Source organism: Taudactylus pleione, unplaced genomic scaffold (assembly GCF_031769625.1).
Source record: "Taudactylus pleione unplaced genomic scaffold, aTauple2 ptg000042l, whole genome shotgun sequence".
Lineage (NCBI taxonomy): Eukaryota > Metazoa > Chordata > Amphibia > Anura > Myobatrachidae > Taudactylus > Taudactylus pleione.
Window position 1 is genome coordinate 472297 of NW_028284444.1, and position 144179 is coordinate 616475.

Sequence of the window (144179 nt, forward strand, 5' to 3'; positions counted from 1 at the left end):
TTCAGTTGGGAGGCATGGCCAATGAAACTATTTTTATGGCTGCTGCAATATTTTACATGTGGTTGTTAAATGCTGAAAATCCCCAGAAATGTTATGGGCCATAGCTAGCATCTCTTCCTCGGTCTGTAATTTAAGAAATTCTGAACCACCAAGTTTGTATGCGCAAAACATGGTAAGTGTTTAAATTCACCCACTCATAATGCATACATTGTTACTTGTATTATCAGAAATGACAAATCCTAAAAAGAGTCTTAGTGGGGTAAGCTATTTTGACATCACATCCCTGAGTTTTTCCAATAGATTGACACCGGTATGCCTCTTAGTGAAGCCATTGATACAGACAGTAGCTTGCCTCTGTATAATCTGGCATTGTGTGTTCGATACTGCTGCTTCTGAAGGCAATACACCCCACTCAGTAGGTTGTAGGTTAAAATCAAGTAATCTTTAGTTTGACCAGTGCCTCTTGTCCAGATGTCTGTGGTTAAGTGGCTAGTCGGCACAATGGTATTTTCTAGGCAAAGAATAACTTTTTTAATGTCCTGGTACTGTTGAGGAATTGCTGTTCTGGTAAAATGGAACAGAGATGGAACTTGCTAGCATGGACACATGACAAACTAATTATCTAAAACCAGATACATTGATGACAAATATTGGACTCAGATCCAATGCCAACATAGCAGTCATGGCTTCAGTTATCTGCTGTGCAACAGGATGCAGCTGTCATACTTGGTTCCACTTGCAAATTATTGTTTCACAGTCAATTGTTTGAACCTACTTGTCTTCCTGGTCCCTTCTGCAATGAAAATTCAACCTCAGAAGCAGCCCTAGCATGCAAGGATTCTACTTAGCAATCGTAAATTACTTTAGCTGCACCAGTTTGACTTTGAAAATTGGATGCAGTACTACCTCCAATTGCTAATGAGGTTGATAATAAAAGTGTTGATGGTAGAGATTGCTTGTGCTGGTATTTATCCATGCTGCTGGTAAATGATGCTGGACAGTTTATGTATGATTTTCCAGATTTTTATACACCATTGAATGAACTCATTGCAAAAGGATGTAACAGGGAAGAGGTGCCAAGATTGTTAACAGCCCTACCTCTACTTACTTTGGCCTCACAAATGGTACAGATGCCTTGACAAATGTTGTCAGGATTTGGGTAAACATATGTCCACAAGAAAGAGGTGGATGTTTTGGTCTTATACTCAGGCATGACAATGGCCTTCTTATAACTGGCAAGAACTGCTGCCACTGGTGGCCAACTTACTTTGATACAAACATACATTCTTCTGAATGTTATCAACTACTGTGTGTCCCTCACATCCATCAACACCCCATTCGCATTCGCATCAGATACACAATATCTCCCTCATCAGGTTCCACTTCCAAAGTAGCATCCTCAATTCCATTCAGAAATGGTGGAAATAGACTTATCTTTGATTACAATGTCAGACTCACACTCAGCAATTAAGACAACCTTTAAGCTAGGTATACACTATACGATGCATGTACCCAGCAATGGAACAATGCGATATAAAGATACATCACACATGTCGCACACAATCCATTGTATGACAGCATGATATATTGTTAAATGCTGCATGTAGCAGCATGGCATTGTTCATTGCATTGTTTCATCTGCTGTGCAGAATAGCAGATGAGACGATGCGATGAACGACCATTGTGAATGACTGTCCGGGTGTACACAATGCACGATATATCATTCTGATCCACAATGAAGAGATATCATACAACAGTTTGTAAAGTGTGTACACTGCTTTAGACTCTACTCAGGAATCTGAAGTTTATGAATACACAGTTTGTTCTTCAGCCTTAGTTTTGTTTTTGTGCCCTAATATACCCGTTTTAAAGGTGACACATTTAGAGACTCAGAGCGAGAAGATCTTGCATGCAAGGCTACAGAAGATGCCTGACTGTTTGGCCCTGGCTTTCGTAATAGGCATTCTAATGCCTGAAACAGCAGTAGCAGGACCATAACTCACAAAGAAAAGATATGGCCTGAGCTTTTCCCTGCCACTCAAATAAAAAATGGGGAGCGATGTGAGAGCACTGCCAAATCAGAGACTCTGCACGCTGAAGAGAAAGCAAGGAGAAAAATTGTCTTTGCTGTTAACCACTTGAGGTCAACTGAGTCCAGTGGTTCAAAAGGGGGGAACCTGTAGAGCCCCGAGAACTAATGACAAATCCCACGGTGCCACTGGAGGGACAAAAAGGTGGTTGAACATGGAAAACGTATGCTGGAACCAAACTGACAGCGCAGATACCTGAACTCTCAGGATGGCCAGGCGGAGACAAAGGTCTAACCCCGCCTGGAGAAAAGCAAGAACCCGTGAAACCCTAAAAACTGTAGTGTAAATTTTTTCCTGTGGGAACACTATTGAAAAAAATGAATGCCAAACTCTGTAATAAATGCGGGCAGAGGAAGGCTTTCGTGCCCTAAGCATCGTCTGTATTACAGAACTATTGAAACCTCTGGCTCTTAAGATGGAAGACAAGAGTGCCACCATCAAAGACAGATGAGGAAAGTCCGGATGCAGGCAGGAACCCTAAGTTAAAAGATCCGACCATACAGGAAGTGGAAACTGAGTGTCTATTGATAGACTCCGTAAATCAGAGAACCAATGGTGCCTGGGCCAAGCAGGAGCTATTAGCATTACTGTGCCGCCTTCCTGCTCGAATTTCCTGAGGACCCTTGGGATGAGGGAGATCGGAGGAAAGAGAGACGCTAGTTTGAAGTCCTACTTCATTGCCAGAGCATCCACAAAGTCGACTGAGGGATCTCTGGTTCTGGACCCGTACCTTGTGGTTGTGACCTCAGGCCATGAGGTCTACTTCTGGTAGACCCCATTTGGCCACCAAGAGCTGAAAGACCTTTGGGTGGAGAGCCCATTCTCCAGTGTGCATATCCTGGTGACTTTGGAAGCCCGCTTCCAAGTTGAGGACTCCTGGAATGAACATGGCCGTGATTGTTGTAAAATGACATTCTGCCCATACCAGAATGTTTGTCACTTCGCTCATGGCTGCCAGACTTTGCGTGCCACCCTGATAGTTGAGGTAGGCTATTGCGGTCACAGTGTCAGACTGGATCTGGACCGACCTGCCTTGAAGTAAGTCTTGTGCCAGATTGAGCTCCTTGTATACTGCACAAAGCTCCGGGATGTTTATGGACAGGTGACTTTCCTGGGTAGTCCATCTTTGCAGATAGGGTGCAGTGACAGGTTGTCATACTTTTCAGGAGAGGCTGGCATCCGTGGTGAGGAGCACCCAATCTGTTATCCAGAAGGGGAAACCCTCATCTAGAGGAGACGTTTGCAGCCACCATGAGAGGGAAAGCCGAGCCTCCAGTGAGAGACGGATCGTCTGCAACCGTATTAACTGATACTGCCTGTTCCACTGGGAGAGAATCAGTTGTTGAAGCAGCCTGGAATGGAACTGAGCATATTCCACCATGTCGAAGGTGGATACCATAGACCCAAGAAACCACATCGCTGAGTGGATAGGCACCCTCCGATTGCAGAGAAATTTGCGAATCCGCAATTGGAGGGCCAGAATCTTGTCTCTAAGCAGAAATATCCTTTGTGTCAGAGAATCCAGGAGTGCACCTAGATGTACCATCCTCTGTACTGGAGAAAGAGAAGACTTTTTCCAATTGATGATCCAGCCATGCATCTGTAGGCAGGCAATGGTCAGTCTGAGATGTTGTAATACAACTGGAGACTGACAGACCAAAGAGCAGTGCCTGAAATTGGAAATGTTACTGCAGAACAGCAAACCATAGAAACCTTTGGTGGGATGGTGAAATAAGCACATGCAGATATGCATCTTGAATGTCCAGGGACACCATAAAATCTCCAGGTTCCATTGCCAGAATAATTGACCGAAGAATTTCCATACGGAACTTGGGCACATGGATAAATCTGTTGAGGTATTTCAGATTCAGAATAGGCCGGTGGGACCCGTTGGGCTTCTGAATCAAAAACAGATTGGTATACTAACCCCTTCCTTGATGGGCCAAAGGAACTAGGATTATCACTCCTGAACCCAGCAGGGAATGAATGGCCTCCTGAAGGGCTAAGGCCTTGGTAGAATCTGGCTGAAGAGTTGTACAAAGAAAAACTTTCGGGGGGGGGGGGAGACTTCCGGAAAGTAAGGGCGTACCCCTGAGAGACCACTTCTCGGACCCAGGCATCTGTTGTCTGATGCCAGGCATCCGCAAACCGAAGAAGTCGATCTCCCACCCTGGGATCCCCCAGGAGGAGACCCACTCATGAGGCAGCGGATGTCGTCCGGCTTGGAAACTGGACGTCTGATCGACCAGGATCTCTTAGATTGCGGCCTGGTGATCCTGCGATAACTGGATTGTCTGGAGAAAGACTGTCCTTTTGCCTTTCCTTGACGGCGAAAGGACTGAAAAGAGGACCGTCTGTCTAGGCTTAGGAGGTAGACGTCGAGGGCAGACTAGCCGATTTAGAGGCTGCCAGAGTAGCCACAATCTTATTCAATTCCATTCCAAACAGTATGTCTCCAGCAAAAGGGAGGGATTCCAGAGCCTTCTTGGATCCCACATCAGCTTTCCAGGACCTTAACCAAAAGGCTCTGCGAGCAACGACTGAAGTAGCTGATGTCTTAAAAGCCAGAAGACCATCGTCTAATGCCGCCTCACCCAAATAGGAGGTTGCATCCTGAATATGGGAGATAATGGTCAGCTGTTCTCTGGTAGCATCTGAAAGAGTATCTTCCAGTGCCCCTGTCCATTCTTCAGTGGCCTTAGTGTCACAAGCCACCACACTGCAAACACAGTGCAAGACAAACGCCAAGCGAGCAGTCGCTGAAACTCCTATCTCCTGTCCATCATTTCGGGAGTACTCTGGATTGATTCCTGCATCTATTTCTTCCTGGTGCACCGATGCCGGTGATAGAGTATTCGTGTTTCCGGTTCTGGCATTGCCTCCTGTTAACAGTCGAGCTCCAGTTCTCCTGTCTAAGATTGTTATACTGCAGTTTGTGTCATCCAGGTGGCACAGTTTGCAATCCATCTACTTGCCGTTTGTGTCACCTAGGTGGCGCAGACAGCACTCAGTATCCGAGAGTGCGCACTCCAGCATACGCTGCTTGTGTCAACCCGGCGGTATAGGCCGCACTACAGTGTCCAAGAGTGCAGTCTGTGCATACGCAGCTTGTGTCAACTCGGCGGCACAGGCCACACTATTGCATCTGCTGCATCTAGCCAAGTTTACCAGCCCTCAAGGCTGCTACTCAGCCCAGAGGCCGCATCTAGCCAAGTTTACCAGCCCTCAAGGCTGCTGCACGGCCCAGAGGCCGCATCTAGCCAAAAGTTTACCAGCCCAAGCTTCTCTGCTCAAAAGCTGCATCTTGCTCTACAGCCCACAGGCCACAACCTACCCAGCTATTCCAGCTTTTAAAACTGCTCCACGGCTGCAACAAGCCAAGCATTACCAGCCTTCAAGACAGAGGCTGAGGAATTATCTGAGATAGTTAGTCCTGCAACAAACACTTAACCGCCACGGCCTGGATGTGTAACAGCTCCAGACAATGAAAATACAGATTTGAGACAAGTCTCCAGTCTTCGATCTGTGGGATCCATAAGGGAGGATGCCGAAGGTATACGCAACATAGCGCTCCTGACCAAATGTGCCACATGAGCATCCACAGTAGGTGGAATTTCCCACTTAGCACATTCACCAGGTGGGAGTATAAAGCCGTTATATTCTTTGTAACATGGAACCTTTTATCATGAGTACTCCATGCTTCTCTCATAAGTTCAGAGAGCTGCTCGGACTTAGGAAACTCAGCCTTAAACACCTTCTGACGTTTGAACACCGGAACCTTTAGTCTAGGTGCTGGCTCGTCATTATCTATGTTCAAGATAGATTTGACCACCCTAATCAAGGAAGGGACATCCACTGCTGATGGATGGTCCTCTTCTCCTGAGACAGATTCCCGAGAAGAGCTCTGTGCATCTTCAAACCCTTCCGAAGATGCGTCAGAATCTATAGGCTGGGTGGACAGATAGGATGACACCGACCACCTCCTGGCTTTATTCGGTCTGTTTGAAGCATTTACTAAAATGCAGCAGACAATGGAGCCATACTCTGACTTGAGTGGGCATAAACATCCATCCAGGAAGGATGCATAGGCGGCATAAAGATAGCAGGCAGTAACTGTTGTGGGTACCTAATAGTGGATTGCGGCGTGGGTGTAGACAAACGGTCCACAACCTGCACCATAACCTGAGACAAAGAGGACACCCAGGGTGGCTCTTGTACAGGGGCTGGTAGACTGGAGTGATGAGGTAGTTCCTTATAACAACCACACAAACCATCCTGTATGAAATCCTGGGAGGGACAAGCCCGCCAACCAGCACAAGGGCCTTAGCCTCCTGCTTCTCCTTACCCATAATAAAGGTAACAATGCAGTGTGACAGTCTACATGAAAAAACCAAATACCTGTAGCAGAGGGTTGTGAGGAGAAATAGAAGTGATAGTTACAAATGACAGGCTTTTTCAGAAAAATAAAGGCAGTATAACACACAGAACTAGCATAAGTTACATACAATGCATTAAGCAATATACTGGTAATAGGCTCTTAATCAACTATAAAAAAAAGCACAACGCTTAGTAGGATATTGAGCTCTGTATAACCTGGCCACCAAAGGAGAGGTATACAGGGAGACTGACCAAACCTCTTGAGATTAGCAGCTACAGCAGAGCACTTGAAAGTGGTCTCTGGGTGTCTCATATACAGAGGAGGCAGGGAGGAGCAACCCAGATGCTCGAAAACCTTAAGCTGGATCGGCGGCTGGGGGGAGGGGGTGCCTACCTCCCCTAAGCTGTTTTAACCCTCCGGGTGCACTGGCCAATAAAATGGCCACTGCCATTGTCTTCAGCACCAGAATTTATATGCCCCGGTGGTCTAGTGGGGAAGCCCTCACCACAGCAACCTCCGGCAGGTCTCCACTGCCAGAGGTATGGACTGCCACGTGGTTCCCCACAACTTCTGGCTGCAGTCCCAGGCCCAGCATCTAAACACTCTGCTGGCGCCCGCCGAAATCACCAGTTCCCAACACTGGTGTTGCGGCGCCGTAGGGGGGGGGTAGATGGAGCGGCGGCACGGGCGTCCATTAGGATGCCTAGTGCTGCTTGCTTTAAGAGGAAAAAAAAAACAACAAAGTCTGGGACTGCCTGAGCAGAGTCCCTATCTAAAAAGGTGCAACTGACTCCTGCACACCAAACAGAAAAATGGACTTGCCTGTGGCCGGGGTATATAAGGAGGGGTACCACAGCTTGACTGTTTGGTGCCTGGATCACTCCAACCTAATACACCCCCCCAAGGTAATTCCTGTGGACCCTATGGATCCTGAAGAATAAACTTTGTTTATTTAAACACCAACATAAAAAAAATATATTTTATTTTGCAAGTGACCAATATGCCTGCAGCCAGCACCCTCCCACCTACTCTCCAGTCCCCATCTACATACTACAACAACTCTCTGTCCTCCTAATGGCATGTTTTTTTAAAAGACCAACAAGCCCGCACCCTGTCCCTACACTCTCCTGTGTGAAACGGCACCTGATCAGTGGGAGGGGGGGGGGTCTCATATGCAATCCAAAACATGAAAGATCCGGCATTTCCAGGAAGATTACACTTGTCTCATTCCTAGATCCAATTGAAGACCCGAGCCGAAAATCTGTTCTACTCGGAAGTTCTTCTGTGTTAGTTTGCTACATAACTGAACGGATCATCTCTAAAATACATATATCCATGCAGACACTAAGTATATGGTCTTCATTGTTGCTTTGTTGGATAATGGAGCACCACGCATGCGGCAGCCAGGTAATTAAGCCGGCGGTCTCTAGGACCTGCCCATGCTCAGCAAGAGGTCCGACCTCTGACAAGTGCTACGGTTCATGCACAGCGCCTCTGCTCACCTTTCAACCTGGTGTCCCTCATGGACAGATGCAACCCTGAGACCATCCATGTGTTTGGTGTATGCAGAGCCTGTAAAGCTGCCACAAGTATACTGCACCACCACCGCTTTAGAGAGGTGGGCATAGCGCAGGTACTTTTACCACCTAAGTACCCGGTGCACTACAATGCCCAGCAATACATACTAGCTTCAGGCTGCTTCTACATTGCTGTTATATGCATGTGTCATATGCTGCTTATTGATCTACTTGGTGCAATAAACCTAAGCAGTACCATGTGTGGACTAACTGCTACCAGCAACAAACAACTGCGCAAACACATCTAACATCACATATACTCTAGTCAAGGGTATTTCATCCTGGTTGGCAATCTTCCTGGATAATAAATATATCTAGCATCATTCCTTTGCACTCCACATTGCTGGGCTACTCTGCCAATAGAGTATGGGACCAGGACGCTATTCAGCAGCCTTAAGTTAATAGGTTATGGTCCCTATACACCGACTGGAACAGGTTTTAGTTTCAATATTGCATAGATCAGGGTTAATCATCAATATGTATCAGCACACAGTGTACAGCATTCCCTGCTGAACGGGACATCCCGGAACACATACCACTGATAACCTGATCTATGCTTTCATCTGCATTTTTATATGCACACTGTTTCTTGCAATATGTAACTGCAACCAATAAGTGATTATTAATTAAGTTCCTAGTGCTCTCCATTTGTCAATCTATTTATATATATGTAGCAACATAACATATAGGGTTAGCAATGAGTTTGTAGAGACAAGCCTCTGCTCATCTGCCTATATAAGAGCGATTCTTATCCCACAACATCGCAGAAATTTTGTCCTTACTGCAAAAAATGAATCCTCTAAGAGAATATACTTATGTCAGAAAGATGTTAAGAAAATAACATTGAAATCTACATAGGTTAAAGAGAAGTCAAAACCTGTATGCAAGAAACAAGATGAATGGCTTTTATACCAACACTATCTGACCCAGAGCAACTTAAGCTCCGTACACATGGAGCAATCAGACAAAGATCAAATATCGTTGTCTGATCGTCCTTCATGTGCTGGATGTTCGATATCGAACAACCAGCACATGAACCAACGCCCAAACAACTATAATGACCCGGTAACCAAGCTACCCTGGTCGATATCGACCAGGGGAATCGGTATGGAATCCCGGCTGCCGCATGGCCGGCAGTCTGATTCCCGGCAGCCCGACAGATCAGCAGAGCCCGGCAGTGGAAGCCTGACAGCGCTGGAAATCCCTATCGTCCCTAAGGTAAGTATAAACTAACCTAACCCCCTAACCCTCCTTAGGGGTGCCTGACCCTAATCCCCCCTCTAAGTGTCTAACCCTAACCCCCCCCTTCCCCGCTGCCTAAACCTAAGTCCCCCGGGGGGGGGTGCCTAACCCTAACCCCCACTTCCCCTAGCCTAACCCTCCCAGGGGGTGCCTAACCCTAAGTCCCCCCCTAAGTGCCCTAAACCTAACCCTCCCCCCCACAGCTGTCCGATCGCGGCGCCCGGCATCCCTTCGATCGGGATGCCAGGCGCCGGTCTCCCGGCGTCGGGTAAATTACAGGCGTCTAGATACAGACGCCGGTCATTTATCCCACGCCGTGATAAAGCAGCCGGGAAGCTGGCTGTCGGTATTAAGGCAGCCGGTTTCCCGATTGCATCCCTGACCAGGTTGGCCTGCATGCACGGGTGATGGTCGATAATGATCATCCGTGCATCGACCAACTTTTGGGGGTTGGAAGGACCCAAAAACAGGACGATATGATCGCTAACGATATATCAATATCGTTATCGCTCTTATAGTCCTGTTAAATCTGACTGTATGTACGCACCATTAAACTGTAAGAACATTCATAGGCCCCTCCCGGGGCCTCTCAATCATTATACTAGCTAATCCAGAACTACTAAAGATGCTGAACTAAAATACCCCTATTGATAGGCTTAACTACAAGATTCTTATTATCAAAGAGATCCAATAACTGCTCTAGTGACATACTGTAGGGGCTTTTGCCGAGTTGGATGCATCATGCCCCAAAAGGCAGTGGCGGATCCAGGGGGGGGGGGGGGGGGAGATTGGAGCGATCGCCCCCTTAGCACAGTCAGACTCCTCCTCCTCTCTCTATCTCTCTCCTCCTGCACTGAAGTTAACACTGCAGGGCAAGCTGTGTGTGTGCCCTCTCCTCCTCACCGCCGATGGAGGGGGCGGGGTGACTCCTGCACCTCCCCAGCGTGAGTATCACGCTGGGTTGCTCTCCTGGCTCCTCCTTGTCCCAGGAATAGCGCGATACCCATGCGATAATGACTATCCCCTTCGCCGGAAGAATCTTGTCCACAATGAGTGACAGGGCGTCCGTGGCTCCGGGCTTCATAGCTAGCAACACGTCACGGAACGGAAGCGGTACTCCAGCGGGGGAGGATGCGGCAGCAGAGCAGCGGGAACCCAGGAGTGGATTCGGCCAGTGACTCTCCGTTCAAGTAAGGAACTTGGACTGCCTGGAAGTGGGGTGGAGGGGTGTTAGAGCTGGCAGGGGGTTAGAGGGGTACTATACCTTCCTGGCAGTGGGGTGGAGGGTGCTAGGGCTGGAAGGGCAGTAGAGGGTTTCTATACCTGCCTGGCAGTGGGGTGGAGGGTGCTAGGGCTGGCAGTGGGGCAGAGGGATACTATACCTGCCTGGCAGTGGGGTGGAGGGGTGCTAGGGCTGGCATACCCATACCGCTGACTGTATGCGCTGCACTTCTGGTGATAAGTGGGAAATACCTGGCTGGGTACAGGGGTGAGGTGGGAGAGCAGCCAAGTGCCAGCAGTGTAGTACTGTGAGACACATGCTCGGGGCAGGATCTCGGGAAGGGGAGGTGCTGGATTCCCCCTCCCAGCAGTGCACACTGCAGTCCAAAAACGACTGTCCTGTGTGAGTCGGCTCTAGGGAAAGGGCTGCGGACCTGCTTGGGTTTTCAGCTGCTGCTCAGGTAGGAGACGGGTCCAGGCAGTATAACATATAGTGAATGATGAATGGTCTGTATATAAATAGCTGCCATGCATACATCCAGGGGTGTGTCCTGTACATCAACGTGTATTGCTACATACATGCTGCACAGCACTTGGGTGTAGTTATGCTCAGCAGGGTGCTAGAAATACAGGCACCCAAATGGCAGAAGGTCCGATGGCCCGGGTGGCAGCAGCTGTGAATTTGTTGCAGCACGGCCGCCCAACCATCCGCAGCAGCCCTAGAGTATGACAGCTCTACTCTATCTTTCCAATCTAGCATTGGTCGTCGCCAGCCAATGGGAGCTTGTGGATCGACAGCCACTGCTGACTGGCAGCTGGTCTGCAAGTTCCTATTGGTCTAGATCCGCCCCTGCCAAAAGGATGCATTTTTATCTAGATTCCAGAGCTGTTGAATGTAACTTTATTGATAACCGAAAGTCATTGGCGCAGCTGCTGTGTGTAAATATTCTAATGCTGCAGGAGGTGCCTGAAGGAAATAGTCGCTTACTGACAGCATCACAGATCCTAGTGCTGCATCCAAAGACGCATGTGATCACCATTGCAACCATCTTTCAATGCACAGCCTGGCCTCGGCACTCCCAGAAAAAGGGTAAATGACCCAGTTTCTGGGAACGCAGGCCGGTGCCACCCCCAAGCAGCAGCAACCTGTCAGTTTATGCTTTAGCTAGTATTGGTCAGTTTAAAAAAGTGACTTGAAAACAGGGGCTGACGTCCAAATGATGGATCAGCCAGAGATCCTTTGAATTTAGTTAGGCAGACTGGAACTTAATCATTACACACATCATTTAATTTGCCAATACATGTAACTATACACTGAGGCCAGTGATGCTAGTCACAATTGCTTAAAGGTTACTCTTATGAGGAATGGAGACCTGGAACTGATCTCCCAACTATGCCTTCTAGGCTGTGCCACCCCCCATCCCTCTTCCATAGTTCTGAGGTGTAGGTCTGTATGTGTCGTCAATACATAGAATGATATTAACAGATATGCAGTCAGTAAGTAGACATTCATAATGTTGATACCAGTATGTCAACGGTGATGAGGTCTACATGGTTAAAAGGTCAACATAATAAAGCTCAACATAGATAGAATGTCGACATATGAAATGCTGACATTACAGTTAGGGTTACAGGTTAGGTCTTGGGCTTACCTGAATCACACAGTTCATCAAAATAAATATGCCTTCTATATACTACTAGAAGATACTCATCTGATCCAAAAATATATATTAATTTCCTTCTAATCCTGTATTACAAAACAATTATGTAAATAAATCTGGTCATCGAGGTAGAACAGTTCCCGACACTGAAAATGATCTAATTGTTACATCATGATTCATTCTGCACGTATTCCTGTGCTTCCACTATGATAACCTTATCATGATCAGGGAAATACTGCTATCTTAACAACAATAAAAACAGTTAGTTCTTTACAGCCAATTATAAATGATCAACTTACACGGAAATAAAAATGAACAGCATATCTCATGGGTAAAATTGGTCATAAGGAAATAAGGGTAAGAGAAAAAAATGAATTAATTATAAAAAAAAAAAAAAAAACACACACTACAACAGATAAAACCAAAAAGAGCAACAAACCATGCTTAATAAAAGTCTTAGGGGTAATTTACTGACGTTTCTAACAATGATAACTAGTGGTGTTGCCCATCATATTCGGTCTATAATTTTCTAGGATGCATTAGAATCGATTGCTAGTATCTGATTGGATTGTATGGACAACACCACCACTTTTCATTTTTAGAAGCTTTAGTAAATCTACCAATTAAATATCATGACGTTTAACCAAGTTTGGGTTTATACAAATCTTTACCTTCTTTAAATACAGGCCTCCACTTTTAAAGAGAGATCAATTTTAGGTTTCAAAATGGGAACACAGTTTGCAAAATATCCAGCCAATGAGGTTAAGTGGGATGGTTATATGGACAGGTTGAAATGTCAACAGAGTCAATATGTTAACAATTAAAAATATAGACAAATTGACAACCAAACTGTAGACACACAGTTAAAATGTTGACAGATATAATAAAACGACACAGCCACACTCCTGGCAGCCGGCATCTTAGATGCTTTAGAGCTGGCAGTTTAGACGCTGCAGCATAGGAGCAGCGAATCAGGTAAAACTTGAGGAAAAAAAAAAAAACAACAATACACAGCCCCAGATCTCCGAGCCTGGGCAGGTATTGGAAAATAGGGGGAAAGAAACGGAATGGGGTTCCCCCTATTTTCCAAAAACCAGCACCAGACTAAACCAGCCCACGTTCTCCACTTTAACCACTTGCCAGGCTTCGTTTTCCCTCATCTGATGCTACCAGTCAGAAACGCCCAATCTCAGCGAGACTTGCTGACACCTCTACATCCTTGCAACCCTTCCCCAGTTTCTGCCATGCAGCCGATCACTGTCAGTCAGTCAGCCCGGCAACATTCCCCACCTTGAGTTGCAGAGAGGAGCAGTCGCCAAGGAAATTTAAGTCAAGCAGCCCACAACACCCCCGGTGTATACCCTGCACCTGCAGAGAGGAACAGCCACTGGGTAAATATAAAGTTGCAATGCCCCGATGATCGATATTTTGATCAATTGCAGTTTGATATATAAAAGAACAATACTGTTGTAATGCTTTTTGGAAAAAAAACAAAAAAAAACTGTTGGATAAGTTTTAAACAGATGTTCTGATCTAATTCAGTCAAAAAAAAAAAACCCCAACAATTTGAGCTTTTTTTTGGAAAAAATATTAGCCAGTTTATATGCACAAAATAAAGCATTCAGGTCAACTTCGTTCGATGTAGGCATTGGGGGATCTTGACAAAGTAACAAGCCAAAAATATTTTCTGATATATAAAGGAAATAAAAAGCAGTACAATGACACGCAAGTAACATTGTAAAATGATTTTTTCCATCTCCTTTATGTCTTGGTGGAATCTCTCCTTGCTCCTCATTAAATGGCTTCAATGTTTTCAGGAAAGTATTCCAAGTGATCAGTCAGAAAGTGCAGTTTCAGTCTCAAACAACCTTATACTTTGCATATTTCTACCAAGGTTTCCACTATGTGCTTATAGTTGGGATCTTTGAAGTTCACATTGTCTGTTAGCATTTTTGTTGAACCAAACAGACAATCAAAAACTCCATTCTTTCATTCAATTTGGCATCTGAAAGCCCTGGAAATTTACAGATACTTAAGACAGACACTCTCCTTTTAGTAAAGCTTTGATGTGAAGAGTAGGGAGGAGGATCAACCAAACTTTCCCCGATAACATTTTTGAATCCAGATTTTAAATCAGCCCTGCTTGGTCATTGTTTTTCAGTGTTGGCCCTTGGCTGTCCCATTCGCACAAAAAAGCATGGGTATTTTGTGTATCCTCTTTGCCGTCTAAGGAGCATGGAGAGTACTTTAAGGTCACCAAATATCATCCACCCATGATCCTTGTATTTGAACGTGAGCACGAAAGGCTACATTTTCAGAATTTTCTTTAAGGCGCATAGAATGACCAACTGGGACTGAAGCATACTTGCTGCCATTGTGTAACATTGCTTTGAGACTTCCTTTTGAAGAGTCAATAAAAACAATTGTACCGTTTATGTTGTCCTCAATGTTTAACTGCATCAGTCCAACAACATCACAGTGCAAGTCACCAAGGAGAGAAGTATGGCATTAAATCTTATTCTGTATAATAATCAATTTGCTGTAGATTTGTCAAATTGTACTAAATTCTGTAAACAAAAGGGGCTAAAATAAAAATAGAAAAATGAATGGATAACGAAATAAACATCTTCACCTTGTGGAAAAATGGTATGTGATGGAATATAATTTAGTAATTTTCCTGAAAGGCGAGACTGTTATTAGCCAAACTAGAATAAGGTATTTGCAAATGACTGCGCCTCTTAAGCCAATATCGTTTTTTTTTAACAATAAAAAGGTTAATATGATTGGTATTCAGATAAAACCTTTTCATTTCTTTGTTTGTTACTTCCTTGTTTTTACAGCAATATTTCTCTATTCCAACTCATTGTAAAATTATACACTACCCTATTCATACGGCTTATCTCTAGACAATCATCATTGTTTAGAGACTCAGTGTTCAGCAGTCTCACTGCAAAGCAAGTTACATCAGGTCATAAAAGATTTTACCTGAACTTGATAGCTACAACGCTTCCTCACTATTGTGAGGACTGGAGTTAAGTCGCCTACACACGGTATCATTTGCAAATGATCCAATCTTGTTTGCGATTTCCCTTGAAATCCTGAACAAACGATATTGTGCCTACACATGGAACGATTGTACAAATGAGCAAACGATATAGATGGCTTGTTAACGACAGCAAATAGTTAACGATATATCGTTTGCAGCAAATAACCTCATGATGCATCTGCTGGAATTTAAATAATGGGAGGGCTTAACTAGGTGGTACATTATACAAAGCAGGCACCATTTTAGGTCTGAGCACTTCTACTCTGTGACTAGTGAGGCTTGGTTTACACCTGTTGAGCGCTGTACATTGCTCGGCTTTGTTTTTGGCTTGCCTTTCACAGTGTGTTTATCCTGCATTCTATTCTGTGTTCTACCCTGCATTCTGTGGTGATGGATTCCTATCGCTATAAACCTCTGTTAGCCTATGGCTATATGAAGCTGACAGATGAGGGAGCTGAGGAAAGGAGGAGGATGAGATCCTGCTGGACAAAGAAGGAGTGGCTGATGAGGAGGGACACTCGCTCCCACATGCCGCTGGAGATTAGGGAGAACCCGGACAATTACCGCAAATACCTGCACATGGATGACGCTACCTTCCAGGAGTTGCTGCATCTGGTGACCCCCCTATACCCGGAGGCAGGACACCAATATGCGGAGGGTCATTCCTACGGAGGAGAGTCTCTTTGCTACCCTAAGGTTCCTGGCTACAGGAAGGTCCCTGGAAGACCTGAAGTTTGGGACCATCATTTCCCCCCCAGGCTTTTGGAGTCATCATTCCAGACACCTGAAAAGCCATTGTGAATGTCCTGAAGTACCACTACTTTAAGGTGAGTAAAAAAACACTAAACGTTTCATGTGAAAGAAAAATGTTTTTTGTACCAAAATGTAGAAAAAAAAAGAAAAAAAATACAACCAACATGCCTGTATATGTGCAACATGGCAACCTTTATGGCTGCATATTTGAAATGTGGCTGCCAACATGGCTGCATTTTCTTAACGTGTTAACCATCATGGCTTAAATTGTAGTATAAAAACTGCATTATCAATGTCCCAATAGCTATGCTGCATAACGGTATACAGTGGGTCAGACGCCGGATTGAATAGGCCAAGAAACACATGGTGCAAGAACAGATTGTGGCCCCGGCTAATAACAATCTGTCCTTATGCCATGTGTTTAGTGACTGTTTCCAATCTGTTTCATCACCACCGTATAGAATAGCTATGGGGAGAGATAAAAATATAAAGTTTTAAGAGCAAATATAAAATTGAAAATAAACTTTTCAAATATTGAGGTGGCTCCCCGTCCATCTCCAACATGGCTCTGTAGAGAGCCTCTGAGGAGGTGGAAGGGTAAGTGGGTTGGACCCATGTGTGTAGTGGGCTGGTAGGTTTGAATGTGATGTGAAGGGACCAAACATCTGAAGTGGCTGGGGCAGAGGCTAGTTAGTAAGCCTTGTGGTGCTGGACAGTTTTGTTTTACCCCTTTTCACAGTTTCATATATTATTCTCTCGGCATGGATCTGCTGTTCCGGATCCATTGCACGGAAAGAACTGGCGATATGGGTGCCCAGATTATCAAACATATCGGGCGTTTTTTGGAGGCCCTCCTCCACTCAGTCCCTTTGAAGACTGAAAGGATGGGGCCTTGCGCCTATATCTTCGCTTGGTAGGAGGCTGACTGGATTTGCCCTCGCTCTCGGTGATGGTAGCCATTTGGGGGGTAGGGCTCAGGTCCAGGTCAGGTGTACCAGACTATTAGAGGGGAGAACAATTTGCATAAATAACATGTTATAATAGTTTTTTTTATTATTTTACTCTAGTTTCCCTCAACGGTGGAGGAGCGGCAATCCAATGCTGAGAAATTTGATCGGAGGTGGAATTTTTCAAAACTGCGGTGGAGCGATTGATGGAAAACATATCCGCATTACCCCACCTGCCCACGGCAGATCTTTTTATAGTTACAAGGGTTTTTTTTAGTATAGTACTCATGGCGGTGGTGAACGCTAACTATGAGTTTATATTTGTAGATGTAGGGGAAAATGGCCTTGCTTCTGATGGAGAGTCCTTTAAAAAAAAAAAAAAATACACTCTTCCATGATAAGCTTACCTCCAATCGCCTGAAATTGCTAACTACAGAGAAAACAAAGCATGGGCTAATCTCTGTTTTTGTGGCTGACGAGGAGTTTGCACTACACGAACACTTGATGAAGCCGTACGCGCAAAGGGGCCGGACTAAAGAAAAGCACATCAATAATTACAGGATGGCCATGGCAAGGCGGATTGTTGAGAACGCCCTTTGGAAGATTCTGAAACGGTTGCTGAGAATGCCAGACAGCCATCAATCTACGTGTTGACAAAATTGATTCGGTTGCTGTGTCCTACACAATTTTCTGAGAATAAACACAACCAGCCAACAGAGGATATCTGGCACAGCTATGCCAGATGACCCGGACCAGCCAGAGGAGACTGTCCAAATGCACACTGTCACCACCTGTCAATCTGGAAACAACGGGGACTGCGTGGGTTAAAGAGGTTAGGGAGCCTTACGTGGCCTATTTTAATGGAGTGGGGGCAGTGCCATGGCAGAAGGACCGTCTCCAATGAACAAATATCGACAACTTGGAACTGGTAAAAGGACTTTGCATACACACCATACCAAATGTTGGTTAATACTGTGTCTGTACTTACCACATCCAAAGACAACGATCCGCCCACTTCCTCTGTTTCCTCTTCCGGGTCTCCTGGCACATTCTCAAACATTAGACTGTGGTCTAACTGACCATTAACCACTGTGAAGCTCTTTGTGGTTCTTGCTCGTTAATGGACCGGAGCAGGTCAAAGTACCATAATGTGCTGTTATATACATCACCGGACCCTGCTCCTGAAGTCCGCAAGCCCTGTTGTTTTTTTTTTTTTTATACTTTTTCAGGTAGACTGTCCACAGATGTAGAATTTTGGTCTTCACCAATTTGGGACACTCCTCATTGTGATAGGGCTTGCTGTATGTCACAAGCTCTGTGGTGGCTGCAGCTTTTTTTACCTTGCTGCTGTAATCCTGTAGTTTTACAGGGTTTAAAATGCGCCTTTGCATTTTAATACCACATTTAACATCTAGATTGGGGCCATAAAAAAAACAAAAAACATTTTTATAAACACTGACTTAATATTGGTGGGACAATTTCATAACAATGGTGGCCCAGTGGCGTAATAATCACAATGTTGATACATCTATTTAATAACATTGGTGGTGCAGTGGGTACATTGGGTTAATAACATTGGTGGTACAGTGGGTTAATAACATTAGTGGTATATTGGTAACATTGGTGGTACAGTGGGTTAATAACATTAGTGGTATATTGGTAACATTGGTGGTACAGTGGGTAACATTGGTGGTACAGTGGTTTAGTAACATCGGTGGTGCAGTGGAATACATTGGCGCCATGTATACTCACTAGAATCAACAAGCCAAATCTCCCCAGACGATCCATGCTGCTGCTGTCTCCGTCGTCCTCTGGCACAAAATGGAGGAGGGGAGTGGCCAGGATCAGTGACGACAAATTGTCCATTGCATCTTTCATCATGCATACACATGAAAAAACGTGTGCCAAATCGTGAAAGATACGTCGATATCTTTCTGCAGATTGAAGGGATCAACGACCATGATCAGCGACAGCACGCCTCGGCATAGTTATCCCCACACATGGCACTTTTTAAATGATTGGTCGTTTCAATCGATCGAAACGGACAAATAGTTTAAAAAAATCGTACCATGTGGGGGCCATTACACACAAGGGTACATTTAAAACTTAAAATACAGTATATCCCAAAAATTTATACTGGCAAATAAACAGACCAATACAACAAATAACACACAAAAATAAAGTCTGCAGTTTGTCACATGGGAAGCTGTAATTAAGCAAATATCTTCCCCTCTAGCTTTGGGTAATGTGTAAAAATGTTGAACAGGCCCGGTTGCCCCAATATTTTGTTTATATGTACAAGAGACCCCAGTCATTTGGGGGCATGTTTTGCAGGGACGAGCAGAAAAGGGTAACGTGTGAAGCAGCATTGGTGGCAGTGTAATGTTCTAAATCAGTATTTATGAACCATGAGCCTTGAGATATAGTACATGCATTTGTGTGAGAAGATGGGCTAATGTTAGGTTATGAGCCAATCATGTGCGAGCTCATGGGTGGAGCCAGATGTTCTAGTACAGTAATTAGCAAATTAAACTTAGTTTGTCAAGTAACAATGATTTCACCACAGTGTGCTCTTGTGTTATTCCTGGATAAGGGGTGGATACTCAGAGATTGCTTTCAATCTAAAATTTTAGAATGTCACCCTCCAGATCAGAACAGGCATTGGGGTACTCATCTACAAATATTTTTATTTTTGCAGACTCCAAAAATATACTGGTAGGTTAAATGGCTCCCAACAAAAATTAAACCTTGTGTGCATGTGCATAGGGAATATAGATTGTAAGCTCCACTGGTGCAGGGACTGATGTGAATGGCCAAATGCTGTTAAATATGTATGCGCTATATAAATAACAGTTAATAGGATAAGTAAATAAAATGATGGGCCATGCAATACTGTGGCCATCTAGTCATCACATTGAATTTTGACTGAAATAAACCTATCCTCACTGATGGCGGAGAAGCTGTAAGTGTGAGAGTCTCCTGAACTACAAGAGTCCACCTGAGGACCACATTAGTTGGTAGTGGACAAGCATTTCAGAGAAGAAAAAAATCCTAAAAGGACAGAACATAATATGGGATTAAGAGAATCGAGAAACTTGATGTTGCTATAAAAAGGAATGGGAATAGATGGGCTGGAGTGTTTACGTTTGTACAGTATGGTATCCATTACCTGGAAATTGGTTATCCAGAAAGTAAGTAAAAAAACAAAACATTGCAAACAAATATATTACAAAGAATCTATTCCAATAGTCACGGATTGCTGATGAACTATTTAATAAAGGCAATAATGCTAGAAAGAGGTGAGGAGAAAATCGGGGTAATTTTAAAATGGAGTTTTTTTCTTTCAAGTATCTGGAAAACGAATTATCAAACATTCTAGTTCAGGTCAGGCTATATTTATATACAGGTTCAGTCTCCCATATCAATAATTCTAAAAACTGAAATAGTCCAAAAACCGGCAGCCGTGATATCACTATGATCATTGGTCAATGACTAGCGTTGTGGGCGTGGTCAGCATGCCGGTCCCCCCTCCCCCCCCCCCCCTGCAGCACTGCCGGACGCTCCATGACATTCATCCCCACAGCACCCACCAAACCTCCCCGCGCAGCACCCTCTGGACACCCGCAGTGCCTGCAGGACCCCCACCCAGGTATTCCAAAAGCCAAAATTATCCAAAATATGATATGCTCCTAGTCCCGAGCATTTTGGATATGGGTGACTCAACCTGTATTTTGCTAAGGGCAAAAATGTTGCCAAAAGTCACCTTCCCCGATAATGAAAATCTATAATGTTTTTAAACTTCTCAAAATGACAAATGATAAAATTAAAAGTGAGTTCTATTGCTTAGAACAAATCATAACAAAGGAAAAATTAAATGGCTATAACACTGGCTTTAGAGCTATGTATATAATAATCTGGTATGGTCTTTCTTGTCTGTGTCATGTACAGTGGGAGTCCCCCAATACTTACCCGATTTGTTTCAGTTTTAATTGGTCAAAATGGGGCTACACAAACAAAATTGCCCAATAATTTTACCAATTGGAAGTTACATTTGTGTAGGTTATTTTTTCAAAAAAAGTCTCTCCAAAGAAAATACCCAAACAATTTCATGTACAATTGACAGTTGCCTAAATAACCCACACAAAACTAAAATAGTCTGTTTAATCCAGGGGATGCTAAGGTGTTTTTTGTTTTTTTTTAAAGATGTAAATCACTATATCAGTATTTCATGTTCTCACAATCAGCAGGAGTCACAAAAACACTAGGCCAGGCATTGCCAACCTGTGGCTCTCCTGCTACAAGTCCCAGCATACCCTACCCACCAATCAGCTGAAAAAGCATGCTGGGACTTGTAGTTTCACAACAGCTAGAGCCACAGGTTGGCCAGACCTGCACCAGGTGCTCCAACACTGAAAACTAGAGCAACATTTTTAGCTTATTATTAGAGATCTGAAAGAAAGTAATTGTAGATACACGTCTATATGTATGTACCTGTACACACACAGTAAGTTGTCCTTTAAAAAAATACGGTCCTTAATTTATTAAAGCAATTGAAATCTAAAAAAAAAAATCCTTCATATTAAAAAATTTACTATTTTACAATTCATTGAAAACAAAAATGGTTTAACAGAGCTAGTTTCCAAAAAATGCATGTTCCTCGGGTTCCTAGTCCATGAAGAGTGAAGTGTTCTTAATCTTTCCAAGAGACATTTTCACAAAATTGCACAGTTAAATTGTAAAGGAGTCAGAGGTTTAACATGGACAAGTCTCTTGCTGCATGGACTGAGATACCAGCTTATCCGATCCTTTAGAAAGCAATCTATGCTTTATATGTCCCCCATCCTGCTTCTCTATGCCACTGTACAACGAGAACAGTCCACTTTGTGCTGCTCAGACAATTAAATGTTGCTCGCTTTGGCATCTGCCGATGAATGTGGCGGCACTGGGGCAGGTGCCCTGTGTGATCTCTCACGCCTGACATATCTCGGCTTCCGAACTGAAAAGAAAGACGATTAGTCTAGAACCATCGACGTAATACACAGAGGGGAAACAAATACAAAAGGGAACATTCATATTGTAGGACAGAGGTTCCCAAACTTCGCCAATACAGTCCACATTTTAAGGATATCCATGGTTGTGCACAGGTGACTTAATTAGTACCTCTAAGATTTGATTTAACCATCTTGACTCAAACATGGATATCCTTAAAACCTGGACTGTAATGGCGGAGTTTGGGAACCTCTGCTGTAGGACAATACTCAAAGCATGTGCATTACAAAGCTAAATAATATAACGAAAATACCTGAACTAAAACAGTTTTGCATAACTATTAAAAGCTCATTCTGTAAAGCTCTATAACTAAAATTGGTCACACAAATGATGGTCCAGTCGTAGGTAAGTTGGTTAGGGACAAGGAGGAGTGACCAGACTGCAGGGACTCAGTGTATTTTAGTGGTATTAGAGCAGAATTATGTTACAACACATGAGACACTGTTGAGCCAAAACAAGCACACAATATTGCCTTGTACTATTTGATTGCAGGTTGCTGTACTATGGAAATACACTACAAGTTACGAGTAGCAAACACTGGGGCATTGGCCTAGGACTTCAGGTCAACCCACCCCCCTCCCTCAAAATGCTAAATTAATTTTTGGATTAATTATCACAAGTTATATTACATTCCAAACATGTAGAAAATGAATACATACTGGGCCCCAGGTAGTAAACCAATATATACTGGGCCCCAGGTAGTAAACCAATATATACTGGGCCCCAGGTAGTAAACCAATATATACTGGGCCCCAGGTAGTAAACCAATATATACTGGGCCCCAGGTAGTAAACCAATATATACTGGGCCCCAGGTAGTAAACTTTTGGGATGGAATAACTTGTGCTTCTCTGCTAAAAACTGAAATTTACATTTGGGGTGTAATTATTCTTTAAAAAGTTTACATAAACATTAATGCCAGCTTAAGTTACCTGAGGAGCTTTGATCAGGAATCATTGACGCCTAGAAAAAAAAATATATATATTTTTAATAAAAAGTCCTATAGAATTGCAGTATATGGTCATCAGCAGCAGTTGCAGACACCAACTACCTTATCCGCCCCTAGATGTATCTTCTTATAATGTAGTTAAAGGAGAAGATGGCTGCTTATGTGGACTTAAACAGTCTCCTAATGCAAGATCAGAGTGTTTGCATTCAATAAGGTATTAGCACTTGGGCTAGATTTACTAAGAGGAGGATTTTGTAAATTTAAACGTGACATTAACCTCAATTTGAAATGATATTAGTGCCGCTTTAAATGTCGAGGTCAAAACAGCTGCTTAGTAAATCTAGCCTTTGGTGGATGTTAACAGTGGTTCACAAACTGTGCGCCGTGGCACCCTGGGGTGCCTCGGGACACTTGCAGGGGTGCCTCAGGTTGGTTGTCCAGCACTAAATCAAATTATTTATGGTCAATGTAACGTAAATTTGTGGATAAACAGAAGTGCAAATCTGTCCACAACCACATAACTGTACCTAAGGATAATAATAACAACAATTTTTATTTATATAGCGCTTTTCTCCATCAGGACTCAAAAAAAACAATTTCAGGGGTTTAATATTACATAAAACAAACTAAAAACAGTCAACATAATGGGTATGAGGGACATAATGGAGGGTTGGTGGAGCCATTTTGAGTAATAGCTTCCATGGGTTATATATCCCACTCATGAAGGGTACCAAGCGAGGCAGCCATTTTAGGCTCGCTACATAGGTTACCCTGGATTGAATAGGTAACACTTAGGAAAGATAACACAAAATGGGGAAATTGCAGCTTAGTAAATCTAAGAGCAGAGACCTTACATAGCCAGGAGACCAAAGTATTTTTTTTTTATCTCATCCACAGGTGTACCAGGTGAGGCAGCCATCTTAGGCACACTACAAAGGTTACAGTGTGTAAGATATAATACAAGGAACAAATACGGGTCACTGAAACGTGTGGTGTGATATGTACTGCATGAATAGATCCACAAGTTGCTCATCGTGCCAATATCGGCACCATTTGAGGCAGCCATCTTGGGTGTACTGCACAGGTTACATCTGGCAGAATGTGCAACCTGTAGAAGTATAATATCCAGAGGAAAAAAAAAGAAAAGCTGAATATAGAGGCAAAATTGGCAGTATTAATACAAGGGTGAGGAGCAGATCTATGGAAAGATTAATCTAAAACTTAAGAGGAAAAGAATGAATAGAGCAAAAATGCACCAAGCCTCATTTAGTGACCCCAACCCAATGTCCATTTGAGGGGTCACCTTGGTGCATCATTCGGTATGGCACATTTGGAATGGATCTGGAGAGATCTGAAAATGCCTGTGCACCAACGCTTCCCATCTAACCTGATGGAGCTTGAGAGGTGCTGCAAAGAGGAATGGGTGAAACTGCCCAAAGATAGGTGTGCCAAGCTTGTGGCATCATATTCAAAAAGACTTGAGGCTGTAATTGCTGCCAAAGGTGCATCAATAAAGTACTGAGCAAAGGCTGTGAATACTTATGTACATGTGTAACAAGTTGTCATTATGGGGTATTGTGTGTAGAATTTTGAGGACAAAAATGAATTTAGTCCATTTTGGAATAAGGCTGTAACATAAAATGTGGAAAAAGTGAAGCGCTGTGAATACTTTCCGGATGCACTGTATATATTCCCTGGGAATTAGCGACATCACTGAGGCATGAGGCATGGTTTACAGACAACAGGTAATACAAATTAGTGGGATGTCTTACCATTTCACTGGGCTCAAAGATTGATGCTGGAAAAAAAAAAAAATGTAAATAAATTTATATAGGTTATGTTGGCAAATACTGATGTATAGTCTAACAAGATATAAAAACTAAAAAGTCATGATGTACACGCATACACCTAACCTGCCCTTCCCCACACCCTAAACCTAAGCCTTCCCCTTTAGTGCCGAACCCTCCCCCTAACCCCGTTACTTACCTTCGGGATGCCGGTGCGGGGATTCTGACAGATGTCAGAATTCCGGCGCCGGTATTCTAAGCGCCAGCATCCCATGTGCCCCCCGCAAAACACCCTGCATGCAACATAACCAAGGCGATGCAGATCTGTATGCATGTCTAATACATCTCCAGTAACAGCTAAAGATCAGTAACTGGGCTGTAACCTGGTGTTCCCACAGAGGTAGAGTTCAGTTAGGGTGTGTTAATGCAGATGCAGGCTGTGCAGACCTGCGCAGAATGAAGATACACATGTCTTCACACTTCTCTTTTGCATCTAATATAGGATCGGAATGTCGAAGCTGGATAATTGGCTGAGACAAGATCAGTTTAAAATTGGATCGCAGCGACGCCATCTTGCAACTGGCCGCAAGACGCCATCTTGGAAATGAGATCGCAAGACACCATTTTGCGAATGGCCGCCCAAGCGCCATTATAGATAAACTCACACTTTAGTACATGTGGTGATATTACTATTAGCATCATGCGATTGCATCTTTCACCATTTCTCATACACACATTAATACGCACAATTGCGCAGTTAACTAGTCGCATATTAGTGAATGCATAAGATCCTGTATGAAAACGCTGAATATTAGCTTAATGCACACGCATCTGCCCCAAGTTAACTAGCACCTTTACATCAAACCCCACATACTCACACATTACATATTCACATACAAGGTTCCATAAGCTTTAAGGTATAAGATTCAAGTATGCACATTTATTATAATTGCTAGGAAATAAAGATTATTTCGTAACTAAGGTTTTATATGTGATAAGTAAGCCATGTTTGGTATTGTACTGATGCGTACTCTCTCAACAGTATTCCGGTAATATCGATGGAGAGATGGCAACATGCATTCTCAACTTATGGACCGCAGAGATTTCAAGCAACAAAATGTACATTATATGAACAACTGTTAGGATTTGCATGAGGCGGGAAACCAGAAACCACCAGTTGTTAGAGGCTGGGCTGTGTCTATTTGAACCAACCTGTTAAATGCCTTGTAACATATGCCCTCTCCTTTAGGACCAATGATATTAGCAACAAACTTCTCTATTGTGTTGTTTATTCCTGGGGGATATAAATAGGTGTGCTCTGACCCTGGGTTCCTGGTCTTCGTGCTGATTGACAAGGGGTTTCTTTGTGATGCCTACATCTGGACCAGAGAGCGCTGCGTATGTATAATTGTACTTGGGTCTGTATAATCTCTTTGCGCTATGATTATATGAGGATCACAGCGTGTAACTGCTGTACTTTTACTTGAATAATACTTTGTGCTTTGGAACCACAGGTTCTGGGTCTGGAGTCTTTATTTACTGTATGACTGCGTACGCAAAATAGCGTCATCCTTAGAGGTTTATAGGAAGGATATTAGAAGGTATAGGCAGGGGTATTCATAAGGTTCAAAGGCAGTATTGTTAGAAACCAGTGCACACGGATGATGATAGGGGGAGAGCGCTCTGCAAGGTGCATGAAACTCTGCATACAGGCAAATGTAGACATTTCTTCCATGCACACAATACAGGAGCATATACACCTTGATTTTTCAAACACAGAAATAGAATTTAAATCAGTTTTCACATCTGCCAAGTATTTCAGAAGTGCATTTATTCGCGATTAAGACTGTAGTATTTATGGCAGCAGTGTAATGGTTAGCATTACTGCCTCACAGCACTGAGTTCGTGGGTTTGATTTACACTACTGCCCTAACTGTGTGGAGTTTGTATATTCTCCCTGTGCTTACGTGGGTCTCCGCCGGGTACTCTGGTTTCCTCACACACTCCAAAAATATACTGGTTGGTTAATTGGCTCCCAACAAAAATTAACCCTAGTGTGTATGTGTGTGACCATGTGGCAGGGACTGATGTGAATGGCCAAATATGATCTGTAAAGCACTGCGGAATATGTGTGTGCTATATAAACAACAATAATAAATAGTATTTATAGCCAGGGAAAAGGTTCTACTTCTCAGAGGAAAGCAACAGATGACACAAAGGCCCAGATTTATCAATTAGTGATAGTCTTGTTATCTCAGTAGTAATCTTAAATGGTGCTCCAACCAATCAGCTCCAGTTAGGAGCTGAAGCAAACAATGGTTATGACTTATGTAACATCAACAAGAAATTACTGTACATCACTTGGATGGCTCATGTGTCACATGGAAGAGGAAATGTATTTACATCTCCATGCCAGGGGAAGACATAATAGCCCCATTATCCCAGTCATTCAGCCACCTACCAGTCTGCAATAAACAAATGATGTTATTATGAGGTTACATTTGTGGAAGCTTTATTCTTGTAACTGAACTAACCATCAGTTCAGATGATCTAGAAACGCTTACAAAGAAATCATCCCCATACTGATGTATGTGTGTGTGTGTGTGTGTATATGTGTGTGATATATATATATATATATATATACACACACACATACATATATACACACACACATACATATATACACACACACATTATATATATATATATATATATATATATATATATATATACACATACACACACACATACACACACACATATATATATACATACACACACACACACACACACGTGTGGCCTTGTAGCCTATAATCAGCACAGTACTTCTTGGTGAAATAATACCCTTATAAATTATAATCTACACATAGACATTATATGAGGCATACAATGATATGTGAGGAATACCTCTATTCCGTCGGTAGAAGATTTCCGGTAGCATGTGTGAACGCTTGAGATAAAAAAACAAGGCCACAGAAAGAACCAGGAAGAGACTGATGAAGAGCGTTCCCAGCAGGAGAGATGCAGCTATCCCAGGATTGCCTGTAAATAGGAATTAACAGAATGCGTACAAGTAATGCTGGTAGCTACAACACACAATAAATCAAAATATTCAGTGATCGCAAAAAATAGGCGCTACAGCGCGTTTTTATGCCATCCAGGTGAGGGACTCACTAAAAAGGACAGTGTCCCACAGGATGCACCGACGTTGATTGGTTGGGGAGATGCTACTGGTGGTGACTAGCTGTGGCGCATACACAGTGGGTGCAGCAGCCAATCACCAACGGCGGTGTTCTTGTCCAATCACCGCAGACAGCATCTCGCCTACCAATCAATGCCGGCGGCATCACATCCAATTGTCGCCGGCTTTGTCCACCTGACTTCCCCGACTTTCTGCTAACTTCCCCCAGGCCTCCCTTACCCAGGTAAATAGTATTTATATTTATTATAGAACATTAGGAGCAGAGCCTGATGTCCTAATGTTACTGTGTTATACAAGGGAGCATTCTCTGGTGCCTTGTTATAATACAGCTACAGCTCCCACTAGTGCCCCGGTATGATTATATGGGGAGACTGACTTGCTGTGTCCTGTTATAATAACAGTGGAGCAAACTATTGTACATGTGGGGCAGGCTCTAGGGTTATTATAATACAGACATTCCTCACTTAACGACCGAGTTCCGTTCCTACGGTCGTTAAACAAGCAATTATAAAATTAATCTGGAAAGAAGCTGGCACATTCAACAATTTTGAACGGTAAAAAGAAAGTGAAAGTCAGTGAAAGCATCAACAGGATATACTGTATATGCACACTTATAGTACAGCACTGTATACAAGTACAGTACAATACTGTACAAAGTATGCACAGCAATCATTTACCAGTACTGTATTATGAATAAAGAAAAGGAAATTTTGCTTTACTTTGTATAACTTGTAAAGTTTTATTTTGCTTTTTTGTTTACTTCGCAAAACTTTTATTTTGAATAACTGTTTACTTTGCATACAGTAATTTTGCATAACTCCTTACAGCACTGTACAGTACTTTGCAGAACTTGTTTGTTTTAGTTTGCATAACTTTACTTTGAATATTTTTTGTAACTTTGCAAAACTAGTTATGCTAACTGTTGCATACTGTACCTTTACAGAGCATGAACAGGACAATCGGCATAAAAAAAAAAAAATAAAGTTATATAAAGCAGACATTCTAGCCAATAAATCCTTCATCATGTGATGCGTCATCATTGGTGTTATCGGGATCTGTAAAGGGCTCGGGTTAGGGAGATGATGGCAAGGAAACGGAAGGACTAGTAGGGGTACTGGGTGTAGCTTTCAAGAAGAATCCTGTTAGTGTGGTCTGCTTTGTAATTTTATTTTTTTTCTTCATAAATTTCACAATAGCATCGTAAAAGATCATTCATTTGCCGTTCCACTTTCGTGAACCTTTCAACATTTGGATTCATACCCTCTAGTTGTTACATAGCTGCACTTTCAAGAACACACCAGCTAACCCCTTTACTGTGACCTTCTTTTATACATCTTTCATTCTTTCCTCCTCTCCTTTTTCCTCCTCTTCCAGGTGCTGCTGCGCTTTCAACTCTATTAAATCTTCGTTGGATAGCTCTCCTTCGACATATTCCACTAATTCTTCAATATCTTCCACTTCAAGATCTAAATTAAGCAAGTTAGCAAGTTGCACAGTTGTTAAATAAATATGTTGATGACATAAATCAACCAATTCAACATTATTCACAAGACTTTTCAGGCATTTTTACCATATGCCTTGCATGCAATTTTCTGTCACTTCCTCCCAAGCGGATTCCATGTTCTTTATGCAGTGTAAAATGTTGTATGATTTCCAAAAATCACGAAGGGTTACTTCATCATTTTCTGTTGCCGAGACAATTTTGGAAAAAGTTGTGCGCAAATAGTATGCTTTGAATGTAGCTATACCCCCCTGGTCCATTGGCTGTAAGATAGCAGTGATGTTTTTAGGCAGATACACTACCTTTACATCTGGGTTAACATCATCAAGATGCTGGGGGTGTCCTGGGCAATTATCAAGCAGGAGGATAATTTTAAAGGGAACACCCTTGTCCAGACAAGAACGCTTGACCGCGGGTATGAAGCAGTCGGTAAACCAATCCTCAAATAAAGCTAGTGTCATCCATGCCTTGTTATTTGCACGATAGTATACGGGCAGCATGTGCTTACTGACCTGCTTGAATGCACGTGGGTTCTGGGAGTGATAGATGAGCAAAGGCTTTAACGTAACCCCCCGGACATTTCCACCCAGCAACAACGTGACCCTGTCCTTAAAAGCCTTGAAACCGGGCATTGCTTTAGCTTCTTTGTGTATGTAGAACCTTTCGGGCATTTTCTTCCAAAAAAGTCCTGTTTCATCCACATTGAAGATTTGTTCTGGACAGTAGCCGCCTTTCTTGAGGATTTCATCAAATTGGTCAACAAATTTTTCAGCTGTTTCTACGTCAGCACTTGCTGCCTCACCACTGATACTGCGATTATGCAGGTTGAATCTTTGACTAAACCGTTAAAACCATCCATGGCTTGCTTCCGCCGATTCATCCTCCTCACGTGTCTTCAAAGTTTTAAAGATACTTCGTGCCTTGGCTTGAATAATTGAAAGGCTCAGTGGCATTTTTTTTGCATATGGTCATCAAACCAGATCGCCAGTAATTTTTCCATTTCATGAAGGAGGCCTTTCCGCTGCCTAGTCATTTTGGCTTTAAATCCTGTTGATGCTTTCACTGCTTCTTTCACTTTATCTTTATCCTTCAAGATTCTTGAAATGGTTGAATGTGCCAGCTCCAAGTCACCTCCAATCTCTTTAGCCGTCTTTCCAGCTTCATAATCACTTATGATCTTCATTTTCAAGTCAAGATCAATAGCCTTCCTTTTCTTTGCGCTCCTTTTCTCTGACTTCTCCTCTCTCTGACGTCTGACGCGGGGACGCCACCTGTCGCTAAAGAGTCAGGGCGGGTCGTAACTCCGAACGGCCGCTAAAAAGTCTGAGCGGGTTGTAAGTTCGAGGTAGACGGTAACGCGCGGGTGTGGTCGTAAGTGCGCACGGTCGGTTAATGGGTAGGTCGTTAAGTGAGGAATGTCTGTATAAGGAAGCAGACCCTGGTATCCTGTAGTTCTAATACTGATGGGGCAGGCTGTGGTGTATTCTTGTTATTACACAGCTAACACATGTTTATATTATAGCAACTGCTGTATAAAAATAATAAATATATTGTACTGTCACCTTGTGCCCCCTGTTCCCCTCATGTCTGTACCCCTTCTGCTCTCCTGTGTACTCTCCCCCATCCCTGTGCCCCCTGTTCCCCTCATGTCTGTAGATCTTCTGCTCTGCTGTGTACCCTCCCCCATCCCTGTGCCCCGTTCCCCTCTCATGTCTGTACCCTTTCTGCTCTCCTGTGTACCCTCCCCCATCCCTGTGCCCCCTGCTCCCCTCTCCCCATGTCTTTACCCCTTCTGCTCTCCTGTGTACCCTCCCCCATCCCTGTGCCCTCTGTTCCCCTCTCACCATGTCTTTACCCCTTCTGCTCTCCTGTGTACTCTCACCCATCCCTGTGCCCCCTGTTCCCCTCATGTCTGTACCCCTTCTTCTCTCCTGTGTACCTTCCCCCATCCCTGTGCCCCCTGTTCCCCTCATGTCTGTACCCCTTTTGCACTCCTGTGTACCCTCCCCATCCCTGTGCCCCCTGTTTTTTACGTGCTACAGGCTGCGAGGCATAAAATTGTGATGGGACCCAGAAACTGTGGAGTAGGACCCCATTTTTTTAATGATAGGGGTCCCTGGGACTCACATTTTTTTTCGCTCAGCGCAATCACTGAATATTTATTCTTGCTTTGGAGGATGAGAACTAGAGACTAGAAAGAAAAGCTGTACCAGGATATTTATCTTATTCCACACATGGTAGCAAATTCATGCATGTCATGACGGCAGCCTAAAACGTGAAGGGTCCCTAGTCTGACCCCTACCATCACAAGGCAGACTGAGATGATGGTTACCATTACTGTTAATTCAATGAAATGCGAACTTAGAAGTACAACATAAAATGGGCATGAACAAAACACGGCATATTAAGTAAATGTGATCTATTTGAACAGTGTTGTATGTTCCTAAATGCAAGACCGGGAGATCAGCCACATTGATGTCTTATTAATCTCAGAAAACATTCTAACATCTCCAAATGAAGCCAAGCACAAAGCAGTGATCCCGCACTGGGCTCTCATTTTTACTGGTACACACGGTGTCACAACGTGTACGGCACACATTACTTTCTTCACACACTTACACTGTTCATGTGTGTGATTAGCTTATCACAATATGATAAGTGCCCTGGTCTCGGCTGATTAGATTGCATGGGTAAGCTAAGGCCACAGAGCAATATATTGTGTTGGGCTCTCTTTAGAAGCCACCAGCATTCGCACCACAGAACAGGGCTGAGAACATGACTTTATGGCTCCCCCAATCTTACTCTGGTAAGAGGAAGTCACAATAAAAGCCAGATTCTGTTCTAGATGACCGTCCTGATTACACAACACCAATGACTGACCATGGCTCCAATACATACAAAGTCATTACTGGGAATTCAGAAAGAAACATATAGAATATAGAACTCTCATACTTACTTAAATGATGAGGAACAGATGAGATTATGCTGATATTCGTGTGGATTTCCAAAGCGTCTGCAGTAACTAACAAACAATATTGCATCGGAAAGTAAATAAAGTTTAAATATATGGGCAGCATCAAAATTAAGTAAACTTTCGCTTCACACATCTATTTTCCTGATCATTGCAGTTATAGAATGGTTACTGTGTACAAGAGGCGTATCTTGGGTTATCACAGAGGAGGAGGTGTAACGTGCGGTCTTTATAGCAATAGGCTGCACAGCACAGAGGAGGAGGTGTAACGTGCGGTCTTTATAGCAATAGGCTGCACAGCACAGAGGAGGAGGTGTAAGGTGCGGTCTTTATAGCAATAGGCTGCACAGCACAGAGGAGGAGGTGTAACGTGCGGTCTTTATAGCAATAGGCTGCACAGCACAGAGGAGGAGGTGTAACGTGCGGTCTTTATAGCAATAGGCTGCACAGCACAGAGGAGGAGGTGTAACGTGCGGTCTTTATAGCAATAGGCTGAACAGCACAGAGGAGGAGGTGTAACGTGCGGTCTTTATAGCAATAGGCTGCACAGCACAGAGGAGGAGGTGTAAGGTGCGGTCTTTATAGCAATAGGCTGCACAGCACAGAGGAGGAGGTGTAAGGTGCGGTCTTTATAGCAATAGGCTGCACAGCACAGAGGAGGAGGTGTAACGTGCGGTCTTTATAGCAATAGGCTGCACAGCACAGAGGAGGAGGTGTAACGTGCGGTCTTTATAGCAATAGGCTGCACAGCACAGAGGAGGAGGTGTAACGTGCGGTCTTTATAGCAATAGGCTGCACAGCACAGAGGAGGAGGTGTAACGTGCGGTCTTTATAGCAATAGGCTGCACAGCACAGAGGAGGAGGTGTAACGTGCAGTCTTTATAGCAATAGGCTGCACAGCAAAGAGGAGGAGGTGTAACGTGCGGTCTTTATAGCAATAGGCTGCACAGCACAGAGGAGGAGGTGTAACGTGCGGTCTTTATAGCAATAGGCTGCACAGCACAGAGGAGGAGGTGTAACGTGCGGTCTTTATAGCAATAGGCTGCACAGCACAGAGGAGGAGGTGTAACGTGCGGTCTTTATAGCAATAGGCTGCACAGCACAGAGGAGGAGGTGTAACGTGCGGTCTTTATAGCAATAGGCTGCACAGCACAGAGGAGGAGGTGTAACGTGCGGTCTTTATAGCAATAGGCTGCACAGCACAGAGGAGGAGGTGTAATATGCGGTCTTTATAGCAATAGGCTGCACAGCACAGAGGAGGAGGTGTAACGTGCAGTCTTTATAGCAATAGGCTGCACAGCACAGAGGAGGAGGTGTAATATGCGGTCTTTAATTAAAAAGAAAAGAAAAATCTCTCCAGTCCCGACCCTGCCTCCTGCTGCTCTGCACCCAGCAACAAGTAAGTTCGAGGGAGGGGGGCACCAAAATGTAATATATTGCGCCCCCCCCCTAAAATCATTCCAACACCCCTGCATGTAGCAGATAATGGATTAGGTCTCATTCACACAAATCATTATTAAAGTAATTGAGTTCCAAACCTTATTGTCAAGGAACAGAGATCACCATTGGATATATTTTTGGTTTTATCGCTGTATGCACACAAAGTTAGTGTGCCCAGCACATACATGCAGCAGAAACAGCCATTGTATAAACGGAATATTAAATTTGATAGGCTGTATTTTCATAATGGCTACATAACATGTTATGTAACAAGAATTATTAAGAGTGCACATCTTGTAAAACTAGCCAATCTAAAAATAATTTGTAATCAGTATGCAGGGTTGGGCATCTGTAAAGCATACAGTAGATCACACAAGGCAAGTGATAAATATCAGACATCTACCCTTTTCTCATATTGTATGTGCAATATGCTAAATAATAACTTTGCTGGCCATACACTGTCAGGTCAAACTCAACATCAAACAGGCCGACCAATTATCTGACATCGCCATTCACAGTCTGTACGATGGGGAGTATATCCACTTATCATATCTGAACACAAATTTGTCGGACATGCTGGAAGACTTGTCATGCCTGACATACAGATAATTGCTGCTCACCACAGCCATACACTGCACAATGATCGCGCCCGATTAGCTGATCAGGCCGATAATTGCACAGTGGGTCGGATTCAGAGATGGATGCATTGTGCATGCGTCAAGTTTTATTTTTTTCTTGTTGCTCGCAGTGAGGATTCACTCGCAAAATGATGGACAGGCAGGGACAGATTATGGGTGGCAACTCAAACGCAGGTGTGTTGTAACCGGTTTCAGGACGTGTATATAGCCTTTCCACTGCGATCCCGTAAGTAGTAAAAATGGCTCCGGCATCTGTTCCCACAACCACAGGGTCACTCAGGAGGCTGATTAATGACTGATCTGTGACCAATGCTAGGATCTGCAAAGCCACCAATGGGCGTCTAAATACAAATCCTGATGGCTGCGACATTTGTATATTTTTGCACATCTGCAGAATGCAAATTCGCAGCTGTGTCGACATTAGTGTACATCTCTGCAAGTAGCATCAGGCCTAGTGTATGGCCACTTTTAGCTCAGATTCTGAAACGATAAAAAAAGGCAAAAAAAGCAACCCCCTTATCACTATATGCTAGCCTCAGTCTCTAGCAGCAAGAACAAATCAGACCGTGTTTGGGGTGACTAAGGGGTCTATGTACTAACAATCATGGAACTGCCGAGGAGTTACTTTTTCTTGCCAAAACATTTAACACTTGCACCGGATAGTTATATTATATATATATATATATATATATATATATATATATATATATATATATATATATAATAGTAAACAAGGTAGGAGAATAAAGGCCCCCATACACGGCTCGATATACGTGCCGATCCGACGGATCAGCACGATATAGGTGCTATATCGTGCCGTGTACGGGCACGATATCTTACCCGATATCGTGCTGCGCGTTCCCGCGGGGTCGTACATCGCATCCCCAGATCTTCCTGCAGAACCATCTGATCTGGGATACGATGTACAATCCCATTCAAATGGAGGAGGGGCAGCCGGCATATCGTGCGGTCTGCGGGGACTGCACGATTGCAGACGGTGCCAGCACAATCCGTCTGCCGACGGATCGGCAATCGCCCTACATGGTGCATCGCACCGTGTATGGGCACCTTAAGTGTCAGGGCTCCTACAGACATGAGTCAGTACTGTGTAGCCTTTGCTGGTTTACCATACAGTAACGACCTATTATATTAAATTAGCTTTGGAACATTCTACCTTATGCTCATTAGCTACACTGAGAATTTCTATTACACACTCAATATACAGTATATTTTATAGTGCATGATTTCTACTTCTATATATGATTTAAAGCCATCTGTCATCCATGTGCTCATTATAGCATTTTATTAACTTGCCTTTTATATTTATTTGGTATATTTTATTTAACGCTACATGGGTCATCACCTTAGAGTCATTAAATTTTTTTTTTATTCAGCGAGGTCTTTGGTCTATTTGTTTATCTTGTTAATGATCTATTATATATCATTTATCCTGCTTTTCCCAACGTGCTGCAAAGGGATACAGGACTGGTGCATCAATGTAATGCCCAGTGTAAGCCTCACAGTTACAGTATAATGTCTGATCTGGTCACAACAAAGTACAGAAAATAATGACATATACATAGATATACACATATGCCCACCATGTCAACTGATCAGACATGTCTGCACAGTAAACAATAAACAAATAAATAAAGAAATAAATTATTCTCTATGAAACTGTATCCTATAACAGCTTACAATGTTTTCACCTTATGTTGCAGCAGCATATAAATTGCAAACAAGAGAATACTCCTTTTTATGGTGTATGCAATTAAAATGATAAATAATGAGATTTAGGAAACATTGTAAAAGGAATACTTTTAGTATTTACTGATGTTCATTCATTACATGTGCAGGATTCGTGCTAGAAGAGCACATTATGACATATGCCGACCATCCAGAAGAAACAAGGACCAGTCGTTCACATAAACAATATGAAATGACTATAGTTTCACCTACTATTCACCTATTGCAACATTCCAAACGCCTACAGGTCTGTGTAAAACCTGTTTAGTTTTACAATCCTAGTCCCATCTGTGACCACAGAGTCAAATTCATGCATGATAAATGAACCTCCCTAAAAAGGAAAGGTGCGACCTATTGGCCCATATGTTTTGCCACTTCATTTTGACATTTAAGCCACAGCAAGGTAATGCCGCCATTTGTTACTAAGGGGGAGTATCAAGTCTCCTAAAGAGTGGAGAAGTGAACAAGTTGCCCATAGCAACAAATTAGCTTGTACCTATCATTTTATAGAAAGTACTTGATAAATGCAAGCTACAAGCTCATTGGTTGCTATGGGCAACTTCTCCATACTTTGGGAGGCTTGATACATATCTCCCCAAGACTCTTAACACAAAGTAATAGAGGGTTCCTTAATGCCTTCTACTGAATATTGGGCCTTCCCATGCATTGGTTAGACAAACCAGGTAATTACAAGGAATGAACACCCACTATGGCCAGTATTCAATTTGAGGTGAAAAGTTTCGGACTTTCCGCCTACATCGCGTGGTTTTGGAGAAAACACTTTAGGCGTGCGCGCTTTTCGCCGTATTCAATTTCAAGAGACGAGAAAATGGCACCCGGCAAAACTTAAACAAGCGGAAAGTCCTGTCAGATTTGGGGAAATCAGCCTGACACCCCCCAAAAGATGCTCTGACATGGGGGTTAGCTATGGTTACCCCTCATTTGGCTTTCTGAAGGTATTTGGTGTTTTTAAACGGGCTCAATAGCTGCTAAATAGCGTTTTTGTATAAGTGGTGAAGAATAGTCTTCTGGATATTTTTTGCAGAAAATAACTTATCCCAGCAAATTTGGGGTACTTGAAAATGGGGGTCAGCATATTTTAAAGTTGCTAAAGTTAAGTTGAAAAAATCATGAAAAATCCACCTTCCGCAAGCACCTGCAATGAAAAAAAAAAAAAAACACCTGGGGCATACTTGGTGTCCCCTCCAGAGTCAAGTTCGCTAGTTTTTAACTTTGTCCCCCAACATTTTTTTTTTTCGCCCCCAAATTCAAAGTGATTTTTTTGGGGTATCCTTAAGTGTTTTTTTTTTTTTTTTTTTGACAGTACACCTTTGGGGGACTGTCTGAAGGCTGCACGGGGGTTCCCGCAACGTTGCACCCCAAAACCCCAATTTTGCACTTTTTTTCCGCCTGCTATTCATAGGTGAAACTTTTTCACCTGTTACATTGCACTTACTTTCCGCCTAGGCAGAAAGTGTTTCAAAGTGAATACGGAGTAACATCCAAGTAGGCGAAAATGACGTCATCGGCGAAAAGTTTTCGCCAAAAACACGCAAAAATGGCTTTTCACTCCAAATTGAATATGGGCCTATGCTGGTAATAGAGGAAATACAAAGGGTGACTTTGGAGATCTTTAAGCTGGGTGCACACCATGCGATCTATCGTCCTGATGCGGAGGGGAATAATATATCCTAGACATCGTATAGTGCACAGGTTCTCAAACACGGTCCTTTAAAATGTGTCAGGGAGTAATGAATACACCTGTGCAGCTGCTGGGTGACCTGGAAAATATGACCTGTGTGGGGTCCTGAGGACAGAGTTTGAGAACCACTGCTATAGTGTGTATGTCTGATCCGCCAAACATTGCATCGTCCTATCTGCTGTCATGCTTGGCAGATGGGACGATTCAATGAACAACGCGGTGCAGTTACATGCAGCATATAAAGATACATTGCACTGCCGTATGCCGGATCAAGCAGTGTGAACTGTCGTATGGTGTGTACCCAGCTTAACTTGGCAAATGTCTTGAATTTAGGAGAGGACGGTTTCTGTCAGAAACTCTTTGTATTCACACAGATGAACAGAGAAGCAACATTTAATATGAAGCATCACCAGGGTCACAGGTTCCAATATTTCTCTATAATGTAAATGTAAGTGAGACGGCCAAATTGTTCATCTATAATAAGGGTTGGGAACCTTTTTTCTGCAGAGGGCCATTTTGATATATATAACATTATTCGCGGGCCTGGTGCAGGCCACACCCCCTCCGTGTGATGTCACACGGGGATGGGGCCACAATCGCCGGAGATTACAGCACTGCCTGGAGCATCCTGAGGATGCTTCGGGGAGCTGTAAGGGCAGCGCTGTGACCATTTGAAGTGTCCTAAGGACGCTCCAGGCAGAACTACTGCATAGGTTCTGGCCGCAGGGTGCTATCCAGATGAGGCCAGCAGAAAAAAGCTCTGGAGGGACAGACCTAATGACTCTGGGGGCCGTATACGGCCCCTGGGCCTGAGGTTCCCCATCCCTGATCTATAAACATATGTGCCATAAAGACAAATACCAAGACAGACATTTGCTGCATCAATAACGTTCATATGTATAATTAATTTTTTTTATTCTAAGTTTCTGCAAAAGATGTAACTGTTTTTGTAAGTTGTCCAGTTATTTCGCACATAGTATTGATCAGACAGAAGATGAACCTGTGCAATATTTGCAGACAAACAGAACGGTGAACAATACACTTTCAGGTGGACTGACATGTCACTCTATGCAAGTGTCAGGCAGCAGTATAATGTCACCTCTCTTGTCTGACTGGATGCACGGCTTCCGCAGGCACATGTAGTACAAGTACACCAAGTGATGACAGGTGTGTCATCCTAGTACTCAGATAGCATCCGGACAGAAATACACTGAGAAAGGATGGGCAGGGGGCGCAAAAACAAACATCTAGTTACAACTGGTTCTCAGGGTTGGAAAGTAAATAGTATACTACTAAACTAATAAATGCAAAGTGGCTGCAGAATAACTTACTATTTCTGCACTCTGTCAGATTCTGCGAGATTTCCATACTGGTATCATTAGCACATTTAATGCAGGAAGTGCTTCCGTTACTAGACCATACGCGATAACATCCTAGTATAAAAGGAAACCAACAGTTACAAGAGGTAATATAAAATAAATAAAATTATTTTACAAAAAACCAAAAACACAATAACAGTTTTTAGTACAATGGTTCCCAAACTCTGTTCTCAGGGCACACTAACAGTCCAGGTATTTAGGCTATGCATGCTTGAACACAGGTGGATTAAGTACTACATAACAATCTGTGCTCAAGCTTGGATATCCTTAAAACCTGGACTGTTAGGGCATCTTCAAAACAGTTTGGGAACCACTGTTTTTGTACATACTTTAAGTCCATCTGAGGGGCACTGCCTCCTTGGTGTTGTGCTTAGGGTACAGGGGCTGGCACTTAATAGTTTAACTTATAATACTGCTCTTCCCCTCTCAATGCCTCCTCAGTTTTTTGTTTTTTTTTTGCTACAAAGCCTCTAAAGGATAGGGTGCATACAAGAGTGAATAGACAATCCATAAAAGTGAACTACTAAAGGTGCGTATCCACTTGCCGATAGAGGAACAACAGTACGATTACACCATTGTAATTGTAGTGTCGTTCCTCATCCTGTATAATGCCTACACTGAATGATATGTCGTTCAGTGCAGGCACCTTCCCTTCAACCCCGAACATGCACAATCTGTCGTTATCGGCAGATTGACCAGCATGTCCAGGCGATGACTGATGTCGAAAAAGACCAGCGGAAGCACGCACCACTGGGAGTTTGACATTTTAATGAACGATTTGTAAACGATTAATGAGCGATTGAACGATAATGTCGTTATCGTTCAATCGCTCATTTTAATCGCCTAGTGGATACGCACCTTAAGAGGGAACGCAGTCTTCTCAAGATGGACTTGAAGAAATTGACTTAATGATAAGTACTAAAAATCCTGTTATCTCCTTCATCCATCTGGAGAACTCTGCCACTATGGAGATGTAACAAAACTAGAGAAAAATACATTCAGACTGATCTGAACATCGAACCTTGCATCGAAATGGTAGAATGTGTGGAAAGAGGACCAAGCAGCTGCCCGACAACAGCTCGGGAGACTAGCTGGAGCAAAAATACTACTGCTATAGGCAGCATCTATCATTCTGCCTACTCCTTTACAGAAATTAACAAATAAACTGAGAGATTGAGAGTGGAGGAGCCTTATCAAAAAGTAACATATTAGGTGCCAGCTCCTGCACCCTTAGTGCAACCCCATGGCAGCAGTGTCCCCCAGATGTAGGAAAAAAACAAAACAAGAGTATTTATTATAATTACTAAAATTATTGTTCAAGTTCTTACACATTCCATAGAGCTTGCTGCCAAAAATGTTTAAACATGGCCATATTGGAAGAAAGCATCTTTAGATTGGGGAGTACACACTTCTGAAATATGAAAAACCTTCATATTTATGGGTTCCATAATTTATTGGTAACACAAGATGGAAAGGTGATTGATCCTTAAGTTCCAACACTAGAGAAGCACAAGCAAGAATGATAGCCCTTAGTGATCCCCAAGAAACCCCTCAAGGTATATTGCTTATGAGACGATCAGTAGAAGTCTGCATTAAGCAGATTCTTTAGTGTGGAAAAAACGGCAGCCAACAAATTCTCTGATTGAGGACTTCAACTCATTAATAGAAAATACTTTGGGCCATAATTCTGATTACTTCCTAGCTGTGGAAGCATCCCGAGACGTCACCTGGATTGCCAACCCAGGCTGCGCCGTATTACAGGCCACATGGGCCTGGGGCTGAAAATGTTCAAGGGCCTATACAGAGAAGGTGAGGAGCTATGATTAGTGCTGTATGGATGTAGCCATACACCATCTCCCCCCTACTGTCTCCCTAAATACATTAAAATAGAACAAATTTCATAATTGTGAGAAAACTAGTAATACAAGTTTAATTCTTATGATGTATGGCTGACTGTGTGGCCAGTTAGGCAGCTGGTGATTATCATGCTGCCTTGATGACTGACCTATTTTTTATTTTGAGGCCTGGAGCTGTAGCTTCATCTGCCCCATTGTTAATCTGGCCCTATACCCAGGTTTTATTTCCCATCTGTTCAGTATCTTGCTATGCGCTTCTAAGGATTCCTGTATGCGGCATATCTAACAATCATACACATACCAGTTTCTATTGAGGAGTTGAAGTGGCACCATAAATTGGTACCTATTTCTATGTACTCTTGGAGAGATTCACTTATCAAAAATAAGAACCACAAGCCATCTGAGTAAATTCCTACATTTGGAATTTTGGGCCTTGTGTTGGACATTGTTTGTGCACTGTAGCCGGTTTATACTGTATGAGTATGCAAAAGAATAGTGGCTCCATTTTGATATACAGGAGGCTGCCATACTGCTTGCGCCTTGGAGATTTATCATCTTACACTGTATTGTTCTCTTTGTAAGTGATTTCCATGTCAAACAAAAAGTGAGAGACTACCATGCTCTGTAAACACTGTAGGAACAAGCACTGACTCACAGGGGGCTTCCATGCAGGCTCCCTGTCTACTTTCTATGTTTTTTTTTTAATCTGTTTTAATAATAAAAAGACGGTAACGTGACACCCTCCCTAATCAATTCATGGTTGTAAACACCTAATAGTATAAGCTGCAATTGCTGATGTGATGAAATGGTTAATTTAAATGCCATAATTTTACTGTAAGAAAGACTTACAAAAAAGGACGGACACTTGAGATAGGTGCCAGCCTACCCAGCAGTGGGCGTCCCAGCAAATCCACCCAAACAGGAAGCCATATGATGTTCTGAGAAACTATATAGCGATCTACAGCTCTCAGTCAACATGGCAAACGTACAAGTTTTTGACTGTACATTTGTGGCTTTCATGGAAGAGTTGCTAGGAGAAAGTCTATTTTCTCTCTATAAACAAATGAAACACAACGTTGTAGAATAGTTTTTCTGTAACAAGGTCCTTTGGACAGACCAAGACAAAAGTGAAGTTGTTCAATGCACAATGCCATGCTTAGTTACAACCAAATGCAGTGCATCAGCACTAGAACCTCATGCCAACCAATAATCACATTGGTGTAAGAAATAAGGTTTGAGACATTTGCAGCCACCGGACCTGCACAGTCCATGATCACCAAATTCACCATGACCTCCTCTGTATACTACGCCAGCAGCTTGACTGACTCTGGATCAACCAATAGGACAATGATCCCTTGCACAAGAGCAGATCTACAGCTGAGTGAATGGAAAAAAAATGATTGAAGGTTTTGGAATGGATAAAATCAAAGTCCAGACCATGATCCCATTGAGACGCTGCGACAGGACCTTAAGAAATCTATGCATACACACGTTTTCAAACACTGATGAAAAGAAGTGGTGTTGTAAGGAAGCAGGGCAAAAAGTCATCAGCTGCAATGAGTGTGATGCCAAGTAGAACTGACACATACATGCCAATGTAGATTTGTGCAAATATGGCACTTGCTTCTCCCTACTACTGCAGAGGTTGGCACTGCAAGGTAGAGGGCTGGCTTACAGAGTACAGTATGGGCATGTTCATGCAAATACTACACATGCAGATGTCACGCTCCGGACTATTAAAACCACTTTCTTACCGCTCTGGTGCCAGTCCAGTATAGCACAGAGGTACGGTCACACTGCACATCGCTCCCGGGTGGTGCTGAGGTCTGTCTGAGCTGTTCCTGCCCAGTCTGCTCAGTGTCCTTTAACGGAGCATGGAGATGGCTCTCTGCAGCCTCTTGCTCACAGCGAGTCTTCCCAGCATGATGGCACTAAACAACAGTATGGGTGCAGCCATGTTGGACTCTGTGACCTGACACTCTTCCTCCACTCAAAGCGCTGCTCCCGGAGCAGCTGATCGCAGCAATCAATACCTGAGGATTCTCCGCTATAAATTCCATTTCCAAACTGGCCTCTGTTGCCAATACAAAGTTACTCCTTGCTGAAGTTACAGTCCAGTGTTGAGCTCCAAGGTACCCTGTATCTCAAAGGTCCCAGTCTGTTATATCCAGTTCCTATAGGTGGTAAACAAGTCTCCTACACCATCATGAACACCAGTCTGGTTTTTACCACTGAGACTTGTTCTTGCAGCCACCTTCGGTTCCATCCGATACAACTATCTGTCTCATCTAATAATTCCAACATTGGATTCATATTAATTAAGTTCTTAAATTTTTCATCAACGGTCTCAAACCGATCAAGTTCATCAATTCTTCAACATCGGATTCAAATCAATCAAGTTCTTCAAACGGTCAACATCGGTCTCAAACCGATCCGGCTCTCAATCCAGCATCATCAGTCCCGATCAAATTCTGCTCATTCATTTAGTATTATCTCCAGTTCTCATTCCAACCTGCTGTTTAATAAAGACATTCCATTCTTGTTCTCGTCTTCGGACCCATCATCCTCTGCAGCTGCTCTATCTCCTCACAGCAATACATGAGGAAGTCCTGGCTCAAGTCACCCAGGTTTAATCACCCCTCCCAAGTCTCCTCTTCAGCCTCCCACGCCAGTTCCAGCCCAAACCAATGCTCAGGCAGGACAGCAGAGCTACAGAAACACAAACGCTTATTGAAGGAATATCTTTTGCACATGCCAAAGAATATGATGACTTTCTATAAACCAGGTGCATATGCTGCCAATACCTAGCAAAAGACACCGCCAGATGTGTACGGCTCTGCCTATGGCTAGAAATACGCTATCTCTACCTAATGCTCAGCAACACACCTAATCAGTTCTGTGTATGGAGAAAATCCTAGAGATAAGACAGGGTGACTTTGTAACTTTATTTTATTTCAGGCAACTCAAGACCCATTCAGTTACCATGTGGACATTAAAATAAAGGTTCTGACCTTTAAAATAAATAACTAGTAACATTAAAGGTGCACACACACGTAATGATTTTGTAACCAACTATTTTCTGTCAGATTTTCCCTTGAACAAGTGAACGATTTTTACAACGATGAACGAAAAATGTTCCTTCCCTTAATGAAAATTGTTATGTTGGACAGTCTGAAATGGACGATGAACTACAAACGGTAGCGCACTTGAACGATTATCGTTCATCGTTAGAACTCAGAAACTGAATGATTTTTTTTGAACAGTTGAACGATAACGACAAATCGTTCAAAAAAATCGTTACGTGTGTATGCACCTTAAAACTTTGTATATTCTCCTGTATACATCCTACATACCAAGTAGGAACACAAATATCAAGGCCATAAACTATGACATATGGGCCAAATGTAATAGGTTGAGAGTGTAGAAAAAGTTAGAGTTTAGCAGTAAGCTCTCACACTTCTTAAACTCGGCCAATGTAAGAGAGTCCGAGAATATGCAAACTCACGTCTTTTGCCTCAAAAAAACCTCTCATGATTTAAACTCTCATCCAGATGTTTTCCCATTTTGAAGATAAACTTGACCAATGTGCGAGGTTACTAATAAACTCTCACCCTATTACATTTGGCCCGTCATGGCCACGATATCTGTTGGGTTACAGCTGGTCAGGTAAAATGACTGTCGGCCTGACCGTGTGTGCCCAGCATTAGTCAGCTAGGTTCTAGAGACTGTCATTTAATCACCTGAGAACTGAATGGATTATGGGTGTGTACATATGTATCAGACAGGCAGAACAAATGCTTTTAAGAGAGCACAACTTTCCTAAGGTCTAAAAATAGATTATGCACAGATTTCATATTACACCCTTAGGACTTACTCACACATATCTGCTGTGAAATGTTTTTTTTTTTTTTTAAATTATATAATAATAATAATAATAATAATAATAAATAATAAATAATGTTTTACCCATCTAGGTCCAAGTATTCTCTACTCACCAACCCACCCTCAAGACCGGTGTTACTTGACTGGAGCTGCTGCGAAGTACAAAATCACAGCAAACACCAGTGTGTAGTGAATGTGGCACATTACTGTACAGCAGAGGTAGGCACCCAAACAGTTGCATGGTCTGCAGTATACCACCCCTAAAAAATCTCTGATCTGGCTGTGAACCAGCTCTGAATGACGCATGGAATCCTAAAACCGTGCAGGATATGGGAGAGGTAATAAAATGTCGCATTTTTTAGGATCTCTATTACTAAGCAAACACAGGGCCGTATTCAGCTTGAGGCGTTAAGTCCGGTAATTAACAGCCGATGACGTCATCATCGCCTGTTTTAGTTTTACCCTGTATTCAATTTGAAAGACTTTCCACCTAGGCGTTAAGTCAATGCAATGTAATAGGCGGTAAAGTATCGCCTATGAATGGCAGGCGTTAAAAAGTGCAGAATTGGGGTTTTGGGGTGCAACGTTTCAGGAACCACCGTGCAACCTTCAGACAGTCCCCCAAAAGGTAATCTGTGTCAAAAAAAATTAAAATAAAATTAAAGGACACCCCAGAAATTGACTTTGAAAAAGGGGGCGAAAAATAAAAAAGTTGGGGTACAAACTTAAAAAATAGCAAACTTTACTCTGGGGGGGTCCCCAAGTGTTTTTTTGATTGCGGGTGTTTGCGGCAGGTGGGTTTTTCACAATTTTTGTAAGTCACTTTAGCAACTTTCAAATATGCTGAACCCCATTTTCAAGTACCCCAAATTTGATGGGCATAGTTGTTTTGCCCTTAAAAAAAAAAAAAAAAAAAAAAAAAAAAACTTATAAATGCTCTTCTGCATCACCTTATTCAAAGCCGCATTTATGCGCCTGCCGCAGCTATTACAGGCCCTGACTTCCTTCAGTAGTTAAAAATGGGGATACCCATAGTGAGCCCCCATGTCTACACATCTTTAGGGGGGTCCCTAGAATATTTCCCAAAAATTCCCATTTTGTTTAACCTGTAAAAAAAAGTAGTAAAAATGTACAAAAAAAAAAAAAGACATAAGGTCCCCCCCAAAAGCCAAACCAGCCGCTGGCTTGCCAGCCAATGGTGGTTTCTAAAAATATGGGGAACAAAAAGTGTAGGGTTCCACCATATTTTAGAAACCAACCCAAGGCTGCAGGGACCAGTTCTGGTTTTAAATATAGGGGTAAAAAAAAATAAAAAACGGGGGGGGGGGGGATTCCCCTATATTTAAGACCAGCATCAGACCCAACCGACCGGGGTGTAATGCCACAGCCCGGAGACCCAATCACCGGGGCTCCAGGTCCAAAGCATTAGCACCCCAAATCGAGCAACACATTAGCACCCCTCCCGAGCAACACAGGCTTACGCTGAAGCCCGGGGCTCTTCAACATACCCCTGGCTTGGTGGGTATGGAGGTAATGGGGGGGCCAAATAATGTAAAACTATTGTGTTTTACAGTGGAACTACAAGTGCCAGCATGGCTGCCATTTTGCACTTGTGGAGCAACAAGTGCCAGCAGACATGCGGCACCTGTAACTTCACTGTAAAATAAATAGTTAAAAAAAGACAAAACATACACACCGTGACAGTATAGCTTTATTACACACACCTACCCATTCACACATACTTACCTATACCAAGTATACCACTGGTTTATATGAAAAGCAGTCACTACCTTGGGAAGAAAAGATTTCTGAGTGCGTAACTCCGCCCTATCTTCATGAAAAATGAGGAAAGGGGGACGACAGGATAAGGCACTTGCTGAGGCGAGCGCCAACAGCAGAACCACCTTCCAGGTTAAATACTTCATCTCTACCCTGTGCAAAGGCTCAAAGGTTTGAGACTGAAGGAACGTTAAAACTAGATCCAAATCCCAAGGTGCAGTGGGAGGTACGAAAGGAGGTTGAATTCTGATGACTCCTTGTAAAAAGGTCTGAACATCTGGAAGCAAGGCCAATTTTCTCTGAAAGAAAATTGACAATGCAGATATTTGTACCTTTAAGGAACCTAGACAAAGGCCCGCTGTTAGACCGGCCTGAAGAAAAAGGAGGAGACGTGATGTCCTAAAAACTGCTGGAAGGTAATTACATCTCTCGCACCAAACATAAGCCTTCCATATGCGATAGTAATGCTGAGAGGTGGCATCCTTCCTGGCCCGCATCATAGTGGGAATCACGCTGGACGGGATCCCCTTGCTTCTGAGGACAGCCCTTTCAGTAGCCAAGCCGTCAAACGAAGCCGCCGTAAGTTCTGATAAACGAACGTCCCCTGCAGAAGAAGATCCTCCTGAAGGGGTAGGGGCCGTGGTTCGTCTATTAACAGATTTTGTATTTGCGAGTACCACGCTCGCCTGGGAAAATCTGGTGTTACCAGTAGTACCTTGTCTCCTTCTCGCTTGATTCTCTGGAGCAAGCGTGGAATGAGAGGAAACGGAGGGAAGACGTAGATGTAATGGAAAGGCCACGGAGCTGTCAGTGCGTCCACCGCCGCAGCTTGAGGATCCTTTGTCCTGGAGTAGAAGACTGGTAACTGGTGATTTACTCTTGACGCCATGAGATCGGCTTGCGGACAGCCCCACCTCAGTCAGTTGATAGAACACCTGAGGATTTAGGGACCATTCCCCCGGATGGATGGTCTGCCGACTGAGGTAGTCGGCCTCCCAGTTCTCTACTCCCGGTTTGAATATTGCAGAAATTGCTATTGCGAATTCCTCTGCCCATATCAAAATCCTGCTTACCTCCCTTATAGAGGCTCTGCTTTTTGTGCCGCCTTGTTTGTTTATATATGCCACCGCCGTGGCATTGTCTGACTGAACTCGGATTGCCTGACCCCTCAATATGGGCTGTGCCATCTGAAGGGCATAAAACACTGCTCTCAACTCCAGCACATTTATGGATAGTCTTGCTTCCCGTTGAGTCCAGTGCCCCTGAAAAATCCTTTCCAAGGGTCACTGTTCCCCACCCTCTCAGGCTTGCATCTGTGGTGAGGAGTATCCAATCCCTCATCGCAAAATTTCTTCCCGCCAACAGGTGAGAGGAATTCAGCCACCATATGAGGGATGTTCGTGTTTGAGGCGCCAAAAAGGACCCTCTGATGTAGAAACAGGTGGGACCCTGACCACTGGGAAAGAAGATCTAACTGAAAAGTTCGGGCGTGAAATCTTGCGTATTGTATCGCCTCGAAAGCTGCTACCATCTTCCCGAGAAGACGGATACAGAGATGTACAGACACCCAGCGATGCTGTAAAACCATGCGCACCAGGTGCTGAATGGGAGCAACCTTGTTCTGGGGCAAAAATACTTTTTGTTCCCTTGTGTCTAGTATCATTCCCAGAAATAGCAGGCGTTGTGTTGGGATCAGGGAGAATTTCTTGAAATTTAGGATCCATCCGTGTTGTAAGAGAACACTCTGCGTTAGATGAATGTCCTTTAACAGGCGATCCCGTGACGAGGCCTTTATCAAGAAATCGTCCAAATATGGAACAATGACAATACCCTGACGATGCAGCAGGGCCATCATTTCTGCCATAATCTTTGTAAACACCCTTGGTGCTGACGAAAGACCGAAAGGCAGGGCCTGAAGTTGAATATGCGAGTCTAGTATTGCAAAACGAAGAAAAACATGATGAGGGGGCCATATCAGTATATGGAGATAAGCGTCCTTTATGTCGAGGGACACTAAAAACTCGTCTTTCTCGAGACTCGCAATCACGGATTGGAGAGATTCCATTTTGAATCTGAAGACTCGCAGATAAGGGTTTAATTCCTTGAGATTGAGAATGGGCCTCATGGAGCCGTCCGGTTTGGCCACTACGAACAAACTGGAATAAAACCCTTGACATTTCTGGTGGGATGGAACCTTCACTATTACCTGAGACAATAAAATTTTTTGTATTGCCTCCTGGATAGCTACACGTTTTTCTGTAACCTGAGGTAAACCGGTCTTGAAAAAACGAGAGGGAGGCTGTATTCTGAAATCCAGCTATAGTCCCTGAACAATGACATCCCGAACCCAGGTGTCCTGACAAGACTGGTTCCAAATGTCCTTGAAACGTAGGAGCCGAGCCCCTACTCTGGGGTCCCCTAAATGAAAAGGGAGAACGTCATACGGTAGGCTTTGCAGCTGCTTTATCCTGCAGTGAGCTGGAGGCAGCTGATGACAATGCTCTACTCCGGCCTCAGGACGGACCTGCCGAGGAGGGGTAGCAGATGGTAAATAAGTGGACTTTCCACCTGTACCTTGTGAGATCCACTTATCTAATTCCGAGCCGAATAGAACCTCCCCCATAAAAGGAAGGGCCTCTCTTAGACTCTGCGTCTGCTTGCCACTGACGCAACCACAGAGCCCTTCTAGCTGACACAGCCAATGCTGGGGAAGGGGGGGAGATCTGGGGGATAGACTGCAAATGTCCTTAGACGCTTCCCCCAGGAATGCAGCTGATTCTGCAATCTGATCAGCTCTGAATGAGGTCATCGGGTTGTGCACCGGACCTAATCCCTTCCGCTAGCTGCAAAGCCCAATTCTCAATGGCTTTGTTCACCCAACAGCAGACTTGAGCCGGACGCATCAAAACCCCTGCTACAGTGTCTAGGGATTTCAATGGCTGTTCCAGCTTCCTGTCCGAAGTCTCTTTTAAAGCAACAGCACCCGGCACTGGAAGTACTGTCTTTTTAGAAAGACGGGCTACTGATGGGTCTACCGCAGGAGGAGTTTCACACAATCTCCTACTGTCCTGCGGAAAGGGGTAATAAGAGAGATATTTCTTGTTCATTTGAAATCTCTTATCTGGGTGTTTCCATGCAATAGAGAGAATATCATCCAGCTCCTACAATGCTGGAAAGGTAACGGACTGCTTAACCCTTTTACCAAAAACAGACGGTTTTGCAGTTACCTCTACCTCCTCCACATGTAACACCTGGCGTACTGCTGTAATCAAGGCCTCTACACCCTGTGATGCAGGTTCAAATTCCTCAGTAATCTGAACCTCCTCCTCCTGCACCTCACCTTCCTCTTGGTCCTGAACATCCTCTTCGATTGATTCATCCCAATGTAGGGGATTATGAATCAACCTTTTACTAAGGACCTGAGTAGATGCAGAGGGAGTCTGGGACATTGCTTTTGTAAGACCCTCTACCGATCTTGCTACAGATCGGGCCCAATCTGGTTCAGCTGCTGTCTGATTTAGCCTCTCCCTGTCTCTGCGAGCTGCTTCCAACTCAGAAGACAGGTTAGATATAACTGATGCTAATTGATCCGACCACATAGGCTGGCTCATATTAACAGAGTCCTGAGGCTGAGACATGCAATTATCACACAGTAAGGAAGCATTAGGCTGTCCGTGTGAATTTTTCCCCACAAGTCTTGCAGGAAAAGGACTTTTGGGCTGCCTTAGACCCCTTGGTAGACATCCTGAATTGTACTGTTACCACACACACACAGAGATAGAAAAACGACAGTAGTAAATACAATCACACCTATGACTGATTGAAAAGGGGCATAGAGGGGGATAAGCAATGCACTGTACAGCGCTTGTTGAATAATGCTGTAAGATTAATAGCAAAGGCTGATAACTGAGTACTAGCCTGACTCCAGACACAGCCTGCTCCTTCACTTAGTAGTGCTCCAAAATGGCCCCTCAGCGTTCTTTAGAAGCGCTGAGGCTGATGGGAGGCAAAAGCAGAAGAAAAAAACTTAAGCTCCACCCCCCCACTATGGCGCTTTCCGCACAAGCGGCAACTGTGAAATGCCCGCCTATTATAATGTCATAATGCTAACCAGGGAGCCAGGTGACACTAACCTTGACCCTGCCTATGCTGCCGGCGGCGGGCATGTGCTGTGGGAACCCGCAACGAGCACTGCAAACGGCGCGTATCTGGGTTCCCCAGAGACTGAGGTCTCTGTAGCAGGAGACCTCAGCGCAAACTTTTGTGCAGCAGCGGTGAGGTCTCCCCCGGCAGCATCCATCGGTGTAGACAGGCAGGGGCAGTGGGCTGCATGTCCATCCTCCTGCTGATTGGAGGTCATTTCTTTCTTTTAAAATAAGCCCTAAACGGGAGACAAACGTATAGAGGGGGAGGAGCTAGCTACTGCTAGTTTTTTTTTTTTTTTTTTTTTAAAGTGCCAGCTCCCGGTTAACCCACTCCTATACCCATTGTATTGAGACTCCGGTGTCCCCTAGTGGATGAAGGAGAAAAATGCGTTTTGGGACTTAAAAATATGCTAATACCCATTTTCATGTACCCTAAATTTGATAGGACAATTTTTACAAACGAAAAAAAGCTAAATGCTCTTCTGCATCACTTCTTCAAAGTCGGGAAAAAAACAAAACAAAACACCTGCCGCAGCTATTTAAAAACCCGACTTTCTTTTGCAGCCAAAAACGGGGGTACCCATAGTGATCCCCCACGTATGGACATCTTTAGAGGGGTCCTAGGATTACTTCCCGAAAATTCCCGTTTTTTTACCACCGATCCAAGTATCGCCTGCTCCCGTTTTCGCCTACTTTCAAATTAAATACGGGGATACGCGGGCACGCGCGCGATACTTTGACACCTGGAAAACAGCGTTAAGTCCGGGCCACATTAAGTTAACGCAGCTCGGCTCAAATTGAATACGGGCCATATTATGAACATGTATTTATTTATTTATTACAAGCATACTCCACACTTTACAACAGGGAGAAAACACAGTAATAAATATTTTTGGATATTGGGCCCGACTCAGGGGGTCATTCAGACCCGCTCACGAGGGAAGTTCGCTCGGAAGCGGGTCGATGTTTGGCGAAGGCGCATGACGGAGGGAGCTCCGTCGTGCGCGAGACCCGGCGAGCGACGAGAAATACGTCGCTCGGGGTCTCGCACCAAAGGGGCGTGCTGTCGATGGTGAGTGACAGCACGCCCCCTTTGGTGGGCGTGCACGGTAGGCGTGGGAACGCCTACTGTCTGAGTCCGGCCCCACTGACATCAGTAATGATGTCAGTGGGAGTAATTTTGGCTCTGATAGAGCCAAAATCACTCCTGGGCTTGCGGAAGCAAGACCCTACCGCAGGGTCTCGTCGCAAGCCCGATGGTCGCGATGGTCTTTGACCATTGTGACCATCATGGACGCTCGCATAAGCTGTGGGTGGTAACCCACAGCTATGCGAGGGTCCAAAAGGCCGCTCCACATTTAAATAGGACGGCCCTGATTCAGAGCGAGCGCTCTGGTCAGAGCGTTCAGCTCTGAATCAGGCCCTCAGTACGGATCGCAACTGCAATAGTGATTACGCACGCAATCTTATGGCAAAGATATAGCTAATCCTCTGCAATCGCTATGCCGCTGAAGCACATCATAAGGACGCCCACCTTACCTTACACACATCCGTAATACTTAGCAAGACTGTGAAAACATCGGTAACATTGAGTATCATCGCAGCCTCACGCACACTTGCACAAGCTCTGACCTTACTCAGGTATTGCTAACCTTGCTACAGCTGCCTTGAATCTACTACCAGGGTATGCTAAAACTGTGGCAGGGCAAGCTGGGATATGTAGTTCCACAGCAGCTGGAGGGCCTCATGTTGAATACCCTTGCTTTACATGAATGCAAGAACAACTTTGTTACTCAGAAGATCATAACAGAATTCGCTCCAGTGCTGCAATTATCCCATAAGCTAAAATATTTATTTATTAACAGTTACTTATATATAGCGCCAGCATATTCCGTAGCGCTTTACAATTGGGAACAAACAGTAATAAAACAAGACTGGGTAATAACAGACAGAGGTGAGAACCTAGAACCTCTCTTCGCTGCATGATTTTTAGCTGTTCTTTTTAATTAAATACATATTTATTTATGCAGTGTACTTTTAATGATAGACAGCTTCATTAGTGATTATATAATCAATATAGTCATCACATAGCTTTAATACTTGCCAAACAGTCTTTCATTAAAAAAAAAAAAAAAACACAATGACAGCCTTTCTACTGTAATTAATTGGCAACATGTTGCATCTGTCATTTGTTGGAAACCAGCCTGTTCATAATTACCTGGACGGCATCTTTCCCCTATAGGGCAGGAGTCATTTAAGGCAAACCGTGCACCACAGCAGTCAGATACCTAATACAGGCAAATAAAGGGTTAATATAAAAAATAAAATAAAAAAGTCAATTTTTTTTTATTTTTTTATATAAAATATTCTAAAAACAGTAATTATAAAACACACCAACAAGTCTGTGCCAAACCTTTTACATTACTAGTTATTAGAGCAGACAAACTGCTTTATGCTGGAGGTGGGAGATCAGATCAATCTTATTGCTATTCTTTTTCTTCCACTTTGTATCCAGATAGGGCAGCATTGTACAGATATACCCATAAGCTGCGATATCTAATAACACTGTGGTAATAGCAATATTGTGCTGTAACTTGCAGCACCCAGGCTAGTGTGGACAGACTAATGAAATCCAATACGGGATTGGTTACTGTACTTCCAAACACATGTTACAGAACCGGTTCTACTCTTCTAGGTGACATAATACACAGACCTATTGTTTTTATATTATGGCCGGTTTTTCAGCAGCTGTACTATTTAAAGCATTAGTGTCAGATGTAATAGTAATCCAATAATACTTACTCTTCCCATTATTATAGCAGCCTGTATAATTATACATTTGTAGAAATATGTATTATACAGGCAATACGTTTCCAAGTGACATTTTGTTCTTAAGTATTGGATGCAAAGTTCATGGCGTGATCTGTAAAAGAACACTGCAAACCGCAGGCCCGATTCTGAGCCGCAAGCACTGCCGATGCCGCACGCAGTTGGCCAATGTTTTAAGTCTGAGCTCATGCACTCCGGTTGTTAGCACTCAGATGCGGTCTGTGGAATTCAGTGAGATAACGGGGGGGAGGGCGGGGGGGAATTAGACGCTGGCGTGTCGCTACAAGCGGCTGCGTGCAAAGATGCGCAGCCGCTCACACAGGAGGCCACGGGTAGACGGAGAAACTGCACCTGCTATCCAATGACGCACAGAGACAAAACCGCTTTACCGCCATACGCTGCAAGTGGGCATCTCAGTATTAATGAACATGGCCGCCGCATTAGCATATGTATTAGATGCGGTAAAAGACACAGCTGCGACCATGTCTGCGAGCAATCTGTGCAATGTGTGGCACGACATGTAGAAAGGCAATGCATAATGTACAGCTGGGGACCTTCAGACAATTTAAAGGTTTTGCTTTGTACTTCCTGTCCTATAACCTAAACTAAAGCATTGCTTTATCAGTTCCACCCATTTTATTTCACCAAGATCTTTATATAAATAATGCAGGGAGGGTGATTTTAGTTACCCAATGACTCTGCTTAATACTATACACTGGACACAGCCAGCAGCAGATCCTCTCTCTAATCCCGGAGGTCTGCCTGTATGAAATGTGCGTATGCAGAGGATCACGTTCCTGCTCACGTGCACAAAACAACAAGCAGGCTTCTAGGGAGTGCATCAGCTGCAACCCCTATAAGACAGATAGGGCTGACATTATAGGAGTGGAGTGGCTTCCCACTGGAAGCGCTCTCTGCTAATTGCAGGTCAGTCTGGCAGCCCCAGGGGAAGAACCCCCCAGACTGCTGTTTATCATGTGATTAACAAGGAGCGCTTCAAATTGGAAGCCACTCCCACTGCCAGGAAGTCCCAGCAGGTGGCATATTTTACTGAGGGTGGGCTTCAGCCCTACAGCCCCTAGGTAAAATCCGCTACTGGATACAACTGTAGTCACAGAAAATGTGTATGCAAAAATTGGAAGAAAATACAGGCCTGTGTCTTTATATTAAAAAAAAATAAATAAATCATGGCCATTAATTTTGTAGACGTTGCAGGAGGGCATACACAAAGCAATAGCTAAAGCTGAAGATGGAGACCCACTCTAAGCCATACGGATAAATATGCACAGTAAAAACTACTATATCATTTTAACCACTATATCACTTCATTAGAGAAGCATTTAGAATATTGTTAACAATATTTTTGCACATAGTATTAGTTTGTCATGAAACATATTTCTTAAAGAGGCTGGGGGGTGGGCGGGAGTATACAAAAATGTGACCTGTAATAGGTTACATACATAGTAACTTTGTTGTTCCACAATCTGACAAGTTACATTCTTTATGCAAAATGTGCTTTGCCTATGTCCTATTTTCACTTCCCCTATACATCCCGGTGGTGAACCCTACCTTGGTGACCTTAATCAACCTGAAAATGGCTGCAATAATGTCTCTCTCTCTTCCTATGTGGTAATCCTGCCCTAAATGGTAAGTGATCAGTAAGGCTGCATAGACTTTAGGCTGCGTCAGTTTTAGTTTCAAAAAGTTTTAGTTATCAAATTGTAACTAATTACACTTATAATCTAAGACACAGTTACGCTGGAGATCTTATTACCCATATGCACACCATGCAAAGACTGATCTGACTTCTCCCTTTCTCTGGATTGCAGGTAATCTGCTACTACAGTTCTCATCAGATGCTGTTACCTTGATTGCTATTGCACAGCTTTAAAGATTTATTCTAGGTAAATTACCACTACTGCTATATTAGGAGCAATTTCTAGAGAGGAAGTTAAGAATTTATTGTGAATCTGATGGTCCACTCCCTTCTCACAAACTGTTTATCTTAAGGTGCCTATCCACTAGAAGACAGGCAAAAGACTGCATGATTACAACATTGTAATTGTGCCGTCGTTTGTCAGTCTGTGATGTGCCTACACTGAGCGAGCAGTCGTTCAGTGTAGGCACAATCAATCATCTGCAAACATGCTGAACCTGATGTTATCGTCAGGTTGACCAGCATGTTTGCCCGATGATAGATGTCAAAACGACCAATTTTTTAAACAATCTGCAAATGATTTTCAAATGATTATCAAACAATATTGATATAGTTCAATCGCTCATTTTAATTGTCTAGTGGACAGGCACCTTAAGACTTTATTGCATCCTAATTTAGTGTGTGTGTTGAGCTCTGGGGGTGGGGTCCCAATCAGTGAGCACACAGACACATTTGAAACTTGAGTTATAAGTGATCAGTAAGGCTGCATAGACTTTAGGCTGCATCAGTTTTAGATTCAAAGAGTTAGATTATAAGTGTAATTACAATTTGATAACTAAGACGGAGTTACGCTGGAGTGAAGCTGGAGAAAAACTGAGGGAAAACATCCTCAAATACAGAACACTTTCTGAAAGACATCAAGCAACATATTTATGTGAATTACCGAACTCACCACCTGCTACTGTATGAATAGCCAGGGCACTCCTTACTGCACTCACTGCTTGGACATTGCAAGTACTCCCCTATCTGCGTGCTGCTCTTGTTGATTGATATTTGTTGTTCATAACACTTCTGACTGGATCGGCTCTGTACATTGTCATTTTTGCCTTCATACTACACAAAATATTGTTTCTATTGCCTATTTCCATTGCATCACATCTGTCTACTTTAATATTTCTTTTAATACCCAATTCCTGCACCCACTACTCGTACACCTCTCTTTATATATCACTTTTGGAGCTGCACTCATACAGTAGCAGCACTGTTCTTTTACCTGTGTTTTTGAACATTTAACAACTTTTACCCACACTGTCTCTATATCACTCAACCTCCACTCCAGTTTTCATCTCACTTATGACCTCATCCACAGCATGAACACTCTTACTTCAAACACCCCCCTTATTCAGGGTCCACATAATCCTCTACTTTATCCATCCCTTATCTTACCCTCTTGTCTCCTCCACTTGCTGTTCCCCCTTTTTTCTCTCCTCAATCTCCCTTCTAACCCTCTGCTTTTTTCCCCCGCCTTTCCCATTCCTCCACTCTCAGCCATCTCCCTCCCTCCATGGCCTTGTTACCCCACCACTATGCCCACTTGGTTCTGCCTGTCACCTCCAGGGCTGCTAAGACAAATTCTGGGCCCGGGTACAGCAACATCCTGTGGGACCACAGTATGTTGGGCATGGGTGCACCCTTTTGTGGGTGGGTCTAGCATGTGAGATGCATGCACTCCCAGGAGCATGGCATAGCACCCAGCAGCCGGGACTAAAGTAGTCACTACTGTATTAGGATGGTGGGACAGTCCCATAATAGCTGCATTTTTAGCAGGATGTATTTAGATGCTAAAATGTAACACACAATAATTAAAATGCTACAACTTTATTTTTACATCTCTCATGTAAATAACACAAACAAAATCTACTTTTTGACATAGAGATAGATGAATGAAGGACTTAATTTTGACACAACATCAGGTCATCTTATACACACACATTCCGCAGCACATATCCTAAACCACTGCTCCATGCTCCTTCCTCACTATCTACCCCATCTGTGTCACCCCTGTCTGTCTGCCCCTCCCCTTTAGAATGTAAGCTCTCACGAGCAGGGCCCTCGTCCCTCATGTGCTTCTCCTCCCCCTACGTATAGTATAATTTATTCCTAACTCCCCACAACAGCACCTAACACTTGGTTGCTTATGTCCTGCTGCCTGTGTTATGCAGCTATGTCTATCAACCATGTCCTTGTCCTGCATTGTATTGTACTGCTAATAACTGTTTTTCTTGTGTGCTCATTTATGTACTATGTAAGGTGCTGCGGAACCATTGTGGGCCATATAAATAAAGGACAATAATAATAATAATAACAACCAAATCACAGAGGCTGCCATTTCGTGGGCTTAATTCATACTCATGAGAATGCAGGCCTATGAATGCACAAGGAACTAGTGGCATTACGGAAATCACAAAAATGTCAATATTTCAGCATACCATTTAAGTGGTGCATTCATAACTATGTGTCTCTTCTTGCACACCCCGAAAGCTAAACTGCTAAGCAGCTGAATGACCACTTGCATGATGACCATCGGTGCCCATCCACTAGACGATTAAATTGAACGATAACTATATCGTTAATGTTCATAAATAGTTTGCAAATCGTTTAGTAAAATGCCTAAAATGACTAGTGATGCGCACTCCCTCTGGTCGTTTAGACATCTATCATCGGACAAACATGCTGTACAACCGGACGATAACGCCAGGTTCAGCATGTTTGCAGAGGATTGACAGACTGACAAACGACTGCACGATTACAATGTCGGAATTATAGAAGTCATGATATGTCAAATTATGACTTGGACTGGATATTAAATGTAATGCCAAATATGAGAATTTTGTTAAACAACTAGAGAGTTGACACCGCTGCTTTTTTAGAAACAAAAAACACACATACAGACACACACATCACTGACAGGCTATGAGAATTTTTTACAGTTACCATTTTTCCTTGGTTTGCTTCTTCAGTTTGTGATTCATTATTTAGTATGCTGCATAACTTCCACAGTATCATGCGACTACCATGGCAAACACAGTCCACATTATGTAGTGAGCAGAGAGGCTTGGCATACTCTTCTGAGCTCTGTGTAATGTAAAAGCCTCAACTCCTGGGGCATAAGAGTAGCATGTTTGTTACTGGTCTCCCATCCAGAGAGATTTATATGAGGGTGAGGAGGAGATGTAGAAGAGCAGCTCAGAAAGATGTATGCTTGAAAAAAGAGAATTAACTCACAATAAAAATAAAATTATGCGTTATCCTATATTTTATTTGGATGAGATGACTAAGAATATGCATCACTGAACTACTGACAGCCATTGTGTAGGGTTGGTTTATTATTACAGGGCTAATGAACATTGTATATATTTATGTTGGAAGCTGGAGGAGAGTTCACTCACAATGTAGCCACAACATATAACGCAGTTTCTACAGTCTATTCCTATGTAACGTAAAGGTCAGTGCTCATACACCAATAAGTGGAGTGGAATTATACATACCAAAGAGTTCACCAATTCTCCCATGGAATCCATGACAAACTCGCCCAGGAGAATAATACAGGGCACAGCCTCCTAACGCAAGAAAAGCGGTGTCAAACACACGTACCGATATCTAGGTAGCAGGAAGATGTCAGACAATAGGGATAATCATAGCCTTACATGCCATTCTATATTACTTTTTTCATTTCACCTAATATCACAGTACAAGAGCTAAAACACTACGCACCTTGGAGATCAAGCCAAAACCTTTACCCGCACATTTTTGTGCCAAATGAGTTTTTTTGGCCTGGTTGCTACGTAGCCAGGGAGGTTATCAGCAAGCTGATTGAGTCTGGGTGAGTTTCACATGCAAGGACCTGCCATTAAAAGAAAAATCAATGTAGTTCAGATGAACATCTGGTAATAAGAGTATAAATCACCACGGCATGCCGTCTGCGGGTGACAGGGAGATGGGTCAGGGGAAGTCAATTCCCAACTGCTGCATTGTGATTGTAGCAACAGACATAAATGGCGCACTTACCAATCATACAGAGCCTGCCTCTGACAGAGAGATACAGCATGGATCATCTGTCTTCCTAATCAACGTAAGAAACTGGAATACTTGGGAAGCACACAAATTGTTGTGGTAGAGCGCTTGTGTATAGAGGCGGTTTTCTAATACAATTAAAAAAAATAATAAAAATTAAAAAAAAAAAAAAAAAAAATCTAGACAAACATTTTTGCAAAATATAAAAGGAAGAGTTGAACCTATCTGGCCTTCTATATTTCATGTACATTTGGCGTTTGTATGCAGGACTTAAAATGCACATCTGCAAATAGAAGCAGCCATTTTGTAATATTGCAGGAGAACTTTGTAGCAGTGATTATGGTTATTAATGAATGATGTGACATGAACAGCAAAAGTTCATTTCGCTAGATCGCTGCTTCCACTGTATGTACATTACACATATAGTAACGGGATCGGTATGATCGACCGCCGGACGTTCAAATCCCGACGCCAGAAGACCGGCAGCAGTGAAGACCCTGATAGGTAATTATGCTAACTATACCTATCCCTCTCCCCCCCTAGCCCTCCCTTAGGGATGCCTAACCCTAACCCCCACCCATCCCCACAGCCTAAACCTAACCTGCCCCCGGGGTGCCTAACCCTAACCTAACCCTCCCGGGAGTCCCTAACCTAACCCTCCCACCGCACCTGCCTTACCTTTGTTTGGTATGCCGGGCGTCGGACTCCTGGTGAAGAGATAATGATAGGCATCGAAATCCCGACACCCATCATTAATCCCGTCGAGATTGCACAGTCGGGAAGCCGGCGGTCTGCATTTCGGCCATCGGCTTCCTGACTGCATACCATAGTAACGGCTATGGTATTTTTATAAATAAACCAACACTAGACACACATCCTGCTGATTGGTCCAATCTTGCCATGTGGTTGTGTGCATAACAAGGGCAATATCCAACAATAAGAATTAATGTGTGTGCGGTTACTATCCAAGCACAGAGAAGACCCATCCAATTTAGCAATTTACATGTTAATGAATTAAAATTGACCCCATTACTTGAATCTCCATTTTTTGTATCCATTTGAATCTTATAATAAAGGCATTTCTGCATTCAACATTAAAGAGGGCTTCACAGATAAATACACATTGTATTTATGGAAAATAAGGTCGCCTACACAGAAGAATTTAAAGCAGAGTGGTCACCTACACAAAGATGAGGCATACATTGTTAGCTGAACGAATATTCATATATTGCCTAATAATTCTCTAAGAACCAGTGCTTTATGAACATCAATCAGGCAGGTCATCAATACCGTCATGCTGGGAGAGACAGTTTCACAGCCTCTCACACAGTAGTCGCACCTGACAGTACACAGACATACTTTCCGAGTGCAGGGCAAATGGGACTGAACAGCCAATGGTGCAGTAGTGAAATCACGAAAATATATCAAGGGGCCAGTCTGCTTCTTCTCAAATTGCTATCCTGCTACTCAGGCCACAGAAGATTACAAGAGGGAGGACAGCTGACAGAATAGCAAGATCCTTGTATAGGACTAGAATTAGAAATGGAAGCAATTTAACGCTTTCACAGAGGTCAAATATTTTGTAATCCCTCAGCCAAGTGATGCGATGCGTACTTACACAGTCCATAGATGTTTGAAATATAATTACTGCATGTTCCCCACCCTCACTTGGCAAGTGAGGGTTGTAACACTGGTCACCTCCAGGGCCAAGCTACTAAATGTCTGCAGAGTAGTCTCACTTGTCCACTGTAATAAAAGGATTAAAATATGAGCTGTGAAGTTTAAGAAGCCTTTGAGAAGTAATGTTATTTATCACACAACCTTACCAGCTTCCTGAGAACTACCGGATTGTACGCATGGAGCAAGACATTAACATATGGGGCAGAATGTACCCTCAGCTCCTTGGCAATTAATACATGAATGAGGTTAGATCGGTGGTTCCCAAAATCTTTTGAACCACAACACCCCAGAGTATCAGCATTTTATTCATGGCACCCAAAGACCAAAAGTTTCTTATGGAGAGATTTTGCAAAAATTATTAATATAAGTAAATGGTGCTCACATGTCATCTCTAGGGTCAGTTATGTGATGGGGGACACGGTTGCGCTTCTCTCTGTCCACATAGTTTATGACTGGCGCCGCCAGCATTGGCTTTACCCATTACATGGGCCATAAGTACATTTTATTTGTCCCTGAACTCCCAACCCATGGCACCCCTGCAAGTGTCCCGCGGCCCCAGCTTGGCAAACACTGGGTTAGATCATGTGCATATACAAAATTAATTAAAACCAACTATACGATTAGTAAGATTTTCTCAGGCCAGGTTTCAGACAGGTTTAAAAACTGTGAACTGTAAAGAGTTAGTGAAAATGTGTCCTCATACACTATAGCTACAGTCTTGCCAAACAGACCTTTTAGGCACACCTGTTCCCATCTGACTCTTAAATGCAGCTTAGTAACAAACAGATGTGACAAAATGCCTCCTGAGAATGCACGGATTAATTTGATATACAACACTTGTATTATTATTATTCTCTTTATTTATAGTATATGGCGCCAGAAGGGTTCCGCAGCGTCTTAAAAATAAAAAAAAACATATGAGCACACAAGAAAAAAGTTATTACCAGTACAAAACAATGCAGGACAAGGACATGGATTATAAACATTGTAACACTAGCGATCATGAGAACTGGAAAGCTTTGATGAAGAAGTGCGTATCTCCACGCGACGGAGTCTGAATCTGTTTGCAAAGTGCTACGATGCATCGGCCGCGGCTTTTCTCCATGCCAGGGTCAGTTGTTCGTACACAGAATCAGTCAAACACAGATATACAAGTGTTGCATATAAAATGTATCCGTTCAGTCTCGCAAAGCGGTTTGTCATCCGGTTGCGACTTAGACGCACTTTCAGGAGAAAAAGACATTTGGTGCAAGTGGAGTCACGAGGGGACCTGGCGGCTAACTGGTGCCAGGAATCTTGTGCCGCATGGTGTATTGAGGCTAGGTGTATGAGGACACATCTGTAGTATCAACACTAAAAAAAAAAAAAAAAAAAAGTTGTCCTTGCCCCACCGTACCCCCATTCAGTCAAAATATGAAAACGTAAAGGAATTAAATTCCCTCCTATAAATAAAGAAATGTTGTTTTGCACAGGCACTGAATCTTCATTCACATGCTAAAATTGGGCCAATGTCTAATGTTAACATTCTTCTGGCTTGAGCTATATAGCCCCTTACAGTTACTTATGTTCAAATAAATAAGAATCCATTTCAGACTGTGCAGATCTGATATACATCTGCAAAAAGCACTAGAAGAGTCTACCTGGAGGAAACCTCAGTTACTGAAGTAAGATATCGAGAAGTGCCTCACAGTGTACTTCCTTCCTGTAAGCAGCGCCTGGTTATGTTATTATACATTTTTATTGACAGTAAATAGATTAAAAAAAAAAAAAAAAAAAAAAAAAGAAGAGTACATCTAAATGTGCCTCAGAAGTATTTTTTGTAACAACTTACATTTAATGGTTTTCACATTTTTTTTTTTTTTAAATAATGAAATTATTGTTATTATTTATTTTTCTAAAGGTTGAAGGCAGTTCTGTGGGGCAGGGGTACATGTGGAAATTACCGGATCAACGTAATTAAAACAACAATGGCTGATCAATGGTGTACAACTAGTTACCATGTCAGACCTATATAGGTCAATGTACAAGCCAGAAACAAATCCTGTTAATTCAGATGAGATTGGGGAGGAGTCCAAAACCAAATAAAAGGAATCCATTCAGTAAAGCTGGATACACACAAAGATTTTCTGTTCAAACAGCCAACTTGTTGATTGGTTGGAATGAAAATCTGGTAAGGAATGAAAGCAAATGACAATCAGCAATTTGCTCCCAAACGCCGGAAAATGGAAAAAAACTGTCGTTTGAACAAATTGTTTAGATCAAACATTTAACAAACTTGTCTGGACGACCATTTTCATCTGTTTTCTGGCATTTAGGAGCAAATTGCTGATCATCAGTTACTCCTGTACGTTACCAGATTTTCATTCCAACCAATCAGCTAGTTGGATGGTTGGACAGAAAATCTTTACGTGTGTATGCAGCTTTAGGGATATGGGCTGCCATTTTCTCCATTGAGTAGTGTTTTGCAGTCATTTTTTTTTCTTCTTAGGAACTACATTCACATGATCAGAGCACCTTTGTAAAAACACCTATTATATATAAAAAAAAAAAAAAAAAAAAAAATGGGGGGAGAAATCGAAAATTTAATGCATATGAAAATTTTCCACTAAGGCAATTTAGTGCAGTAACTCACTGAAGAATATATCATTGATGAACAGATATGCCGAACTCATACATTGTATGTGCATTACTAGAGTATTTAAACTTGGAGACTGCTGTATCTTACTATGCCATATAAAACAGCATATATTGTAGGTAATAATAATTTACTCAAATATTAATGCTTCATCCCTAATTAAACAATGTCATTAGTTATACGAGTCAATCACACTGTTGCCCGGCACAAGAATGCCCTGCTCAACAAAAACTGGGTGGCATGTGTGGGACTGGCCAACTCTCTCAGGAGTCCGGGAGAACCCTCCGAAATTCGTCACGCTTCCGGACACTCTATACTACTGCTCGTTTACCTTCATATCCTCCAACACAAGCTCCTACCTACCTCTATTGCTGACCGATACATTACCATTTATGCATTCTGCTTTATGATTTGTGTTTCCTACATTAACTATTTTATTTTTAGATATTTTAAACTTAAAAGGTTCCACACCTTAGTCCACTCCTTTACTCTCTTGAAGTCACTACGACAGAGTTTCCCAAACCTTACCATGACAGTCGAGGTTTTAAAGCTATCCATGCTTGAGGACAGGTAACTTGATTAGTACCCAAGTCAATTTCACTTACCCATCTGCACTCCAGCATGGATATCCTTAAAACCTGGACTGTAATGGCAGAGTTTGGGAAACTCTACACTACGCATTTCATTTACCTGGAATGGGGAAAACAGATCTTTGTATTAGCCATTAGAGGTGGACGCAGGGTCGATGTCACACGCAGTTGGCCGATGTTGTAAGTCTGCAAATGTGTCCGAGTGGCACTGTGCATGCGTCCCGATGGCAACTGCAGGGAGACGCAGAACGATTTTAGACACAAGAGCTGGGGATATCAGTGGGCTTTCCTGGGAGGCAACATGGTGGCAGATAGCCAGACACGGGCGAGTTTTGCACATGTTGCAGACAGCAAATGCGTATAAAGATGCAGTAGTGCTGACACAGGACGCCATGTTCAGATGAATAAATTGCATCTGCCATAGGCTGGTGCAAGTTTCGATGGTGCGTCTAAATATGCACCGCAGTGGATTAGCGCCTCTGGAAGTGGGTGTCTCAGTGTAAACATGATCGAACACGGCATCAGTACAAAGATGCAGACGCGGCAAAAGACACAGCCACATCTGTGCCCACCTCTGAATCAGGCTCTCAGTCTTCTGTACTCCAACCAAACCCTTATTTTTTTATTTGTAACTCAAATCAGAGACTTTCAGTTGCTGAATAAAGTTACTGTTGCATATGAACAGCCTGGTTTAAAAAAAAAATGAAAACTGAAATAAGCTATACCCACATGTTTGTCATGATCTTCCTGCAGCAAATGCATGATGCTATAAACCTCCTAATGTGCTTGACTCTAAAGGGGTATATTTACTAATGTGAGGATTTTTAAAAATAAGAGATGTTGTCCATAGCAACCAATCAGATTCTACTTAACATTTAACTAGCACCTTCTAGAAGATAATAGCTGAAATCTGATTGGTTGCTATGGGCAACATCTCCACTTCTAAAAACTCTCACTTTAGTAAATATACCCCTAAGAGAGGAATCGGTATGTAATACCGCCGGCTGCATGGCCGGCAGTTCGAATCCCGGAAGCGGCAGCCCGACAGCGCTGGAAATCCCGATCGTCCCCAGGTAAGGTAACTAAACCTAACCCCGCCCTTCCCAGCTGCCTAAACCTAAGTCCCGCGGGGGGGGTGCCTAACCCTAACCTCCCCCCGGGGGTGCCTAACCCTCCCTCCCCTTAGCCTAACCTCCCGGGGGGGTGCATAACCCTAAGTCCTCCCCGTGAGCCCTAAACCTAACCCTCCCCCCCACGCAGCTGTCCGCTCCCAGCTCCCGGCACCCCTTCAATCGGGATGCCGGGCGTCATTTCACCCTCGCCGGGATATGACAGTCGGGAAGCCGGCTGTCGGTAGAATGTCAGCCGGCTTCCCGATTGCATCCCCTAATAATTCAATTGTTTGCGCCGGCGGCTGTCAGTGATGGGCGCCTGACGGAGCAATTTAATTGTTGCTCCATTTGGGCACGATAGCTGCCGATGCTTCTGCTTGCAGCCTCCTGAGGAGGCGGGCAGAAATGTGCGGTAAGCCCATGATTTGGGAACCCTAACCAGGACTATAGACGGGTTTAGCGATTTTACATGACTAAACCTAATCTAATTGGGTGCAACAAGTGCAATAATTAATTGTGCGCCCCAATACTATTGAACTGTTACATTGGGCACTGATTAATTACTGTGGCTAAAAAAAACCCAAAACAATTGAATCGCCCCCTAAAAGGCTTGATACAGAGGTAGATGCTAATGCATGGGCGGTTGCAAATTTTTGCAGAGTTGCAAGGGCGGTAATATACAAATGCTAATTTCAGCCTTCCCCTTGCGTATGATGGACTGTGCAAGCTCGGAGATGGCAATTTTCAACACTCATGGACAGTGCAACTCAGCCATTGTAGACACTCCTCCATCGGCGCACCATCTCTGCACGATCTACACTTATGAAGGCCTATGGTTGGTGCAGTGTATCCTTCTTAAAATCCTCTAAACATGGCCTCTGTGGTTGTGGATCTGCTTTTGAGAACCCAGATGCTACCCAGGAACGCCAATGGCTTTCCGCAGCCAGCTCAAATGGGAGTGATCCTATAACAAACAGCGATCTCTGTGCACTCTCAGTGGTACGCATGCGCCATAGGGGTTTCCAGGAATTTTCGCACCCTGCAAATAATCGCTTAACTGCTCAAACATCAGCATTGTGTCCACCGCCTGAATCAGGCCCTTATATACACAAAATACTAAAACACTTTCAGGAGTAAGTAACGAGCAACTATGGTTAATTTACAGTCTGCAATTTCTTTGCAATGTATCAAACCACATCATCCATAGGGATTCCTTCTGTTGGGGCTTTAGTACATCTTCTTGTGCATAGTCTTTTAGACTGGCTTATAGACTTGATTTCTCCTCCTATATATGTATATTATATACAGTTATTTTTAGTACAACCACTGACACTTCCTGGTGAACTACATTGGTTTCTCTTCCTTTTACCAAACCCTTCTGCTCCACAGGAGGTTTCTGTCCTCCCTGAGCTCGCCATAGGACACCTGCGTTACGGTTTGACAGGTGTACTGCCCCAGTCAAACTACCCAGTTAGCTCTGTAGCATTTAATAATGTTTTTTTTACTTGCTGTCACTGTTCCTGCAAACCTTATAATTCCCATTGTCGGAGATTACTCACAATTAGGTCTCATAAGACTGAAGCCAGTCTTTCTCGTTGGTGTTTTACTTACCGATTGGTGGTCACTAGCCCCCTAATTCTCTCCAGCAGACACAATTGAGTATTTTAGGTAAATTTGCTAATATCAGCGCTTTTCAAAGTTTCCGCGTCTTCAGCTGTTTCAGATGCTGGATTTAAATGGACAATAAAATTTAAATACAAAACCATTTAAATCCAGTTGCTGAAACCAATGAAGGCGCAGTGACTTTGAAAAGCGTTGTTTAGTAAATGTAACTCTGTCTCATATGTAAGAACTAAATCTAATACTGCTACATGAACTAATTCCCCATACAAACAATCCAGAGTCAGTACTAAGGGCGGATTCAGCAATTTACAGATTTATAGGCAGTGGCTTGATAAAAATTGCTTACTTTAAACGCTAATTCTTAATACTGTATATAAAGCGACTATTTCCATTTGTCCTATCCTTTTCTAAACAGGGTATACCTGAGGATAACTAGATCACAATTGTAAGCATCACTGAGACATGATATAGCCCCTGGTAGGAAATTAAATAGTACAGGAACCTGAATGGTGAGTATTTGTGCACATCATTTAAAACTGCACCTCATTGCTTTAAGTTGCCACTATTATTATACTTCTCTTTAAGGGACAGAGCCATGTCTCCTGAATGTCCCAGTATTGATTCGTAGACCTTAAAAGGGGCAGAGTTTTATCAATAATGGATGTTTCTGAGTGGATAAGGGGTAGGACTCAATTTGTTCCAATTTCGCATGAATAAATCTTGGGAAGAATACAGATGTAGCCATTATTTTTCTTTCGGCCACCCTTTTCTTTAACTACTTCAAATAAGCACAACTGAGCTCCTCACTAAGAGCCTCTGTCCCTCTAGTACCTGGATACAAGCAGTCTCTTATTATTTTCATTCCAAACCCCATTATCACGACTTGCAGATCCAAATCTTTAGCATCCGAAGGTCACTACTGGTACAAGCTCCTTTTCTAAGAAATAAAAAGCTATCTGCATTGCCCATGTAACTGTTGGAGAAGTGGTTAGTACCTACATAGGTTATATAACCTCGATCTCTCTCCACCATGACCCACAGACGATACAATCCATACCACAAGCTCCTATCTCTGAGCAGTAGTCCCTGGCAGACACACATCACCATCACCCTGACTACTTCCTCTTACACCACAAGCCCCCATCATGGGCTCCCTACATGCAATGGACTCTTCTTGTTGTACATCACTTAACGAATTTGTTTTCTGCAGCACAAGAAGCAGACAAACCCTCCGATTGTCACTTGGCGACAAACATTCAGGAACGTATCTTGAGATGTACAGTATGTATATCTTTTCCTTAAGAACGGACAATCTAATGAGATAAAAAAAAAAAAGGATCTCTGCCTGAACAGTCACAGACAGTTTTGGTTCAAAAGAACAGATGCAAATATATTTAAATCTGGTTACTGTATAAAAATGTTCCTTCCTGTAAGTATACTTTGTTGCAGCCATACTGTTACCTTAAAGTGTATTTGTCATCAACACTCGTCATATTTTGTATACTAAACCATTATTTTAATTTCATTAGGAACCAAGGACATAATTGAGAATGAATATTCTGGTGCCTCTATGACAGTGTATCCCAACCTCAGTCCTCAAGGCATACTAACAGTACAGGTTTTAGTGATATCCATGCTTGAGCACAGATGGTTAAATCAAAATAACTGAGGTACTAATTAAGACACCTGTGCTATCCCTTAGTGTGCCTTGAGGACCGTGGTTGGGAACCCCTACTCTAGGAGGTCACTGGTGTGAGAAGGCAGGTATACTTTAAGCACTTACTGGCCTATTTTTGGCTTTTTTATTTTGCCACAAGTATGCCAGGTGTGACAGAGTCTCATTCCGTGTCTGGTTACCCAGCTGCATCACATACGGCTCTATTTACTACAATCCGCATTTAAGATGCGGTTGTAGTGTTGATATTTCTGTCTAAATTCACATTGCGCATTCAGGAAATATCACAGGGATTTATCTGAACTCCCTTGGAGGGACAGAGCATGCGATAAAGCTCTGTCCCTGCGAATCCCTTTCACTAACTTCACGCTGTATTTTTAAAAAAAGTACTAGGAGGCTGTCTGCACATGTGCCCGCCGCCTAAACCCGCCAAATCTGGGCCCCAGTCTGCCAACTGGATATTTATTTATTTTTTTTAAATATCACCTCACATATTCACAGGTCAAATAATTATTACGGTAATCTTATTTATTTAGCTCTGCAGTGCCGTACATAGGGGTAAAACATATAAGAAAGCGCATAAGTACAAATGGTACAGACAAATACCTAACTACATAATTGCAGTGCTCATATTACATAACTACATAAAGAATACAGAGGAGAAAGGGCCCTGTCTGTGTGAGCCTATAATCTACAATAGTACATACAGCTCTGTTACAAATGATTAGGGTTTATAAACATGCATTATAGTGACATTTATGTACAGGTGAAGACAGTTATCCCAAATGGGTTTAGCATATTTTTAAATATTTTAAGCATTCTAACCTCAAAACCTTTCCTTGCTGAATAGGGCCCACTTGTTGGAAATACAACTCGCAGATTTTTGTTTTTTCTCTTTACAGCCTGCAAGCTGATACGCGTCTGTCTTTTCCTGCTCTCATGTATTCAGACTAAATCATGTCCCTAAAGACATCATACCATGTCTTCAGCTCTATCAGACCCACCCATGAAAATAGGCCAGGCTCCAAAGCTCAATGCTGTAGGCCAGGAACCATTTCATGCAGTCGTTGGCCCCACAATGCATGATGCTGTTTCTACAATAGAAAAGCACTGAAATACCATGTCTTCAGCTCTATCAGACCCACCCATGAAAGTAGACCAGGCTCCAAAGCTCAGTGCTGTAGGCCAGGAACCATTTCATGCAGTCGCTGGCCCCACAATGCATGATGCTGTTTCTACAATAGAAAAGCACAGAGATACTTCTATACTGTTGTTAAGCACAATGCGAGGTCATTAGGAATTTCCTCCCAGTAAAAAAAATAAAAAAAGGCTAATTTAAAATAACATAACCCACGGTTCTATTACATATATTATACCAGTACAAGGAAGAACTAAACAAACACATTTAAGACTAATCTGGGAATTCTGTTTGTATAAAAGGAATGGTAACAGTTATAAATACGTGTATTTTTATTTATCTTTTCATTTCTACTGGACATAAAATAAGTCGCTTTACTATTTTACCAGTAGAAACACAAAAACCAGTGGCTACATTATCAAACTAAGGAAGGCAAGCGGCTGTGGTAAAACATTAAGGGGTCTTATGTATGGTGGTTTAAAAACCCAAATTTAGCGCTCCATTTTAACTGGGGATTAGCATCATGTTCTAAAAGCCGCAGTGTATTATACTTACTAAGATTCTCAGAGAATGCCATTGTGCCTTACAGTGTCAGTGACTACACGTGCTGCTAGTAACATGAAACATATTCAAAATGTGTTTACAGGCTGATTTGCTTTTATTATTGTCAGGGGGGATTCAATTGTTTTTTCACGACCGATCTCCAGTCACTTTATGGGGGGCGATATTCAATTTTGCAGCCAAATGTGTAAAGCAGCTAAACCAGTCTAAACTATTGAGCACGCTGCCAAAAATGCAATTTGCGCGGATTTCTGCTCGCCAAATCAATGGGATGCAAGCAAGAATCTAGGCGCTTGCGGCACTCTCGCCCGATTGGACGTACAACTGAATTGCTTGGTTGGGCACCCATTACTAATAGGCACGCAAAAAACAAATTCATTCTTCCCTTGGAATGTTCAGCATCAAGTTTGTTGAAAGCATTAAATGGATGTTCTTAAAATTATTTATATTAAACAAACACTTGTGTACATGTCTTATACTGCTTTTATACCTAAATTTCAGGTCTGACCCTGAGGTTGAAACAGAGGGCACGATTCAGACCGGCTCGCTAGGATGCGTTCACACGCAGCCTGCCGATGTTTGCAATGTGCGCATGCAACGCAGTGCGCGAACCAGTCCATGTGATCGCCCCTTGTGCATAGACGCCTCGCTAGCTTGAGTGACAGGATGAGGAGTTTGTGGGTGGTGACAGGGGATTGTCGTTGAAAACGGGGGAGTGGTGGTGTGAACGCAAAAGTGTCTGAGCTTCTTAACGCCGTTTCAGAGGTGTGCATAATTAAGACGCAGCATCATAGTACACGTCACGCGGCTGAATTTTACACTGAAGCATTTGCAGTGCTTGCGATAGGGTATGGTCTGCCACAAGTGCTGCATATGCATCCGATGGTTTTCGATGTTACTGATTGTTGCATACACATCCTTGGAGATGACGTGCATAAGTGGGAGTCTTAAGACGGGCTAGTGGGCGTCTAAATACACACCACGATCGCAAGCCAAAACATAGTGGGTGTGCTAATGCCTTGCTGTGCAATCGCGGGATTTGCATACTTTGGCTGCGTGCGAACGCATCTAGCAAGCAGGTCTGAATCGGGCCCAGGGTTCCAATTCAGATCAGGAGGTTTCCCGATGCTGCCCCAGGATATTCCTGAGTTGGCACCGTGCACACCAGAGCCGGGTCTATAGTGACCCGGCTTTTCGGGCGTTGAAGTGGACGCTTGGAGATGACTATCTCCAAGCTCCACTGAAGCCGGCCAATCGGCAGGCATGCGGCACAATCCAGGTCATCGTGACCCAGACCGCGCCGTTTACACTGCAGGGTTTCACAGGTTATTCCAGTGTTAAACCCTGCAAGTTTGCTGGGTTGGATTGCCGGCTCACTCCACCCGGGAATCCAACCCTGTCCCCTTTTACACCAAGAAGCTACCCGGGTTACCTCTGCAATAACCCAGGTTTTAGCTCTGGTGTAAAAGGGATATAATAGATCTAGCAAGATGTATACAGCTGAATCTTAAACATTCATGTCATAAGACAAAAATCTAGTTAACATTTACAACAGGTTACCCACTTCCCAAACGGGATATTTGCTGTATTCCCTAACAAAAGCACCACTTATGGTGTTAAGTTAGATGCAACCTAAAAAGATGCACAATTGATGTAAATGGAGCAGAGGATTACGGGGGAAGATGTATCAAACCTAATGAAAAAAAGTGGAGAAGTTCCCCATAGCACCCAATCAGCTTCTCTATCACTTATCTAGCACAGCCCATAAAATGACAGTTAGAAGCTGATTGGTTGTTAGGAGCAACTTCCACATTGTTCCTCTTTTGAAAGATTAATACAGCTCACCCATAAGCTGGGTACACAGTGAAGCGATGTCGGCCCAATATGCTGTTTCCGGCGGAAACGGAACAACATATTGGCCGGATCTCTCAGCGTGTATGGCCAATATGCCCACTCCTGCGGTCAATAGCAATATAGTCCGGTCTACACGCTGCACGGCCAAACGGACGATATAGAATGCGGCACCGTGCAAGGTAATGAAGGACGGAATGAGGGAACATTCTGTCATTCATTACATCGTTCTGATGTGTGCCGCAGATAAGATACGTCAGCCGCCATATCTTCCGGGTACAAATAGTCTAGTGTTAGCCCTGCAGAAGTCAATTATTTTAAAAACAAATAGAAGTCTCACATAATTTTATCACTGCTATCATATAAGGGTTAACATGAGAAAAGCTGGTGTGTTTGAGCTCATCGGTGCAATTAGTGGAGCAGTATGAAATTATTCCCCAACTACAGTACACACTATGAAGCTGCCATTTTGTGAACTGAAACAACAGTCATGACAATGCAGTATTATCCAGCCACAAAATGTCTGCCTGGTGTGTAAGTAACCAAAGGCACTTTCACCAAAGAGAGGATATGAATGTTGCCCTTGTGGTGTCTTATATGTACTTTAATATGAGGGCTCTAATTTGTAATGTATATTTTCTTATGTGGGTAATACATTCATGGCTCGATTGCCCATTCTGCCAATTTGATGACCAGCGATCAAAAACATCAATGATATTGCGATAAGCCCGCAGATCGGGAAAAACGTCATGTTAAAAATCCCCAACTTGCCCATCCCGATCATATTTTGATCAAGATCTGTAAATCGAGGATTTCCAACATGTTGGTTTCACCTGACCCTGGCAGAACAGGGAATTGGGGCAACACATCACAGATGTATGGGCCCCACTACACAAAAATTGTTTTTCTGAGGACTTAGTTGCTGATATATCAAGCAGTGTAAAGAATGGTTGCTATGGGCAACTTCCCCAATCAGCTTTGAGGTAGCAATTATCAAGTACATTCTATAAAATTATAGCTAGAATCTGATTGGTTGCTATGGGCCACTTCTCCACTTGTTACACCAATTGACACATTACCATGATCTCATGAACTCAATGAAGGAAGTCAGGGCCACATTTAGCAACGAAACAAAACTCGTTTAGCAATCACTAAAGAGGTTTTGTCCTCTATTTAGTATTTAAGAAAAAGCAGTGAACTGAGATTATCACTGGTTGCATACACGATAACTATACAGCAGGAAATGGGGACCCAGCAACAGCCTTTCTGGCTTCAGTGAAGCCTTCCTGGCATTGCCAAATCCCCGATGGATGAAAGGGTCATGTGCAGCGATAGACTGCCAGCAACAGAATGGAGGATGCTGCTGAGGAAGGGGATGTCCCTGGACCTCGTAGTAATGTAGTAAGTAATGTTAAATACCAACTGCATATTCATTAGTATCACTGCCATACTAAAAATAGAACGCTGGTATCAATGTTCATTGTTAAATAGGGCCCCCAGTCTAATGGTACGATTAGTCAGCGATAACCGGTGTGCTGGATAATCAATATCAATCATCCAGTACACCACAAACCCACCAATGACGGGCCAGCGACCCGCGCCCTATGTAACCTGGTTGATATCGACGAGGTTCGCCTGCATGCACAGCCGATGGACGATATCATCCATACGTGCCCGTGCATCGCTAGTCATATGAGGGTTGGAAGGCACCAAAAAATGAACGATCTGAACAATATTGTTATCATTCATATCGTGCATTTTTATAGTACCGTGTGTATGCACACGGTGCTATAAAAATGCACTATATGAATGTACTATAAAAAAATATATATATATAAAACTAGCTTATATTATTTGGGACCAAAATGTTAAGTATTGGGTGGATTGTATAGCGAGAGTAAACATCAGGCTGCATGTATATTCTGGTTTTCCATTTTAAAATGAGATTTAGGATACCCGCTAACTGGATGCCACCTCACAGAGTGACAATCACTTCATTTCTGTTTTCAACCCCCTTCAAATATAATACTTTGATCTTCATTACTGAAATCAAATTTTTAAGTCTATAACTCCAGTTATCGTATATACTCGAGTATAAGTCGACCCGAATATAAGCCGAGGTACCTACTTTTACCACAAAAAACTGGGAAAACTTATTGACTCGAGTATAAGCCTAGGGTGGGAAATACAGCAGCTGGTAGTGCCCCCAGTAGTAATTTCCCCCTGGTTGTGCCCCCAGTAGTAATCCCTCCCTGGTAGTGCCCCCAGTGGTATCCCCCCTTTCAGTGCCCCCAGTAGTAATCCCCCCCTGGTAGTGCCCCCAGTAGTAATCCCCCCCTGGTAGTGCCCCCAGTAGTAATCCCCCCCTGGTAGTGACCCCTGTAGTAGTCGCACCCTGGCAGTGACCCCCTGTAGTAATCGCCCCCTGGTAGTGCCCCCAGTAGAGGGACGTAATAAGAATTACAAAAAAAAAATCACTCCTGGTCCCACCGCTAACAGCTGCTCCGGCCGCTTTGAATGGGAGAGACGTCATTGCTCATGACGTTTCTCCCATTACCCACTGCGGGAGCCGGAAGATGGCTCCCGCAGTGGGAGCAGCAGCAGCCGCTGAGAGTCTGACAGACACTCAGCGGCTGCTGATTACAACAAACACACAGCTGCCGGCTCCGACAACACAAGATGGCTACAGTCCTATGTGCAGTAACTCATCAGATTGGAGGTCAGACCTCCTTGCAGACCCTGGGTCCTAGAGTCCATCATATATGTACAGTGAAGAGAGTGCAGGAGTGCACTGCTTTCCAACAAAACCGAGGCATGGTGACACAACTAAGAGCGTGCCTAGTGCTCATAAAGCACTAGCCACCGTCCTTCAATGACATGCGTATGTGCCATGCTGTGAGGTCAATGGCTGGGGAGGCACACAAGTATAAAAACAGTTTTTAAATCTAAACTCTGGAGCATGACAGGGAGAATGATAGGGGCGGGAGTATGACAGGAGAGGCAGAGCCTCCCCTGACCACATGTCCCGCAGAGTACTAGTACCAGGCGTGCACAATGGGGCAAAACCACCAAACCAGGACTACCCCTCATCAATTGGAACAGCTGAGAGGAGTGCATAAGCCATGCCTATGCATGTCATTTACCAGGCATGCGGGAGGGGGTATTGGAGCAGCCCCAAACATTCTAAAAAGTTGTCTCCTGTGCCAAGAGCCAGTATTACTAATGCGCACTATATACCAGTAGCACATGATGACATAAACTCACATTCCTTCAACTTAAAGATACGAAAAGAGTATGAATTACTGACATCCATTCCTCACCCCCTTACCTCCGCACACAGAAGTCAGACTTTCAGCCCCAGAGACTCAGTATCAGCTTTATAGTAACTCCCTCATGGGATATGTAGTCTCTCCAGCCCCTGACCTTATTCATCTCCAAGTTCACAAGCCTGTCAATCAGACTACGCTTCCCATGATCCCCTGCGGCGCCCTTTCCTACCTGTGCCTGTCCCCGCTCAGGTAACAAAGCCGCTTTCACTCCCTTCTCCCTCCGCCTTGGAAGAGAATGGTCAAACACGCTGAAGCGGGAGGGTTGATGGGAAATGTAGTTCTCAGCCTCTTCAGTAGCGCGTTGGTTGGTGAGCGAAGAACTCGCACTCACAGAACGCACCACGGTGAGGAGAGGAAAGAACAATGCGCTGCGTGCTGTGGTCGGCGCCCGCTGCTGCCGTTGCTAGGACACCGTGACGCCTTAACTAACTAGTTTCTTCTAGCTGATACCTCTAATACAACAGTTTCACTTATAATGTGTAGGTCTAGAGATGGCTGATAAAAGATCAACGTGTATGTCTATCTATCTAATATCGTACTATATATATATATATATATATATATATATGTCTCATATAAATTCTTGCATTTCAGGGAGATTATGTGGATGTGTCCTGCTACATCTGAGAGATGTGCCATAAACTTGATTTATATCCGGTACTTGTGTAATTTACGGACTCATTGCAGAGAGATCCCAATGAATGTTTTAAATGGTACTTGTGTACTTTACGTACCCAAGTACCGCAAGTTGTCCCCATCTAAAGATGAAAGTTGTCCCCTCGCGGGCTCGCTGCACTCGCCACGCTTCGGGCTCGGTGGCTCGCCACAAGCTTATATTCCAAATGTATATGAGTCCCAAAGCAGTTAGTAAGATCTGCTTGATGAAAACCCATTGATCCTTTTCAGAAAATGTATGTAGCCATAGGGGCCATTGTGTTCTGTAAGAAATAGGGAAATTATACTAATTATCCTTTTTGAATGTATATATCTCTGTTTTTTTTCTTCGTATAACAGCTTCATAATGGGGGTAAGGTGCAATCAGGGAGAAGTGTATAAGAACCTAGGGCGGAAAATGTGCAGCGCTGGGTCATACACGCTGATCCTCAGAATTTAGAGGAATTAATTACAGTGTTGGAGCGGTATGAGACCGCAGGAAATATGACAAAGATGCCAGAAAAGAATCCAGGGAATGGGCGACCCATTAAGGTGGCTCCCCGTTGGCCTGTGACCCCGACTGTCACCCCTCCAAGGAAACACCGCTGGAGATGCCAGGGTCGTTTGCTATGAGTGCGGAGAGCCAGATCATGTAAGGCGGGACTGTCCCAGATGGTATCCAGCTGGAATAATCACTGGAGAACAGGAAGAGTTTAAAACTCTCATCTGCCTGATGCTCTTGGCACTGATGCTGAATAGCGGCCAGTTTAGTAGGCCAGACTGTTGTAGTGCCAGAGACCAAGGGCTATGCTGGGAGAGCATGGACAATTGTGGCTGTAGGCCACTGCTGACTACTAAGTGCAAGGAGTGCTGGGATCTTTTATGTTCACTTGTTTATTTTCTGTATGTACCTGTGTTTCCAAAGCCTGAGTATGCTAAAGTGCAGTGTCTGCTGCCATTAAAGACACTGCTTTACCGAGTACCTGACTGTCTTGAGTCCTCATTTCTACACCCCGTGTTACTATATATATATATATATATATATATATATATATATATATAGAATGCCCAAAGCCCTAGAAAGGAACAGGCGGCACTCCAAATCCAAATGTGAACAAATTGTATTCAAAACATTAAGGTGATAAAAACATCATCGACGTTTCAAAGTCCGTAGACTTTTTCTTCAGGATGTATCACTAAGACATCAGCAACAAACAAATGTTATAGTGCTATATTATTATATTAATATTAATATCACTTTCCATGTGACTGTTACACATGGTCTTATGCACTGTTGTAATGTTTACTTGTTGTATCTCTCCAGTGCTGCGCTGCCTGCGTGGTGAGCTGTTTGCTTTATTTAACCAGGTAGAACAACAAGGTGGCATAGAGACACAGGGATGAATAGGTACAATAACAATGCTGGAACAGCCTGGAGCGGAAAGTGCCGGGCAGCAAGATGGTGTTTTCCCCAGTGGTTAGTGGCGCTATGTCTCTTAGTAATAGCGCTGGTGGTATAGGATAGTTGTGGTACTCTGTAGGGCTCTGTATGGCTCTTATGGCTGGGAGTCTCAAAGGGCACAACCAGTCACCTGGAAAGGTGAGGAGAAAAGATGCGCTAACCGCTTACGTGTTTATATGTATGTACTATTTTGTGGTATACACAGTAAATAATATACGGCAGCGGAAAGTATTGTTGTAGACACACCAGCCGGATGGACTTTACCAGTAGCTTGGGTATATTGCAGTGCACAGGGTTTTTAAAGCTGTACTCACAGTTACATAGACAAAGAGCGGAACATACAGTGGACCATCCGGTCATGTATGTAGGCGGCTATAGCAGGATATTTCAGACCCCCCCTTGGAGCTAAGTACTACACACAGTACTTAGCTCACCTGTGGAGTACTGTGGCATTGAAAACACAGTGTGCCAGATGGCACTGCGCATGCGCCATATGCTTCATGTATTGGAGCATCATGTAGGTAGCACAGTAGTGCACTCCATAAACCAGCAAAGCTGAGGTGCGGTCAGGACCTAGAGACCACCGGCTCTGCTGCTCTATCATTTTGGGACAGCACAGAAGGCTGCTCATCGAACAACTTGCACAGTGGGAGGTGGAGCACTGGGTGAAGAGGGGAGGGGTCGGGTTGAGGTGTAGCTGGGTCAGACCAGAGTGATCTAGGGTGTTGTTCATTGCGTTGTTACGTCTGTCGAGCAGAACAGGAGATGGGTTTATGTGATGAACGACCCTTGTGAAAGACGGATAGGCTCTGTACACTATACGATGTGTACAATATATCATTCTGTTCTGCGTCGGAGCCATATATATCGTACAATACTTGATTTAGTGTGCACCCGGCTTAACATTTACATGAATGCCAGGACCCAAGGATTCCCAGCAGAACATTCCCCAGTTACGTCAGAAGTTCTCTTTTGGCAGTTAATTCAAATTTGTTGTGATGTTAGGGCCTGATTCAGAGCCGCTCGTAAGCCGCCGCTCGTTCGGTCCGAGCGATGTTCGCACAACTGTGCATGCGTATGGGTTTTAATACGCATGCGCCAACCAGTCATTGCGGTCGGAAATTGTGTGCTCGCAAAATAGCGAATGCCTGCTAATTTGAGTGACAGAATGAGGCGTTTGTGGGTGGTAACAGGGGAAGGTGCTTGAAAACAGGGAGTGGAGATCCGAACGCAGGCGTGCCAAATGGTCAAAACGGGCGTTTTAAGGGTGTGCATAATTAACAAAGCAGCGTCATCGACCACGTCACTTGGTTGTCTTTTAGCCTGAACTGCTCGCATGATTGCGGTAGGAAAATGCTACCACAAGCACTGCGAGCAGTTCATACGCCTTTCGATGTACTCGATTAATCAAATAAATAGGGGAGATGACGTAGGATGCGAGCGGCCAGGGGGCGTTTTAAAAAAAAAAGCGAGCGCATGTTTCGTTCGCTCGTTCAGACTTAGAGGCGTCAACAGACCGCAAAGAGCGAACGCTCTATTTAAATATCCGGCCCCTTTTTCTGAACGAGCGAGTGCAAATAGCGTCCGGCTCTGAATCAGGCCCTTAGCCCACAGCACGCTCAATGCGTTTCGTTAGCTGTGATGACTTGATCAGATGATGGATAAAAAATCTACCACAATATGTTATGACCCTTAGTATTTAGAAGAGCTCATGAACACTGGCCCTGATTCAGACCCGGTCGCTCTGACAGAGTGCTCGCTCTGAATCAGGGACGGGCTTTTTTTTTTTTAGAACGGCCTCCTGGCCGCTCGCATAGCTGTGGGTGACCACCCACAGCTACAGCGAGCGGCCATGATAAATGGTCGCGATGGTCAAGACCATTGCGACCATCAGGCTTGCGACAAGACCCTTGTGGTAGGGTCTCGTGGCCACAAGCCCCAGAGAGCTTTCGGCTCTAACAGAGCCGCCCCCAAATGACAGGCATTCTCATGGGAACGCCTCCTTTTGGGCATCCACCCACCAAAGGGGTCACTCAACATCAACAGCTCGCCCCCTTTGTTGCGAGACCCGGAGCGACGGAGTGCCCGTCGCTATCCGGGGCTCACGCATGCGCACGATGGAGCCGGCTCTGGCGTGCGCATGCGCTCTGGGCCACCATCGACCTGGTTGCGAGCGCTCAGCCCACTGTGAACTGTCCATTAAGAGTTTCCATTGATGACCTCAGAAGTTAGAAATTTGACCCCACACATAGAAAATTGTTATCCTTAATGCCTATAGCATATCGGATGCATTCACATTGGTTAATAATTGGCCTTCATCAGTATGATTTGGCCACATTGGAGCCTACAATTGAAATTATGTACCAAAGCCACACAAACTAATAAAATAATATTGACATTTAGGTAGTGTAGCGTTTAGGCATTTAAATGGGGGTACAGAAAATGCATAGTATGGGGAAGGGGTAGCATGGGCAGGCAAGTAAGAGTTTAGGCATTTAGTAAATTTTAAACCTCATCTTTGCTAGTTGGCCGTTTACAAGAGACTAGTTTGGAAGGATGGCTGACCAACATGGTTTCCAGTTGATATGGCCTAAGAGTATCTGCAGTAAAAATCTGCTTATTATCAGCATTTTGGAAGAAACTGTTCGCAATTTTTCCATATCTTGTGGTGAGCTCTAAGAGGCATGTAGCCCAGGATTTACATTTTCAGGTATTTAGCAATTGGACCAAAATGCCTGGGGGGGAACTACTACTGGGGGCACTATATAAGGGGCTTACTACTAGGGAACTACTACTGGGGGCACTATATAAGGGGCTTACTACTAGGGGACTACTACGGGGGGCACTAGATAGGGAGGAAAACTATAAGGGGCACTGGATAGGGGGGATCACTGCTGGGGGCCTGCATAAGGGGGACCACTACCGGGGACCCTTCATAGGGGGGGCACTGCATAAGGGCCACTACTGGGGTACTGAATAAGGGGAACTGAGGGGCTGCATAAGGGGGACCACTACTGGGGGCATTGCATACTGGGGGTAGTGTATAAGGGGAACTAATTGGGGGCTGCATAAGGAGGACCACTACTGGGGGTACTGTATAAGGGGCACTACTATGGGCCTGCATAAGAGGGACCACAACTGGGGACATTGCATACTGGGGGTACTGTATAAGGGACACTACTGGGGTTAAGGTGCATATGGAAAGGAATGTTCAGAGTGATGATAAAGGGGTGTGTCATGTTGACAGGCCCCATTTTTAAGTGGCCACGCCCTTTTTTTTGCCCCGCGCACATGGGGGGCTCCATTTTTACATTTGCCCTGGGCTTCAAATACCCTAGTTACGCCACTGATAAGCATGGATGAGAGAGAAGGAGATCATTGAATAGCTAATTATAGTGTAGATGAGCTAATTAAACTGAGGTTATAGGCCCTCATTCAGAGCCGTACGCTCTGAGCAGAGCACACGCTCTGAATGAGGGCCGGCCTCCATGAAAATGGAGCGTCCTCCTGGACGCTCGTATAGCTGTGGGTCACCACCCACAGGCTATACGAGCGTGCATTTTGATGGCCGCGATGGTCGTGACCATCGCGACCATCGAAATTGCGAGCCGGAGCCTGCGGTTGAGGTTTTCAACCGCAAGCTCCGGAGTGATTTTGGCTCTATCAGAGCCAAAATCACTCCCACTGACATCACTAGTGATGTCAGTGGGCCGGCTTCTGACGGGAGGCGTTCCCGTGGGAACGCCCCCGTCAGGGAGGCACGCCCCCGGCACGCCTACCAAAGGGGGCGTGCTGTCAATCAACATCGACAGCACGCCCCCTTTGATCAGACACAACGAGCGAAGGACTTTCCTTCGCTCGTCGCGTCTGGCGCATGCGCACGACGGAGCTCCCTCTGTCGTGCGCATGCTCAGTCCATAACATCGACCCACTTGCGAGCGGACAGCCGCTCGCGAGTGGGTCTGAATCAGGCCCATAGTCGGTGTTGTACCTTCTGCATGAGAATTACAAATGGGACCTGATGGAGAGGTCTTTTAGCCGGAAACTCCCCCAGTTTCATCCTGTGGCTAGAGCTATGTTAGGGCCGGATTCAGAGATGGATGTAATGCCGATGTTTAGGCAGTTGAGCGATTATCAATCTGCACATATGCATAGTTGCACTGCACATGCTTCAAATCCCATTACCGCCTCAGATCGCAGTGAGGACATATTCACAAAATCATTAACAGGCAGGGACCATTTGTGAGCTGCAGTGGGGGGTGGCGACTCAAATCCAGAGCTGTGATGACTATTTTCGGGCCATATCTCTGCCTGTGACTGCAATCTCATACGCAGTAAAAAATTGTTCTGGCATCTAAGCCCCGGTGATTTGAGGATAGTTCCAATGGTGCCTGATCAGTACATGCGCAGGATCTGTACTGCGCATGTGCTGTTCAGTGTCTGCTCGTTCGCAGTGCCAGGATGCCACAGCCTGATTGACAGGCTGTGGCAGTGGCATCACTAGGGGGGTGCAGACCGCACCAAGTGTCACCCTTTGAGAAGGTGATACAAAAATACAGGCTCCTCCTTAGTGATTGGGAGCAGGGCACTGCACTGTGATGTTAGTGTGCATGGCCCGGCTCCCGAACACTGATGAGGAGCCGGCATTGCAGGGAGAGTCTCTGGGGGCACCGCCAGAATGATGAAACAGGGTGTGCAGTAAGGCCACGCCTCTTCCCCGCAAACCCACACCCCTTCTTTGGCTACATGAAGGGGGTTTATTTGCCAAGATGTCACCTATCTCAGTGTTGCCATATATATATATATATATGGGCTTTGTCTGTTTGGGGGCGGAGCGAGGGCAAGGTCAGGGGATGTATCGATTTCATTGTTGACTGTTTGTTATGGAGAATTTCTTTAGGGGATTTGGAGTGTATAGCACCAGTTATATGAAGACACAAACAGTTCCTGTACATTCAAAGAAAGGATCACAGCAGTAAAAGACTAGAAATATCAAGCCATGATGCTGCTTATCTCATCTTTGATGAGTAGATATGGGATTAGCACTACTTCCCTTTGCAAGAAATGAGCAGTGGGCATGGTTTGTGATTAGTTACCATTGTATCGTTCAGACAGACTGCAAGACTAGTAGGGACTTGGCCGTGTTCCATCCACATAGTGCAGAAATGCTCTACGGGCAACCGGTAGGGTCCTGGTTTACTGGTTCAAGGGATTGAGGCCCTGATTCAGACCTGGTCGCTCTGACAGAGCGCTCGCTCTGAATCAGGGCCGGGCTTTTTTTTTTTTAGAACGGCCTCCTGGCCACTCGCATAGCTGTGGGTGACCACCCACAGCTACAGCGAGCGGCCATGATGATGGTCAAGACCATCGCAACCATTGGGCTTGCGACAAGACCCTTGTGGTAGGGTCTCGTAGCCACAAGCCCCAGAGAGCTTTCGGCTCTAACACTTGTGATGTCAGTGGGGCCGCCCCCAAACGACAGGCGTTCTCATGGGAATGCCTCCGTTTGGGCAGCCACCCCCCCGGCCCGCCCACCAAAGTGGGCGAGCTGTCACTCAACATCAACAGCTCGCCCCCTTTGTTGGGAGACCCGGAGCGACGGAGTGCCCGTCGCTATCCGGGTCTCGCGCATGCGCACAACGGAGCCGGCTCGGTCGTGTGCATGCGCTCTGGGCCACCATCGACCCGGTTGCGAGCACTCAGCGCTTGCGACCGGGTCTGAATCAGGCCCTGAGTATCAAGAATCTAGGTGGCGGCCACAGTTGATGTGTGAACCATGTTGTTCTTTATATATAAGCCTACGAACTGACATAGTCCTATTAATGCCAATTGATTTGCAGCCTCCATTTGGTAGAACTGTGGCAGCATGACACATCAGTGGGCAGCAGGATCTTTTATCTTATTACATTTTATCAACTAACTTCATTAGAGGAATGTATTATAAATAAAGGAGTAGAATTCGATTCGGTGCTAGTGTCCATCCACGATTAAATATTGATAATCTCCGATTTGCAGTCATAGCTGGCATGTGAGGTTGTGCTTAGAGTCATATATTGACTTGACACATGCAGTTATGGATATCCAATAAAACAAGATCAGATGTTATAATATCTAATAATTGCATTGGAGCCCAGTAATGACCAAACTTGCCAACCAATGACACTGTATCTTTCAGGATTCTGAGGGTGTAGAGAACCCAGCTTTGTATCTTAATCAGGTTTACCCTCATAAAACCCACTACTTGGTAATACTGATGGAACGCTTTGCCGTCAAGTGGGCTGTGGAGAAACTCCATTATTATCTTAGGCGGTACACTTTCACATTGTCACTGACCATGTCCCCCCTAGGGAGACTTCGCTCCATGAGAGTCTCCATCACCTGCCTTATAAGGTAACAACTGGCATACTAGAATTTGTCTTTTGACATATGTCACCTACCAAGATGTTTGCATTTTAATGGCGATATAAAATATATAGAAATGGGCAGTGCCAGAGGTTACCCTATGCCTGCAGCCTAAAGAGAAAACAGGGTTTCTCAGACTGTTAATGGTAGATAAAAAGAAGGATTCACCACCGCAGGAAGAGGGTAAGACACAAATAATTTACTTTAAATCAATATTTTCAATGACACTGGGCCTGATTCATCACGGATCGCAACTGCAACAGCGTATGCAGATCGGCTGATGATGCATACTGCGTATGCATGGCAGTATGCGTGCACCAGCCAATATTGCGATCACACTGCGATCATGTACGCAGATACAAAGCCATGGCAAAGTGAGGGACAGGACGTCAGCAATTGGGGGTGGTGATGGGGGAGTGGTCGGAGAAACACAGGTGTGCCAGTCCGTTTGAATGCCGTTTCCTGGGCGTGCATAAATTAGCCACTGCGATGGTATACGCAGTTTGACTACTAACTACGTGCAACAACAGTTGCAATTTCTGAGCAAGGTCAGACTTGTAATTGTGCGTGAGGGGCCGATGTTACTCAATGGTACTGATATGCAGGTCTGCGAGGCCTTACAGATGTGTGAAAGTGATAGTGGGAGTCTCTATGCTGGCTTTGCGATTGCAAACATTAGCATATTTTCTCAGCAGAACTGCGTGCGTAATCGCAGCTGCGATCGCAATAGCAATCCATAGTGAACCAGGCCCACTGTACTGTGATTAGAGCTGCCCTTATACTGAGTACACACTAGACGACCTGTGTACCCAGCTGACGAGAGATGCGACAGAACGACATATGGTCCATACACACCACACGATCTGGTGAATGACCACACAAAATGTCGTTCCCCCACTGCATCCAAATGCTTGGGGTTGTCAGTCAGATCCTCAGATTGAACAGCATGTACGGCCGATATGAGGATGCGAGGGCCGACCCTTTGGGAGCGCGCATAGTGCATACACACTGGACACTTGGAGCAAATTGTTTTACCAATCAGTCAGAAAATTGGCAAATCGTTTAAAAAAATCGTCTAGTGTATGCTCAGTTTAACTCACCCATATGGTGCATACACACGGTCAGATTTTTCTTCAGATCTGAACGATAACGATTTTAAAAATTGTTCAATCGTTCATATCTGGAGGAAAATCTGACATGTGAGGCTTCAACGATGAACGATGCGCGTTCCCGATGGTCAGATAACGATATCTGACATCTGATGTGTTTGCAGTCAGTTTTGATCGATTTCAGTAATTTTAATGCAGTCAAAAATCGTTCAAACATTCAAATCGTTTGTAAAATCATTAAATCGTTCATCTGTGAAATCTGACTGTATGTATGCACCAATACAGGGAGAACTAGGGAGAATGTGTAGATTAGGAGAAGTAATTATCACAGCTATTATACAATTGGGTAACACCTTAGAACCATTCATAAAGGATTTAGGACCTCATTCAGACCCGCTAGCAAGCACCTATGCACTCGCAAGCGGGTCAATGGTGGGTCACTGTGCACGCGCCGCATGCGCACGACGCATGTGCAAGCCCTGGAGTGAGAGAGAAATTCTCTCACTCCGGGGCTCGCTACAAAAGGGGCGGCTGTCGATGTTGATCGACAGCTCGCCCCGTTTTGTAGGAGTGGTGGGGGGGTGGACAGACAAACGGAGGCGTTCCTGCCATTTGTAGGCGGCCCTACTGACATCACCAGTGATGTCAGTAGGGTGCTTCCTGCTCTGTTAGAGCAGGAAGCTGCCTGGGGCTCGTGGTAGCCGAGACCCTACTAAAATGGGTCTCGTCGCAAGCCCCGAAGGTCGCGATGGACAAGTCACTCGCTAAAGCTGTGGGTTGTAACCCACAGCTTAGCGAGTGGCCAGGAGGGCCGCCTTTCAAAAGAAAAGCTGCCGCCCTCATTCAGAGCGACCGCTCGCATTTTGCGAGCGGCTCTGAATGAGGTCCTTAGTTGAATAATGGAGGATATCCCTTTACGTTCAAATAACATATATAATAAATAATGGTAATATATAAGAAATTAATATTTAAAAATGACAGCATAAGCAAAATAGTATTAAGCATAAAGTCAAAATAATCCAAAAAATAAAGCTTAAAATTAACAAAACAGCTCACTTCTAGGATTGTACTGGACGCATGTGGCCGGATGGGCCACTCCGCCTCGCTAGATGTCATGCCTGTCCCCCTCACCCTGTACCATACGCCTGCGGCCAGCCACCCAGAGCCCGTGCATTGCCGATGTTGGATCTGCCTCCAAGAGTGCCTGGAAGAGGTGCTGTAAAGAAGGATGCAGCTCCCCAGCTGAATGCATGTGGCCACAGCTCACCCCCCCTTCCCATAGATGCAGAATTTTATGCAGAGCTGTGTGTGGCTGTTTTTTTGTTTGGCGGGGGGGGGGGAGGGGGGCGATCGCTATATATACTATTTTGCTCAGTAGAGTGGTCAGTGGTGCAGTATTTGGATGCTCAAAAAATCATACAGCTTGTCTGGCTTAAAGCAAATAGAATTATGCTTTAATATTGTTAGCATACAGCAGCAGAAATAAAAAAAAAACAACCTGGCCCCATTTAGGGAACTACCTCACTTCTACAGCCATAACTATAAAGGGCAGCTAGCCATAACATTAACACCACTGACAGGTGAAGTGAATAACATTGATTATCTCGTTATAATGGCACTTGTCAAGGGGTGGGATATATAAGGCAGCGAGTGAGCACTCAGTTCTTGAAGTTTGAATCTGGATAAATGGACAAGCATGTGGATCTGAGCGACTTTGACAAGGGCTATGACTCATACTTGCCTACTCTCCTAGAAAGGCCGGGAACCTCCTGAAAATCCACCTGCACTCCCCTCAACACCACCCGACAATTTCTGCTTCCCCCCCGCCGGCGCCTGCCCCCCCTTGTATATGTGGCTGGTCCAGAGAGAGTCAATGACGCGATTCACGCTGAAACGCATCATAATAGCCCTACTTTCGGCTGTAAAATGCAATCTCAGCATTGTGTAGCGGGGGTAGGTCCGTGATGACGCGATCGAGCAGTCACGCCCTTCGCCCTGCCCCCAAAATTGCACCACACCTCCCTTGCTGTACTGTCCTGGCTGCCTCGTACCGGAGGAGGCAACCAGATTGTCGGCAAGTCTACTATGCCTGGGTCAGAGCATATCCAAAATGACAACCACAGACAGGTCAGAGTCCCATGTGGCCACTGTCCACCACCAAATGCACCTAGAATGGACGCGTGACTGTCAGAACGGGACCATGGTGCAATGGAAGAAGGTGGCCTGGAAGAAGGGGATCTGGTCTGATGAATCACTTTTTCTTTTACATCATGTGGACGGTGGGTGCTTGTGCGTCATTTACCTGGGGAAGAGATGGCACCAGGATGCACTATGGGATGTTCTGGGTAATATTCTGCTGGGAAACCTTGTGTCCTAACATTCATGTGGATGTTACTTTGACTCGAACTACCTACCTAAAAAATGTTGCAGACCACGTACACCCATGGCACCGGTATTCCCAGGATAATGCACCCTGCCACACTGCAAAACTTGTTCAGGAATGGTTTAAGGAACATGGCAAAGATTTCAAGGTGTTGATTTGGCCTCCAAATTCCCTAGATCTCAATCTGAGAGAGGATCTGTGAGATGTGCTGGAAAAACAGGTCCGGCCCATGGGGGGCCCACCTCGCAACTTTCAGGATGTAAAGGATCTACTGCTACTGCCAGATATCACAGGACACCTTCAGAGGTCTTGTGGAGTTCATGCCTCTGAGGGTCAGAGCTGTTTTGGCAGCACAATGGAGACCAACACAGTATTAGGCAGGGAGTTTTAATGTTATGGCTGATCGGTGTAGGTTTTGTGTGGATTACACGGTAATACCCGTGGCTAATTGATTTCCCCACTTAAGGTCTATTTTCTCAGAAACTAATTACTCTACCATTATGTTTTTGTACTGTGGGAAAAAACTGAGGGCCTGATTCAGAGCCGGACGCTCTGACCAGAGCGCTCGCTCTGAATCAGTGCCCTCCTACCTTAAAATGGAGCGGCCTCCTGGCCGCTCGCATAGTTGTGGGTGACCACCCACAGCATATGCGAGCAGCCAAAAAGATGGTCGCGATAGTAAAGACCATAGCGACCATCGGGCTTGCGACGAGACCCTTGTGGTAGGGTCTCGTTGCCGCAAGCCCTGGAGTGATTTTGGCTCTATCAGAGCCAAAATCACTCCCACTGACATCACTAGTGATGTCAGTGGGGCCGGACTCAGACGTTAGGCGTTCCCATAGGAACGCCTCCGTCTGGCAACCACGCCCCCGGCACGCCCACTAAAGGGGGGCGTGCTGTCAGTCACCATCGACAGCACGCCCCCTTTAGTGCGAGACCCATAACGACGGCTTGGTCGTCGTTATTCGGGTCTCGCGCATGCGCACGACGGAGCTCCCTCCGTCATGCGCATGCACATTGGGGGAACATGGACCCGCTTGCGAGCGTCCTGCGCTCGGGAGCGGGTCTGAATGACCCCCTGAGTACCCAGATTAAACCCATGTAAACAGGGGAGACCATACAAACTCCACATAGACAGGGACCATGATAGACTGTAATAACCCATGATCCCTGTGCTGTGTGACAGCAATGTTAACCACTGTGCAACAATACTCCCCATCCTTGTAGTTCTGTATGTATTTGAATAGCATTATCAAACTACTCCAAAATCTTAGTACACATTAAGGGACCAAAAAGCAAAAAAAAAAATAGCACATGTGCCCCTTAGCAAAACCGTGTTCCACTGTACATGGGGTAGATTTAAAATTTGCAGAGAATAATGACTATGAGCTGTTCTGGCTGATTGCAGTGCAACAATAAAGCTGTCCAGTATTTGTGTGCTACAGGCATAAGCAGAAAACATTTACCCTGCATCCAAAAATAATTAAATACATAAGTAAATGTGGAAAAATAACCGATTGTACCCCTTCCTTGCATTGCAGCCTGGTCTGTCCAGGTGCAAACTTGCTCCTTTTTTTTTTGCTTTGCTCTCAACCATGAATCAGCTTCTAGATGTTAAGGGTGGAAATTTACAGCGTCTAACAGTCTGACTTATCTCTACATTACAGTTGGTTCAGTATAGTTCTATGATATGATAAGAATCCATTAGCATTGTTACCCTTATTGCCTATTTAGTTTGCTTATCCTTATCATCATTTGTATGAATAATATATAGTAGAGGTTCAGTGAATAACAGCAAGGATTTTGGAAAAGTCACTTCTTTGCATACGGTCTAATACAAATCCTCTGCCTTATGCAGAGTTGAACGCGTCAGTTTTGCGACCATATTTTGTGTGTTTTTGCACCGCGCATGTTCCAGAACCGGACAATGCAGGTCATTTGCATGTCCACTTGTGGTGGAAGGGGCATAACTGGGTGGTGAAGGGGCATTATCACGTAAACACATATCATGGAGGATTTGTTGGTAGAATTGTGGGCTATGAGCCTGATTCAGATTTGGGAATAGAGTAATACCGCTTTTATACCTAAATTCCAGGTCTGACCCGGAGGTTGGAACAGGGGATCAGACCCGGAATTTATCCGGCACTGATCCAGGATATTCCCGAGTCGGCGCCGTTCACACCGGAGCCGGGTCTGCAGTGAGGTCGTCTCCAAGCGCCAATGAAGCCAGCCAACTGGCCGGCATGCGCCGTTTACACTGCAGGGTTTCACGGGTCATTCCCGTGTTAAACCCTACAAGTTACCTGGGTTGGATTGCCGGGTCACTGGACCCGGGAATCCAACCCTGTCCCCTTTTACACCAAGGAGCTACCCGGGTTTTAGCTCTGGTGTAAAAGGGGTATTAGATACTTTACTTGCTATAGCACCTGGGTAAAAATATGATGCACTCAAAAGCCGCGCCAGGCCCTGGTAAAAAAAAAGGGGGCCTGGTCTGAACGCTCCCCCCACAGACATAGGAGGCTGCTGTGGCTGCTTCTAAGCAGCAGCGAGCAGTCTCCCAGTGCAGCCCAGCCCACAGCAGGGTTGCTGTGATGTAAGAGGGGAGGGGAGAGGTGCCGGACCCGGGCCCCTCCATCAAGCCCGGGCCCGGGTAATTTGTACCCGCTCCCCCCCCTCTCTCGGCGCCCCTGGCTGCACTGTAGTTGGGGCAGATTAAAAAGTGCAAAGAGATTTAGATTTGGGAGGGGTGTGTCTAAAAATGAAATTTAAATTGCAGAGTAAAAATAAAGCTGTCCAGCATTTGTTAGGTACATGCAGAAGCAGCCAGTGTATACCCTGCAGGCACAACATATGTATGTATTTGCACCCCTTGCATGGCAACAAGATTTGTCCATATACACATTTACTTGCTATTTCTTACTCTATTCCCAAATCTAAATTAGGGTCTGTGCACAGTTACACATGAGCATACTTACTCCAAATGCAAGATGGATATTTTGCCCCAGGGACAGAGCAAGACGGCACTGATTATGATGAGATGATCATCATGACTATAATAAAAAACAGGTCTGCATAGAGGTGAATATACATTTGTTTTCATGCACACAATGCAGAAGCAGTTACGACTGACTTGCATCCATCTGTGTGTCAGTACCCCCGTCTTCTATTGTCACACTTTCCAGTCTCTGTAATATACTGCTGTTCTTTCTTGCTTTCCCATATACAACATAGGGGTTGCCCAGTGGCACACACAAGAGGGATTTTTGCTACAGCTGCACCGATTATCACATTATATAAAACATTTTGTAAGACAGAGAGCTTTGTCTCATCTGCTGAGATTGGAGCTGCCATGCATGCGTAACACTCGTAACCAAGGAGATAGCCAAGTCCGGGGGAGCTGCTGCGGTGTGTAGCTCCTGCCAGGCCTATGACCCTTAGGGGCATATTCAATTGATAGAGAAAAGTCAGTTGCCGGAGTTTTCGCCATCGCCGTAGCTTTTGGATGCGAGAAAGTATCGCGCTCGTTCCCGCGTTTCCCCGTATTCAATTCCAAATCGTTGAGAACGGGACCCGGCGAGAATGAAATGAGCGAAAAGTTCTGTCAATTTTAGGGAAATCAGGCTGACACCACCCAAAAGATGCTGTGACATGGGGGTTCACTATGGACACCCCCGAATAGCCCTGCTAAAGGTATTTGGGGTCTTTAAATGGTCTCAATAGGTGCTGTTTAGCGTCTTTTAAAAAGTGATGAAGAATAGCATTTAGCAAGTTTTTTTTTTTTTTTTTTTAAAATGAGTAGTCCCAGCAAATTTGGGGTACCTGAAAATGGGAGCAAGCATATTTTAAAGTGGCTAATGTGAACTTTTAAAAAACGTGAAATATCCACCTGCCGCAACCACCTGCAATCAAAAAATCACCTGGCGCATACTTGAGTCTAATTCGCTAGTTTAGAAGTTTGTCCCCCAACTTTTTTTTTTTTGCCCCCAAAATGAAAGTACCTTTTTTGGGGTGTCCTGTGGTACTTTTAAAACTTTTTTTGACACAGAATACCTTTGGGGGACTGTCCAAGGGGTGCAGGGTGGATTTTGGAAGTTTGTACCCCAAAACTCCAATTCTGCACTTTTTTTCGACACCTATTCATAGGTGATACTTTATCGCTGGGTTCGAACCACTGACTTTCCGCACCGGCGAAAAGTCGGAAGAATTTAATATGGGGATAAGTCCAGATTGGCAAAAATGAAGTCATCGCCGGCAATTGAATATGGCCCTTAGTGTGTCAGTGACTCACTGCACTCCTTGGCTCCGGACAGCACTATATATGGAAACCCCCCCTTGAGAATCCTGCGTTTGCCCTGGATACCACCGGCAATTGATCTTTTACTCTGCAAATATCTCACTGGCTTCACCATAGCTTAGCCTACCCTTCATGTGACTACTCCTACAGTGCCCACTCTATCTTCTGTCTCTTGTCTGCACCTTCCTCATACTGTATGTTCTTCTTATGTATGTTTAATTAGTATTTTGCATGAATTGTAATTCTGACTGTCCTGTGCTGCAGAGTTTATGGCACCCTACAAATATACAATAACGATGATGGTAACATTTTGTTGTAGGATGAAGTATGTCTGTGTGCAGAGGGCCTGATTCAGAGCCGGACACTATTTGCGCTCGCTCGTTCATAAAAAGGGGCCGGCTATTTAAATTGAGCGCTCGCTCTTTGCAGTCTGTTGACGCCTCTGTGTCTGAGCGAGCGAACGAAACATGCGCTCGCTATTTTGTAAAGACGCCCCCTGGCCGCTCGCATCCTACGTCATCTCCGCTATTTATTTGATTAATCGAGTACATCGAAAGGCGTCTGAACTGCTCGCAGTGCTTGTGGTAGGATTTTCCTACCGCAATCATGCGAACAGTTCAGGCTAAGAAACAACCAAGTGACGTGGTCGATGACGCTGCTTTGTTAATTGTGCACACCCTTAAAACGCCCGTTTTGACCGTTTGGCACGCCTGTGTTCGGATTACCACTCCCCGTTTTCAAGCACCTTCCTCTGTTACCACCCACAAAGCCTCATCCTGTCACTCAAATTAGCAGGCACTCGCTATTTTGCGAGCGCTCGATTTCCGACCGCACTGACTGGTTGGCGCATGCGCATTACGACCCATACGCATGCGCAGATGTGCGAACATCGCTCGGAGCGAACGAGCGGCCACTTACGAGCGGCTCTGAATCAGGCCCAGAGCTCACTATCTCCATCCTCTTTCTCGCAATACCTTTAGCTTCTCCCAAAGCTCCCTTGTCAGTTGTGGTTTGCAACGATTCTTTGCTCTTGAAATCAGTTGATCTCTGATATTGGCAACACCTTACAGGGATTTTCTTTGCGCAATCAATCATCCGACATTTCACCTGGTGTCATTTGGGAGGCCCATGAGGTCACAATTAGGGGTCAATTTATTTTACTGCCCCTGTTATTCAGAAGCAAAAGGAACGTTAGCACATTGCAGAGATCTAATCCCAGATTGCTGATCTGACGTGTTGCCACCAGCGCTACCCCAGGCACTTGATCTACACTAAGCTGCTTTATTCTTACCTCTATTATTTGCATTCCTGTTGCGGTTTCAGAGATGACCTACATGCAAAAATTGACCACCGCGACCATTTTCCTGGCCGCTCGCTATAGCTGTGGGTGGTCATCCACAGCTATGCGAGCGGCCAGGAGGCCGTTCTAAAAAAAAAAGACCGGCCCTGATTCAGAGCGAGCACTCTGTCAGAGCGACCGGCTCTGAATCAGGGCCTTATTTAATACAATCCTGGAGGCCTCTAAATTTGACACTGCCACCACCACCTGGTAAAGGTCCACAATATTTGCAGCAGCTATCGCCCAATCTCTCTTCGTAATGTTGACCTCAAACTGTTGGCAAAGCTTCTTGCAAACAGAATCGGGAGTGTCATCACATTGTTAGTGCAACCCGATCAAGTAGAATTCATTCCTGGGCATCAAGCCCTTGATAACATTCATAGAACAATTACTGTAATCCACGTCTCTATGTTCAAGCTATTCCCACTCTGTTGATGGCCCTGGATGCCGAGAAGACATTCGACAGGGTCTCTTCGCCTTTCATGCAGACAGCTTTTTACTCAATTTGTCTTTGGTGGTGCTTTCCTCAGGAGTATAAATACACTCTACGCCCAAGTTACGGCATCAGTCCTGACAAATGGTTTTGCTTCCCCATCGTTTGGGATTAGCAACGGGACATGCCAAGGATGCCCATTGTCCCCACTTATTTTTGCATTAATGATGGAGCCCTTGGCTTACAGAATTTGGAGCTGCCTAGACATCTCAATTATAGAGGTTGGCCTTTTGAAACATAACATTGCATTGTATGCAGATGACATTCTTTTAACTGTGATAAATCCCCTTATATCCTTACCGAGTCTTGATTTGGAATTTGAGCTCTTTGGCCAGGTCTCCAACTTCGCCTTCAAGATCAACTCCAATAAAACTGAGGTTAACTCCCATGACCTTTGAGATTGCAGTTGTCAGCATCTTTCAAATTTAAGTGGCAAGTCCACAGTCTAAAATATTTGGGGGTCCTTCTGACCAGAAAGTATGATCAACTGTATTTGGCAAAGTACCTGGCACTTTTTAAAAACATTCTTTCAGACCTTCTAAAATGGAACTCGTTGTTCATTTCCTGGATGGGCTGAGCATTTGCAATTAAACGGAATGCCTTACCAAGACTGCTGTATGTATTTCAGGCATATTTCAGGCACTCCCAATTGAGATCCCTTCTAGAGGCCTACTCTCACTCCAACGCCAATTCTCTACATTTGTTTGGGCGGGATGACGTCCAAGGGTGAGACTTCATACTTTATATAAATTTGCCAGAGAGGGAGGACTTGGAATCCCTATTATTCAGTTTTACTTCAATGCCACTTACCTTATTCAATGTGTCCTCTGGCACCTTTCCACCTGACATGAGATTTTGGGTCTCCATTGAATCTAGTTTAACAAACTCTATTTTCTGTCACCTCCTCTCTGTGGGTTTCTCTGCAGTACAGATCTCCAGAGTTCCAACTGGTCCCTATGGTGGTATCCTCACTTAAAATCTGGGATAGGCAGACTCGGAAATTTAATCTGATTTCCAGCCCCATTGCCATGGTGCCGATCTGGGACAACCCAACATTTTCACCTGGCTTTGACCACTATCAATTCTCCCCATGGATCTATAGGGGTCTCATCTATCTCACTGACATTGCCCCCTCAAGGCTTCATCACCTTTGCAGAAGTTCATGAGAAATACCTGATCTCCAATGTGGATTTTTTTCATTATCTGCAGATATGTGCTATGTTCACTATCATGTATGGACATGGCACGCTCCTTCAATGTACTGCCCTGGAATCTTATTGTGTTGCTTTGGTCCCCCTCAAAAGGGCTATTATGAAGTGAAAGTGGAGCACATTAGCTGTACATTATACCCAGGACACGAACGTGCGTTTGCAATATGTGCACTTTGCATGTAATTTCTGCCTAAAAGTAAAAAGAAATGAAGATTATAGTAGCACACAGGAAAAGGATGATGTGTGTTACAATGTTTAGAGTGCTTCAATATGGTAGAAGAGCATGTCTATTATTTGTTGGTATTTCTTTCCGGCATGGTGGAGTGTCCTTGGGCTTGGGCATAGCACAAACCAGCTATTTTATCATCTTAAGGGAAAACACTTAAAGTGTATAAAGATACCCAAGTAAGACAGTGTATTCATTTTTTTTGTCTTACTACTGCAAATGCTCAATATAAGGCAGGGGTTTCCAACCACGGTCCTCAAGGCACACTAACAGTCCATGTTTTAAGGATAGCCATACTTGAGCACAGGTTATTCAATTAGTACTGCTGCATACACGCGTAATGATTTTGTTAATGAACGATTTTCGTTAACGATTTTCGTTCAGTTTTTCCCTTGAAAAAGTTAACAATTTTTTCAAGCGTAATGAACGATTTTTTGAACGATTTTTTTCAACGATGAACGTAAAATGTTCCTTCCCTTAATGAAAATCGTTAAGTTGGTCAGTCTGAAATGGACGATAAACTATAAACTAAAAACGGGAACGCGCATGAACGATTATCGTGAACGATAATGACATCGTTATAGTTAAAATCGTTCAAAAAATCATTACGTGTGTATGCACCTTACCTCAGTTATTTTGATTTAACCACCTGTTCTGAAACATGGATATCACTAAAACCAGGACTGTTAGTGTGCCTTGAGGACCGAGGTTGGGAATCACTGATATAAGGCTTTAAATAAATAAATTATGCTTTGTGCAATGGTATTATTCACGTAATGAGAGGCAAGTTAAATGGAACATTGGGCCTGATTCAGACCCGCTCGCGAGCGCTATGCGCTCGCAAGCGGGTCGATGGTGGCCCAGTACGCATGCGCACGACGGAGCCAGCTCCGTCATGCGCCTGCGCGAGACCCGGATAGCGACGGGCAAAACGTCGCTCCAGGTCTCGTACCAAAGGGGGCGTGCTGTCGATGTTGAGTGACAGCACGCCCCCTTTGCTGGGCGGGCCAGGGGAGTGGCTGCCCAAATGGAGGCGTTCCCATGTGAACGCCTCCGTTTGGGGGCGGCCCCACTGACATCACGAGTGATGTGAGTGGGAGAGATTTCGGCTCTGTGAGAGCCGAAATCTCTCTGGGGCTTGCGGCATCGAGACCCTACCACAAGGGTCTCGTCGCAAGCCCGATGGTCGCGATGGTCTTGACCATTGCGACCATCTTCCTGACCGCTCGCTATAGCTGTGGGTGGTTACCCACAGCTATGCGAGCGGCCAGGAGGCCGCTCTAATAAACAAGAAGGCCGGCCCTGATTCAGAGCGACCGCTCTGTCAGAGCATCCGGCTCTGAATCAGGGCCATAGACTGAGCGTTGCAGCGAGGGAGAGGGACATTGGTCTGGGAGGTATCATCCTGAAAATTTTATTTTTTTAAACTGCCAGTTAGGGGCGTGGCCACATCCACAGAGGGGAATGGTCATACCCATTGCAACAAGCTCATGCATCCCTATTACAAACTCCCCAATGTTGGAAGGTATGCCTATTATCCTAGGACGGTACAAGTTGTTCTGTGACTGATTGGTGCTGATTGGTGCACCTGGCAGACTGAATCATGTGACACATCTGTGTTTGCACAGCATTAGTAACACACGGACAAATAAACAATTATTTAAACTTTCCATAATGCCTTGCCTATACTAAAATAGTTTTATTAGAAGTACAGTAGCAGAGTTTATGTCAGGCTATTTGTTTATATTAAACCTATTATGAATAAATATGAAATCATGTCTAGGCTTTCGTTTCTTGTTTTAATTACAGAATGTCCTATACAAATTAATCTACATAATCCCTAAAATGAGTCAATTTATGTTAATACCATTGTACATTTCAAAACAGGAAGTTAATTATAAGCACATGATGAAACATACTGTACAGATAAGAAACAGAGGTATGCTGGACTTTGGTAATGACTAAACCTACAGTAAAATAAGGTTGAAGTACCCAAGATAGGAAACTGAATCACTTCCTAGCCAACTGGGATGATGCTATAAGGCCGGGCAGTGGCGGGCTGGTTCGGGGGGCAGGGTGCCATGTGCATTTACCAGGTGACTCACGCATGCGCAGTACTGTTGTCCCCAGGAAAACGGGGCGGTTGCCATTTTCCTGAAGACCTGCACATGCGCAGTTGATTCTAGCATTAATCCAGAATCTACTGATGCACCACCCACCGCGGCACAGCTAGAGAGAGGAGGGGGCCCGCACTGAGGCCCTGATTCAGAGCCGGATGCTCTGACAGAGTGCTTGCTCTGAATCAGGGCCGTCCCTGCTCCTTTTTGGAGCAGCCTCCTGGCCGCTTGCATAGCTGTGGGTTACCACCCACAGCTATAGCGAGCGCCCAAAATGATGGTCGCGATGGTCAAGACCATCGCGACCATCGGGCTTGCGGTATGGTCTCGCTGCCAAAAGCCCAGGAGTGCTTTTGGCTCTATCATCACTAGTGATGTCAGTGGGGCCGGACCCAGACGGTAGGCATTCCCATGGGAACGCCTCCGTCTGGGCAGCCACGCCCCCGGCACGCCCACCAATGGGGGCGTGTTGTCAATCACCATCGACAGCACGCCCCCTTTGGTGCGAGACCCTTAACGACGGCTTGGCCGTCGTTATTCGGGTCTAGCGCATGCGCACGACGGAGGCGCCTCCGTCGTGCGCATGCGCACTTGGGCACCATCGACCCGCTTGCGAGCGCTCAGCGCTCGCGAGCGGGTCTGAATCAGGCCCTGAGTCTGCACATGGGTCCCCTCCTCTCTTAAAACGCACTTGTGTAGTAACTGAATTATCCTGTTTTACACAACACTGTTTTGGGTGAAGCCCTGCACATGGAGTGCTATCACCCTAATTTTCTCTCCCAGTACAAAGACATTATCATAAAAAGATATCTAATGATAAAAATCTTTTCTTTATAATATGATTCTCTGATTTTCTTGATGGTTTCAGGTTCACGGAAAATAATGCAACATAAGGTAATGTCTACCATCACGAAACGACTGGGGGGGTCGCTCACGACCACCTGGAAATGAGGAAAAGTCTCCCGGAGACGGAAACCACCTAGCCGCTGCCACCCGCTTCCCGAGTGAAGTGGGTGGCACAGGTGGGCGATGACGCAATTTGCACTAAATCGCGTCATTGTGTCTGCCCCCGCTTCACAATGCCAATATTTGCAGCATTGTATAGCGCAGAGGGAAGCTACGAAAACGCAATTGTGCCATCATGCCCCCAGACCCACCCACGTCCATCATGTTCCCCTCAGTGCCGAACTGATGTGGTCACAGTGTTTTTCAGTCAATACAATACAAACATGGTCACATTGCATTACCGAGAAAACCTGTTTAGTTGGTAAACACTGGTCTTCCCATTGCCTGTGCCTGTGATCAGTTGGCTACATAACTTACATTCTGTTTGTCATGCAGTGCAATTTCCTGAGATTGAGCATTTTAAATTTAGAAATAAAATTGCTTTGTTTTATCTTTTTATTATTATTTTAGTTTTGTTTTTTTTTACTTCTAAGCCTCACAGTTACTATTATCTATAATGTTCTCTTTGAATAATGGATAAGACTTATATTGTTTGTTTTCATAAAAGCATTACTCCATCCTATTGTTATGGGTTTAAATTAATCTACTGAATTCCAGAAGTAAGATAAAATAGCAGAGAGGTTGCTTTGAAGTAACTTGCAAGTAAATCTTGCAGGCGTGTCTATTTTTGCAGCATTTAATGTGGTTTATGGGGTATACTTATCATTGGTGACATTGAGCACCTGAAAACTATCATTCCTTATCGCCACATATATGCAGCTTTAAGGAATGATTTTAAGGTTGAATTTATGGAAAAAAACCTATTGCCATAATTGTACTGCTGCCTAGGACATGTGCTTAAAAGAAATGTAATCGCCAGGAGGGGAGGAGCATTGAGGCTGCTGGGGAGAGATCAGAAGATACCTCTTTGGCAATTATCTTCTCATAGGCATCTGCAGATGGCATATGATAATGAAGTTTAAGAAAAAAAAAACCCATTTTGGAGCTTGGTAAATTTGGCCAGACTGGGTCCCCACTGACTGTAATGGTGACTGCAGTATCCTGCACTACTTAATTGGACACAGGATATATCCCTGATGCCTCCTGCGATCAGCCTTTGGTAAATTGCTGGGATACTTAAGTCCTGTGGAAGCTGCTGTTTCCGCATGGTTTTACCCTTAATAAATACATCCAGTATGTTATTAGAATGGTGTTTCTTGTTGATGAAAATGACTGTTGACAAGGAGGTGGCATACAGTATATAATTTAGCGTATGTTTTAATAAGCATGCCATATGTGTTCATTTTAGTAGTCCAGATGTTTATTTTATGACAAATTTTGCACATGTATGTAACTATCTGGTGATGGGAATGGGAGAAGCCACACAACACGCTAAAGGAATGAATTAGTTACACATAATAAATTCAGTAGCTCTCAAAGTGGTTGATTATAATTCAGTCTTATCTTCACAGGGATATTATGTATCATATTAATGCATTTTGTTCAAAACTTTTCTGTGTAAAGGAAACTTTGTGCCATTTCTAAAACTAATGCTGCTATTTTTAGAAGCACCAATTATGGATTTTGAATTGCTTGGAGCAATGACATTACTGTAACTATGACTTGTGCCATCTAATCATTGTCAATTAGCTGATGAAGAGGATTATTTACTAAATCCCCAAAATATACGGTATGTGCACACGATCGTTATCTAGAATGAAAGCATGTCTCATGTCAAATGTTTATTCATTGTAGGCTGTTACATAACTGGTAAGGTGACAACTAGTCACTACTGAGCAGTGGCCTCTTCTCTCCATGTCAGGGAGACATTATTTATTTATTACCATTTATTTATATAGCGCACATATATTCCGCAGCTCCTTACAGAGAATATTTGGTCATTCACATCAGTCCCTGCCCCAGTGGAGCTTACAATCTATATTCCCTATCACATTGACAAATGCACACTAGGGTTCATTTTTGTTGAGAGCCAAATAACCTACCAGTATATTTTTTTGGATTGTGGGAGGAAACCAGAGCACCCAGAGGAAACCCACGCAAGCACAGGGAGAATATACAAACTCCACACATCTTGGGCCGTGGTGGGAATCAAACTCTTGATTAATAAAATAAGAGCCCCGGGGTAATCCAACTTATACCCCTTTTCCACTAGCTGCAACATCCCGGGGGATTTTGGTAAGTGGAAATGGCTCCACTCGTGTCCAGTTACCCGGAAAGCCAACCCTGCAAGTGAGCAGGGTTATTCCCGGGAAGGACCCGGGTTAGGCTCAGTGCAAACGGGTAACACGGGTCATCTGACTTGGGACCCATTTACAGCACAGGGAGAGCTGCATTCCAGCACTAGGAGATGATGTCACCTCCAAGCGCCGGCACTGCTTCAGTGTGCAGTGTGAACGGTGCCGATCCGGGAATAAAACCTGGATCGGCGCCGCAGTGGAAAAGGGATCGTTCCCGGGTCTGACCTGGTTTAGAAATACGTTCCAAATATCAGGGTCAGACTCGGGACTTAAGTGGAAAAGCAGTATACGTGATAACATTTTTGCACACTGTGGAACTGTTTATGGAATACATAAAGCAGGTCAACAATCATCAGGGCCGCCATCAGGGAGGGACTGCCGGGGCTGGAGTCCGGGGCACGGACATTCTGGGGGCCCACCCGCTCCTCCTACCGCCTGTCCACTACTTCCACCCTGCTAAACTTACGTTCACTGACAGGCTCAGCCGGGGGTCCGCGGCCGCCCGCGCCCACTCCTACAGTATATCCTCTCACTATCTCTCCAAACGCCCGTCGCTGCTGCTGTGTATATGGCTGGCTGATGGAGGCAGGCAGAGTGGATGCTCCCAGCCTGCTCTGCTGCTAGCCAGTAACACAAACCAGCAGCCGAGAGCATCCTCTCTGCCTGCCTCCCCCAGGCAGCCATAAACACCACAGCAGCGGCAGGCGGTTGGAGAGGTAGGGAGAGGATATAGTAGTGGGCGCAGGTGACCGCGCATTGGTAGAAGCGGATCCCCGGCCGAGCCTGACAGTGACTGTAAATTTAGCAGGGAAAAAGTAGTGGGTGGGCGGGCCCCGGGCCCCTCGTTGTGTGGAGGGGGAGGGAGGGAGATTACTTGGGGAAGGGGGGGTGGAGGCTCTGTATAATGGGGGCTGGGGGGGCCCTGCCTATTTGGCCCATCCCGGGCCCCACAATCTCTGAAGGTGGCCCTGACAGTCATTATGTTGACACAGCGTATGTCGTAAATCACTTTCCTGGCACTAATATGCAGACAAGATTTAAATGCTACTTCTTGCATTGCAACAGTGCTGATAGTTTAACGCTAAACATGCTGTTATATTGTTAAAATGCAGTAAGTGGAATTTAAACCTTGTCAGCTTAATAGTAAAGTGCACCGACATAATGTAGTGTCGACATAATATAAAACCAATAAAAGTAAAAAACAGGCGCAACTAGAGGTCACTGCTTATAACCTCAATTAATTAATTAGCTTGATATCAATATCACAGCCGCCACCCAAAGGATAAATCTGAGTTTATCCACAAGAGCTAAATAAAAAGTTTTTTAGACTGATAAGTCTAAGGGGGCGCTTTTAATTAGGAACACATCACATGTATATGTAAAAGCAGATGAACAATTTATTACATATAAATCTCTACATCATTGGAGGGGACTATGGCTGTTTATGTGTTCTAAAGTCGGTCAGGAGTCAGTTTTTTAGTAGAGTATGATGCTTTATTATTGTTATGGTAAATGATTTATATGTAATAAATTGTTCACCTGCTTTTACATATGCATGTGATGTGTTCCTAATTTAAGGCGCCCCCTTAGACTTATCAGTCTAAAAAACTTTTTATTTAATGTCGATATAATGATTGTCGACCTAATGACTGCTTACTCTGCTTAGGGCCGTATTCAATTAGAGCATACATGCCTACTCTCCCGATTTGGCCGGGAGCCTCCCGAAAATCGTGTGCCGCTCCCGGCCCCCCGGAAAAGGAGGCAGTTCTCCCGACTTCTTCAGTCCCCCCGCAATGTAGCGCTAAACCCCCGCTGCGGAGGGGCTGATGACGTGATTCGCGTCATCATAACCCCGCCCCCTGCCTTGCAATGCCGGAAATATCGGCATTGTGTAGCGGGGGCGGAGCCTAAATGATGTGATCGCGTGGCTCCGCCCCCAACCCCGCCCCTAAACACTGGTAATGTGTCCGGCCACGCCCCCTCTATACAGGCCCCGCCACCCTGCTAAACCGACCTGGCTGCTTCCTCCCGGAGGAAGCAGCCAGGATGTAGGCAAGTATGAATTAGGGGCGAAAAGCCGTAATGGGCGAAAAAGTTTTGCCTATTGCCGCTTTTCACCTGGTCGGAATTTATCTCCAAATTCAATTCCAGACGGAATTTGCCTACGCGTAAACTCAATGCATAAGAGAAAAAGATTTGCCTATAAATAGCAGGTGAAAAGAAGTATAATATCTTTATTTTAGGGTGCAAACATGGGGAAACGACCCAGAACCCTTGGCACAGTCCCCCAAAGTCCAAATCTTGAAAAAAACAAACAAAGAACACCCCAAAAAAGTACTTTAATTGTTGGGGTGAAAAAGTAAAAAGTGGGGGACAAGCATAAAAACTAACTAAATAGACCTCTGGGGGGTCTTCAAGGATGGGTCTGGTGTTTTTGGGATTGCAGGTGCATGTAGAAACTGTTCACTATAGAAACATTTAAATATGCTGGCACCTATTTTCAAGTAACCCAAATCTGACAGGACTACTTATTTTCACCAAAAAAATCCTGCTTTATTCTATTCTTCACCATTTTTGCATAAACACTAATAAGAAGCAATTTAAACGACTGAAGTACCACAAAATACCTTCTTTTGGGGTATTAGTACATTGACTCTCTATGTTACTGCATGTTTCTCTGGGGTAAAGACTGACTTCCCCACATCTGACAGTACTTTCCGCCTGTTCAGCATTCGCCGCTTTCCGTTTTCGTGTGGTTTAGAATTGAATAGGGCGAAAAACGGGAACGCGCACAAAAAGATTCGCCTCTGAAACAGGTGAAGGAGGCAGAAAGTCCGACGAGCGAAACCTTTCTGACTTTTCGCCTCTAATTGAATACGGGCCTTAGTTGGAGTCTCAGTGGCAGCGATTGCCAACCTGATACACTTCAATGCCCTGTAGTCTGCAAGTGAGTTATTTTAGAATTGGAACATGGCACGACAGGAGTCTGACTTCCTTTGTTCTTTGTGTTCATTTATTAGATATGTGCCTATTTTTAGTTTTAGGATGACACCTATTGCACTTCACTTATTACTCTGCATTTCCCTTCTTACTCAGATGTCAGGTTCTATCTGCTTTTTCCACATCGCTCATTTATAAAGCAGATCTTCAACCAAATGTTCACACAGAAGGATTACTATGATGCTTGAAATTTGTATTGAATGTACATAGGTGTGTGGGACCATGTAGCAGGACAATGGCACCACATTGGACAGGTGCTGAAATATGCAGTTAATATTTCTAGTTTGACATTCCTATCCCCTTTCGAAATGTGTTTTAGCCTTGATGGTCAACCTTTTAGGTAAAACATCTGCAAGACGGGCAGCTATGTGTTTGGTATAAAAATGGACATGAGCATGCTTCCTACAGATCTTTTGAATTTATCACTGCCATCTATGTAAATATATTATTAAACATACAGTCAGGTGCATAAATATTGGGACTGACAGAATTTTCATATTTTGGCCTCTATTCACCACCACAATGGCTTTGAAATGAAACAAACAAGATGTGCTTTAACTGCAGACTTTCAGATTTAATTTGAGGGCAATTACATCCAAATCAGGTGAACGGTGTAGGAATTACAACGGTTTCTATATGTGCCTCCCACTTTTTTATAACTAAGGTGCATCCACCCCTTGCCGCAGCCCTGAGTGGTGCTACTAGCCATACTTAGGGCCGTATACAATTAGGTGCGAAAAGTCTTGGACTTTTTGCATGCTGGACTTTTCGCTGTCATCGCTAGTTTTGCAATGCGAAATAGTATTGCGCGCTTCACTGCTTATCCCCTTATTCAGTTAGAAAGCGTTGAAAACGGCATTTGGAACCATCGAAAAGTCCTGTCAAAGATGGGGAAAACAGTTTGTACCCCCTGAAAAGTTGTACTAACATAGAGGACCACTATAGGGGTGTTCTAGTACCCCTAATAAAGCTAATCTGGCTTGCTATTAGCGTATTTGCATAAGTGGTGAAGAATGGCATTAGGCAATATTTTTTCATCAAAATAACTAGTCCCAGCAAATTTCGGGTACATGATAATGGGGGCTAGCATATTTTGAAGTTGCTTATGGGAAGTTTTAAAAAATGTAAAAAATCCACCTGCCGCAAGCACCTGCATTCTTAAAAACACGAGGGGCATACTTGGGGACCCCCCCTGGAGTCTATTTTGCTAATTTTTAAGTTTGTCCCCCACCTTTGTTTTTTTTTCGCCCCCAAAATGAAAGTTCTTTTTTGGGGTGTTCTTAAGATTTTTTTAAACTTTTTTTTGACACAGTTTACCTTTAGGGGGCTGTCCCAAGGGTGCAGGGTGGTTTCCGCAAGTTTGCACCCCAAAACCCCAATTCTGCACTTTTTTTCGACAGCTTCCACAGGCGAATCTTTTTCGCGAATTCCAATGCATTGACTTTCTGGACCAGTGAAAAGTCTTTGGAATTGAATACGGGGATAAGTTTTCGCTGGGTGAAATGACGTCACCGACGAAACTTTTTCGCCGAAGATGTCTTTTCGCACCTGTGACCGGACGCCTTTCGCCTAGGCCGTCCCTGGTCACGGGTTAGCGCTTTTGGACTCCCACTCACCGTCAGTGACCGCCTGTCACTGACTCCGCCCACTGCGCCGTGGGCGTTTAACGATGCTGCCACCACCAAACTCTACCATCGGCGTTTGGAACCGCTTTTTACGTACACTCAGGCTCCTGCCTCGGAACCTGGAACCGCTTCTGCTGCGTATGCGTTTGATTAACTGTGGACACACCTCCTGTTTGGTGTCGGCTGTTTCCCCCTGATCCCTCGCAATGCACCAGGTCTGCACGGTAGCTTGGCAGAGGGCTTGAACTTGGAGACACGGAGCTCTTACCCAGAACAGCAGGAGTACGGAATAGCGGTTTGCGCAATTCTATTGGTCGCAGGATTGAGGCACAATTGAAGTCAGGCAAGGTGTTTATTGCTCAAAGTCTTAAAAAAGACCCTCCCTTCAGATTGAAGGGGGATATCAGCATACAAGATGTTACAGGAATCATACAGCAGGTCTCCTCCACACAGAAGTTACAGGGTTGTACCACATACAGGGCTCACAGTCCCTCTTTTTATGTCATTCTAACACACATTACCACAGGGGGTAAGCCCACCTTGTGGTTTCCAACCAATCACCTTAAGTGCATGACCTGTGCATGTGCTAGCCACATGCACATTTAACATTGTCCCCTATGGACAGTGGGGAGTGGTCACTCCCCTGAGCCTGAGACTACCTGGTGTTTTGGTCACCACCCAGGAGTCAGCTCATCTAGGGCTGGGGGAGGTTTTCCTAAAAAAAACATACTTCCAGGAATCTGCTAAGGGACCAGCCCAGCCACCTAAACTTTAAACACAACTGATTTATCATACATTATACTGTCTCCTAAAATGTTGATATAACATTTCACAGGAAATAGTAAATGACATTCATCCTGATTCCTTATCAATCAGTTTGGCATTTCCAACCTTAACACTATTCAGTGACATCCAAAAGGTTCTTAAAAACAGATTGTCTTTTCAAAGGAAGTTCTGTACATGTAGTGTTTGGCTATATGACACCATTCACACCTTCATACAGAGAACTTCCAGTCACCCTATTCATCACACCTCCTGCTAAGGGAATCACAATCAGCATCTAGTATCTGCAGACACAGAGGCTGGTCATGTCTTATACAGACATATATTCAATAAGTGCATTTTCTCTACAAAATATACATTTAAACCATATAGTGCACAGCCTATTAAATATACGTTGCCTCATGCACTAATGCATTGCAGCAATACATATATACTTTAATACAGTTTATTATAAACCATGTGCAGTGTGCTTTTACACTGTCCTTTTAAAAATGGCGCAATGGCATGAGGGTAAATCCCTTCAGTGCTGTGGCAGCCATTAACCCCGTGTGGCCTGCCTCCGGCCACAGCACCTAATTGAATACGGCCCTTAGTTGGGCTCTGTTGGTTCTTAATGCAAAATCCAGAATCCATATTATTCACCAGCTTTAAGTAGCATAGGGGTTACAAGCGCGAGGCCCTTAGGCATTTCATAATCTCCCAAAACACTGAGGTGGAATATATATATATATATATATATATATATATATATATATATATATTTTATTTTTTTTACTTATTTTTTATTTTTATTTTATACTGGCTGGGATACCCAGCGTTGAAGACTGCACCCAGAAGTACAGCTGCAGCTTTAATTTTTTTACATTGTCCTCGCCTATATCCTGGATCCAAGGAGGCAGCATCAGATCATCTGCAATCCCTTCGGCCGGCTGAGTGGCCATGGGGGTCATGCAAGCCTTACCCTGCAAATGTGTAAAAGAGGTCAGGAAATCTTCATCGAACGACGGAGATCCTGATCTCTCCACCCCCACCAACGGTGGCGATACGCCTCCGTTTTGGGAAACTGAGGGCCTGATTCAGAGCCGCTCGTAAGCGGCTGCTCGTTCGCTCCGAGCGATGTTCGCACATCTGTGTATGCATATGGGTCGTAATGCGCATGCGCCAACCAATCAGTGCGATTGGAAATCGAGCGCTCGCAAAATAGCGAGTGCCTGCTAATTTGAGTGACAGGATGAGGCGTTTGTGGGTGGTAACAGGGGAAGGTGCTTGAAAACGGGGAGTGGAGATCCAAACGCAGGCGTGCCAAACGGTCAAAACGGGCGTTTTAAGGGTGTGCATAATTAACAAAGCAGCGTCATCGACCATGTCACTTGGTTGTCTCTTAGCCTGAACTGTTCGCACGACTGCGATAGGAAAATCCTACCACAAGCACTGCGAGCAGTTCAGACCCCTTTCGATGTACTCGATGAATCAAATAAATAGTGGAGATGACGTAGGATGCGAGTGGCCAGGGGGCGTCTTTACAAAATAGCGAGTGCATGTTTCGTTCGCTCGCTCAGACATAGAGGCGTCAACAGACCGCAAAGAGCGAGCGCTCAATTTAAATAGCCGGACCCTTTTTCTGAACGAGCGAGCTCAAATAGCGTCCGGCTCTGAATCAGGCCCTGAGACCGTAGCCAGACCCTCCCCACCCAGAACTGGGAGCAGACAATCCCTGACAGTCTGCTGCCGGGTTGCGTGCGGGATCGTCAACCCGCACTGCACATAAACAGTATGGGTCAGGCGCATGCGCTGATTCCCAATAATCTGGAAACTGCGTGATCCCTGTCACTGTGTCCACAGCTAAATCACCCCCTCAAATCACTCTGTAGAACAACATTGAAGACCATGTCTAGCAGGGCTGTCATCAGGGGAGGAATGTTGGGACTGGAGTACTGTTCCTGGACAGAAGGGGACCCTCCCGAAGTGGCACTGTGTGGCTGCGATCAGTCTCCCCTGCTGTTTGTAATCTCTATATGATAAGCTTTGCCAGGATCAAAGATTATGGATTGATTATGCTGTCTGACACAGCCTGAATGTATTGAGTGCTGATCTGCTCATGTGCCTGCCAGACACTCTGCTAAGACCCACGGGGCAGCTGCTGTAGGATGAGACAGTGAGTGAAATGCTAATAATGCACACTGTGTAACATCAAAGTTTATCATGCCAAGCGCAGAGGGCTGACTAACTTCGTATTTCATGTATGTTGGAAAAGTACTATAACTCCTCCCTACCCCATCTGTATCACACCTGTTTGTCTGCCCCTCCCTTTTAGAATGTAAGCTCTTACAAACAGGGCCCTCTACCCTCTTGAGCTTCTCCTTACATTACTTTCACCTATTTCTTACTACCCACTAGGGCACCTAACACTTGGTTGCTTATGCTCTGCTGCTTATCTGGGTGTTATGGTCGCTAATGTAGTAATGTATATTATCCATGTCCTTGTCCTGTATTGTACTGTACTGTAAGCCACTGGTCAACTTTTTGTTTATGTACTTTATAAGGCTCTGCGGAACACTTGTGGCGCCATATAAATATCTAATAATAGTAATAATACTAAATGGGCAGTGCACTTTCCTTAATCTCAGTAATATATTAGAATAATACATTTATTCAAAGTAGGAGACATCTATCTGTAATAAACAAGTGTTATAAGCGATAATAAATCCGAGTAAGGCTGCACCAGGCACAACACAATTCTGCAGACTGTTTTCCATTCATCAACCTGTTGCACTTGTTTTTTACATCAACCGTGATGGAAAATGTCTGTTTTTTATCCTGCTTTAATGTAGTAAAGTAAGCAAGAATCATATACGCTATTCCCCTGCAGAAGGAGTTAGAGATAAGCGATTCCTTTTTGCTGAAAACCATACAAATCCAAACTTTGGGGCTCTGAGTCGGACTGAGTCCCGGCTCGGATCACTTTGGAGTTTCGAGAAAAACTGAGTTTCGACTTGGGTCTGCTCGCAAGTTCGGAACTCAGATCTAAATACTGTATCTTGCACATTTTAGATTGCATTTCATTTCCTTCCATTGTGATTTCAGGTATTGTGAGTTGGTCAAAATTGACAGGAAATGAAAGGAAATTATTGTTATTTATTTATTAACAGTTATTTATATAGCATACACATATTCCGCAGCACTGTACAGAGAACATCTTACCATTCACAACAGTGCCTGCCCCAGTGGAGCTTACAATCTATATTCACTATCACATGCTCACACACATACACACACACTAGGGTTCATTTTGTTGGTAGTCAATTAACCTACCAGTATATTCTGGAGTGTGGGAGGAGTACTTGGAGGAAACCCACGCAAGTACAGAGAGAATATACAAACTCTTTATCAGTTTTAAAGAGATCCAAAACCGAAACCGAACCAAAAATTTTGAGGGTGGTTCTGCTAAAACCAAAACATGAATTTGATTTGGAACCAAAGCCAAAACATAAGGGTCTGCTCACATCTCTAGAAGGAGAGAGAGCACGTGTGGAACACTGCATGACCCTCCTCCTATAAGTGTTGCCGACACTTTGAGACCTCTCTTCCATGCGCTGAAAAGGCCACACGATGCGGAACCTAGTTGCTCTGCCTCTTGGTAAAGAATAAGCTAAAGTTCAGTCTGTTTTATGACCCATCGAGCTTCATTAATGACCACAGCTCTGGCTGAATTAGAGTTGGGGCAGTGAGTGAAGTTCAGTGAAGAATAAAACAGAGAATAAGTGTTGAGGTTGATGGAGCATAAAGCAGAGTATTGGGACCAAGGGGCAAAAGGCAGGAAGGAGTTTGGGACCACAGGTGCCCCAAAGGGGCAAATAATTACAATCAGACCAGCTAAAAAATGTACATTTCTTTTCTGTCTTGCCCAACAGCCAAATCGTACCAGTTACTCCTCGGCCCGACATGTGTAGCTCACATGGCAGTGCCACGGTGAAATGTTCCCCATTTAAAAATAAATAAAGAGATTTAGCAAGAATACTTTCAACTAGAAAAACAATGCATACTTTTACAGTGGCCTATCAGTGTTCAGGTGGAGTAAAATTAGCTGTTACAGGTATAATGTATGAAATTGAATGTCATTGTAACTGGTTATTTTCTATTTGGGATAACAGTTCATAATTCAAGGAAATCTTTTGAAAGATAAAATGACCTTTGTTTACAATAGGGTCAGCCATAAAGCAGAACTGTGCGCACCACAAACCATGTCTTTTTTGCAACATTTACTAATGACTGTTATGGAGCATACACACGGTCAGATTTGTCAGACTTGTCAGATTTGTCAGATGAACGATTGAACGATTTGAACGATTTGAACGATTTTACCAAAGTTTTGAACGATTTGAACGATTGAACGATTTTTGACTGCATTAAAATGAATGGAATCGTCCAAGTCTGACTGCAAACACATCAGATGTCAGATATCGTTCTCTGACAAACGGGAACGCGCATTGTAGATCGTCCATCGTTCAGGCATGTCAGATATGTCAGATTTTCCTTCAGATATGAACGACTGAACGATTTTTAAATCGTTATCGTTCATATCTGAAGGAAAAATCTGACCGTGTGTATGCACCGTTACAGTGTTTGCATTTGTATGGGTGAGATGTTGTATTTTGTGACATAAAAGTATTTGGTTACAGTAATAGAATCACCACAGTGGATAAGGCATTTTTTCATTTAGGCACATAATACACAATTTATGGAGCGTACACACGGTCAGATTTGTCAGACTTGTCAGATTTGTCAGATGAACGACTGAACGATTAAACGATTTGAACGATTTGGACGATTTGACCAAAGTTTTGAACGATTTGAACGATTTGAACGATTGAACGATTTTTAACTGCATTAAAATGAATGGAATCGTCCAAGTCTGACTGCAAACCCATCAGATGTCAGATATCGTTATCTGACAAACGGGAACGCGCATCGTTGATCGTCCATCGTTCAGGCATGTCAGATATGAACGATTTTTCATCAGATATGAACGACTGAACGATTTTTAAATCGTTATCGTCCATATCTGAAGAAAAAATCTGATCGTGTGTATGCACCAATAGTCTAATGGGAGGAACACATAAAGACTGCATTTTTGGAAGTTGTCCATATTTACCAGAACCACAGAGCCTTCCTAGCCTTCAGTTTCCAGATTTTTACAACCCCTTTGTGGTGGTAATTGGGATTTGGCCATTATGTTTATTGAGATGTCTGTTGCTCTGTCCAAATACATTTCTTGTAGGAAGATCATTAATAACTAATCCAATGCACTACAATTAAAAACAAATCTAATGTAGAATTGTATTACTTGAAATAATGGCTGCCTCATTGGTGTATATTTATTAAAGTTCGATTTTACATTCGATTTGATGTTCCATTTAGCTCACCTTAAATCGAAACAAATCGAATGTACAAATCCCTCATCAAATTCCACATTTACTAGAATTCGATTTTAGAAGCCTTTTCTAAATTGAATTCTATTTGGTTTGATTTTGAACAGTGATTTGATGTTCGATTTTGCATACAAATATACAAATCGAACACCAAGTTCCACTCAAAATAGAACTTCAAACCCCCAAATGAATAGGCCTGCTTTATGCTTTCAATTTTAGCATGAGCAGGTCTGATTGACGCAGATGCTGCATAGATCAATGAGATCCATGCATGTATCTGTGTGTAAAATGCTTGTAAAGTGTTAAATTTAAAAAAAAAAAAATACGTGGGGTCCCCCCCTAAAAGCACAACCAACCCCAGACTTTTCAGAACCAGACCTGGTTGTATAAATATGGGGGACAAAAGACGTAGGGGTCCTCAGTATTTACTACAACCATCACGGGGCTAAGCAAGCTGGTCCTGGTTTTGGAAATACAGGGGACAAAATTAGTAGGGGTCCCCTGTATTTTCCATAACCAGCACCGTACTCTTGTACACTTCTCCACTCTATAGAAGAATTCATAGATTTCCCCCACAATACATAAATGAGCACCAGATGAGAACTAGTATAAGAGAGAATAACACAAGTTCAAAATCGGTGGCCAAAATGTGATAGAAGACAATACTTTTAAACAAGGGGTTTTCTTGTAAATGAATGAAAATTTATCTTGCACAAATTTTAAAAATTGGTTGGACGCAATGATGTCGGATGCAGTTGAGTGATTCTATCTACTCCGCATGCGTTGCACTACCAGGGACACTGGAGGGGGATAGTGGACACTAATTACCCGGGCCCGGGCTTGTTGGAGGGGCCCAGTGGGGGATCGGATCCGATGCTGCCTCCTCTACCTCTTACCTGTCAGCAGCCTAGCACAAGCTGCTGTGCGCTGGGCTGCAGTAAGAGACCATGGAGACTGCTGCTGGGCAGAAGCATCAGTCACCTATCCTATGCCTGTGGGGTGGAGCAATCATACTGATCACAACCTCCCTGGATTTGCGCATGGCTGATGGGCTCACAGCATCTCCCTTGGCGCTGCAAACAGGTTTTTTTTAAAAGGGTGCGTGGCCACATCTCCCACGATTAGGCCATGCCCCCTTCCCCCAGGCCAGGGCCGGCTCACTACAGCCCTACGCACTACACATACATCCAAGATCCATGTACACAAGGTCAAAGTGGCAATTGAGACGCATGGTCTCAGAAATATCTTGACAATGTATTTGGAGTTCTTGGACTGTGACTGGGAGGTGACAGAGAGGTGGCTATATGAACGCACAGAGATGTACCGTCTTATGGGCCTGTTATGGGAGTGTCACTGAAGTGGGTGCATAATCACTCACATTGGAGACCGCACTCTAACATATAATCTGCACTTAACATGGGGCTGGTGTAAGTTTTGATGATGCGACTGATGGTTGTGCTCAAAGAAGCACCAAGTGGGACTTGAGCGTCTAAAGATGCTCTTAGTGGGGCCTCAGTCCTTACACTTTCAGACGCACAGCTGTACGCCAGGGAAGGGCTTGTAGCAGCAAAGTGTCCGTCACACATGGCCAGTGCCACCACTAGGAAAACCTAGGTGGTCACATGGGGTGATAAGGTTTAAGGTAAATTAAGAAGCAGAAAGGGGGGAGTGGCACTTGCAGATGGAGGGGATAGGCGCCTACCCTGTCTTTGCACCCATATTTTACTGTTTGTTTTTTTTAAATGATCCCCAATATCTAAATTTGTTAGAGTTAATAGTAGCAAATATGCCTATGGATATGCAATATTTAATATATGTTAATTATGGTTTATCACCATTTTTCTGCCCTTAGTATATTTACATACACTATCATAAAGGAGTGGTTCCTACTTCAAACATAAAATCAATATTTATATGAGCTAGTGGACTTGATTATGTATAATACTGTATGTACTTAAGATGCAACATTAACCAGTGCAGAAAGTGGAATTTTCCATGGCTAACCCAGAGATAACTGAATGTTTTCCTGGGATCAGGATAAAATATATTGTAAAGTGTGTCTGTATGTTTGTCCTCACAGAAACATATAAAGTGACTGTGTACTACTAATATGATAACGCCACCGCTGCCCTCCTGCAGTACAGTAATAAGCTGGTGTTTTATCATACTCCCTTTAATATCTACAGATAGCATTATATAATGAGCATACTGGATTCCAATGATTCAAAGGTATTTACAAAGTATAAAATGGCCACATCTGTAGACCTGCAGTGTGCCTCGATTTGTGCAAGTGCACTTAGACTTCTGCTGTGGAGTATACTTTTATAGAGCAAGTATACTGTATTTACACAGCAGTTTGCACAGGCATAGGGGAGGTTGGGAGTTGTTACAGCTTTCATAGCCATGTTGTGTAACAGAAATAAAATGTAAGTTTGCAGATTCTAATGAGATAAGAATATGGAGGAGGCATTCCTTGCTGTGTGGATAGACACACGTTCATTTACAGAACCATAAGCAAAAGAACTTGAATATTACACCAAACCTGAGCTGATGTTCTCATAATACACTTGAATCTCATTTCCAGGAGCACTTAGAACTGTGTAATTACTAATTAGGAATATTTTCTGACACTTTCACCTCCAGGCACTAGGGGGTACCACTTGCTCTAATTAGGAACATTATCTGACATTTTCACCTCCAGCCACTAGAGGGTTCCACTTGCTCTTTCCCTCATGATGCCTAGTATTACGACAGAATTATTTATTTTGGTTCCTGTTTAGACCTATATGAATTTGCTTCCTAAACAAAGTTTTGCATGCCTATTTTCTGTGTTCTGCTCCTATTATCTGAACCTGTCCCTTTTTGTTTCTAACCTGGCTACCTGCTTTTGCACCTGTCAACATTAATCCCAGTATACGTCTACAGATAGTATGCACACTGTGATGTTAAGTATGCCATGTTAAGTATGTACCATATTCCACAGGGTGTGCCTAGTTATTCCAAAGCCTGACACCGTCCTCCCTTCTCCTGAGAACTTTCAAATTCTGCTTGCACCAGTGACAGGTGACATGACCATGGAGGTCATGCCTATTAATTGGTATGTAGTTATGTGACAGCCGCCGGTCACAATCCCGATGGCAGAATGCTGGCTAGGGATTCATGGTAGGCGTCGAGATACCGACGCCTATCATAATCCTGATGCCGTATCCAAGATGTTGCGGGCCCGAACGAGGTAAGTCAGAGGCGCCCGTCCACTTAGCCATGCAGGGAGGGGGAGGAGTTAGGTTTAGAGTACCCCAGGGGGACTTAGGGTTAGGCACCCCCCCAGGAGAGTTAGGTTTAGGGTGCGGGTAGGGGGGTTAGGTTTAGGCACCCCTGGGGGTAGGTTAGGGTTAGGCACTAGGGGGGAATATTAGGGTTAGGCACCCCTAAGGGAGGGTTAGGGGGGGAGGGTTAGGTTACTTACGTGCCGCTGTCGGGATTTCCTCCCTTCGGGCAGCCGCTGTCGGAATTTGAACCAGCGGCATTTCAATCCCATTCCCTCTCAATTTCCTGTCAGATGTAATAAAAGATGGTAGGACAGTGCTCTCAAATTGGGGCTGCCTTGCCTAAATTAGGACAGCTGGGATGTATGACTGGGTGTGTTTACCTGGCTAATGTCTCCCTGCTTTGAGTGTCAAACCACCTTGTGTCTAACTAACCACTCATGTGACAACCTGGTTTATTTCTAACTACTGTACTTGCTTGCATTAAAATTAAAAGTTGCTGAAATGGAGGAATCTGGTGACACAGGCAGAACCTCCTATTACCAAATTTTAAAAAAGTGCCAGGTTCTAGTAAGTACCATCAGACATATAGCACTGCTTCTGATTGCCTACATTGTGAGCCATCTGCTACTTTACACAGCCAGATTACTCTCAAGTTGCTTTGACCCTGGAATTAGGTATATTGGCCAATGGAGATCAGCTAAACACACTTTTACCATGCCAAGAACAGAATGCTTCACACAAACAAAATTGCCATCTTTAATAAAAGTTATCCCTATACTATAATCTAACCATAAATGAGGCTAAATTGAAAAGTGTCTTTTATTTTATTTGCAACCTTCAGAGAGACAAGAGAGGACAAAACCATAGCGCTGTAGGTTTGATACAACGTGATATCAGCAAAACTGTTATCTCATGTACATTTTCTACAATAAAATATAATATTATGAATGAGTTTGGGGGAGACAGGAAAAAAGGGGAAGGGGAAGGTGGGAAGGTGGTAATCCCATGGGACAAAAAAAATACAAGTAAGCCAAGAGTGGAGACAGGCAGGGGCGTATCTACCCATTGGCCAGGATGGCAATCGCCAGGGGCGCCGACCAAAGAGGGGGCGCCATCCAGCAGTGCCACCAGCAGCCAAGGGGTGGACTAGTCCCCTGTCCCCACAAGTGTAGGGCAGACCGCAGTGAGAGCGGTCTGCCCTACACAGTTTACAAACACTCAGCCGCCAGCGGTGGCTGTGTGTTTGTACTATCAGCCAGCCAATGAGAGTCAGACAGACTCTCATTTGCTGCTGCATTGTCCGCGGAGGGAGCTGGCTGGAGCTCACTCATGTGATGGGAGAGACGTCATACGTCATGACGTCTCTCCCATGCAGGAGAGGAGCGGGCTGGGACTCAGTGCGGACAGTGGCGATCACATCAGGAGCTAGAATCAGGTAAGTTGTATTTTTTTTTCTTTGTGTGTGTAAGCCTGGCACAGCGGGGGGGGGCACTGAAATAGGGGTGGCCGCTATTGGGGGCTCTTTATAGGGGGTGCCCGCTACTGGGGGCACTGTATAGGGGTGGCCACTACTAGGGGAAATTTAGGGGGGTGGCCACTACTGGGGGCACTGTTTAGGGGTGGCCACTACGCGGGGCAATTTAGGGTGAGTGGCTACTACTGGGGGCATTGTATAGGGGGGACTACTACGGGGGGCACTAGATAGGGGGGACTATTACTGGGGGCACTGTATAGGGGGGACTACTACTGGGGGATTAGAACTGGGGCACTGCATAAGGGGGGAGAGGGGCACAAGTCCATTACATTGCCTGGGGTGCTTGGACCCCTAGATACACCCCTGGAGACAGGCATGGTAACAACCTGAAAGGTAGCTTAAGGCATTGGTCAGAACTGGGTATGATGTTGTATACCTCTCAGTCTCTTGAAGCTTGAGCCATCTGGATCAATAGTATTCCTTGAATGTGTCTGCAGAGGATAAAATCAGGCTGTTTATGTTCATTCAGAAGACAAATCTGGAAAACCATGTACAATTTGCCTCTAAATATAATACAACCTTGGCACACATCGGGGACACTTTAAGGTTGTGGAGGTGGCTTACGGTAGTGAAGAAACTGCATACTCCATGGTGTTTGTTGACGACCTTCAATGGTTTTGAAAAGAGTGTTATAAGAGACTCCTTTTAACTCTTGAAAAAGAGGAGATTTGCTAAATTTCCTATATTATTTGATAAAATGAAAAGTATATTCATAAAGTTGGATAAATTATTTTTGCTTAATGAAGAATTAAAAATGTTTTGAATGTATATCTTTATATAAATAAAAATATAAGCTGAAACAGTCAATAAGGTTTTGAGAAAATAATTACATTGTATTCTGGAGTTACAGTAAATGGGAACAATAATTCAAAGTAATAATTTTCTGTCTGACAGAAGTACCAATGACCTGTTTTCTGCTTTTAGTGAGTAAAGAAAGAGAAGATGACAAAACTCACAAGGGCAGAGGGTTGAGGATGGACGTTGGATATCTGAATAGCCAGATATGGCTTGGAGTTAAAATGGCAGCATCCCATATTAGTTTTCACTTTTGCTGTGTTTGTTCAAATTATCAAGATTACATGTAACCAATCATTTAAAGTTATGGATATACAGACCAATTATGTAGCAAACATTTAATGTATTCAATTACTACCTATATTTACTACTTTTTTGTGTGACATGGTGCCTTATAAAATACTATGTTTGGATGTTGGAATCCAGAGTAATTTTTGCACTCTACACTGAATGACTGGGGCTGTACACGTGATATGAACTGTGATGCTGGTATTATATGGTATTTATTTCAAGAAAATAAATATTACATTATATTGATACAATATTAGTAAAATATTATTATTTTTTTTTTTTAATTTGTATATTTAAATCTGTTCACTTATACACAGGTATGGAATCTTTTATCTCAAACCTGTAATACAGAAGTTCTGAAAACCCCATCGAAAAATGTTTTCCTATTTGGCCATAATGATCATTTAATTTTTCCACAGTGTAATTGTTTTACTTATAGCAAATAAATAATACTTGATTTATTCAATTACAATTATTAAGTTGCAGGTTTGAAGACTTTGGTCACTCTGTACAATATAATATATCAAGTCTATCGGATTTAAATAATTTTGTGTGTGCATAAATCAATCATAGTAATGATTATTTGTTGAAAATATGTTAGATTAATATGAATAGCTTTGTTATGTGTATCGGTACCTCAACTGCTATTAATAAAAAATAAGGCAGTTCCTTATACCAAAATCTGACATGAATCATTGTAAATGATGAGAGATACGCTAACAATTCTACTTATCATTGATGACAAAGAAATAAAATGTGTTAGTCCATACTTATCTACTCTACCTACTCTCCCGATTTGGCCGGGAGCCTCCCGAAAAGCGAGTGGCACTCCCGGCCCCCCAGAAAATTAGGTAAAGCTCCCAGCCGGCCGCCAACCCCCCGGACCCCCCGTGAATCCCAAACAAACCCCCGCAGCGGGGGGGGGCAATGATGCGATTCACACTGAATCATATCATGACCCTGCCCCCTGTTCACAATGCCGAAAATCTCGGCATTGTGTAGCGGGGCCAAAATGACGTGATTCAGTGGCCAACATTGCCTGGTAGTATCCCCGGCCGCACCCCCTCTACCGCGCCACACCCCCGTGGTTGTCCGACCTGGCTGCCCCCTCCCGGAGAGTGCTGCCAGAATGTCAGCAAGTATGGTGTTACCCCTCTGCTGCCGGGCACCACTCTGCACCTGGATGGAACAGGGCTGTGAAACCTCAGTTATACTAATCTAACCTTTTGCTGGTTTTCTCTGTCACAGAGTGCCAGCATCTGTCAGTTTCTCTCTTAAGGTTGTGGGACCTTGCAGGGTACACAAGGGGTTGTCAAGGAAAACACTAACTTTACCTAGGGCCTGTACTAGTTGCAGGAACACATACAGAGTCACAGGAAAAGAGAATATGCCTCTTGGGGCATTTATTGGTATAAAGACATGTTATCCAATGGTCTGACAAATGGTTAAAAAGTTTATAGTGTGTGTAAATTATTTTCTCTATTAACAGTACTGGGAAAAGGTATAGAGTTGTATAACCTTGATGATTGTATGGTAGAGTAGTGAGGACGGGATGTAGTTACTGACAGCAGCCGGAATCGTGGCGCCAGAATCCCGACCGTCGGCATCCCGCCAGTAAATATTAGGTTTTGGTTTAGGGTTGGGCACTAGGGGGAGGGTTAGGGTTAGGCTGCAGGAGGTAAGGGTTAGGGATAGGCTGCAGGAAAGGTGGGATAGGGAAAGGTGGAGGGTTAGGGGTTAGGGTTCGGACACCTACCTAATTGGGTAAGTAGTTCCAGTAGTGCAGTTACAGTAGTGCAGGGCAATACTGCACAGTACCTCTGCCTCAAACAGACGGTGCCACCATCAATTATCTCTGTATATGGTCTGTGCAGTGTTAGGCGGGTTAGTCATACATTTAATGGACACCGAGCAACTCTGGAAAGTTATAGGATTCTTTTAAAACAAATCAAAGGTCCAGAATATCATTCACTGAACTCTCCTCACCAAAGGACATTGTGAAGGTAATAACAGCAATATCGACAGCGGGGACCTAAAATTACAACAATGAAATAAGACATGAGGCAGTAACTAGATCATTCATGGATGCTTCATAGATCTATGGGGTGTGTTTGATAATTCTTCTTCCCTCTGTCCTGGTGTTTTGTTTTCTATTTTCCTCTGGGCTTTATATCTTTCTCTCTCCTTCATGCTTACAATTTGGGCTCTATCTGTCTCTCTTGCTGCTGGGAAGGATCACTGACCATTCCCTGGCTGTGGCAGAATGACCTATGGGATTGGCACTGTCCTCTGATAGATGTACTAAGCTCTAGGAAAGTGATACATTGGAAAGTGATAAACTACCAGCCATTCAGCTCCTAACTGCCATGTTACAGGCTGATTGGCTGGTAGTTTGTCACTCCCCAGTTTATTACTTTCTAGAGCTTAGTACATCTATCAGAGGACAGTGTCAATCCCATAGGTCATTCTATATAATATATTATATATATATATATATAATTCATCTGCCTCATGCTAGTCTTGCTAATATTCTTATAGTTTTCCCTGACATATTGTCTTCTTCATCAAACGGGTAGCCTTGTCTGTTAATGTAGCCACTCTGTTTGTTATTATGGCAAGTTGCTCTAAGAGACTGGTGACTTTGTCTGAAGTAAACAATGCTCCTATGATCTATCAATATCTTTATGAGTCAAGGGAGTCAGTCCCATTAGGTGCAAGGAGGCGAGCTGCTGTTGCATTGGTGTATAAAGTCCATACCGGCACCCCAACTTACCCCCTTGCGGCCAAATCTTGCCCTGGATTCACATATTTTTGGTTGCAGCCCTTCGGGGCTGCAAACAAAAATCTGCAAGGCTGGCAATACCATAAGTTCGGCATACAGCACTGCGAGTGAACTAGCAGCTAATAGGATTGACTCTATAGAGCCTCTATACTCTCCTGGAGTGTTTCCCAACTCCAGTCCTCTCCAATCCTATTAGCAAACCCTAATAGTTCATGTTTTCCATATTTCCATACTGGAACACAGATTTATTCATTACTAGCTGACACATTTTAAAAGATTGGGGGGAGGAGCAGGTGCACACTGTAAGCATTTGTAAGATTTTTGGGAGGCCTGCACAGATTTCCTTAGTATTTTAAATTTATTAGTGTCCCCCTTTACCCGTAATGTTTTAGATGATATTGTTTTTATCTTGGTATGCATTTCGTGATATGTTTAAGACCAATATAACGGGAGTGGTGCTCACTGATTATTGACAAAATCAAAAAGAGAAAAATGGTGTGAGTCTACAATGGTGCACTCCGGGGCCTTTAGGGAAATAGTTACCCTTGGATTGAGTATTTTAAAATGTAACCTTTATTAAATCTTCAATTAAGATCACATGCAATTATTAAAATATAGATAATATAGAAAGTGTGTGTTAATATTAGGATTAAAAATCAGTTTCCGCTAAGATACAGTCTCATTGATAATAATTGCTCTGTTTTATTTAATGTTTCTGTACGTCACTCGATTAGGGCAATCTACAGAACGATCTGATATTTAGTACTCAGATATTCTCCTCAAATTGTCAGTATATTATTGCAATTCATCAGTATAGTCACGTAGTACTGTCTCCTCTAAACACAAGTTACTTTATTTGTTGATACAGTGACAGAGCACTTGTAACATTGTAAACTAAATATTGTTTCAATGTTGCTGAGGTCCACAAATAATATTGGTGTTACTATTCCCTTTATAGATTGGTTTTTTTAAAGGGTGCTAATTAGAAAGGAGTGGATAAGTGGTCGATAATGATGTGGCATAAATAAAACATATTTATAACATTTCTTTGTGTTTGTTTATTCATGTGTCTCTGACACTATAGGAACAATGTCATATATATATATATATATATATATATTGTCCCTCTGTGCGTTTTCGACATTAACTGTGTAGCATATAGATGTAATTAAATGCTCCACTGGTATAATAAATCCCCCTTTCTTATTATTTACTACCATGTGCAGTGTGGGAGTTCAGCCGTGGGTCTGACACTGCCCGCTGCTGTCAATACCCCTTCCTCTCTACGGCTGTTATTGCCATCTATGAATGCAGCCTCGTGGATCTGATAGTTATCCACTGTGGGTCTCACACTGCCCGCTGCTGTTTCTCTAAGAGTCCCGTGTATACCGGACTCGATCGCTTTTATTATGCGCTGATGTAGACAGGTTCACTGCACTAGTGGGCCTTCAATACTGTGGCTCAGCGGTGAGCAGATATGTATCTCGCCGTATGTCCGGCTTCCTCAGGGCAAGCCGAGTTGCCATCCTAGCTGTGTTTAAATACCTTAAACATGGCAACCGTTGCTAGGGGGTGTATCAAGGATTTTTTTTATCTAGATCTAGTACTATTTGTTACCTAGAGGATTATGATATTATTCTGATACTAAATTGTCACTGTTCTCTCAAAATATTAATAAATTAATTAGAAGTTAAGTTATAGATAATTAATATAATATGAAAAAAGGGAAAATAAGAAGAAACTGGTTATAATATAATTGATATTGAAATTAATAGTTGTGTTTGAACTATATAATTTCTAGTAATCTTACTATCATAATTAGAGTTTGATTAGTGTTATGTTCACTTATTATAATAAATTTTTTAAGTGTAATGGTGAAAAAAAGTGATGAAAAATGTTGTGAAAATTTATAAATATTTGGAGTGTAATATTAGTGCTATAAATAATATAATAAAATAAAATAATGTAATAATATAATAAGTGCTAATTCCTGTGAAAATGTGAGATAATAAGACTATAGAGTAGTGTGTTTTAAGAGCATAGGATCTTAAACCTATGCATTAATGTGTTAGAATAAATTTAATAAAGTGTCAATAAAAAAAAACATATCCAAGAGGATGTCATGGGTTATTGTAGCTGTAAATAATATCCCCATAATAGTATATTGGTAATACAATAGAAAATTATGCGTAAAGATGACAAATAATCTATGATCTTGAATATATGTTCCATATATCAAGAAAAGAAAATATATATTCACAATTCCTTTTAGACCCATAAATGACACCATATAATTGAATAATGATATAATGTTCGTGATGTGGGAGGGATATTTATATCTGTAATAATCCCTCTGGATAGATATAAAAAATATTATCAAAGTACAAGTGCAAATATATGATAATCTCAATTGTGTCTGAGTGTTATGGTTCTTATTTTTAAATAATGAATTATCAAGTATATAAAGATGGTAAAAATGGAACACTAGTCCATATTTAAAAGTGAGGAGTATGTATATTATTATTAATCTAAAAAGACTGTGTAATTATTGTTCTCGTTCAGTCCTTTAGGGATGATTGTGTTCATCATATAAATCATCTTTGTTTCTCTTCGTGCTAGCTCTTTCTTCAAATTTCCTCCTCTGATCCCCAACTGGACCCTTTCCATTCCAAAAGCTTTTAGATATTTCGGATTGCCTCCATGTTCCATCAAAAAATGTCGAGCCACACTGGTAAGCTGTTTCATTTTAGTTCTGTTTCATTTTAGTTCTATCCTTCTCAGTGTTCCTGATACTTCCCACGTGTTCTAATATTCTTTGCTTTAATTTCCTACTGGTCATCCCTATGTATCTTTTTTGGCATTCACATTCCAGACAGTATATTACACCTTGGGTGTTACAATTGATATATCCCTTTATTGTGTTGGTGTATCCATACCTGTCTGTATAATTTTTTTCATGTAGCTACAAGCTTTGCAGTGACCACATAAATAACTTCCTTCAAGTTTTTCCTTTTTCTTAAAATTAGAGAGATGGCTGTGTACTAATCTGTCACCAATATTTTGTGATTTCCTCCAGCTTACGTTCACTTGATTTCCTATTTCTTTGGCCAGATCTTCATCGGTTAGTAAAACATGCCAATGTTTTTGGAGTATTATCAAAAAATAACAGTAGCGCACCTGGGAATGATTTAGCTGCTTCCGTGCTAACTATTTAACAAATAGAAAGATAATAGTATGAAGGAAGTGCTTACCTAAATTGTGAAATAAAACATATGTATTTGTGACCGAATGGTTGGACACAATTAGCAACAAATGTAATAATGGAATTGATATGCGTCAAAACAAATTATACCTAGATGACCACCAAATATATAAGTGTAAATAAATGAAATAAAATAAATTAAATAGATAACATATAAAATGAATAGAATAAAAATGATGAATGGAAGATGTTTAAAAATACTAACAGAGACAGGCTGTGCTAGTAGTAATGTATATACTCTTTTGTCCGGGTGAATTTGGGTGCCCGCTGCTGTGGTGCAATGCAGCGGGTGATGTGCCTAGCTTACCCTAAGATTTGGCCAAACGTGGAGTCTCTGATCCTCTCTCCGGCGCTGCTGATGCTTTTGCCGGCGCTCAGTAAGGATTGCAGGTTAACACTTTGTCCTGTCTTCTTGTGTGGCATGGATGTTCTGACTTTAGTTTTTGCAGGGCCGGCGTCCTTCCCAGCTTGTGGCTCTAAACGAAGAGAGCCGTCGGCAGTGGTGTGTGAAAAGGCTCCAACGCGTTTCATCTGTTTCCTTGACAAAGTCCGGGTGCACACATAGTTCCCATAGCTGTACCTCAGGTTTGTAGGTAGAAGTTTTCATTAAAAACTAAATAATTTTTGGTTAGGATGAACTCCAGTAATTCACATATGAAGTAATTGTGATCATTTTCCAATTCCGTTCTTAGGAAGTATTCAGTGGCTCGTATCCCAATGTCATGATTGATACTGCTGTACAAAGATATAGAGGCTCTGATTAAATCAGAACAATTTATTAAAAAAGAACAAAAAATAAAAATAATCACATAAAATGACCATTGGCCGGCCGACACTTTTAAAAATTATTACATGCAGTTCTTTTCTGAGTAATATAATAACCAATATTTTAAGACTTATATGCAGGTGATTAAATCTAGCCTACATTAATAAACTATTAAATGCACAATTTATAAATTCAACAAATCCAAGAGTAGTTCTTTAACTCTACAGGTGCAGCTAATTATTAAGCGCCCAGATGACAGTATATTCTTATCTTGGTAGGTACTATTGATCATATATGCAGGTATGCGCGTTTACTGGTTGAACATCACTTAGTTTGTTAGGGCTGTATAGTGTCCAAAACAGTCTTTTTTCAGCCTGTAATATTGATTCAATTTGTAGCAAATTAATAGCAACAGTTCGATCACAGTGAATGTTTGTATCTTGTAGTAAATTTACTCTCACCACTCTCTGGGCCATCTCACTGTTTTCACTAGTATCTCATTTCCCAGCTCCTGGGGTAAAATGCAATTATGTGTCCAGTGACTCCATATCTGTGTATCTGTGTGAAAACCATGGCCTGTTCCTCCCAGCTGCTGGCAGCATTCCCCAGAAAGCAGCTATATCTGGAGTGTGAAGCGTGTGTCCAGACCTCGACGGGACAACGCCTCGGCTGGCACAGGTGAGTGGTAAAATAGTCGGCAAAGTCTTAACGCATTTCCCGGCCTCCTTGTTTGTTGGCGGCTTCCTCAGAAGGGAACACTGCCATCAGCTGGGAGGAACAAGCCGTGGTTTTCACACGGACCCACAGAGACAGAGTCACTGGACACACAGAGACGGAGTCACTGGACACATAAATTGTTCTGATTTAATCAGCGCCTCTATATCAATGTATTTTTGAGTCTATTTGTTGTGGGGATTGGTAATTTCCCCTAAATAGAGGCTGCAGATTATCAGGAAAAATTGGTGTATAAGTACAGCGCCTGCCGTATATATATATATATATATATATATATATATTTCTTGGTGTACATAGACTCTATGTCACAGGTACATATTCAGTTTTCTGTGATATGAAGATTTTGTCATTTATTTAAGATGTCCATAGTGTCCCTTGTGTATGATGGTAGTTCTGTTACAAATTTCCGTAGATGTGTGTCTACATAAATACTCGCTCTTTCTGTTAGACTTCCCATACCTGGACACTATTGGTCTTCCAGATGGTCTTTTCTCATTTTTATGTACCTTTGGAAGGACATATAGAGTGGGAATTTTTGGATTCTCGACCCATAAGAAGTCATATTCATACTTACTGATGATGTTCCTTTCTAAAGTTTTCTTAATCTTTTGGAAAAGTTCTTGATAATTCAAGGTGGGGTTTGAAAAAAGGTGTTTATAACATTCTTTGTCATTAAGTTGTCTCTGAACTTCTTTCAGATAACTTCTCTGGGCAAGAGGATAACATTTCCCCCTTTATCTGAAGGTTTAATTATAATTTCTTCCCAACTTTCTATTTTTTTTAAAGCTTTTTGTTCTTCTGTACTCATGTTCTTAGTTTTTTTGTGATGTTTCTTATTGATGAAGATCTTATATAGATCTTTTGATACTAGGTTCTGGTAAACCTGTATTTGTGGCCATATATTCAAAGATAGCATGAATTTAGATTTATTATTTCGTTTTTTCTCTTGGGCTAGCACTCCTACCTGCCCTAGGTTATTTTAATTGGTATGGGTCCGTAAGGTTCGCCGTGACGTGGCAGGTGGGCAAACATCTTTGGCCAAACATGTACTAAGAAACCTTACATTTAAAACCATGTTAATTATTGCAGTTTATTATAGATTTTTTGATCATTAGAACTCTTAGTGCTGATAGTGTGCACCTGCTCCTCCTCCCTTCTTTTTCGCTGTAGAACTACAGGTCTCAGCATGATGGCACCTATTATCTTGTTTAATATTAGGATGTGCAGCCCAGCCCCTCCTTTTTCCTGTGTGTGTATTTAAGGTATATTTTAAAAGATCCGCAGGTAGTACTAATTAATTTCACTTTTCATTTTGAGTCCTGGAAAACGTGCATGGTTAGGTTTCCCTGAGATCTGGAGTTGGGGAACACTGCATTATAGTATCCTTGAGTTATGTGTATATTGTATCGAAGTCAAATAATTGGATATGATCGATTGCAATTATTATCTGACGATCTAGTCGTCTATGGTCTGATAAAGAGTAAAATGGACATCACTCTGCATTGGCAAAATCTGATGCAGCACAAAGTCAGTTTATGGGAAACAGGTTCTGTGTATATGTCTGTAACATGTAATTAAAAATGCACACAGATACTGGTATGTGTTTAGGAGTATTTTAAATGCAAAGTTAGAAACCATTGTCAGAAGTCTGACTATCTTTAAACACACAGATTGTGTCACACAGTGGCGCTAAAGATTCTTAAACACACAGATTGTGTCACACAGTGGCGCTAAAGATATCTTTGGCAATTGTATTCCTTTTCATTCAATGCCACTGTAGAAGAGCGACTGACAGTTACATTCCAAATAGGCAGAGGAGGACCTTTGATGTGTTATCTGACATTGTGACTCCGGCAGGTATCTGCTGGTCATCTCTGAGCAGAAAGACTTCATTGTCTATGACACCTTGGAATTTGGTTCAGACAGACATAATATCAAATATGCCAGTCGATGGATCCTGGGCCTGATTCAGAGCCGCTCGTAAGCGGCCGCTCGTCTGCTATAAGCGATGTTCGCACAACTGCGCATGCGTATGGGTCGTAATGCGCATGTGCAAACCAGTCATTGCGGTCGGAAATCGTGCGCTCGCAAAACAGCGAGGGGCTGCTAATTTGATTGACAGAATGTATCGTTTGTGGGTGGTAACAGGGGAAGGTGCTTGAAAACGGGGGAGTGGAGATCCAAACGCAGGCGTACCTAACGGTAAAAAGGGCATTTAATGGGAGTGCATAATTAGTAAAGGAGCGTCATCGACCACGTCACTTGGTTGTCTTTTAGCCTGAACTAAAACCTACCACAAGCACTGCGAGCAGTTCAGATGCCTTTCGATGTACCCGATTAATCAAATAAATACCGGAGATGACGTGTGATGCGAATGGCAAAGGGGCGTATTTACAAAATAGCGAGCGCATTTTTCGTTCGCTCACTCAGACATAGAGGCGGCAACAAACCGCAATGAGTGAGCGCTCAATTTAAATAGCCGACCCCTTTTTTGGAACAATCGTCCGCAAATAGCGTCCGGCTCTGAATCAGGCCCAAAGTTTTATATATATATATATATATGTATATATATATATGTATAACTCTGTCCATTAACACATACACTGATGCACATAACGCACACACATAAACATATATGTATACACATAGACGCCTACGTGCATCCTCACCTATAAATACGAACACTTCTTACATCAATGCACAGACACACATATGCGAATGCATATGTATATAACGGTTCCTATTTACAATAAGTTAATAGAGTTATAAAAGGTATTATTAATTAATAATTATCATGTAATATGTACTTAAGTGAGAACTAAGGTTCAGAATATAGTAGACATGTCATGTTTGGTACCATTCTAAATCCATGTTTATTTGCAGGTTTCCGATTCTATCGGCAAAGGATTCGCATCTTGTGTTCGCTAGTTATGGATTATAGGGAGTTATTGGTTAGAATGTAAATCTTTGTATGCAGTGTTGTAGTCAGCTTAAACCTGTTCTTCAGCGGGAATAGACACACAAAGACTGTTGGGAGGCTGATCCATACCCCTGATGACACCGTATGAACTGACCTATGACCTGCATTGTACCAGACAGACCGGAAGCAAGAAAAAATGAAAACCTTTTTGCTTGTCTCTATTGTTAATGTTGTCTCAATTGTAATTATATGACCCAGAGTGGGTGCTACCATTATGTAGCAATAATTATTTTGGGGTGAGCGTTTGGGAGTGGGGCCCCCGGGGGGGTTCTGACTGGGCCTTTCTCATGGCATCATCACTTAATTCACATAGAATACTTTTATCACTTCTCTATTTGTTTGTACATTATTTATGTCATTTTAATTCTTTATCATTTCATTAACACTTATTGATTTATCTTTACACATCTTTTCTTTATACTTCACTATCACCTTTTTTCTCTTTTTCATGTGATGCCCTGGGGATGGCCCTTGGCTGGAATTTTTTGGGGGTGCCTTGCTTTTCGGACGTGAGCCCCTTAATTTTAGGGACGCCAGTATAGAGGAGCCTTGACGATTGGCCTGGCGCTTATTCATATACTGATGTGCCCAGCTATAACGTGGCATCACAGCGCTATCTCTCACGCCACGCATGGCGCGCCACACACCACGCCATGAGTCGCGCCACAAAGAAAGTTTATTAGTGAAAAAAGTCATTACGTGTAATACAATATTTTGCCCACCAGATGTCACTTTTCCTAAACTACATAGCGCATGCGTCTGATTTCATTACGTGTAATGCAACATTTTGCCCACCAGGTGTCACTTTTCCTAAACTACATAGCGCATGCATGTGATTTCATTACGTGTAATACAACATTTTGCCCACCAGGTGTCACTTTCCAATGTACCGTACGGTATGTTCTGTATCACCGGCCGATGATTGTTTGACAGAAGCTTAGACATTTAGACACTTAGACACTTTACAAACTACAGAACTCTAGTAATGGGTGAAGCGTGTGGCCTAGCGGTCTAATGCCTAGTCTCACTGCTTCTCCCCTCTTCTTGTTCCGTGGGTTCGAGACCTTGAAAATACAGTATGTTTTTTTAATTTATTTTTAAAATCTTCACTTAAAATATTCAGTATTCAATACAGTACATGTGGAGCGCATGTCTGCCCAGTGCTTCGGGAGTCAAACAGCGAAACTAGGATTTTTATTATTGTACATACTGTACTGTACCTTAGAACGCAAACTTGCGTCAATGCCGGCGCTGACATGAACGTGGACATTATAGTGATTTATTATGACCATTAAGTGGCAATGGGCCCTGTTAAAGAGACTGGTTTCTGTATATCAAACTGACTGCGCGTTTAAACCGCAAAATTGTGTCAATGTCTGCGCATGCCCAGTGGTCGGATTTTAATCACAATGGAATGTGTGCCCCATGTCCAGTGGAGCCAAGCCATACATTAAGTAGCGCTATTTTATGGCGCATGCCCAGTTGTCTGTATTGCAACAGTACTGTTGAATTTTCACACTAGTGCCATTCTGCACTGTCCGAGACTTACAGTACCGCACAGTATACACAATAGTAAATTCATTACTACATAAGGTGCTACAGTAGTGGACTAACAGCAGTTTGTAGGGCAGATGCAGAGCGCAAACTTGCGTCAATGAAAATGCTGTCCTAGACTTGGAAACATTAGTAATTTAATATGTTTAGTAACTGATAGTTGACTGTGTATAAGAGAGGGGTCTCTATAGTACAAACTGACTCGGCGTTTAAACCGCAAAATTGCGTCAATGTCAGCACAGTTTGCGTTGTGGTAACTTATAGCCAGTTCTGATGGGTTACGGTACAAATAGGATCTCTGGCGCGTGCCCAGTGGCGGGGTTGCAATGCATTGCCAGTGGTGCTGCGCCATAGCCATACCCTTGTAGTGCTATGGCTACTGTGTGTACTGTACGCCATGGAGTACAGTATGGAATATCATACTGTACAGTACCGGGTCATGATTCACACACAGTGAAAGTGTGTTATTATTATTACACTGACTGTGTAATAATAATATTAAAAATAAAAAGTGTAACCTTGACTGTCTAATAATAATGAAAAGCTTCATTATTAAGCTTCCTGGTTTCGAACCCGGGTTGTACAGACGTCTGCAATGTAGAAGTTAGATTTCTTACCTCTACGCTACAGACGCCTGAGTACTGTACTTCATCGTATGGTACTGTAGATGTCACATAAAGTACTGTAGAGGACTAGGAGAGACTTGTGAGCAAGGGCTTAGGTAATCCGTCTTGCTTACACTTCTCTCCTTATGTTCGAGACCTTTATAATTTAATTTATTTTTTTAATGTTCACTATAGTACTGTACAGTAGTTCAGTCTTGTTATCCAACCCTTACAAAAATCAATCTATTGTACTGTAGATGTGCCCAGCTACAGTACTGTAGTTTGTTGCTCCATATGGTATGCCATACAGTATACCGCATTGCTAGTTGCGCGCTACACTGTGGCGTATTGAGTCTCATAGCACTGCGCATGCCCAGTTGTCTGTATTATACGGTACTTACAGTACAACTGTAGTTGTAAGTACAATACGGTAGACATTGTAGTGATTCCCTGACTCTAGGAACTACAGTACAGTAGATGCAGTAGTCTAGGGGGCTAATGCCTAGCCCTACTGCATCTACCATTTTCTTGTTCCGCTGGTTCGAGACCTTTAAAGTACATACTGTATACGGTAATTTTATTTTGTTTTAAATCTTCACTAATACATTATCCTGAAATTCTGGTATTTCTATGCCACAGTACTTTGACCAAAAAGTCTATTGTTAATAAAAAATAAAAAGTGTAACCTTTCAAGCTTCGAGCACGCAAAAGGGTTGTACAGGCAGCGTAATGTATTGGTTTGATTATTTACCATTACACTACATCCGCCTGCAATACCAAGTTTGCACCTGGCTTGAGTGTTTCCTACAATACTGTACGTCATCGTATCTCAGGCGCATGCCCAGATCTACTGTATACCCATTTAGCGCTTTTTTTTTTTTTTTTTTACTAAACTCAGTACATTTTATATATTAGGGGGTAAATGTACTAAGATGGTAGTGCTATTAAGTGATGTTGCCCATAGCAACCAATCTGATTCCAGGTATTACTGTACTGTATCTTCTAGAAGGTGCTACTGTAGTTAAATGCTAAGTACAGTAGAATCTGATTGGATGCTATGGGCAACATACTGTACAGTACAGTAACTTCTTAAATAGAACTCCCATCTTAGTAAATTTACCCCTACAAGTTTCACTTTTTCCCCCACCCCCCAAAATGAAAGTGAATTTTTAGTGTGTTCTGACTTTTTTTTAAAAAAAAGTTACGCAGTTTACAGTACCTTTAGGGGACTTTGAAGGCTTCCCGCAACATTGCACCCCAATTCACCAAATTTTTCCGCCTGCTAGTCATACAGTAGGCAAAACTTTTTAACATACTGTCCTACTGTACATTGCATTGACTTCCCGCCTACAGTAGGCAGAAAAGCTTTCAAATTGAATACAGCGATAATTTTACGCCTGGCAAAATGACGTAATCTCCGAAACTTTTTTTAGCCAATCCCGTGTTTTTGCTCCAATGGGTGAAAAAGTGCCAACCAATGTTCTCCCAACTGTCATCTCACAGGCTGTGTTTGAAAAATGACAGTTGGGAGCTGATTGACTGACACCTTATCACTTTTCTTAATCACTTCTCACTGTCTAACACTGCTTAGTACAGTAAATAGACCCCCTTGGAGTGAAAATACCAGATCGGCTAAAAAAAGTAAATAGACCACCCCTAAATTGAAAACGTCCCTCAGTGTATACAGTACTGTATGTCTACTGTACTCTATTCTACTGTAAGTGCCGGGCAGCTGTGAAATCACTGTGATGGGCAACAGGGATACTGTACAGTATATGACTGTGGGCGTCAACCCCCATCGGCCGGCGCGCCCCTGGTGAGTGAAATCCTGGCAAATAGGACGATACACCCCTGCATCTGTGTGTTATTGACTTTTTGTACCTTTTTAATGACAGATGCACGTGTTGGGTCTCAGGCGCACTTAAATACTGAATTACATACAGTACAAACACCAATTGTATAAATTAATGACAATTTTTATTTAACCTACAGTAACATGCTTTACAGGGGGGGGGGGGGGAACTTGTTTAGCTTTCCACTCCTGTAGTCCTCTACTGTCACACGCTTCTTTCTTCTGCTGCTGGCATGTCCTGTAGTTCCAAGCTGGACACGGACATGACTACTGTACAGTACCTACAGTAGGAGGAAAGAGATGACGTGAGAACAGTCCTTCCTCAATGCCGACCGATACGCCCTACTGGACCGAGGCGCCACAGATCCCATTGTACCCCCCTCCATTTCTAATCCATCGCAGATGGCTGACAGCCACCATAGTGCCAACCGTGTAATACAGAGAGCTCTCTCTCATACAGATCCCACTACTACCGTACTTAGTGTGCAAGGTTGGAGCAGCATCACCAATGTCATAAGTTTGCGATGCAACGCTATTTTGCGCTTCAAACGCACAGTCAGCTTTGAACACAGAGCACTCTCTCACAGACGGAAACCACTGTCAGACACAGTCCAAGGGACTTAGCCATAGTGCACAAGGCTGAGACTGCATATGCGCTGTCACATGTTTGCATTTTGCGGTTTTTGGGCGCAGAGTTTGTGATGCAGAGCCCTGTCTCACATTCTAGACAGTAGATTCACTAGCAGTTTCTGCAGTTATGAAATCACTATTCTGTGGTGCTAAATTGTACGGCACCGTCAGTTTTGAATATTCAGTACAGGCACATTCATAGCGGCACACTAGTTGTTCTAGCAGACGGGGGATGGTGTCCTTGGCAATGGTGACAATTCGTAGCATTTTTCAGGACTAGGGCAGAGCTGACTGCTTACAGTAAATGGATTAACAAAGCTTCCTTTATTATGGTAATGTGAGGCTCTTGGTTGCTTTGGGGGAAGGGACCTGATGCACTGTGTATGACTCTCGGCCCACTGGTCATGCACCAGAAATCCCATCGCAACCTTCCTACTGGGCATGCGCCCGCCAGAGATAGAAATGCAACAGCATAGAGTACAATACTGTACCGACTGCAGTAATACAGCCAACTGCGCATGCTCAGTGATAGCATAGCGCTACATGGCGTATGGTTTGGCGCCACAGATCCCATTGTACCCCCCTCCATTTGTAATCCATCGCAGATGGCTGACAGCCACCATAGCGCCAACCGTGTAATACAGAGAGCTCTCTCTCATACGGATCCCACTACTACCGTACTTAGTGTGCAAGGTTGGAGCAGCATCACCAATGTCATAAGTTTGCGATGCAACGCTATTTTGCGCTTCAAACGCACAGTCAGCTTTGAGCACAGAGTGCTCTCTCACAGACGGAAACCACTCTCAGACACAGTCCAAGGGACGTAGCCATAGTGCACAAGGCTGAGACCGCATATGCGCTGTCGCATGTTTGCGTTTTGCGGTTTTTGGGTGCAGAGTTTGTGATGCAGAGCCCTGTCAGCTACCATAGCCACAGTATGAAATCACTATTCAGTGAAATACAGAGCCCTCTCTGGGCACTACAGATCCCATTGTAAACCCTCCACTGGGCATGCGCATGAAATCCGATTGACGAAAGCGCAGACATTGACGAAAGTTTTGCACTATTGAAACACACAATCTGTTTGTAATGTCTTACTTTTAAGCAGCCTTTTAAACAACAACACTACAGTATTACTAAAGTACAGTAGTTTCACTATAGTGTCCAGAGCAGACAGTGAAAAAAAAAAATATACGGTACGGTATATTCTTTTCCAGGGATCGAACCCGGGACCATAATTCTACCAAAGTGATCACCTAACCACTAGCCCACACGACAGCTACAGTGAACCACAGAGAGTGGCCTCATCCTTGTGCACTCCTCCCGCTGCTGTTTTTTAATAAAAAAAAAAAAAATTGTCATATTGTAATGCATCCCATATCAGTGAAAGCTGTACGTGCATCTCATTAATCTACAGTATCGGTTATACCGTGACAACAACTCCGGCAACTTCTCTACTATTCAGTTACTGCACCGTACCGTATGCGACATTAAAAATACAGTATGGGTTGTGCGTACATGAAAATGCTGTGAATATGATATCCACCCAATTTACAGTACTGTAAGTTTAACAGTATGGCATTCTGCATAAGACATTCAGTACAGTGGAGCACTCGCCACCCAGCGATTAAGCACTATATTACATGCAATTACAAAAGTGGAGCACTCGCCACCCAGCGGTTAAGCACTGTATTACATGCCGTAGCATATCCTTCGTTGAAGAATACCACGGTATTCCACAAGTCCATGGCGTGACTCAGAGGCCTGTACGCCACGCCACAAGTCCATGGCGCGACTCACGCCACGCCATGAGCAACAAAATAGCTGGGCAGATCTGTATTTGCAAATGTGTGTAACTAATACCTCTGAATCGCTATTATCATGTAGGATTTAAGTATTGTTTTTGCTGCAGTGTGCTGGGGGCAAATCTCTTTTTTTTCTGTGTTCAGTGTAAACCCCGCCCTTTACAAGCACCTGTGTTATGCAATTAAGCTGATCTTAGCAACTACCATTTTTTTTTCAAGTTTGGAGAGGCATGAAGGCAGTCAGCATTAGGAGGAGGTGCTGATGCTTATAGTGCCATGTGGAGGTTTTTTGGGGTACCTCCAAGGTAAGTTAGCTCTCAGCTTATATATGTACTGTTATCATGCAGTACATCAATTGTAATTATATGACCCAGAGTGGGTGCTACCACTATGTAGCAATAATTATTTTGGGGTGAGCATTTGGGAGTGGGGCCCCCGGGGGGGTTCTGACTGGGCCTTTCTCATGGCATCACCACTTATTTCACATAGAATACTTTTATCACTTCTCTATTTGTTTGTACATTATTTATGTCATTTTAATTCTTTATCATTTCATTAACACTTATTGATTTATCTTTACACATCTTTTCTTTATACTTCATTATCACCTTTTTTCCCTTTTTCGTGTGATGCCCTGGGGATGGCCCTTGGCTGGAATTTTTTTGGGGTGCCTTGCTTCTCGGACATGAGCCCCTTAAGTATAGGGACGCCAGTATAGAGGAACCTTGACGATTGGCCTGGCGCTTATTCATATATTTGCAAATGTGTGTAACTAATACCTCTGAATCGCTATTATCATGTAGGATTTAAGTATTGTTTTTGCTGCAGTGTGCTGGGGGCAAATCTCTTTTTTTTCTGTGTTTAGTGTAAACCCCGCCCTTTACAAGCACCTGTGTTATGCAATTAAGCTGATCTTAGCAACTACCATTTTTTTTTCAAGTTTGGAGAGGCATGAAGGCAGTCAGCATTAGGAGGAGGTGCTGATGCTTATAGTGCCATGTGGAGGTTTTTTGGGGTACCTCCAAGGTAAGTTAGCTCTCAGCTTATATATGTACTGTTATCATGCAGTACATCAATTGTAATTATATGACCCAGAGTGGGTGCTACCATTATGTAGCAATAATTATTTTGGGGTGAGCATTTGGGAGTGGGGCCCCCGGGGGGGTTCTGACTGGGCCTTTCTCATGGCATCACCACTTAATTCACATAGAATACTTTTAGCACTTCTCTATTTGTTTGTACATTATTTATGTCATTTTAATTCTTTATCATTTCATTAACACTTATTGATTTATCTTTACACATCTTTTCTTTATACTTCATTATCACCTTTTTTCCCTTTTTCGTGTGATGCCGTGGGGATGGCCCTTGGCTGGAATTCTTTTGGGGTGCCTTGCTTCTCGGACATGAGCCCCTTAATTTTAGGAATGCCAGTATAGAGGAGCCTTGACGATTGGCCTGGCGCTTATTCATATATTTGCAAATGTGTGTAACTAATACCTCTGAATCGCTATTATCATGTAGGATTTAAGTATTGTTTTTGCTGCAGTGTGCTGGGGGGCAAATCTCTTTCTTTTCTGTATTGTTGAAACTTGTAAGGTATATAGCATGTGTACTTTAGCTAGTATTCAGTCATGCCCAAGTTACCCCAGATGTCAGGAGTGATGGCTGGAGACTGGATCCAGAGCGCATGCATATGTATTGGTCTGTATCTTTGTATTTACTTGCTTTTTGCGCTAATTGTTTAGATCAAAGCGTGTTATACTTTTTTCTTGATTAATATAACTTTTTTTGCTTTGGAACCACAATTGAATTGGAAAGGAATTATTTCACTTTAGCGATTAAGTTGTATTCTTAATTGGAAGCCAGTTCTCACCTTGGAACCCCCCCCCCATATTCTGCCTCTAGTTCATGCAGAAATGCCCTTTGGCTACTGTATAGGATGTGGTTATGAGTATGTATGATGTATGATCATTCAGAAACCCCCTGTAGATAGTGGTAATTGGGACTTGGACTAAAGTTCAGGTTAAAACTTAATTTATTTTTATATTCTTACAGGTTGGGGTTCACACCAGCCACAGTACAGTACATGATTCTAAATTTGGCACCAGTTGTGGCTCTGAACATTATTCTGGTACCAAATACAGGGCGATTTAAGAGAGCAGGGGCCCATGTGCTATCTGTATGTGGGTCCCCCTCCTCTCTCGAGGCACAGTGATAAATCTCCATGCACCATTTTCCAGGTGATTTCTGCAGCGTCAATCTGGGACTCCAAGTGGTGAGTATAACACATGGGTGTGTGGTGTGCACCACACTCCCTGCACCCATTATAGATACAGCACACCACTAACCAGATATGCACATTAGTCTTATCACCATTGATGGATTTGCACATCAGTATTGGCAGTAGACATGACTCTGCGTGTTAGTTAAGGCTGGGTACACATTAGAACGATATCGGCATGATTTGCTGTACCTGCAGATGACATACGAGATCGTTTGATTACCCGTGCTACACAGTCAATCAAACGATATAGTGTGTGCGGCTGTGCATTTTAATGAAGGGCGGACCAAGGTATCGTTCTGTTGTCCATTAAATCGTCTAGCATGTACGGACAATCTGTGATGGTCTGGGGTGAAGGGAAATTGCCCCGACCATCTGCATGATTGTCCGTCGTTCTAATGTGCACCTACACTAAGTAAAAATGGGGGGGTCTCTCAATTTTTTTAAATTAGTAATGTTAAGAAGCACCCTACGCCTGCCACCGCACAAACATAGTTGTCCTCTTCTGGAAGTTTGCTCACGATAAAATGTTAAGGAACATGCAGATATTGTTTACAAGGGGAACAGGTGGCTGCAGAATAGAAGAATTCTTTATAAGGTAAAGTGTTCTACAATGAACATCCTGTATCAGTAATGCAGGAAGAAGCAAAGGTGAGACTGCACCTTCCTGCCCACACACCCCGTAAGAGCCTAATGCTGCCATAAATCGTGTTATCAAATTACCCATGACTGAGAAAGCTATGACAGCAAGGAAATGAGACAACACTAAGTGCCCGGTGACAAATGCAGAACAACTAACTCTTCATGTTTTCATTAGCAAAGGATCAATTAAGTACATAATTAATGGCTGTATTATACATAACTGAAGCATTTCATTTAATGACATGTCTGGCCAATCCAGGTAAATGTGTAAACATAAAATCAGTATAACGCTGCTGTGCCTGATTTCAGTGAAAGAGAATGTCTCATTTACATTTCATTATTTTCTGCTTTGAATTGAAAGTACAATTCTCTCAGGGGGTGACTAGGCTTCTCCACAACATTAAGCAGTTGTTCCACACTTCTAAAATCAGATGTACTATAAAACTGAGAATTGTTCGTATGCGTTGCATTCTAGAATAGTTTTGTTTTAGTCTTACCATGTGACCAGCTGTCAGGATGATGTTGTGAGTAACACAAGTAATAGCTTAGTAAATTGGACCAGATTGCAGTCCTCACTAATAATAATGGGGTAAGCATTATCCTGCATTACTTAATTGAATACATTTGGTAAATTCCTAACCTGACACCATACATGCATGCCCATAAGCCTGTGCCTGAGCAATATCATTTTGCAAAAACCAGGGCATGGAGAAGCATTGAAGCAGCCGAGAGAAGATCCCTCTTGGGTGATAATGTCTCTATAGGGACAAAGTGGATAACGCCATCTGAACTGAAGATGCATTAGCTACCGGGCCCAGCTCCAAGCTACGCTTCTCGTAGACTGGTTTATGCATTATCCTGCGTTACTCAGCTGGATGCAGGAAATATCTCTGATACATGTATCCCCTACAATCAGCCTTTGGCATACTTCCCAACTGTCCCGCATTCAGTGGGACAGTCCCGTTTTTTTGGGACTGTCCCGCTGTCCCGCCCGCTGGCCGCAGTATCCCACGGTGTGGGGGAAGTTGGGGAAAGCACATACCGCTGCTCTACATAGCAGAGCAGCCGGTGTGCAGGAGGAGAACAGATGCCATGCGCACGGCATCTGTTCTCGTGTGAACAGACTACCTGCGGGCTGCCCAGCATCTCGGAGAGTGCTGGGCACGCCCCCAAAGTGACGAAAACGGGGGTGCGACCTGTCCCTTCTTCCAACATTGAAATGTTGGGAGGTATGCTTTGGTAACTTACAGGGATACTTAAATCAAGTGGAAACTGGCATTTCTGCAAGATTTGGGAGACCCATTGTCTAGGTTAAGTAGCGCACTAGCGTAAAGCACAACACAAGGAGGGTCTCAAAAACAAATAATTGTGAGCTCAGCAGCATGTTAACTAGAGATGCTGGAAAATTATCCAACCAGTTTCAAATTCAATCGCTTATCACCATTCTGATGTCCATGGACACTGGGCCGGATTCAGCAGTAAACGCAATGGACTTGTGAAAATATGCTAATGACTCTGCTGCTGTTTTGTGTACAGACAGAGACGCCCAGGTGCTTACGTACAAGAAACGCTATATCTGGAAAATCGGTCGCACATCGGGTGCACCACCGAACTTTTGAGCAACGCTACGGTGTAACAGAATGACCGTCACAAATAAGACTTTGGGGTCAGTCCAACTGTGAACAAATTTGCAGTGGCTGACTAGGACATGGTCATGGAAAAAAAAGAGAGATTTGCCCTCCAGCACACTGCAGCAAAAACAATACTTAAATCCTACATAATAATAGAGATTTAGAGGTATTGGTTACACATATTTGCAAATATATGAATAAGCGCCAGGCCAATCGTCAAGGCTCCTCTATACTGGCGTCCCTAATATTAAGGGGCTCACGTCCGAGAAGCAAGGCACCCCATTTTCTGGACATGGTCATGGCCAGAAAATGGTGGCGACACGCCTGCGTTGTTATACCCACACCCCCGTTACCTCCCCCAAGTGGTCACTACCTGTCACTTACTCTGCATATAGATCCTTACTGCCATCGCCAATCAATCACTGCGTGTCTGCAGTGCGGCTGTGATGCATGCACAGTGGCAAATAAAAGCTCCACTGCGTCCGACATCGACATAACACCCACCTCTAAATCAGGTCCATTGTCTCAATTGACCCGAATCAACAATTGACCCCAATCCAAATTTCTGATTACCCATTTGGGCCTAGCTGTCAGTTTAATATTTGCATTTAGCTTTCACTGAGGTTTTTTTTTTTAATTTAAAAATCTTTTGTTTTTCTTTTAAAGGGCTCTATTTATTATCATTATTTTTACTAAAATAAAGTGAAAAAGGGTATTTTCACACCCTTTTCACATTATTTTAGTTTCACTTAAAGTTACTACAGGGCAATTGGAGTAGAATTTGTAAAATTTTACTCCAACCCCTAAGTATCACTTATTTTTAGTAATCAAATCGCATTTCCCATAATTGTAATGGGAAATGCGATCAGTGTGCAAGTTACTAAAAATAAATAGTGAAAAAATACCTGGGGAGGCCCTGTGATAATAAGGTCTCCCCCGGTTACCGGACTCCTGCTCCGCTATAACGGGCAGAGCAAAGCCCGGAGCCGGCCCCAGTGATCAGCTGTGTGGTCTAAACAGACAACAAGCTGATACACTGCAAAAAAAAAAATACTCAAAATTTTTTTTTACTTAACCGAGTCCAGGGACCAGAGTTCAGGGCTCCGGTGATGTCCTCCGGTCAGCTGGTCTCCCATACTGCACTGCGGCCCGGTCATCAGGTGACCGGGTCAGAGTGCAGTATGGGATGTCAGCTGACCGGAGTCATGGAGGACATCACCGGAGCCCGGATCATGCAGGTAAGTGCAATTAATGGAGGGGGGGTCGCGGGGGGGTTTCCGCGATCACGGGGGTGGGGCTTAGCACCGGGGACGGGGCTTTGCGCCGGGGGGTAGAAGTGCGGCCGGTCGGCGCATTCGGCACTTGTCACGGTATTTTATGCGAAAATACCTTGATAAGGCTGCGGAGAGGATTTGCAAGGACAGAGCTTTATCGCAAGCTCTGTCCCTGCAAGGGATTTTTAATAAATCCCTGTGATATTGCCTGAATTCGCAATACGAATTCAGTCGGTAATATCACGCTACAATCTGCATTCCCAATGCAGATTGTAATAAATAGAGCCCTTAGACACTAAATAATATTTTTATAATAAAAAAGCATGGTAACATTTTTTTTAAAAAATTTGAATTCCAAATATTACTGCGTTCAAAGTAGAAATGAGCGCTTCAGTGTTGCTGAAAACTGAACACACACGAACTCTGAGTTTCCAAGTTGAACAGAGGGCTCGATTCTGACCCGCTCGCTAGATGCGTTCGCTCACTCAATGCGTATGCAAATTCAGCAAGGCAGGCGATCGCACGGCAAGACACTAGCATACCCACTATGTCTTGGCGGCGATCGCTTTGTGTATGCAGACGCCACCAGTCAGTCTAAAGATGCCCACTTGCGCACGTCATCTCCAGGAAGTGTATGCAACCATTGTTAACATCGAGTACCATCGGATATGATCGCAGCACTTGTGCTTGACTATACCCTTCTGCAAGCACTGCGAGCACTTCAGTGTAGATTTCAGCCAAGTGACGTGTACTATGACGCTGCCTCTTAATTATGCTCGCCTGTGATACGGCGTTGAGATGCTTAGGCAAGCCTGCATTCGCACCTCCACTCCCCCGTTTCTAGCAGTCAGCCCCTGTCACCACCCACAAACGCCTTCTCCTGTCACTCACTCTGCTGGGCAGACTATGCGCAGCGAGCGAACGCTTCCCGATTACTCACTGCGGTTCACACATGCGCACAATGCGAACCATCGACAGCTACAAGCGAATGCATCCTAGCAAACGGTCTGAATCAGGCCCAGAGTTCCATATCGGTTCTTCCTGCAAAATGTAAATTTCCTGGAAATCTCGGATTTCACGTGTTTTGGATTGCATATAACAGTCCCTCCTTCATGATCATTTCTCACTGGAGAGTGTAGGGAGAAAGTGTGTGCTGTACTTGTGCTTCAAAGAGACACCTATAGGACGCCATTAGAGAAAGTTGCAGGTAGATGAAGTGGGTAGGAACTTGGAAGGGTGACTGCAGGCATCTTTTTTACTGTGTAATGTGTTTGTCAAACTTACCTACTATCCCGGAAGATGCAGGAGACTCCTGAGCTTTCAGGTAATCTCCTGCACCCTTGGAAGAGTGAAGTGGGCAGCATGGGGAGATAATACTGGGAATCGCAGGTTTGTATGGAAAGGACGGGACTAAAATGTTACAAATTGCATTGTTTTACCCCACCCCTTCCAAGCGGAACCGCTATTCACCGCATTTTGCTGCAACAAAGGATGGGGCCTACTGATGTAAAGAGCCTGGCCCCGCCCCCAAATTGGTCAGCTGCCTCTCTCCTCTAGGCTTATCCCGCAAGAAGTAGGTAGTGTGATGACACACTAGCTAGTAGCAACTGCAATCCAGTGCATATAGCAAACAGGCTGCTATCACTGTGTGTTTGCTTGTCAAACACTAGTAGCACCTGCAATCTAGTGCAAACAGGCTCTTGTGTGAGCAATGAACTTGCACTTGTTTTTCATAAGAATATTTATTTACACTACTTCAGTCATACTTGCCTACAGTGGCGCTGTCGGCCCCCTGGAAAGTGGGCAAGTGTCCCAGCTGGCACCACCCACCTGCACCCCTTTGCCATTTTTTGCTTCCCCCACTTGCCGGCGTTCGCTCCCCCTTGTAAGTGGGCAGTCAGGGGGAGCTGTTAACACGATTTGCGCTGAATCACGTCATTGTGGCCCCACCCCCAGCTGCACAATGGGGGTAATCTCTGCATTTTTTAGATGGGGCGTAACCGAGTTGATGCAATCGTGAAGTACCACCCCGGTCCTGCGCCCAAATTCACGTCACTCCCCCCTGCTGTGCTGATCTGGCTGCCTCCTCCCCGAAGAGGCAGCCAGATTGTCAGCAACTCTGACTTCAGTATATATTGTCACTTGTGTATGAGGTGGCAGAGACAGTGTGATTATTTGCAAGCTTATTTGTCCAGAAAATACTGTGATGTGTCTGAGTGAGCTGCACCCTGAAGAACTTAAAGAATACATATTTTACTGTTTTTTTATTTTAAAATCTTTTTTGTATAATTTAATTTAAATCATATTTCAAGAGTGTTTGATTTTGAGAGGCAGCGTATATAATACTGTACTTACATTAGGTATGGTGGTATCCCCGTCAGCTGCACTCCAAAATAATAATTGCAAAAAAAATGTTTTCTGGTGTCTAAAAAAAAATCTCCAGTTTTCTATTATTATTCAATTTAAATCATATTTCAAGAGTGTGTGATTTTGAGAGGCAATGTATATTACTGTACGTGCAGAAGATGCTAACTGTACCAAAAAATTTCTGGGCATTTCCGGCATTTAGCCACCGCATGTAGAAGATTACAGCTCCTGCAAGAACAGTATCAATTGCCATGCCACCAACTGGAGCAAGTGGTTGTAACCAGGTGAAATACTACCCTTTATATGCTTCAGCGAATGGAGAAACAAGCCATCCAAATGTACACATCAAGCCAAAACAAAGGTAGAGGGGGGTCATGTTGGGATACATTCAATATCTCGGCAGATGGGATTCCGGTGGTCAGAATGCTGGCGCTGGAATCCCGACACCTGTCAGAATCCCGGCGCCAACTTCCTGACTGCCTGAAGCCTGAAGGTAAGTAGCGGGGTTAGGGGGAGGGTTAGGAGTTAGGGTTAGGCACTAAGGGGGGAGGGTTAGGTTTAGAGTGTGGGGAGGGGAGGTTTATGCACTAGGGGGGAGGTTAGGTTTAGGCACTGGGGAGGGAGGGTTAGGGTAGGGAGAGGGGGAAGGTTAGGATACTTACCGACAAGTGTCGGTATCCTAACCCTGTCGGAATGCAGGCATCTGGATTTTGAATGCCGAGATCCCAAACGCCGGCTTCCTGTACTAATCCTGTCTTGTTACCTTACTGCAATTTGGAGCCCCTTGTACTAACTAACTAAGCTGCTCACCCTTCTGTGTGTACTCGGAAAGAGTGTTTAGCACAGTCGGAAACCTTGTGAATGATCGGCGTAAGAGGCTACTTCCAAAACTGATGTTAATCAAATTAATACAAATTCTATGAGAAAGACCCTTGCCACCAATTACAACAAGTAGAAACTTCTGTAATGGTGGATTTCAGTGGGAATGAGCTACAGCGCCATATCAGGATGGCAGTGCACCCTGTGCTGCACTGCAGCCCTTCGCACTCCCCCTCGCTCCCCAACCCCCTGAGCGCTTACCTTTTTTCACCAGGGGGTGGGAGAAGGGTGGGGATCCTCTTCGGCATCGCTCTGTGAGCGCCAAGCAACACTGCAGGAGGTCTCTCTACAGACCTCCAGAGCCGGACAGTTAGCACCTGGTGACCTGGGATGCTTCCGCCCTGTGCGGAGGCACCGGCCGCACCACCCTCCCTATACCCCTGTGAGCTAATATTGTGTTATGAAGAAGATATTAACAACAGTGATGAGGTTTAAGATCAGGATGATGACATCTTCTAAATGTGAGGTTAATTAATTGGTAACTTGGTTTAACTAAACCACCAAGATGTTTTCTTTTGTGGAGACCCAAACAAGCCAATCACTTCAGCCATAAAGGTGGCAGTCCCTTTTGTTAAAGTGCTTGGTTTGTTAAACTGTGCATATCCTATTTAATATACAACATAAAGATGGGATTCCATTGTGCACCACTTTTCATTATGGACTTTGCAAAGATTGTGTGAGTTTGGCAGGCAGCATATATTACTGTACTTTACTGGAGGTTTTGGTCCTGAATCAAAATTATATTAATACAAACAAGGTTACAAGTCTCCACGTGATTATCACCACCAGGGCCGGCTCCAGGGGTAGCCGCGCCATGT

At 43.6% G+C, this 144179-nt stretch overlaps 1 protein-coding gene across 3 annotated transcripts; it reads right to left on the reverse strand.

The window, feature by feature from the left end:
- Positions 1 to 21424: 21424 nt before the first annotated feature.
- CUNH1orf159 (chromosome unknown C1orf159 homolog) lies at positions 21425 to 75921 on the reverse strand. Of its 3 annotated transcripts, none has more exons than XM_088460048.1 (12): positions 75864 to 75921; positions 61119 to 61246; positions 59495 to 59628; positions 59201 to 59330; positions 58975 to 59086; positions 53159 to 53228; positions 39231 to 39332; positions 32359 to 32424; positions 27607 to 27741; positions 24685 to 24710; positions 22896 to 22926; positions 21425 to 21911 (listed from the first exon to the last, which is right to left on the reverse strand). In XM_088460048.1, the coding sequence occupies exons 5-12, from the start codon at positions 59005 to 59007 to the stop codon at positions 21814 to 21816; spliced, it is 561 nt and encodes a 186-aa protein (XP_088316174.1). In that variant the 5' UTR covers positions 59008 to 59086; positions 59201 to 59330; positions 59495 to 59628; positions 61119 to 61246; positions 75864 to 75921; the 3' UTR covers positions 21425 to 21813. The 3 variants fall into 3 exon arrangements, with proteins under 3 accessions (XP_088316174.1, XP_088316168.1, XP_088316162.1); XM_088460042.1 differs by lacking the exon at positions 75864 to 75921 and adding an exon at positions 75694 to 75817 and having other exon boundaries at positions 58975 to 59046; XM_088460036.1 differs by lacking the exon at positions 75864 to 75921 and adding an exon at positions 75694 to 75817.
- Between the last annotated feature and the right edge of the window lie 68258 nt (positions 75922 to 144179).

What these genes read in the sequence shown, in the direction of transcription:
- CUNH1orf159 (XM_088460048.1), bottom strand. Translation starts at nt 59,007, where the DNA reads ATGGATTCCATGGGAGAATTGGTGAACTCTTTG. An exon ending in AGGGGAAAGATGCCGTCCAG is followed by an intron (nt 39,333 to 53,158) that starts GTAATTATGAAC and finishes CTTTTATACTAG; the next exon opens with GATGTTATCGCGTATGGTCT. An exon ending in ATCTGTTCCTCATCATTTAA is followed by an intron (nt 27,742 to 32,358) that starts GTAAGTATGAGA and finishes TCCTATTTACAG; the next exon opens with GCAATCCTGGGATAGCTGCA.